Genomic DNA, 144,179 nt, shown 5'->3' with positions numbered 1-144,179 from the left:
TTTGTTTGAAATATTTTTACACTTGAAAAAATTTTTAAATTATTTTTTTTTATTTCCATATATGAATTGTTTCTTTGCCAAATGTACGCTGCTCAATCACATCAATTTCGGTAACGTTTTACAAGTCGGTGCACCACTAATTTTTATCAAAATTTATCATAAGAGGTATTAAAAGCTGAATTTCGACCACCATTTTTAGAATACGAAAGCGAAAATTAAAAATTGTATTTCTGTCGAAAGATATTGTAACGATTTTTGGCATATTCTGCTTATTTGCAACATTCTGCTTACGTTCGTATCGCTAAACTGTTAATAAATCACTCCAAAATTCTGTATAGCAAAATAGGCTGCATTAGTCTACTTAGGGTATAGTACAATTATATCTCACAATTAAACTTCACTTCGCACCTGATAGCGTGTTTAAATCAAACTGATTTCTGACTACTCAGCTTGCTCTGCTTTTATACTCTCTGTTGCCTTGTCCGCATATTTTTCCAAATGTCTAAACGTTTCTCTTTCTAGATACTTGTGTATTTGGAGTTTATAGCCTCTCGCATTGGCATATGTGTGTGGATATGTGCACTACTTCGGCTGATGCTTACATGTGTTTATGAGTATCTCTCCGTTGCCTTGTATGTATGTGTGTAGATGATTGATTTGTTTACGTACATACTGCTTAGTATCGGCTTATCGATGGTAGTATCGCTTAGTGATATTAATATTCGTCACAATATTTACAAAAAAACCATAAAAGGATCCCGAGAGGGTCCGAATATGGGGCCCGATCCATAGTTTGTTTTGCACACAATACCTTTCTTTAAAAAAATAACCCTGGGTGGTTCGAAGACCGGTTTGGGGATCATAATTAAATGCCATTGTGAATGAAACAAAGTGTGTTATCTTATTTGTCAACTGCATGACAGGATGTTCAATATGGCAACTTTTTAGCGTTTTGACAGTGTGTTCAATATGACGGCGCATAGGGCCGCATATCTTCAGCGGGTGATAGGAAGAGATACAGAATGAGACAGCGATAGTCAATTACAAATCAGGTGATCCAATCACTTTTTTTTTCGAGATTTGATTGCATGGAGGAGGACCTTCTTATCCTTGAAAGTCCCAGTTCCAGGTTATTGTCCAATGCATAAAATGATTAATTTCTGGATTAACTTTCTGGATTTAACTTTCTTTGTAAGTAATTTTGGCTCCACTAGTACACAATGGTAATACCAACTGGCCAGAACCATGTGTAGCAGCTTGCTATTTGTATTTAATTATCCCTGCTTTGTAAACTGGTATTTAAAATGGCACCACGCCAGGTTATTTTCAATTTGGTTCGGTTTTTTCATGGCACCACGCCAGGTTATATTCAATTTGTCCTAAGTTGTTAATTATCCATTAAATTATTTTAATTATTTTTTATATTCACTCTAGTCAAGTGTACATGACTGTACATTGAAATATGAGGATATTTTCTATCCCGTTATATGTCCTCGGTGCAGTTATATGTATGTTTGTTATTTTTTAAATTTGTATTTATGTCCAATTTAATTTGGTAAAGGTCTTTAATTTGTTGATATTTTTTCAAATCTTCAAAATCACAATAGTTTAAATTTTTGTTTATTTTCAATTTAAGTTGATATTTTTGTCCAATTTCTTTTGTTTAAATTTTTTCCTCAAAAATCACTTTATGGTTGTATGATTCAGTATTACATATATGTAGAAGTCCCGTTTTTTGTTCCGTTGATCCACGGTGGCGTTATGTATAATCCGGTAATTTGTCTTATCCAAGAATTAATGTCAAATTTGGTATATATAATTACTTAAATTTGATTTAAAACATATGTATGTCCTTGTAAATAGTCCAATCCTTTTAGCTCACACCTTTAATTTTTATGTTGTTTTATTTTAGTATAGATAGTTCATTTTATACTGTAGCCAGTTTAAGTGAAATATGATTATATGTACATGACTGTACATTTATGTATTTGGTTAAATTTTTTAATGTTCCGTTTGTCCTCGGGGAGCCTATTTCCCGGGGGACGACAACATGGTCCCCCCAGATAACGTACAGAAGCTGGTAGCTCACTGCAGAAGAGCGAAACTTCCTCTAATCATAGGAAGCGATGCTAACTCCCACAATACGGAATGGGGCAGCAGTGATACCAACCAAAGGGGTGAGTGTTTGCTAGAATATATAGCCAGCAATGATTTAAGTATATACAACGTCGGGAGTAAACCGACGTTTGTTACGAGAGCTAGGGCAGAAGTCCTTGATATAACGCTCGGCAACAACCTAACTGAGAATATGATCGCGAAATGGAGGGTCTCAGAAGAACCCCCCTTTCGGACCACAGAATCATAAGGTTTGAGCTGGGCGCTGTATCGGGGCAAACCAACCCTAGAAGAAATCCCAGGAAAACAGACTGGGACAGCTACAAAAGTATTATAGAAGCTAACATAGATAGCCTTAAGAGTAAAGGCAGAGGTACCAATTGTACCGAGTTAGAGAGCAGGATGGAAAGGGCAAATCAAATAATGATAGATGCCTATAACTCCAGTTGCCGTGTCTCCTTGATTAAGGGTAAGAAGGCAACCCTCTGGTGGTCTTATGACCCGACGTTGCTAAGGAGTAAAGTCAGGAAACTCTTTAACGAGGCAAGGAGAACCGGCAACTGGGAGGAATACACCCAGAATCTAACTAAGTACAATAAGGAGATAAGAAAAGCAAAAAGGGAAAGTTTTAGAAATTTCTGTGAGGGAATTTCCAGCACGCCTGCAGCGGCAAGGCTACACAAGGCCCTAGCCAAAGAGCAGAGACAGACAAACCTAGCAATTAAGCTCCCAGACGGTACCTATACTGAAACGGTGGAAGAGCGAGCGAAGGCCTTGCTACAAGCGCATTTTCCTGAGGACTCCCCGCAAGTACCGGAAGCTGTATTTCCCAGAGTTAGACCAACCCCATCGGACTGGCAACTAGCCAACTCCCTCTTCTGTGAGGCCAGAGTCAGATGGGCAGTGGAATCTTTTGAGAAATACAAATCTCCGGGGATGGATGGCATCTACCCGGCGCTGATGCAGCAAGGGACACAGATCATCCCACATCTCGCCAGGATCATGAGAGATAGCCTGGCACTGGGATATATACCCACGATGTGGAGAAGAGCAAGAGTAGTTATCATAAAAAGGACTATTCACAAGCAAAGTCCTTCAGACCAATAAGTCTAATCTCCTTTGTCTTGAAGGCAATGGAAAAGATAATAGACCAAGAAATCAGGTCGAACGCCCTCAAAAGCTGGCCCCTACATTATAGCCAGCATGCCTACAGAGCGGGTAGGTCCACGGACACAGCTCTGTACCAGTTAACATCTGAATACAGAGGGCGTTCGAAACAGGGGAAACAGTGCTTTGCGCTTTCCTTGATATAGAAGGTGCCTTTGACAACACATCTCACGAAAGCGTAAACATAGCACTGGTGCCAATCCAGAAATGGATTGATAATCTACTCCGCACAAGAATCGCTGAAGCTCAAGTAGGCAGCAGCGCAGTTAAGGTTATTACAACGAGAGGGTGCTCCCAAGGAGGTGTCCTGTCACCCCTTTTGTGGAGCCTAGTAGTGGATGAACTCCTGCAAAAGCTATCAGACAGTGGCATAAGATGCCAAGGATATGCTGACGACATCGTCATAATTGCAAGGGGTAAATTCGAGAGTACGCTCTGTGACATAATACAAAGAGCATTGAACATTACAAGGGAATGGTGCGCCAATGTGGGTCTTAACATCAACCCATCTAAGACAACCATCATCTCCTTCACCAGAAGAAGGGTCCTACCAGCCCTGAGAGCAATAACAATAGATGGCGTGGAACTAGAATATGGAACCGCAGTGAAGTACTTGGGGATCACTTTTGACACCAAGCTCTTATGGAAACAACACTTCGACTCCATGAAGACTAGGGCCACGAGGTCCATCATGGTATGCAAACGTCTAGCAGGCAAATCATGGGGCTGCAGCCCACACGTGCTAAGATGGATGTCATGGTATACATCCAAACCTATGATAACATATGGCTCAATAGCCCGGGCATCGAGAACAACTCGGGCGACGCCGAGGCAAGCGCTGTCAAAACTTCAGCAACTGGCATGTGTGTGCATCACGGGAGCCATGCGCACATGCCCCACAACAGCGCTGGAAGCTATCCTCGATGTTGTTGTTGTTGTTGTAGCGATAAGGTTGCTCCCCGAAGGCTTTGGGGAGTGTTATCGATGTGATGGTCCTTTTCCGGATACAGATCCGGTACGCTCCGGTACCATAGCACCATTAAGGTGCTAGCCCGACCATCTCGGGAACGATTTATGTGGCCACATTAAACCTTCATGCCATTCCCTCCCTCCCCACCCCCAAGTTCCATGAGGAGCTTGGGGTCGCCAGAGCCTCGTCTGTTAGTGAAACAGGATTCGCCGCGGATAGGTGAGGTTGACAATTGGGTTTGGAGAAGCTATATATTGCGCTGGCAACCTGAAGGGTTGCGCTACACAGCCCCTTCAATCTCGTATTTTAGTCGCCTCTTACGACAGGCATACCTACCGCGGGTATATTCTGATCTCCTAACCCGCTGGGGGGCTATCCTCGATCTAACCCCGCTGCATATATCGATAGAGCAGTCAGCCAAGCGAGCCCTCCTTAATATCGTCAAGGAGGGCTCGGGCAAAGGTAAAGTCATAGCGTTCCGGAACATGGAGGAATTGAGAGAGAAGATCCCAATCTCTCAACTCCCGAGGGATGACATCCTCAGGCAGATAGTATATGAGAAAAGATATAAAGTAGAACTGGAGGACAAGGGTACGTGGGAAGAAAACAGAATTGAGAGCATTCAGCAGCTACACAGTATAGTATGGTATACCGATGGGTCAAAGACCCCAGAGGGGATTGGATCTGGAGTCGTTGGACCCAGAGCCAGGATATCAATACCCCTGGGAGCATACCCGAGCAGTTTTCAAGCGGAGGTATTCGCCATAAGCCAGTGCACGGACCTGAACCTTCAGCGGAAATACTCCAATGAGAAAATTGCCATACTCAGTGACAGCCAGGCCGCCCTCAAGGCCATCTCTGCATTTGAAATAAAATCAGCACTAGTCCTTGAGTGCGTGGAAAAGCTGAATCAACTAGGAGCACACAATGAACTACTGCTGGCCTGGGTTCCTGGCCACAGGGGAGTCGAGGGAAACGAGCAGGCGGACAGCCTGGCCAGAGAAGCAGCAACGATACGACCTATTGGTCCTGAGCCAATCCTGCCAGTAGGCCCACAGGAAATTAGGGGGCATCTATTAGCAGAAGAAAAGGAAAAGAGGGAAGAACACTGACGTAATATGCCAGGTCTGAGACAATCTAAGCTACTGTTAGGCGGTTACTGCACAACTCGATACAGGGCATTTATAGGCCTCTCGAGAAATAACCTAAGAATTCTAACAGCTATTCTTACAGGACACTGTAGACTGAACAGCCACATGCAAAAGCTGGGTATAATATCGAACAACACATGCCGATTTTGTGATCGATCAGCGGAGACGGCGGACCATATCCTCCTGGAGTGTGATGCAATCTCAAGACGTAGAGCTAAGTTTATGGGCTCACCATGGCCAGAGCATTTTCACATCAAATCCCTCAAGCCAGGTGAACTGCTAGGGTTCATCAGTGATGTCGGCTTGGATGAGGTGTTGTGAAGCAGATGAGGCCACAATAGACCAATGGTCGCAGTGCGATCCTCAATTAATTATCTATCTATCTTGCCCTCGGGGATATTATGTATTCTATTTTCCACAACGGTATGCATGTATATACATAAATCGATAGCTTTATGTATGTTTTATTTTACACATTTTTGTAAATTAATTTTTTTTTTTTAATAGTAATGTTTGAAATTAATTTTTTCGGTTATTAGCCCGATAGCACTTGTATGATTTTGCAACTGAAATTGCGTATAAGGCGAAGGTTTTATACATATATTTTAACACTTCCCGTGAGTGGTTTACATGTTTTGAAAATGTTTCACTTTTTTAGTTACTTAACGCGAAACACGTTTTACTTACGCGTAACGCTTGCGGTCTGGATTTGTACTCAACCACATGTTATAAAGTCCAATTTTTCATATGGTTGGGCTGCAAGGAATTTCAGCGAACCGTTCACGACGAGATTGAAAACGCGAATCGATCCAATCACTTTGGAATTTTGACGTCTATGCAGAAGATATCACCATTGTGAATCAAACTACGTATTCGATGTTGATGGTGCTTGCCGGATATAGATCAAGTATGTTCCGGTAACAGGCATCATTAAGGTAGAAGTCCGTACTGCAAGTTTCCTTGGACTCCCTTCAGGGGATATTGAAGACAATTTATGATGGATGGGGCGAAGCACGGGTGAATGATTTACAATTAGAGCCTGTGACCCAAGCAAAATACTTAGGAGCAATCTGCAACATCAGGACTAAGTTTTTTGGCTCGCTATGGTCAGAGTATTCCTACATTCGAGCCCTCAAGCCAAGTGAACTAAGTGTCATCAGTGAAGTCGGCTTCGAGGTGTGGTGAAGGAGTCGTTATCAACTATCTATAATAATTGAACGGGCGGCCAAACGAACCCTAATAACAAAGCGAAAAGAGTTTTGGCAAAGGATTTCGGTACGACCAAATGCAGATAATCTCAAAGGTCAGCTCCCGATGTGCCGGCTTCTCAGGAACGACATCTTTAAGATCAGTTTTGGATAGAGGTTTAATGACAAATTAATCTAGGACGCTTCAAAAGTTGTAAGTTTTTCAACAGAGTCCTGCATTGGCTTGGTATATTATTTTCTTATTGTATATCAATTTCCATGAAACCATCTGCATTTGTTAAGTGTTGATTTTCTTTTTTCGTGCCTTCCTCAACAGCAAAATTCGGTCCAATTATGCAATTCTTCAGTACCGAACCACGTTTGACAACGGCTCTGCTGCCCACAATACAGTTTTCAATGTTGCAGCTGAATAAAAATATGGATAGCATATTTCATTTTGGAATTGTGGATCATGTTCTAATTGACGACAAACTTACCCTTCCTCAATGATAGCACTTGTCATTATAATAGATTTGTTTATAATATTTTTGGGATTAATCGTACAATTAGCACCAAAGACGCTGAAGTTCAAAGAAGTCTTTTCCGATAGCTTTGCGCTATCGCCTACAGCTACTTCTTTCATTTGTGTACAGTTTATAACGGTATTCTTTAAAATGAGGGCATGTTCCTGGGGTTTGAAAAACTGACTCCATATATTTGGGATCTGTTTAAGATACCGTAATTGCAGATATAGTTTGTTAGAATAATATTTACTAGGCTTTGGTTTACCTTTCGATTGATGGCAAAAAAGTTAAGGGTAGTATTTACTCGTACGCCAATGCTCTCTTTAGGAGCTATAACAGCATAGCAACGAATAACATCACCATTATAGGGCTCTTTGAAGCGTGAATCATTAAATAGAGTGGCCTTTTCTATGCGCTGTTCGAGTTGAGAGTTTGATGCATACTAAAAGTGAGTTAAATATATAAACTAAATTTTTGTAAGGTATATAATAATATCATCAATTGTATTCTTACATGGAATATATCGTTTTCGGCTTTCATATTAACGCCTACTTCCGAATGCATATCTGGTGCTGCGGCCGAACTGCCTGATTTCTTAGACATTTGCTTTTTAATGAGATATGGCAAAAACTCGCCTTTGAGTGTTGATAAGTTTTCTTTCTGTAATAAATAAATAGATATCTTAAAACGAGTAAAAAAAAAGGAGGAACAGAGTTAAAGTTCGGGATAAAATGTATATATGCCTGTCTAGTACCTGAGATGCAAGTACTCAAGCCTACCGGTAGCAAAAGATTGCTACCTAAGCAAGGTTTCAAGTTGATTTACTCATTTTTTTCTTACAGATTTGCCTAGGCTACGGCAGACATTTTCACTGAGAAACAACTGCTGAGATCCTGATTCTGGGACTTTCCCTATTGTAGTACCTTATGTTGTTATTTTTGTAGCAGTGCTTCGCCCCACCCAATAGGTGCGACCGATCACAAATTTTCATCAATATCCTCTAACGGGAGTCCAAGGAAACTAGCTGTTTCAACATGGGTGGACCATAATGAGAGGGGTGTTAGTTGTTGGTTCCACATTACAATTTGGTTGGTGTCATGTGGGGACACATTGCAAGCGGGGCAAAAATTTGGATGTCGTGGTTGATTCTGGATAGGTAAGAGTTTAGCCTGTTACAGTATCCAGAACGAAATTGAGATAGAGTGACTCGCGTTTCCCTGGGGAGTATGCTTTCCTCTTCTGCAAGTTTTGGGTACTGTTCTTTGAGTACTGGATTCACCGGGCAATTCCTGGCATAAAGGTCCGACGGCTGTTTGTGGAGTTCACTGAAGGCCTACTTGTGTTTTTTTGCTTCATACGGCTGAGTTCTCAGGTGCCGTATTTCTCACTTGGACAATACGAAGGTCCGTCGTGATACCACATTCAACAAAAATAACGGTGACTTAGATCGAGCTACTTAGAGAATCCTTGGGTAGCTACTATCAAGCTCCGAACGATACCAATCTCAACTTTGGATAAATCCTCGGGACATCCAAGTGAGTCGCGACCGAAGTACTTTCGCCTAGTTCAAGCAAAAGCTGGGCAATCAAGCATAAAGTGATTAGGTGATTCCACCTCATCATCCTCCATACAACTGCAGCAGGATGGAGTTCCCAGTATATTGAGACGTACCGCATGGATACCCATGGGACAGTGCCCCGTCAAAACTCCAATGACCATTGATAGGTGGGTCTTAGTGAACACAATTATTTCAGCAGACCTCCTGCCATCCACTTTCGGCCAGAATGATTTTGCTACCCTGCAAGACGTGGTGTCCGCCCAACGATTGCTGAGCTGACTCGAGGCGTAGCTATGGAGGAGCAATCCACAGGTGGCCAGCGGAATCCCGAAATCCCTACAGCCCTTTTCATCCGATCCAGTTGTACCAATGCGAGCTAAGAGATCCGCTTGACAGTTACCCGCGACCCAGATAATCTTAATTGTAAAATAATCGCAAGCGAGGTCAGGCACTCCCAGAGCACCCTCGATCGCACTGTAGTTGAGCTCGAGGCCTTGATAGCCGCTTGGCTATCAGAGTAGATGTTAAATTCCGTAACCGTAGTAGCACTGGATAGGATTTCATCCACCGCATCCTTAATCGCAGCAACTTCCGCTTGGTTCAATGTTCCAAAGCCACAATGTTGTTGTTGTAAGGTTAAGCCACTCCCCGATTGTTCTGGCTTATTATTTATTTATTTATTTAAAGTCGACGCAAACACAAAGCGGTCGACTAATTATTGTAATAGACAGATATATATGTACAATACAGAGCCATTCTTAAAATTAAAAAGTTCAAAAAAGGTACATAGAAAATTTGTATGTTATAAACATTTGACATCGCATTGTATAAGAAAAAATAAAATTAAAATATCAGGCTAAACATAAGAGTATAGCAGTATGTAAAGCAGCAAACGAACATTCAAAGCCAATGCAGTTATACAAATCATTGTACCGCGAGCACCAATGGCGCAGGGGACTGTTTCTAGCAAAATTTTGCCGGCATAGAGGTAAATAAAAAGGCACAAAATGTCTGGACGCCCTAGCAGGAACCGCAAAATTTATTTGACTGATTAGGTCAGGGGAGTCAATCACACCAATGATGAGCTTGTGAATGAACATAACGCCAAGTAATACTCTACGATTCTCTAGAGATGGCAAATTAATTAGAAGAAGTCTATTCCTGTATGGTGGAAGATGAGTACTTGATTCCCAGTTGAGACCTCGTAATGGAAAAATTAAAAACCGTCTCTGGACCGACTCAATCCGATCAACATGGATTTGATAGATCGGAGACCAGACACATGAACAGTACTCGAGAATAGGACGTACCAGCGAGGTATAAAGGATCTTTGTGAAATAAGGGTCATCCAACTCTTTAGCCCAACGTTTGATAAAACCTAATACACCAGTTGCTTTGTTTATAGCGGTTGAAATATGTGTGGTAAAACTTAATTTCGGATCAAAAATAACTCCTAGATCAGTTACAATAGATATCCGCTCCAAGGGGTTGTTGTTGTTGTTGTTGTTGTAGCGCCATTAAGGTGCTGGCCCGACCATCTCGGGAACGATTTATATGGCCACATTAAACCTTCAGGCTCCAAGGGGTCGCCGTTAAGTGTATAAGATGATAGGACCGGCTTCACACGGTGAAAAGTCATTTGCTTACATTTAGAGTAATTCAAAAAAAGTAAATTTGCAGTACACCAGCTTTGAAATGAGTCAAGATCGGCCTGAAGCTGATTAAAACAGAACAAGTTCGAAGGCAGATATGTGTAACAAAATTTTTACATCATCTGCATACATAAAAACTCTAGAATGTAATATAACCTTTGGTAAGTCGTTAATGAACAGGTTAAAGAGTAATGGATCCAAATGGTTACCCTGGGGCACGCCAGAAGTTACATCAAACGACTTTGAAAGATTGTTGTTAAAGAAGACTCGCTGAGTCCTATTTTCAAGATAACTTGAAATCCAACTTAATAAAGGCGCTGGAAAACCCAGAAGATCAAGTTTGGTAACTAAGAGCTCGTGATTAACAGAGTCAAATGCTTTACTAAAGTTGGTGTAAATTACATGTTTGTTTGCAAACTAAAAAACCATTCATAACAAAAGACGTAAATTCAAGCAAGTTGGTAGTAGTTGATCTCCGATGAACAAAACCATGTTGGCAAGGCGATATTAAAGAGCTACACAAGTATTGAAGCTGGTATGTAATTATCTGGTCAAAAGTTTTAGGGATAGCTGAGAGCTTAGCTATGCCTCTGTAGTTCTCAATATTAGACCTACTACCTTTTTTATGCAAAGGTATAATAAACGATTGTTTCCAAATAGATGGGAATGATGCGGATTCCAGAGACAGTTTAAATAATTTAAAGATAGGCTCTGATAAGCTGGCAGCACAGTACTTAAGTAAACAACTAGGAACACCATCTGGACCCGGTGAAGATATCGGTTTCAATGCAAGAAGTTTATTAAGAACAGTATCTTTATCAATAAATGGGTTTAAAATATTATTAGAACTTTCCAAGCAATATGGATAAAGATTAGACTGGACACATTGGGATGAATAGGTTGATTTAAAGAATTCAGCAAATAAATCTGCGATTTCGTGATCAGAATTTGCGTTTTTGCACCCATAAATAAAAGTAGATGGGAAACCAGAAGTTTTCCTTTTGGAATTAACAAATCTGTAGAAACGTTGCGGATTATTAGTAAATTGGAATTTGCAACATGATAAGTAACCTTTATAACACTGCTGGTTAAGACGATGAAAATTGGAGCGCGCCACTAAATATTTAGATAAATCAATAGCTTTACCAGATCTTTTGAAACGCTTATAGAGTCTAGATTTAATATTATCAAGTCTTAATAGTTGCTTTGAGAACCAAGGTGGTTTACCCGTGGTGGTACTGGAATAACGAAGGTGGACACAGCTTTCAAACAAAGCATCAAGAGAACTATAAAACAAGGAAGTCGCTGTTTCAACGTCTGTACACGCATAAAGACTCGACCAGTCATGGGCAGAAATCAAATTATTGAGCTCACTAAAATTCGTCTTTGAAAAACATCTCGACCGGGGTCGGGAATTGGGCTTAGAAACATTGAGCATCACAGGTTGAACAACATCCAGTACTATCTCAAGCGTAGGATGAAGAGGGTCTTCAGGAAGGGATAATGGAGGAGTTCGGGTTAGAGTTATACCCGCAGAGTCATCTGTAAAAACTAAGTCTAAGATTTTCCTTTTGGAATTTAAAACATTATTAATTTGGAGAAGAGATGTATCTAGCAGGCTATTTAAAAACTCGTGCTGAGTAGTGGGAGTCATAAAATTTGAGTCGATGGTATTGATCCAATTTACTGATGATAAATTGAAATCACCAAGAACTACTAGGCGGTCTTTGTCTCGCAATTGCGAGTACAAACTACAAATAACAGTGCTATGATAAGTATAAACGTGTATATCCGATCGTGGCGGTATATACATTTGATAGTGCTTGGCGAAAGAAAAAGTCTCCACTAAATCGACTCCGATTTGAACGAAAAACCTGCTAGACTATTTTTGTTTTCTGAGAAAATTCAAATTCTGCAGCGATAAAGAGGGTGCGGATGGTAACTTAAGTGTGATAATTACCACAACGTACCACAACAGTATCTGGAAAAAGACTATCATTATCTATAACACTCTCCAAAACCTTTGGAGAGTGTGCTTACCGCTACATGAATAAGAATGCAGAATGAAAACAAAGCGATCACACTCTGGATTTTTAATAATATTACTCCACAAATTGTATAATAAATTACCTTAAGTAAAAAATTAATGATCCAGTTCTTCATTACATAAATATGCGAATCCACCAAACGTGAGTGTATCGTCATTTTACCATTTTTACGCAAAAGGTGTGCATTAAGGCTCATTACTTCTTCAAAATCGCTGGTAGATGCGAGAAAAAGTAAACGCTGAGAATTCGGATGAATACCAATAAGATCACGTTCAGGTTTATGTTTTGTTTTTGGTCCCGGCAATGTTACATTCGATTCAAAGCCGCTTTTAAAGAGTAGCGCCGCCAAAGCAGCATCATGTTGGCGAAATTTATTGATAAGCGGATATAAACTAACATTCGAAACTATATCGCAGGACATTAACAAAAAGTCTGATTTTAATCTGCAATACAGATAATGATGTAAAATAGGAGCTTCACAAGTAATTAGTACTATGTGTTCTTATTTACTTGTCATGTATTAGTCGTAAGCTATCCGCAGTTCCAAGATCACTATCACTATCAATAGCAGCATAGTCTATTTTAATTTTCAATGGTGTACGCTCCATTGATAGTTGAATTTCTGAACGTTCACTCTCCAATACCACAACAATAGCCTCTGCAAAATGATTGAATAATAGGGTAAATTGATAAATTATCTTTTTATAAACAAATACTTACCTTGAAAGTTGTGCTGTTGCAACATATTTAAAGGATACCACAGTAGTGGATAAGGCCCGATTGGCAGTAAACATTTAGGTGCATCTGCTACGACTTCGGGTAGCCGTGTACCACGACCAGCTGCTAATATTACAGCTTGGTATTCTTGCGCTACCATTGTAAATTGAACGATTTTTGTTATTATTATTAAATTAATGAATATAATGCGATTTTTGTACAAAACAGCGAAATTTTTGCACGTTATGTTTTTTTTTTATATAAAAGTCAAAGTCAGCTGTTTGTTGATGACGTTTACTCCTGTAGGGTGGCCGTGTTTATTTTAAATAACGGTACCCGGTTCTCTATATTTATATACATATATTTCAGGTATGCTTAACCAACGAACCGATATCATTTCGTTACGATAATTAACGTTAATAAACGAAACAAAGTCATTTCGTTTCGTTTATTAACGTTAAGAACGTCAAATTAACGAAATGATTTTGTTTCGTTTTCTGCAATATCAAAACGAAATCAAATCGTTTATGTTGATTATTAATTTCAAACTATGCTGGCAAAGCTGATTTATGGCGGAGTCATTAAAGGTGAAAGCATTAGCCAAGCTGATTGCAACTTTTCTCATGAATTTTGACAATACGAACATTTCTCAGAGTATTTTTGACATTACCACCAACGAATTACACATTTGTGTGTATGTCCGTTCGCTGTTACCACCTTACGGCTTCACCATGGCTATAGCATTGCCAGCACAATTCAAAAATAAAGTATCACGTTTTTGTTAACGTTTTTAACGTTAACGAAAGCTTTTCGTTTCGGTTAAAAACGAGATTCAATTTATCTTGATAATTTCTTTATCGATAATATTTCGAAGTGTTTCAGCGGAAACGGTGGAAATTTTTTGATAAACGATTAGCTTAACGTTAAGGTGCATCCCTGTTATATTTATAAATTGATTGAGAGATATTCCGCTATTAAGGCCAAATTAAACTTCCATAAGGTACGTGTGATCAGCTGTCTTATCTGGTTATGGCTGTATTGTTATATGTCACCATTAATACGCCCTTTAACCCTAACGTCATAGTCGTATCCATACCCATATCCATATCCATCTCCAATGTGATCGATTAATGGCGCCTTAACCTAAAAATCATGAAAATTTCATAAAAATAAAGAAAACGCAAAAAATTACAAACATATTCCACAAAAAATAAGTCTCTTAGTCAAAACGTATCCAAAACAATAAATAAAATATACAAAAAGTTAATAAATTCACCAACTCAAATATTTTAGGTTATAGATATGGCGAAAAACCAAAAACCAATTGGTTAGCTATGGTATGGTTATGACGGACCAACTGCTAATACGCGTCCATCTTTTCGCCTTCGGGTTATTGCTGTCGAGGTCAATATGTGTCTTTTGACAACTCTCGATATTTTTCGTTGCGTATTAGCAGTCGACCCCTCAACTAGACTTTTACCCAAAAAATATCCGGAGAGGTGGCAAACGACGTTCAAAAGATATTAACGAAAAACCGAAAATGACCCGCGGGTACCTCCGAAACGGAGGGGGGGGGGGGGTTCCATATTATTTTTGCGCAGAACACATTTCTGGTGGCCCTCGGCAGCGCTTGTAAAAAATTATCTGGCCGGTCCACCAATGGGGTGGGATCACAACTAAATCCTTTGTACACAAATTTTTTTCTTGCAAAACAACATTACAACAAACACATGAAAGTTGCCAACTTCAACTGCAAATATCTCCGGCCAAAAAGAATCCGCCTTCGGATTAATGTTTTCGAAGCCAATACGCGTGTTTTGACACCTCTCTGTATATTTTTGGAATCGAAATGTGTAAATCTGGCATAAAATAGTCTTAACATGCCCCGTATTACGTTTGTTTCATACTTACTACCACATGTGGGGGTGTGTGCAACCACACTCATCTTATATAAAAAAAGAAACGCATAGCTAAAGGGAAAAAGGCCAAAGGCCAGAAAAACCCCTTTTTATTGCACACAAAATCTTGCACTCAACACACATTATTATTTCTGTTACATATATATAATTATATTACAATGTATTCGCGCACCATACTACTATTCTATAGACAACCGTTCTAACAACTTGCTGGCACCGCATTCAATTCCTAACTACTTAAACTGATTGATTCGCTCAACTTGAATCGTTATTTTAATTCTGACATGTTCCACTCCAACGTATATTTTTTAAAACGGTAAACTTATTCGGGCAGGCACATTCTCCCCTGCGCGACATTTATGACGCACAGTGAGAAAATGCCCCTGTACGAAACAGTGCCAGCGAAAACCTACGGTTTTCTCAACTAAGCTTCAATATACATACATAAATATCTACATAATTTATTAGCCCAGATACTTCATCTTTTACCGCTGCTCTGCTTTGTCTGGCTCCACTGGTAGTATGCATATCTTTTGTACGGGTCTCGTTAATTTGCTCGTTTGTGTCTGCACCACAACAGAACGAATCAGTTTGTCTTTACTAAGGATCAGTTCGGTAACTTGTCCCAATGCCCACTGGGCTGGTGGAAAATTTTCTGCTTTGATTATTACCATCTGCCCAATCTTATCGTTTTCATTTTCTCTGGGCCATTTCTTTCTCTCTTGTAAACTGTTTAAATAGTCTGCTTGCCATCTATTCCAGAAGTGCTGAAGCATTGTTTGCCTTTGCTGCCAGAGTTTTATCCCTAAACTTGTCGGTTGGTCATCCACCAGAAACGAAGGCGGTAAAATCAATGGCTCCCCAATAATAAAATGGCCCGGTGTCAATGCCTGCATGTCATTTGGATCATCTGACAGCGGATATAAAGGTCTGGAATTCAGTATTGCCTCAATCTCAACTAACAACGTCACCAGCTGGTCTTGTGCCAGCGTTTTCTGGCCAACGATCCTGGTCAAATGGAATTTCATTGACTTTACAGCTGCTTCGTAAATCCCTCCTTGATGTGGCGCTGCTGAAATCATAAAATGCCACTCACTACCTTTTAGACCAATATGTTCCAGCGCCTCTTGCCCTCTCCAGTGATCCATAGCCCTTTTTGTCGTCTTGCTCGCACCAACAAATGTCGTCGCATTATCGCTGAATAGTTTTGCACAACGGCCTCGCCGTCCAATAAATCTTTGAAAACACGCAATGAAGGATTGAGTTGTCAGATCTAGCACCAAGTCAATATGTACAGCCCGAGTTTTCAAGCATACAAACACAACAACCCAACATTTAGTCTTATCGACATAATCGTCTCGCACCCTCACACGTACATTAAATGGACCAGCATAATCTAGCCCACAGTGAAGAAATGGTTTACCTGTTTGCACCCTCTCAGCTGGTAGGTCTGCCATCAACTGTTGTTCAAGCTTATAGTTGTATCGCACACATACAACACACCCACGTAAGTATTTTCTGAGCTCATCTCTCAAGCGTGGAATCCAGTACTTTTGCCGAATGAAATGTGTCATTACTTGCACTGCCCCATGCTTAGTTTGTCTGTGCGCATAATCAGCTATGAAGTAAGCCAATCTGGAACCTCTTGCCACAATTACCTGATGCTTTGCTTCATATCCAAGGTTCGCCTCATTCAATCGACCTCCTACCCTCAAAAGCCCGCTTTTATCCAAAATTGGTCGTAGTGATTCCAACTTACTATGTTCCAGTAACTTGTGCTCCTTTTTTAACAATACCAATTCTTTGTGAAAATATTTCTCCTGCGAATTTCTCAGTAAGTACTCCATTGCCCACAATTTTTCTTGCTCACTTGGTAAATCTACCTTCAATTTCATGCCCCTTAATCTGCACCTCTTTGCTGACTTTCTTATCCTATCACGAGTCGTCAATTTTGTCTTGACTATATCTATAAATCGCCTTACATATGCCAATACATTCAAAATTCCTTCTTGCCCTGTTTTTTATTTCGTGATTGGAACAAGCTCACCACTTCCCCCCATTTTTGGCACAAAAATCTCCATCTCCTCATAACATACATTTACAATGTGCACCTTAATTTCTGCTTGCCCATCCTTATTATTTTTTGATTTAACCTGTTCAAACTTATCAGGTGGCCACTGTGTCTTAGGAAAAGATAGCCACTCTGGGCCCTCCAACCAAAATCGATCATCAACCAACTCACCGGGTTCTAATCCTCGACTTAATAAGTCCGCTGGATTATCTTCCGAACCCACATGTTTCCAACTCTTTGCCCCAGTATTATCTTGAATTGCTGATACGCGATTAGCTACAAATGTTTTCAAATCTTTGGGCATTTTTTCTAACCAGTAAAGCACAACCAGAGAATCTGTCCACAACGTATAATTGATCTCGCCCCAATTCATTGCTCTCTTAACCTCAACGACCAGTCTAGCCAATAACTCACATGCCGACAATTCCAACCTGGGAATAGTCATCTTCTTTACTGGAGCTACTCTTGTTTTTGATACTATTAATCTACATTTAAAATTCCCATTCGCTTCCTTCGTCTTAGCATAAACAACTGCATCATAGGCTGATTCTGATGCATCAGCAAAGCCGCATAATTCAACCTTCTCAGACATCTCAGTACCGAGCCATCTTGGAATTCTAAAATTTTCAAGTTTTTTCATCTCGTCCCAATATTTTCTGAATCTCATTTATAATTCAGATGGTAGCTCTTCATCCCATTCTACCTTCAATCACCACAAATCTTGTATCAAAACCTTCCCTACAACAATTATTGGAGAAGTGTATCCATCAAACAACTGTGCCACGCAGCTAACAACTACTCGTTTTGTTATGATACATGGCAAGTCTTGTGTCTTAACTACAAATGCATATTGGTCTGGCGATATCAACCATACCAATCCAAGCACCCTAGTTTCATCCTCGAATTTAAACAAACACTCCTCTTCTCCGGACTGTAAGGTCCTTATTAGCTTCTTGCTATTCGATTTCCATTTCCTAAGTGTAAAACCGGCTCCACCCAGGATGTGATCCATTTGTTTTGCTAGTTCAATAGCGTCTTGCTCACTGTCAGCTCCGGTAACACAATCATCCATATACATGTCATTCATAATTGCTTCAGCAGCTTTACAGTAATCTTTCTTTGCATCTCTTGCACACTGGATTACTGCTCTAACTGCATTATATGCCGATGATGTCATACCATACGTCACAACAGTTAGCCAATACTCCTTCAATGGTTCTTCTCTGCTCTCGCGCCAAAATATTCGCTGCATATCCCATTGATTTCTAGTAATCTTAACTTGTCTAATCATCATCTTAATATCTGCACTAAATGCAATCCTATGCCTTGTAAACCTCATTATTGTCTCGCTGAAATCTCTCTGTATTTTGTCCCCTAGTAGTTGCACCCCATTTAGGCAGACCCTTTTATTGGTGCAACAACTTGCGCCAAAAACAACACGAAACCTTTTGACCACACAATGATGTGGGATATTATACGCTCTGCCCCGAATATTTATCTATGATCTTCATATGCCCCAGCTCCTCATATTCTCTCATAAACTCTATATATCTCGCTCTCAGCTCTGGCTCCTTCTCTAACCGTTTCTCTAAATATAGAAATCTTCGCAGCGCAGTTTCTTCTGAACTGCCTATGTCTCTGACATCTTTCAGTGGTATAGTAACTACAAATCGGCCATCTATATATAATGAGTATCCAGGAAAATCTTCTCCACTAGCTCTTCTTCTTCAGTTTGCATTGATCACTCATGCACCTGCTCCATTTCCCAAAACTTTGTTATTAGCTTGTCTAGGTCTCTATTATCTTTGTAGCTCACCCTTGACACAAGCTCACCTATCTGTTCATCCAGACTTTGCACACATTCACCAAAAATTACTATGCCCACTGTTGTTTGCATCAAAGCTATCCCATCCAAGCTATTTCGTATTACTTTAACGAAGATTCTTGCAACTAAGCTAGCCCCAAGTAACATATGCACAATTTCTGGTACCCAGTATTTTGGGTCAGCTAACTCACCTTCTATGGGTTGATGTGTTGGACCTACCCTTGTACCTGGTGCAAGAAGCACCGGAGACCACTGGCTCTATTTAGGCAGGATCCAGCATTCTGCATTAATCTGCACACTCGATGAATACCAAGGCTTTAGCACCAACATAGTCTTCTTGCTCACTTGCAGCGGATTTCCCTCAATGCCAATCATCTTTTTCGCGATCGATTCTGTACTTATACCATACCTTTGCTGCAATGTAAAAGTTATCATATTAATCTGTGCCCCCGTGTCTAGCCACGCTCTAATAGGCCCCAATTCATAGCCGTTTATAACGATTTTCATCATTGCCGTTGGAAATAATGTCCTTGCCCGCTCTTGCCCCTTATTAAAATTCACTGAATAGTTTTCATTAATACTAATAGGTTTATATATTTTTTTAATTATAGCTTCAGTTTTCATTAATTTTCTTCTTGGCTCTTCTGTCTCCGAAGCATTTAATATTCTATGGCCATCTCGCCCTTCTTGCCCTCTTCTTGCATCGCATTTGTTTGTCTCCTAGCCCCCTTTAATTGTCAATCTAATTTTCCCTTTGGTCTCGATTTGTTGTGCTGGGTTTGTACCTGAACCGTATTCATCTGTTTCTTCGGTTCCCAATTCGGGCATAGCACACTATTATGCTTTGGCCTACCAGGACACTTCCAACATTCCGCCTGGTAGCAGTTTTCAGCTCCACGCCCCTTCTTAAACAATTTGGGCACAATTTTCTTTTTTCAATGAACTCTTTTCTTGACCTCAGGCTTAGTGCCATGAATTCTGGACAATGATATAGCATATGGTTTTCGCCACATGCATCACAAACCATTGGCATGGCTCTTGCACCTAATAATGACGCCCCTGTTCCTGCCCCTGATGATGACGGTTCTGCTCTAGCTCCTTGTTGCCTTGCTCCACTCTGTTTCTTTGTATTATGTCCCGGTATGACAACTGCCGATTCTACGCGCCTACGGTTATCGGATGTATTTGCTAGTGCCAGTGCTTTCCTATCCAAAAAGGATAGCATGCCATCTAACTTCGGAGTATCAGTTTTCCTCGCTAGCTTCCATTGTTTGGCTGTTTCAGTGCCTAAGCGCTCAAGTAGCATATGCACCATGAAAAAATCACAGTGTTCCACCGGGAGTCCTTGCGCCTGTAGCTGACGTCACACATCATGAGTTACATTTGACATGCACCTTAAGTCGTTTTCTCGCACGGGGCCTTTCAATTCCGGCAGCCGAATAAAATTTCTCAAATGCTCTCGCCCAATTAAGTAGCCTTGATCATACATTTGATTTAGTCTTTGCCACGCTTGCATATAATTGTTAGCCGAGAATTGTCATTGCCCAAAAGTCAACTTTGTACGCCCCACAAGAGAATTCGTCAGCTATAGAAATTTGAATGAGTCTACTTTATCGTTATCATGTACGGCTGCGCAGAATCGATCACGAAAGCCTGTCCATTTAGTAACCATGCCATCGAATTCGCCCCAAGTATTTTTTAGATTATTCTGTTGGCCTGGCATTTGCACCTGCACATTAATCGGTTGCTTATTAATATCTGGTCCCTCAATAGGGTTCTCTTTCTTTAATTTGCTCTGCATTTTCGCATGCGCCTCAAAATAGACTGCCTTAACTGCAGCTAGATTTTTCTCACAAAAGTGGTCTAGCGCCTCCTCATCCACATCCTCAATTACAGCTGCGTACTCTTCGTTATATGCCTGCTATGCTAGCCGTAGTGAGGTAAGTCGCACCTTAATCTCGCCCACTGACACTTGAATAAAATCAGTGTCATTAACAAACTCTAGCGCACGCTGGATTTTAGCTACATGAGACTTCAACTTCTTCTGAAATGCCATGTCTAAATATGAAAAAACATAAAGAAAAGAAACAAACAAACAAAATAATATATTTGAATATGGCAATGATAATAGTGAAGCCTCGCACACAGAGTGCAACTTTGTTATCATAGCTTATTATTTTTCATTTAAACAAACGCTTAATGATGGTTGTCACCAAGCCCTCAATCAATCATCTTGACTTGCCCACTGACATTTGCTTCAAGCGCTTGCACCAATGCTTCCGGCTTGCATATATATTTGAAAAATTCTAGCTCGCCTTAACCGTGCTCACCTATCATTAGTGCCAACTCAAACATGCAATTGCCGAAAGACTTTAAACACCTGCAGGTACGCTAGCCCACTCAGTACACATGTACTACTATACAATCTTGCCCCAAGCTCATCTTTTGTTTATGCATAAAATATTTTTTATTTAAGCCCCCAATAACAGCTCAACTTATCTCACCATTCAAATTTATCTCATGATATTTCCTTTTTTTTCAACGGTTTTCTTTTACAAACTTTATCACCATCAAAGTGCTACATACGCACATACAAGCACACAGACATTCAAACACAAACATTCAAATAAGCAAACATCTAAGCACACAATTTAATTTAGTATATCGCATGCAATCTTATTCATTTATATTTGCTGTTTTCAAAAAATGTATTCTTGTATCAAGCACCATTTTTCACACCAAGCACACATGCATATCCATATATATATACATAACCACGTACATACATGTACACTCATGTCTAGCACACCAAACTTACCTGCTTCAATATTCTTTCACTACATTTTCCACATTGCCACCTAAAACTTGTCACACAAACACACAAATTCCTTTAGCACAACAGAATCAAAACTTCACCAAATTGGGACTATTCTCTTTTTATGCACACCCTCTTTTTTACATATGTACTCTAAACCGATGCGCACAACATATGTTTCTCACCACTCATACTATATGTAAATACCAATACATTATTTACTCGCGCCCTTATGACAAATCGCAATAACCTTACACAAGCGCCCCTTTGTAGCTTTACATATATACTCTAAGCCGATGCGCACAACATATTTTTTTTTAACTCTCATAATATATGTAAATACCAATCCATTATTTACTCGCGCCCTTAAGATAAAACGCAAAAACCTTACATAAGCGCCCCTTTGTAGCTTTACATATATACTCTACACCGATGCGCACAACATATTTTCTCAACACTCATAATATATGTAAAGACAAATTCCTTCTTTTTTTTTAATAAACTACCAGCACGCCATTATATGTAGCTATACATATCTATATTTCAAACCGTTGCGCACAATATGTATTTTATTTTTATTTTTTAATACTCCAATGCAATATTTACTTGCGCACTCGAGACAAATCTCAGCATGCTTATACATACGTCCCGTTTTAACCTTACATATACATTTTGCCCGACATGCGCACTGCGTATTATTTTCTACACGCTCAAAATATATGTATATATTTCTTGCGCACTCGAACGAATCTCAACATGTTTTACATATGCCCCGTTATAGCTTTACATATATCTTAAATCGACGCGCACACTATATGTTATTTTCTACCTCACAATATATGTATATGCTCACTATATATGTATAGCTTGGTATATTATCTACTCTCGCACAAATTCCCCACTATGATTATACATTTTGTTATATATTTTACATACGCACTTTTCCAAATTTATCTTTTTAAATTCTACCGAATTTTCTCAGCGGACTGTAGATAATTTGTTTAACTATTATTTTAACGCTCACCTTTTTGATTTAAAATTTTCCAAAAAATTAGCTTCAATGAATTTTTATCAAATTTTTGTTTTTGCTTTTACGCGTATACCTGTTGTTCGCTTGAATGCTTAAACACTTTTTATGAGCAGCCGTTTTAATTACGCAGTAACAAACTTCTTTCACTCAACTGGCTTTGATCCGGCTCGACACGGACCATAATGTTTCATACTTACTACCACATGTGGGGGTGTGTGCAACCACACTCATCTTATATAAAAAAAGAAATGCATAGCTAAAGGGAAAAAGGCCAAAGGCCAGAAAAAACCCTTTTTATTGCACACAAAATCTTGCACTCAACACACATTATTATTTCTGTTACATATATATAATTATATTACAATGTATTCGCGCACCATACGACTATTCTATAGACAACCGTTCTAGCAACTTGCTGGCACCGCATTCAATTCCTAACTAACTAAACTGATTGATTCGCTCAACTTGAATCGTTATTTTAATTCTAAAGCGCAATAGTTTCGATCATGGCAAGCCATGACATGTTCCACTCCAACGTATATTTTTTAAAACGGTAAACTTATTCGGGCAGGCGCATTCTCCCCTGCGCGACATTTATGACGCACAGTGAGAAAATGCCCCTGTACGAAACAACGTTTTACGGCCGCTTTGGTGTAATGGTAAGGTGATCCGCCTACCACACCGATCAGCTCGACAATCCGTAATTTTCATGTTCATTATTCAATGTGAGCCGGGATTGTGTTGTTGTTGTAGCGATAAAAACATTGCCGAAAATTTTGGGGATTCTTGTCTATTTTGATGGTCCTTTGCGGGATATACCCTGTACGTTCCGGCCATGATGGAATTAGAGAAGTTAGCGCATTGCGCATGTAAACACTAGTTCACTTGTTTTTTATGGGCAATTTTTACGTAATTTTCCTTTAGCTCTTGTTTTTTTCCTCTTTCTTTCATTCGCTGAACCAGTCAAGTGTGACGTATATGCGCAGAACGAAGCAATTTTGAACCCGTGAATGCACAATCTTCTGTGTGTGATTTGTGCGTTCCGGTAATAAGCCCTAACCCTTTTAAAGGGTTGCGCTACACACCCCCATGAATCATTTGGGCATTTAAGTCGTGTCTGGTAACAGGCATACCTGCCGCGGGTATATTATAAGCCTCCTAACCCGCTGGGGGCAGGAAATTGTTGTTTTCCGTCCATTGTCGGCATATCTGACAGACTTTTCAGTATTATACCTATTAGTCCGAATACCATGCGTTCGACCGCAAAAGGTAAGCAGAATACATATTCATGTTGTGTTAACCATTGTGGATAAGAAATAGAACATCCTGTCAAAACGCTGTCAAAAAGCTAAAAAGAAGCCATCTTGAACATCCCGTCAGACAGTTGACGGATAAGATTGATATCTTGTTTCATACACAATGGTGTTAACAGTGCTTTGCACCATCAAATGGCTGCGACCACTCACAAATTGTCATCAAAGTCCTGTAAGGGGAGTCCAATGAAACTCGCAGTTTCAACAGTAGGAAAGTGTGCAGAATACATCGCTTCTCATATTGCCAGGTGCTCTTTTAGCTCGCTTTTTGCGGGCACGGAGTTCTGGGCTCAAATCACGGGAGAGGGAGCATCAAAGTACTTAAGAAAACGTTTTCAAACCCTCTAGCTCACTTGGACAACATGATAGTCTGTTTTGATACCCCATACGATAACGGTAACGTATGATATAGCTATTTAGAAAAGTTTCGAATAGGACCGATCCCGGCACCGGATAAGTCCTTCGGAGATCCTAGTAAGCCGAGACCGAACCACTATCGCCAAGTTCTGGCACAAGTTGAACTATCTAGCATGAAGTGTCTCGATGATTCTAACTCGTCATCCTCCATGCAGCTGCAGCAAGAGGGGTTCTTCAGTATGCTAAGAGGTACCGTATGAACTTCCATTGGGCAGTGGCATATAAAAACCCCAATTAACATCAGCCTTGGTGAATCCAATGAGCCGCATAAACCGAGGCCCAATAATTTTGGAAAAGTTGGGAGTGCCAAAAACAAAGCCAGCGTACTTACGGCTTGGCAGCCATTATTTCGAAATATTAGTAGTATTAACGCAAACAACATCGTCAGCCTTGAAATCCAGTGAATAATCCTACTTCGTTAATTGGCGCTAAACCGATTAAACGGTTATGGCCGTCCAACAAGGCACGCCAGTCGCTCCTTCTCTCTGCCAACTGGCGCCAATTGGTCACACCAAGGGAGTTTAAATCGTTTTCCACCTGGTCCTTCCAACGGAGTGGGGGCCGCCCTCTACCTCTGCTTCCATAGGCGGGTTCCGATGGAAACACTTTCTTGGCCGGAGCGTCATCTTTCATTCTCATAACATGGCCTAGCCAGCGTAACTGCTACGTTTTAATTCGCTGGACTATATTTATGTCTGCGTATAGTTCGTACAGCTCATCGTTAAATCTTCTTCGGTACTCGCCATCGCCAAATCGTAGAGGTCCATAAATCTTTCGAAGAACTTTTCTATCGACCACTCCCAGCGAATAATCACTCTTCCCAATAAATGCTACTTTGGACCAAGTAGGTATTTGAAGTTTTGTTCTAAATGGGAAAACTAAAATCATGTTCTATAAACCACTTATCGTACCCGTCCTGATACATGGTGCAAAAGCATGTCCACTGGCAACATCAGATGTGGTGGCTCTGGGAGTGTTGGAGAGGAAAGTTCTTTGAAAGAATAACGGACTGCTACGCGTTGGCGACGGCGAGTACCGAAGAAGATTTAATGAGTATTGGGAGTGCCACACCCCGTCCCCAACGGCACAGCAGTGTTATATAGTTCAACTTGTGAGTCTAGTTGGCCTATAATAATGATGTTTGGTCACATGGATCGTGTCTAAGCAATTTAGGAAATTTGGACAGAACTACCAGAGATGCTTTCGGGATCACAATTATTGGGGGTTGAAGTCAGTGTCATGCTGTATCGTGGACGAAAGTAAAAAGGCGTCACAATTCGTTCCGCAGTGTAGGAGGTGAGACGAAAAGCAGCAAAATAAGCGTAACGTAATGTAAGCGTCGCCCCTTTCGGTATTACATATATCGGAAATCTGGACTATTGTATTACTAATTCAGCTAAATTTTGGGATAGTTTTCGTATATAGTATTTCGAGATTATTTCGAAAGTTTTTTCGGGACCTTTCGGTATTATATCAGAACGGTTTCGTGTAACAACCTTTTTCAAAATCGCTTATTCACCGGGCCAATAATATTTCCCAAACGACGAAATATCATATTTTATTTTCTTCGCGCGGACGGAACCGCTATAAGGGATTTGATTTACACATTTCTATAGCGACCCCACTCTGTTTGAAAAGCCAATACCATCAGTGAGCGCTTAAGCCGAGTATTACCAATGAGAATTAAGGGCCCATTACTCATACTTAGCATAGACTTCGACTTGACTGAACTGTCACTTACAGTTCTGTTAAATGAACATTGGATGTTACTGATTACTCAAAACTTGGCAACACTTAACTTGACGTAGAAGTCTGTTGAAATTTGATTTTCTATGTAAGTTCTAAGTGACGTTTACATTTTGAGATGCCATTTGTTTGTTTCCATTTCATTTTGACATTTTATCATACAAATTGACATTAATTTAAAAATAAATTTCAAAGCTGATTATGATGCCAGATTGTATGCGCTAAGTGGAGTATAATCGTGGCTAAGTTGCCAAGTTTACGCCAAGTCAAGTCAAGTCTATGCTAAGTATCAGTAATGGGCCCTTTAGGCTGATCACGGACCTACTTAACCAACGAGAAAAAAAAAATACCGTTAAAAATAAAATACATTTTTTTTATTATTCGTTAGGTTTAATGCTTACAGCTAGCAAAACATATCCCGAAAATTTTGATTTCTTGTTTTAATACCATTCACAGTGCATTTTAGTTGTTGGACAAGATGGATGTGGAAGCATTACTTTAGGCTAGACGCTACTAATAGATTAAAGGTTTTTTTATGTATTAGGATGAAAATGACGAGGAACGACTTTTAAAAGCCCAATTTTTTACTTTCTTCGCTCATACAGATAATCGTCTTCGTAGTAACGCGGCGTCGAAGTGGCAACAAAAAGTTGTGGACGGCGTTGTAGAAGCGAAATATTGATTTCTTCTGGAGTACGATAGACTTGAGGTTGTGGCACAGCATGTTGCAGAGGTGATGCAGCCGTATAGAATCTGTAAGGACTTTGTGTAACTAATGGTGCAATTGTTTGAGCGATGGGACGCTGTTGTATGGAATGTTGTTGTATCGGTTGAATTAGCTGTTGTTGTGATTGTGGCTGAGTTGTTGTTGTTGTGATTACTGGTTTACGATAAACCGTTGTTTGCTGCTGCTGTGGCTGTTGTTGCGTCTGCTGAACGGGCTGATGGCGCACCACTTGTTGTACTGGTTGCGCTTGCTGGCGTGTTTGTTGATAAATTTGTTGGGGTTGCTGCTGATGCTGTTGGAGGCCAACTTGCACCTAAAAAAGACAAGATACAAATATTAATTATGTCTCTTAAACTCAAGTAAGCTTTTTTTTGGGACTCACGGGTTGTCGTTGATGATTTACACGTTGACGCGATGTGTCCTCTTCATCGTAATAACGATCATTCTCGTAATAATTTTCGGGATAGTAACGTTCCGAGTAGCGTAGTGTCACATTTGGTTTGGTTTGGTGTTCTTGCAAATTAATAGGCTTGTAAAGGTAATCATTAACAATGTGATATCTCGAAGATTGCTGACAGATGTTGTCGTGCGATGGTGGCATGCAGATCAAATGGATTTGGTGAAATGTGAAACCTTCAGGACAAATCCAAGAATGACGCTGATTGTCTTGGCAATAATGGAAGACTTCGCAACTCAGGGACTCATCGGCGTAGTAGCTAGTAGAATTAGGTAGTAGAATAATATGTTTGATTTAAAATAATAAGTTGACATAAAATAAGATATTACATGACATAACATAATAAAATAAGACATAAGACAAACGGTAAATATCATGACGAACAAATCAGACTATAGTGTTAAATGGAATCAGGATTAATTCTCCGAATTGTAGGGATTGAGATCAGACTCCACGACAAGATGGAGACGTGGGCTGAATCGACGAAGCAGTTGGGGTAGTCCAACGTTAGGTTAAGGTCTGTGCAAACGATAACGTTGGCAATATCACGCGAATATTATCATCACTAATCCGATACTAAGCAGCCACTCGTATGTACGTAAACAAATCAATCATAATGTACACACATACATATAAGGCAGCAGAGAGATACTCGCAAAAGCATGTCATCATCAGCCGAAGTAGTACTCACATACACACACGAATATGGATACAAACTACAAATATACGTGTATATGCTGATAACCAAGCAGGAAGTTCACGAAATTACTAGACCTTAGGAGAAATGGGTGAACGAGGAAACCGAGAGTACAAAAGCAGAGCAAGCTGAGTAGTCAGTAAGCAGTTTGATTTAAAAACGTCATTAGTTGTGAAGTAAGAGTTATTGTGAAGTACTTTGAAAGTAGTCTAATAAAGACCATTTTGTATTATTGAATATTGGAATTATTTATTCGACAATTTAGCGATCCGAACGTTTGCAGAAGGTTGGAAATAAGCGGAATTTCCCGAAGTTCGTTACAATATGAATTTAGCAATCAACTGCAGTAGTACAACTGACAAGAGTACAACTGATAGGCACTTACATGGAGTCTCTAGTTTGAGAACGATCTCCTTTCTACCTATTTGTTGAAACTAAGGTCTTGAAATAGAGCTATACGAAGAATTCCACCGGTAAGAATCGTCAGTATTATAAATGCGAAAGTTTGGATTTAGAGATGCCCAGACTATTGGTTGGGAACAGATTTGGATGCAATTTGACACACGGATAATTACGTGACTTACTTAAGATAGCTATTAGTCTGAAGGTTATATTGGCTCTATTTTATTATATGAGAGTAGGTGCCCCGAGATCTGGCAACTCTGCTGCCCCTAGTAGCTGGAGTCTTGACCTTGCGAGCACAGAACGTGCTCAAGCGTTTCTTCATGCAGCTCTCCTCTGGTGTTACTGACGAGGTCTAACTTATAAGCATGTGACTACAGAAGGCAGTGTCCAGTTACTAATGCCTTCGTGAGCCTTAAGGCTTTTCTCTTTAGACATATGAGCAACGATGTAAATCTAAAAAAATTAGGCAGCCCCAACTCCTGTCCCCTTTTGATTCCTCCCAAAGATTGGGACGTCTAACGTCGGTTCATCGTGTGCTGCAGGCTCCTTTGCCAACTCACCGGCCTTTTCGTTATCTTCTATCTTTTTATGGCCGGGAAGCCAGTCTAGAAGTATGGTCTGAGTGATGTCTTTCCAATGCTTCTTTTCATTCGGGGACAGTTCTTGATGCAATACTGTGTGATATTATTGCCTGGGTAACAATGTATATATTGACACGACTGCAGACTAAGCACACTTCATCCAGAATTTCTTCTGTTACAATTTCCGTCTGAAAGACAGTGATCTGGCAGCCTGTAGTATGTATCTACTTATTTCTGGATCCACACCATATATATAATCAGTGCGTTTTTAAAAATGGTTTTATGTTATGTAAAAACACAAACCAAATTGACAATTTATACCATTTGGGCAATTTATTACGCAATTTATAATATAATAAATTGCCAATTTAAAAAAAAATTCGTAATAAATTGTTTCAAATTGCAAACACAACTTTGTAAAGTGTGTTTATTGAGTAGATTTAAACGTCAGTTACGCATGGCTCAACTATATGGTTAGCTCATCTCATCAGCTGATTTTCTTTTTTCATTTCACTGGAGTAGGGATTGTCAAAAGAAGATGGCAAACTCAAAATAAAACAAAAACATTGAACACATTTTCTTACAACACACAAAAATTTTAAAGTTTTATGTTTTCATTACATTCCATCCGCCTAATATCAACACGTACATTTTTACAGTCTGAACAAATGTATGTTGTTGCTGTAGAGACGAGCCAACCAGCTATCAAATTACTATTGTGTCAGCTAAATTGAGTTTTATGAGCACCACTCAATTTAAATCGAAATTGCCTCAATTTATTTTTCTGTTTGAACATAGTATTATTATTTTAAGTTAATTATTTAAGGTATCTCTTCGACACCTACGTGATCAATTTTTTTAATCGGTCTACCCCGACAAGTTTAGGGATTTTTTGTTTATGTTGTGCTTCTGCTTAACGGATAATTTGGGGACTATTTCAAAATTCCGGAACCAGCTCGGATAGTTTTTTTTTGAATTCTTAGAACTTTAAGTCTATTCGCCCTAAATCAATAGAAAGTCGGAAAATGTCTCATATATATACCGCTAAAGCGCTAAAAATATGTGTTATGTAGACTTCTAAGACAAATCAAAAAAGACCTCTGCGAGTTGCTTGGTGGTCTTACGCTTAAAGGAGATAAAAATGAAAAACCTGGCATTCAGCCTGGAATCAAAAATTCATTCGCTCTGGAACTTGGCAAACTTATTGTCAAAACAGAGCGCCGCACAGTGGTCGGTTCCATAGGTCAAAATAAAAAAATCAAAGTGACAAGTTGTCACCAAATATATCCTTAGTATCTCTTATTAGAACACCCTTTTAAAAGGTATATTTGTTTTTGTTGTATTCGACTGTAGTCTTTAAGAATAGCTTCAAAAGTGAGGTTATGGTATTAGTTGGTTTTTGCAGTGTGGGCAAGTTAAAAATAAAGTGCAAGTTTAAGTTATTTGAAAATACATAAAATATCATTGTATTGAAATAAATAAAAATGAATATTGAAACCAAAGGCATTTACTTCATTTTGAAATAATTTTAGTGTCTTTAGCGTGTTGTTTTTTTTTGTTATTTAAAATTTCACCAGTGCCTTTATTAGTGTTTATTTGCACAAATATTTCAATTTCAGCTAAAGTTTTAGTTGGTTTCCTCACCGATCCTCACGTTAGAACTTATATCTTATTATTAGTCATAGTTTTACGATTATAAAGTGTTAATATCAGCTGCCATTTTCTGCCACTAACTATGTTTTGCAACAGTTTTCTGATAGCGTCAATGTGATAAATCATTGTCGAATGTCATATGTACTCACATATAACATACGACATTATTTGATCCAGTCAACGATATGCAAATGTAAACTTTTGTGTGTGTTTGCTGTTTTGTTATTGTTATGTATGCAAGATCTTTTAATAAGTTTAATGTATTTATTTAATCCTATTAAACATTGTATTTGCGATAGACACATCTTACCACTTTTACCCCCACAGCTACTTACTTTTTTTATGCATGCGGTGAAGGTGGGTGGTGGTGGGTCGGTATGAAGGTATCACCCGCACCAATTTTATTGAAAAAATAATTCTCACATATTTGTAAAGCCGTGACCAATGTTTCACGTTGATATATCTACGGGAAGTATTTTTGGCCACCAACTCCATATAAGAACGACCACTGTGCGCCGGTGTAATGTATCTAAATTCATAAATAAATGTAAGGCGCTATAGCCTCCGAATAGATTTAGGCCGAGCTTCTCCTATTTCGGTCGTGCTCCTTTTTAATTTTTCCTACATATTGCCGGGACGGGACCTACATTGTTTAAGCCGACTCCGAACGGCATCTGCAAGGCAAGGTAGGCGGAGCACGCTATCACTATACCATGGCGGCCACCGTGTAAAGGCTCCATTACTGATACTTAGCATAGACTTGACTTGGCTTGCGAACTGTCACTTACAGTTCTGTTAAATGAACATTGCATGTTACTGATTACTCAAAACTTAGCAACACTTAACTTGACTTAGAAGTCTGTTGAATTTTGATTTTCTATGTAAGTTCTAAGTGACGTTTACATTTTGAGATGCCATTTGTTTGTTTCCATTTCATTTTGACATTTTGTCATACAAATTGACATTTATTTAAAAGTAAATTTCAACGCTGATTATGATGCCAGGTTGTATGCGCCAAGTGGAGTATAATCGTGGCTAAGTTGCCAAGTTTACGCCAAGTCAAGTCAAGTCTATGATAAGTATCAGTAATGGGAGCTTAAGTTCCAACATTTCAAAATTTTGGGGACAGTGGTTCAAAATGTTAGTGGTGTAAAATGACTTAACATTGCACGTAATAAAATTAAATATATTACATAACATAGCATAAAATAACATAATATAACATAAAATGACATAAAGCAATATAATAAATTTAAACAAGATCAATTTAAGTTCATACTTACCCTGAATTTTTCGAATTACAACTAAATTTTGAATTTGCCAATAATGTTGATAGTCTATCCGGCTCTTCTACCTCCTCCTCACTCTCCTCCTCGCTCGCTTGTTTTTTATTATTATTTTGTTTTAAGTAATTACTCTGCTGTTTCACATTGCGACTTTGGTAAACTTGGCGTGGCGCTTCCTCTTGATCCTCCTCTGATTGACTGTAATCATATAATTGTCGTTGTTGTTGTTGTGGCTGTGGTTGTTGCCGGTAAGTCAAATGTGTTTGTGCTTGTGATTCAAATTCATCCTCGTCATCGTTTGCTTCGATGGAGCGTGCAGCAAAGCCTTGTGGTTTAGCGGTAGTTGCTGAGGCAGTGACAACGCTGGTGGCGGCAGAGTGCGCGCTGCCTAAAAGGCACGTCGCTGAGACTAGTAGTATAAGTTGTAAGCTGAAAAGAAAAAAAAAGAAATAAATATGAAAAATAATTTCTATTGAAAATACAAGAAATTTCATATATATAGAGCATTGAAAAATAGCATTCGGAACACGAAGATAACCTGCAGTGATTTTTTACAATTAACCTTACTTAATATGTAAATACTAGCGATGGCAATTATAAAATACTGTGCTTTTTTAAGTCCCGAAAATTGCGAGACGACAAGCACTTGCAGAACGACAAGTTATATTTTGAGCTCATAGTTAAGTTGAAAAATTTGTCAAAAACGTATGCGTTTAACTCCTCATGTCAAGTTAACTCTCAGTTAAAGATATAAATTGTCATTCTGCAAGTAGGCTTTACTATATAAGCATTACAAATTATTAAAATTTTTTTTAACTCAGGGTTTTATAATGGCAAATGGTGCTTCGCCCCATCCAATAGGTGCGACCGATGACAAATTTCATCAATATCCTCTAACGAGAGTCCAAGGAAACTTGCTGTTTCAACAGGGGTGGACCATAATGAGAGGGGTGTTAGAGGCGTTGGTTCCACATTACAATTAAAGAGATGGTTGGTGTCATGTGGGGACACATTGCAAGCAGGACATATATTTTGTATGTCGGGGTTGATTCTGGATAGGTAAGAGTTTAGCCTGTTACAGTATTCAGAACGAAGTAGAGCTAGATTGACTCGCGTTTCCCTGGGGAGTATTCGTTCCTCTTCCGCAAGTTTTTGGTACTGTTCTTTGAGTACTGGTTTCACCGGGCAATTCCTGGCATAAAGGTCCGACGCCTGTTTGTGGAGTTCACTGAGGATCTGCTTGTGTTTTTTTGCTTCATACGACTGAGTTCTCAGGTGCCGTATTTCCTCATACTGCTTACGGAGATGACTCCTTAAGCCCCTAGGCGGTGTTGGCTCATCAATAAGATGTCTGTTGGGATGCCCAGGTTTCTGGATATTCAACAGGAACTGTTTGGTTAGCATCTCATTTATCTATCTGATGGGGAGTATTCTCGCCTCATTATGTAGATGGTGTTCTGGGGACATAAGAAGACAGCCCGTGGCGGTTATGAGAGCAGTATTTTAGCAGGCCTGTAGCTTCTTCCAGTGAGTAGTTTTTAGGCTTGGCGACCATATAGGGGACGCGTAGCATGCAATCGGCTGACCAATTGCTTTGTAAGTGGTAATGAGAGTTTCTCTGTCTTTTCCCTAAGTACTGCCAGCAAGAGATTTGAGGATTTTATTACGGCTCTGGATTTTCGGTACAATTGCGGCTGCATGCTCACCAAAATGTAGATCCTGATCAAACGTCACACCCAAGATTTTAGGGTGTAGGACAGTCGGTAGCGTAGTTCCATCTACGTCGATGTTCAAAATGGTCGACATTCCATGCTGTAAATAAGGTCGCGGAGGATTTATGGAGAGATCAGGGAGGTAGCCGTTTATTCTGTTGCAAATTTCATCGATCTGTGAGCCTGGGCCTGTGGCCATTATTGTGCAGTCATCGGCGTAGGAAACGATAGTAACTCCTTCTGGTGGCGAAGGTAGCTTTGATATGTAGAAGTTAAACAAAAGTGGCGATAAGACACCCCTGTGGCACCCCTTGTTTAATTCTTCTTGGTTTTGATATTTCGTTTATAAATTGCACCGATGCCTGCCGGCCACCCAGATAATTTGCGGTCCACCTTTTAAGACATGGGGGAAGGGTAGACCCTTCTAGGTCTTGCAGTAACGTGCCATGGTTGACCGTATCACAAGCTTTTCATAGGCCTAGGGCAACGAGTACTGTGCAATTGTGGAATGCGTTGCCTAATAAAGTAAAGTCAGAACTAAATCCTACCCGCTTCAAATTAGCTGTACACCAGATCCTTTGTTAATGAACTTATGAAAAATATCTATGATTTGTCTTACTTCATCTCACTTTTTGAATTGATCTCACTTTTTGAATCTCGCTCTGTCAGTAACTAATATTAAATATATAAATAAGTAATAAATTTGATCTAGTATTAAGCAAACGTTTCAAATATGACACTGTAAAAGACCATGTCTTATATGTGCATTAAATAAATGAATGAATGAATGAAATGGTGGGGGTTTTGATTTAAACTGAAATTTATCTGGGTGCTAATGGCATTTAGAATTTAGCCCAATTTGTGGCAAAGTTAATCATATAACTTTCTCCGTTTATTGGAGCTTTTCGGTCCAGAACTGAGAAGGTATATTTAATTTTTTATCATTTTTTCCACGCGTTTCGACGCTGTCACGTCTTCCTCAGGGATTCTGATAATTTTGTTTTAAAAAACAATTCGTTAACAACAAGCATAAATAAAATTTAATAACACGAAGTTGGATCTAAGATATTCTATTAAACAAATTTTATTTTTCACCGCTGTGTAAGCGTTGCTTATTTTTTGCATATACTCTTAGAAACGCATCACTGTGTTTAATTGTTTTTGTAATTTAATACAATAATGTAAGTGTCCAGCTTTATTTTATTTACTGATATTTATGTTCGTTGTTAATGAATTGTTGTTTTTTTTTTGTTTTAGTAAAATTGTCAGACTACCTTAGGAAGACGTGAGAAAGGCGAGAAAAGATAAAATTTAACTTTGCATTCTCATTTCTCAGCCGAAGTAAGAAGGAGAGGAGACGGCCAAATTGTTGGTGGCAACTCGAGGAGCACCACAACATCTAAGGAGCTCCGTTACCAAAACGAGTGATTAGCTTTTAATGCCATTTTTTGTAATTGAGGCGCTCTATATATTTGAGAGGGCGGACGATCGGACTTTTGCTACGGCGGTAAGGAAAGAGGCTTTGGTACTCATGGTGGTTAATAGGGAACTGGTAGACCAGATATCGCGCTAGAGCATTCCTTACGAGGACTCGTTCAGTTTTCTGCGAATGGAGTACGTTCTGCTAAAACATCTTGTAGAAACCCTAAGCACTCAACTGGATCTCAAAACTGAGTAAGAAGCTATGGTAGAGAGCTTTATCTCGGTGAGCAATAGCCTCTTTGAGCAGTCCTGCTAGATGAAAACTTACAGGAATTTCCCTGGCGACCTAAGAGCTTCCAGTAGGCGGCAACAACAACAAGGCCAGAATGAGTGAGCTACACTCGAACTGCAAAATACCCAAGATGCGTTTTTGTGTTTACAAATCGAAGATACGAATAACCAAATGGGATACGTGGAGAAGCTTCTGCGAAAACGTGGTTTCTCTTAAAAATAGTTGAGAGTGGGTGGATTTATTTGTGCATGCATGAAAGCATTCATTGAGTTTAACTTTCGGCGTTGCAGCATGCCTATCGTAAATAGAGAGGTCCTCAGAGCACAACAAATTTGTTCTTAGTTTTTGTCTGATATCGAAAGTGCGTTTAATAATGTCCTGGTTAAGGCCAACGAAAACGTCCTGGTTGGTTAAGGAGACCAAAGGGATTTGATTGAATTTATTAACAAACGAAACGAAACAGCGCTCCGGAAGTAAACGAACTTGCGGTGGCGCTGAAGCACGTCGCTCACTCAGCAGCCAGTTGCTTACGCAAATGACCCAGCAATGTTGCACTTGCCGTCAGCACTGAAAAAATGGAACTGATGATGCTGACATAAAAGATTCTCGATTTCAAGACACCTTTGATACTGGTAATTTCTTCTAGAGTTAAATATCTAGGGTAACTTTGTACAGGAAACTGTCCTAGGGGCTTAATGTGGACGATATGAGCTGTGGGCTTTTGACTTCAGGTACTCCATCATTCGGGAAGCAGGACCCTAACCTGACGTTGGGGGCTGTAAGAAATTCGGAGTCCCACTGGCCACGTGGAGTCTGCTACTGAGGTAACGTTAGGCTGCACAGACCGATCAACAACGACTGGATTGTATCCATAGTGATATCAGAATATGTTTCACGACAAATGGAAAAACCTATTTCGGTACCATGACATATGTTATAAAATAACTGCGTTATCTAGTCATTTACTAGGAGCGTTCTACTGTTGCCTCAAGATTTGACATCTTTATCGTCACTAGTAGTTGGAGCCCCGTTAGACACGAACACAGAACATGCTCAACTGTTTCTTCCTACAGCCTGCTTCTACCGAAATTCTCTGCTACTGACGTGTTCTAATTCATAAGTATGTTACGCCAGAATTAAGTTTTCTCTCTTTAGAGATACGAGCAACTTTGTAGGTCTTATATCATAGAATTTGCACATCATCTAGAAATTTTGCAGTCCCGCGTTTATAGCCTTTCTTGCTCGATGAATCCTATGCAACTCCTGTTTCCTTTTGATTACTCCCAAGCGGATCGGGAAGTATAACGTAGATTTATGGAATAATATCGCCTCTTTTGTTTTAGTTACGTATATCCCTTTACGAGCGGCAACAAAATATATATGTGCTTGAGCCAAGTTTCTCCAATACTTGTTTACGCCTAATTATCAATATTCAGACTAAGCACACAAGCTCCATAATTTCTGATACTTTCTCTACGGCCACAATTTCTGTCAGGAAGGCACTACAGTGATCTGGCAGTCTGTGTGATCTACTTATTTCTGGATCGACACAGTGAACGGCAGACCCGAACCTTTCCGCTAATTTGGATTTATCGGTATACACGTATATAGTATGCCCTGCCATTTCCTCACCCTTGCGTCAACCCTAGGACTCTATTGTGGCTCCAAAATCTATAGTAATTTGTTCCTCCTATATTAGATGACGCTATACTGGCCATGGTGTGGTGGTAGCTTGCTGCGCCTACCACACCGAAGATCATGGGTTCGATCCCCGGGCAAAGAAACGTCAAAAATTTAAAAAAAAGTTTTTTTTCAATTAGAAGACAAGTTTTCTAAGCGGGCCGTCCCACGGTAGTGATTTGGCGAACCCTCCGATTGTATTTCTGCATTGAAAAGCTTCTCAGTGAAAATGCATCTGCCTTGCAGATGCCATTCGGAGTCGGCATAAACATGTACATAGGTCCCGTCGCGTCAATTTGTATGCAAAATTAAAAGGCACACGACGCGAATTGGAAGAGAAGCGCGGCCTAGAATTCTTCGGAGGTAAATCACGCCAAATATTTTTTTATGCTGTTAAGGCCATACGGCTGCAAAACAAAAAAACATAATAATAAAGTGCCAAAAAATCCGAGACAGCAAAATTGGCATCCCCAGTGCACATTGGTCCCAAATCCAAAAATTGTGGCGTAAACTCAATTTTTAAACTTTGATGTGTTCAAAAAAGGCATGTAGTTTCCAATAGTTCATATACTATTGCACCTAAAAGCCAGTTTTATTCAATACATCTGGCAACCATTAGTTTCTGACAAGCCATTAAAGTCAGCTGTATCGACACAACAATGTGCAAACTTTTTTAGCACCAACGAAAGACTTAAGACACAAACTTTAAATAAATGCGTTCAAAAGACTGAAGAGACGAACTTCATTGGCTGATTTGATTAACATCGATTTCTAATGTACTTTTATAAAAGCACATAAAAGGTAATTTTGTTAAAAGTCATATATATTTTTGATTTCCATGCATAGCAAAAACAAAAAATTGACAATGTGCTAAAATGTCTTCATTTTGCCACTTGGTAAATTTCCCATGCCAAATTGGAAGGGAGCGCGCACAGCCTAATTATATCTGATTTTCTGATTTTTAATAAAGTAAAATTATGTATTAATTTAGCACTTAGGCAGCAAGTAAACTGATAAAATAAAAGTGTGTTGATTAACATATCTATACATAAACCAAATATTATTATTGGTTGCATGTGTACAATTGGAAAATATGATACGCATACAAATTTCTTTGGTATTTTTTTTGCAGTTTGAAGAAATTTTCAAAAAGGTATTATGCATTATGACAATGCAGTAATACAAAAAAAAAAAACACACAAAAATTGTAGAAATGTGTTGACTTGAAACTTATAAACATGTCTTTCACCACCTGTATGCAAATTTTTTCAACTGTGATAGGATTTTTAATTAAATGAAAGGTTTGTAATTTTAATCGATCAAGAGAAAACTATGTGAATTAGGGTGTATCACAATGTACGATGGAAATAAAACTTGTGAATGTTATCGCCAGGATTTTAAAAACGTTTCAGTTGTTCAGCTCAAAAATAGTAACAAACAAGTAAGGAAGGCTAAGTTCGTGTGTAACCGTACATTACATACTCAGCTAAGAGTTTTGGAGACATATGTTGGAGTTGAATGTTGACTTAATTTACTTATATACTGTAAAGTAATTAAATTTTTTGTTAAAATTTGACTTAAAATATTTGTTTTTAAAGTAGGCGTGTTCGCCATCCGACTTTTAGAACACATATAGTAATAGGAGTAACTTTCCTGCCAAATTTCATCATGATATCTTCAACGACTGCCAAATTAAAGCTTGTAAAACTTTTAAATTACCTTCTTTAAAAGTAGGCACCTAAAAGAATGTAAAGGATATTTAAACCATTGCTCACACGTACAGGGAGAAAACTTGTTCAACATTGGCCAGATTTGTACACCTGCTTCACAAACTATTCACATTTTTATTCTTATTTGAGAGTTGGATGATCCATATTTTATCCAGATTATTACCCACTTATGATGGCAGGGCATTTTCGAAAATTTATGGAATATTTCCTAACATTTAACTAAATTTATAAGTCTCCTAAAACTATGTGAAGAAAATTTTGAGAAGTGTGCTTCAGGTGAGAGGGATGGAGTTACCGAGATAAGCATGGAGAGGGAGCTTTGTGGGGACATGCTATAAATACGAACGAATTTGTGGGAAAGCGTAATATAGGTAGTTTTTTTTACAATTTCATCTCTATGCAAATACTAAAAAAAATTGATCACTGGTTGCGTAGTGTTGAGTTCTTAATGAACTTAGGACTCGCACTTGTCCTAATAGGCATTTTATCAGCGACAGAGTCATGGCCAAAAATCAAATTCTGAAGTAATAATTTCTCTGCGTTAAATAATAAGCTTTTGAGCTTGAACCTTTCCTATAGTGGTAAGGTTGATGCAACGGAATCAACAATTCTTATTTAACTTAACAAATTGGGGTCCACTGTTTGATGCGGTAATCGCTCATTAAGAGCCAATGCAAAAATATTGTCGCTACGTCTGTCAGTAATTTGGCAAAAGTCTGAAAATTTGTCCCCCACATACCAATCATACATATGCACATACCTACGTAATACCATTCGTGCAGCTTTAAATTTACCAACATTTGACAAACTGTGCGCGCATACGCGAAATAGTGAGCAGTTAATAATTTGCAAGCAATGCCTTTAAGCGGCTTGGGTATGCAAAAAAAAAAAAATGCTTTTCACTAATATTTGACGAATTATTTATAAATGGCCATTTCACACCCGCAAACCAGAGTTTATGTTGTATTTGTTGAAAGTAAAAGTTGTTGCTTTAAAAAGCACAAAATTGAAAAAAAAATAGTTACAGTTTTTTTTTCTTAGCTAGATTGTCTCGGCAAGCTTTAGTTTTATGTACCCACTTTATTGATGGCATTGTTTCAAGTGTTTTCATGCTTTTTTGTCCATAAAACAGTTCCATGTAATAACCTCAATTCACATTGTAGTGGTATGAAGCAATTATTAAAAAAAAATTTTGTCTGATAATGCCCACTTTTACGTCAGCAGCGCTGACTCAATCGGCTACTAGTTTTGGATTAACCACTTGCATGTTTATATGTGTTGGTATTAGGGTGTGCAACATTTTTTCTTTGTTTCCTCTTGGTATAGTGAAAATATTGTTGTTTTTTTTTAGGTCCAAGCAGTGACATGAGATAACCCTTAAAATTTGTATTGAGAACAAAGTCGCGATGAGGCACGTACAAACATTACAAAAAAGTACGATTTTTACGAGCTTTCTTTTTGGAATTTTCGAGATACCAAAGGAAAAAAGTAAGAAAGGCTAAGTTCGGGTGTAACCGAACATTACATACTCAGCTGAGAGCTTTGGAGACAAAATAAGGAAAAATCACCATGTAGGAAAATGAACCTAGAGTAACACTGGAATGTGTTTTTATGACATGTGTATCAAATGGAAGGTATTAAAGAGTATTTTAAAAGGGAGTGGGCCATAGTTCTACAGGTGGACGCCGTTTCGAGATATCGCCATAAAGGTGGACCAGGGGTGACTCTATGATGTGTTTGTACGATATGGGTATCAAATTAAAGGTATTAATGAGGGTTTTAAAACGGAGTGTTAGTTGTATATGTGAAGGTGTTTTCGAGATATCGACCAAAATGTGGAAAAGGGTGACCCAGAACATCGTATGTCGAGTACCGCTAATTTATTTATATATGTAATATGTACCACGAACAGTATTCCTCCCATGATTCCAAGGACTTTTGATTTCGCCCTGCAGAACTTTTTCATTTTCTTCTACTTAATATGAAAGGTATCACACCGATTTTACAAAGTTTTTTCTAAAGTTATATTTTGCGACAAAAAACCAACCCAATCACCATATTTCATCCCCTTTTTCGTATTTGGTATAGAAATATGGCTTTTTTCATTTTTCGAAATTTTCGATAACGAAAAAGTGGGCGTGGTTATAGTACAATTTCATTTTAAATAGCGAACTGAGATGAGTGCCCAGGAACTTACATACCGAATTTCATTAAGATACCTCTAAATTTACTCAACTCATCGTGTTTACGGACGGAGGGACGGACGGACGGATATGGCTAAATGAATTTCTTTTTTCGCCCAGATCATTTTGATATAGAGAAGTCTATCTCGATTAGTTTATACCGTTACGGGGTACCGTTATGTGAATAAAATTAATTTACTCCGAGAGCTCTGCTCAGCTGAGTAAAAAATCATTTTTTTTTACCCATCGCGTTTCCATACTAATCGTATAGGGAGTCTCATACAATTTGAGGTTGAATTTTAAAGGAGTCAAGTTAGCGAAAAACTATTTTGAAATGCTATATAGATTGTTCAATTTATTATAAGAATATGTATAGCTAGTGACTTCGGTACTAAGGGTTAGAGCTCTGGTACACTCTTATAAAAACTGGAAAATTTCCCATACGATTTTTATGAAAAACTAAAGTCGTGATGAGGTATTTCTTAATATTAAAATTAAAAGCTGAAATTTTTACAGGCTATCTTTTTATATGTCCTGAATAATATTTTCACTTTACCAAAAGGAAGAAAAAAGAAAATTTTCCTTTAGCACACCTTAGTTTGTCTATATGTTTGTGCGCATAGTCGCATTGGATTTACATGCTGCTCTGATGGTCAATGAACTTCCGGTTATAATACGAATAAACATATAAACACTTAGTGCATGTATGCGTTGGCATCGAATTATAATAATTTATCGGTCAAAGACATTTAAATGTACTTGTTGAACTTAACAATATTTTTATTATTAAGTGAATTATGTGAAGATGTCTAAATAGTGTGATGTTTACGAATTTTTTAATTTTACATCGGATTTCTGTCAGGGAAAACTTGCGGAGTTAAGGCTCATCATTACTTTTATCGAAATTTTTACTCAGAAAAACAATGACCAGATTAAAAAACAACAAGGCCGCGGGCGCTGATGGATGTGCTGCGGAGCTATTCAAATACCGCGGCGAAGAGTTGATAAGGCGCATATATCAGTTTCTTTGCAAAATATGGTCGCACGGGTGCATGCCCGACGATTGGAACGATTGGAATCTAGTCCACAAGAAAGGGGATACTGCAAACAGCACCAATTATCGCGGAATCGGCCTTCTTAATATCGCATACATGGTCCTGTCAAGTGTATTGTGCGAAAGATTGAAGCCCACCGTGAATCGGCTGATTGGACCTTATCAGTGCGGCTTCAGACCTGGTAAACTTACCATCGACCAGATTTTCACAATGTGTCAAATCTTGGAAAAAACAGCGCAAAAAAGAATTCGACAGCACGAAAAGGAGCTGCCTATATGCCGCTATGTCTGAATTTGGTTTCCCCGCAAAACTAATACGGCTCTGCAAAATGATGCCGAGCAACACAATCAGCTCAGTCAGAATTTCGATTGTATCGATTGTTATCGATTTGTATCGAAAAGCTATACATATGTTACCAAGTAGTTATGGGCAAGTTATCGATTTGTTTTGAAAAAGTTAGCGATATATATTATGGAAAAAATTGGTTATTTATGGAAAGGTTTCAGTTAGTTCTCGAAACACTACTGATTGATTATCGTAAAGTAATCGATTTTTTATCGGAAAGTTACCAATTTACTGTCGGCGTGTTATAGATTTGTTATTAAACAGATACCGTGAAAATTTTACTATAAAATCTATAACACTTCTGTAACCCGGTTATAACAAGCCAAAAGGAAGTATATGACTTGGCGAAAACAAACCGATAACTCGACGGTAATATTTCACAGGCGATCATAAAACTAGAACTTGTCGGTATCGGTCGTTACTGATAACGGGCAGCCGCAAATTATTTGTTGCTGCCAAATTTGCCCTTGTTTTGGTGGCACCTCAATTCCTTGGCGAGCTCGAGCTAACTCAAAATCATTAGTTATTAAGACGTACTTTTATGTTTGCAGATAGAACTTAACGGGTACTTGGTACTCACGCTCTGTTTTAACTTTCTTAATACGCACGAAATTGTTTATTTTTATAATTTAACTTGGGTATTTGATGTTATTCGTTGTAAAGTCTTAAGTTGGAAGTTATTTTCATGGTTTCCAATATTGAATAAAACATATTGCATACAACGTTATGAACGTTTTATCTAATTTTTATACTCAGCAGAGTATATTAATTTTGTTCGCATAACAGCACCCCGTAACGGCATAAACTAATAGAGATAGATATAGACTTCTATATATCAAAATGATCTGGGCGAAAAAAGAAATTCATTTAGCCATGTCCGTCCGTCCGTCCGTCCGTCCGTCCGCAAACACGATAACTTGAGTAAATTTTGAGGTATCTTAATGAAATTTGGTATACTCATCTCAGATCGTTATTTAAAATGAACGAAATCGGACTATAACCAAGCCCACTTTTTCGATATCGAAAATTTCGAAAAACCGAAAAAGGCGATAATTCATTACCAAAGACAGATAAACGAATGAAATGATGAAACTTGGTAGGTGAGTTGACCTTATGACGCAGAATAGAAAATTAGTAACATTTTGGACAATGGACGTGTACCGCCCACTTTTAAAATAAGGTAATTTAAAAGTTTTGCAAGCTGTAATTTGGCAGTCGTTAGAAGATATTATGACAAAATTTGGCAGGAACGTTTACTATATGTGTGCTAAATAAAAATTAGCAAAATCGGATAACGAACACGCCCACTTTTTAAAAAAAATAATTTTAAAAGTAAAATTTTAACAAAAAATTGAATATCTTTACAGTATATAAGTAAATTATGTCACCATTCAACTCCAGTAATGATATTGTGCAACAAAATACAGAAACAAAAGAAAATTTCAAAATGGGCGTGGCTCCGCCCTTTTTCATTTAATATGTCTGGAATATTTTTTTTTGCCATAAGGCGAACAAACATTTATACATCCTTGTGAAATTTGGTAAGGGCATAGCTTTTATAACGATAACTGTTTTCTGTGAAAATGGGCGAAATCGGTTGAAGCCACGCCCAGTTTTTATACACAGTCGACCGTCTGTCCTTCCGTTCGGCCGTTAATATGATAACTTGAACAAAAATCGATATATCTTTACTAAACTTAGTTCACGTACTTATTTGCACTCACTTTATCTTGGTATTAAAAATGGGCGAAATTCGACTATGACCACACCCACTTTTTCGATATCAAAAATTTCGAAAAATTAAAAAAATGCCATAATTCTATATCAAATACGAAAAAAGGGATGAAAAATGGTGATTTGATTGGTTTGTTGACGCAAAAAATAACTTTATAAAAAACTTTGTAAAATGGGTGTGACACCTGCCATATTAAGTAGAAGAAAATGAACAAGCTATGCAAGGCGAAATCAAAAGCTCTTGGAATCATGGCAGGTATATTGTTCGTGATTGTCGTGGTGTGATGGTAGCGTGCTCCGCCTACCACACCGTATGCCCTGGGTTCACACCCCGGGCAAAGCAATATCAAAAAATTTTTAGAAATAAGGTTTTTCAATTAGAAGAAAATTTTTCTAAGCGGCGTCGCCCCTCGGCAGTATTCGGCAAGCGCACCGAGTGTATTTCTGCCATGAAAAGTTCTCAGTGAAAACTCATCTGCCTTGCAGATGCCGTTTGGAGTCGGCATAAAACATGTAGGTCCCGTCCGGCCAGTTTGTAGGGAAAATCAAGAGGAGCACATCGCAAATTGGAAGAGAGGCTCGGCCTTAGATCTCTTCGGAGGTTATCGCGCCTTAAATTTATCTATTTTTATTACATATATAAATAAATTAGCGGTACCCGACATATGATACTCTGGGTCAACCTGGTCCACATTTTGGTCGATATCTCGAAAACGCCTTCACATATACAACTAAGGGCCACTCCCTTTTAAAACCCTCATTAATACCTTTCATTTGATACTCGTGCCATACAAACACATTCCAGGGTTACCTTTAGTTCATTTTCCTACATGGTGATTTCCCTTATTTGACAAAGGATGAAGGAAAATCGTTAAAAAAAACGTCACCCTTGGTCTACAATTTGGTCGATATTTCCCAAACGTATGTGATGTGGAATTAAAAACCACTTATAAACCATCTACGAAACCAACGCACCTAAGCTCTCAGCTGAGTATGTAATGTTCGGTTACACCCCATCTTAGCTTTCTTAACTTGTTTTAATTTGTATTACGTTATTTTGTTATATTATTTTATAAAATTTTCATAAATTGTATATAAGAATTGTGCTTAACCTTCTCATTGATTTTTTATGCATGTGCTTTCATTTTACCTTAGCTTCCTCTATTTTACTGAACTTTTTAAAGTGCACTATTTTTCATCTTACTTTACTCAAATAATTTAATTAATTTTGTTACGGGTTTCTTAAAATTTTCCTATTTCATTTACTTCAATTTCTTTTGTTAAATAAACTATAGATTTTTAATTAACCAAACACTGCAATCGCGCTCCTTTCCACAAAAATCTATAATAATAAACGCCTACGAGTTCGTTGCTTAAGTCTTTTGTACAAATTGTAATTTTAAGAACAGCATCATTACCACATGGATTTCCATATTAAAAGAGCAAATTGTAATTTAGTACCATAAACTATCGAACCACTCAACCACTCACTCACTCAGAATGTACTTGTCATCATAAATCTTTAAATCGTTACAATTTATTCTCAAGTCGTATGTGATTTTTTAATATATATCTACTTAACCGCAAAACATTGGCATAATCATTACACCAATATGCTCGTACAACAACACTGCCAGTTCACATTAGCATACTAAAGTCAGAGATGAGCCCAAAAAATGTATAAATGTATTTGTATATGTATGCATGGATGCATGTGAAGCAAAAAGTAATGCAATATATATATGTATATCAGTCTGCCTTAGTATAAAATAAAAATGTGATAAAAAGGAGAATGTATTACCTTATATGCACCTTAAATACGTTTAGTTTCACTTCAAGTACAAATTACCACATCTACATATATAGTATTTATGCAATGCATGTATAAAACAGTACCACAATCAAAATTGTCATTAATCCAAGTACGTATTCATCAGAGATCGCAAATAACAGTTCCCGAAACTATAAATAAAGGGGAATAGTCAGTGAACGAGACCAATCGATTTCCGAAAAAATATAAATAACGCTTTTTTAAGACGTTGTTGGTTGATTGCTATGCCGCCCGGACACCAAAGATCCGATTCCACCAAAAGTTCTTCTGAAACCACCTGCTGGTATTTTATATGGCTGGTCGGTACACCGTTCGAACCATTTGGTGAGGACAATGAACCTGCTGATATTATTTACAGAGCACTTAGCTACTTTCTTAAGTCCCAACAGTATATTTAGAAAGGAAAGTAAAAGAAATTACGGTACAAGAAAAGGAAGGAAAGGGAAAGGGAGGGAATGGATAGGCCAGGAAAGTAAAAGTAAGGAAAAAAAGAACGGGAAAGGAAGGACACGAAATAAAAGAAAAGGAAAGGAAAGCATAACAACCGTTGTCGACGAACTATCGGATTATTATCGACGGTTTATGCGCGTTTTAAAATTCTTTTTTGGATGAGTTATTGGTTTGTTAGCGGCGTGTTATTCATCAGCAAGATGTAAACGAGTTGCAGATTTGTTATGGTAGAGTTACAAATTCGTTATCGAGAGCAAACATTATCGATGACTTATCGGTTTATTATTAAAAAAATATCGATATGCTATCGCCGATTTATCGGCTTCTAATTGGATTTTTTCGGCTTGTTATCGACGACTTAAAGTTGTGTCATAGATTTTAAACTGAAGTTTTAGCGGCAGCTGTTTCATACCAAACCCTAGAGTATTCGATAGAGAATCGATAACACGCCGATAGCAAATTAATAACACTTCGTGAACCAATCGATATATTTGATAACAAAAAATCGATAATATTTTTTTAAAAGACCGATATTTTTTCGATAACAAACCGATGATTTTTTGGCAACAAATCAATAAATTTTCGATAACTAATCGAAAACATTTCGATAATAAATCCAGAAATTTATAAATAAATAAACAGACAATACATCGATAGTTGACGAATATTCAACTGATAAATCTGGTTTAAATTTTAAGAAAGAACAATTATTTGCACGCCTTAATAATGGCATAATGTTAATACTAACAGAACAGACGAGAGATTAACCATTCCCAAGAAAAATATTCCCATGCAAAACAACATTTAAAACCCTGGGGCAATAAATCACACTAAAAAATCTCAGTTATAGTGAGAAAACATTTCAAATAAAATAATAAAAAAAAATGTTTAAGTTAAACGGTTTTATTGAAAACAATACTTACATGAAGTAATAATAATACTAAAAGCTAGAAAATAATTAGGTAGGTTTTAGGTACTAGTCATCACACTCCTAATCAATCTAGGGCGTTGATCAGACAATTAAATAAAAGCGTTGGGCGCGTGAAATTTCCAAAAATGTGAGGCGTAGCTTAACCTGATTAAGGTTCAGTCGGTCTTATATATGACTATCAATAGAAATTTGTTTTAGTATTATTATTACTTCATAAAAGTATTGTTTTCAATAAAACCGTTTAACTTAAACATTTTTTTTAAATTATTTTATTTTCAAGTTTTTAGTCTTTATTTAATTGCCTATTACTTCTCTTTATTATTATTATTTATTATTATTATTATTCATTATTACAAAGACTCTTTCCTGACAATTTGTTACAATCTAAGTCTTCAATACATAATCCTTCCAAAGACTATACTCGACTCTGCGCCACGTATGCTTGTCCCTCCTCTAACTCCAAAATATTTTGATGTCACTTCTACCGAACTGTATGTAATATTTGTTCCAAATATGAGCCAAAATCGGACCACAAATACGATTTTTTTGAAAGCTCGATCCTTGCGCCACCTAGTGGCGATTTTTTCTTATTATTGCATTGTCATCGGGTTCTGAACTATATTCCAAGTTTCAAGCTTGTAGCTTATCGGGAAGTTACTTAAATTTCAATTACAAAATTCGTGCCAGCCAGCCAAACAACCAGCCAAGTCAAGCTAAATAAAACCGTTTAAAAAGTCTCAAAGTAGTCCGAGAACAATCCCAACATTACTACAAATAAGTTTGAAAACGATCCAAAACAATCGTCGAAAAGTCCAGCACTATTTTAAAATGGACCTGGAAATAATCCCAGAATGACCTCAAATATATACTTATGCTTTTTCTGGTATAATAACATAATGTTAATTTGACATAATGGTAATACTAACAGAGCAGCCGAGAGATTTACCATTCCCAAAAAAAAAAATATTCCCATGCATAACAACAGTTAAAAAAAATCTTGGGCAATAAATTACACTAAAAAATCTCAGTTATAGTGAGAAAACATTTTAAAAAATATAAATTAATCACTGTGTAAGCCCGAAAAAATTTGAAAAATAACATATCTCACTGAGAAGCCCTTTTTTATTTTTGGATATCGGTTGTTATCCGCGAAAAACGGAACTGCTTTTCCTGGTTAACCGTTAATTGCAATCTCTGGTAGTAGCAAATGCATGTCATTGTTTAACTGAGAATAAAATACAATATATTTACAATAATTTGTTTGGTAGCATCTTCAGTAAATTATTTAAGTGCACGTATGTATGCACGAATGTAAGTAAGTACACGTAGTAAAACTGCAGTTGGCAGTGGAGCATTACTGTGTCATGCAACATATGCAAGAGCAACTCGTAGCATCGGCAGCAGTGTCACTACCCTCATTGCACTTTTGCGCTTCTTTATATAAATTCATAGAAACAGACGACACTAACAACGCCAGCATAGTTTTCGGTTACATAACGCGTACTTAGACGCTGCTCAAACGTTAGGTTTTCATGTTTGGTTTGTCTTCTTCATTTATAGCGTTTTCTATCTTTTTTTGCGAACTTCTTAGCTCTTCTATTTAAATTTTATTGTTGAACTTTTGTAAGTAAATAAGTGGTCGGTAGGTCGGTTGGCCGTTCGTTCCCACTGCCAGCACGACCATCATCATCAGCATCATCATATTAAACTTCACTATCGCTATATTGTCGATGTTATTTGTTGGCGCATCTTCAGTTTAACTCGTCATTCACTTTATTGTTGTTGGTTTTGATCTTTTTGGCAATATGGCTAGAGATCTAACGAACTTCTGCAATTCCCAAAGTTAGCACAGCAAATTTCCCGCGTATTTTTTTAGGTTTGTATTTTTTGTCTTTATTAATGTATGTTACATGCATTTGTATGTATGTATGTATTTATACTCGTATAACGTGTACAACTAAATACTTTAACTCATAGCAGCGTACAAGAAAATAGCAGTGGCAATTTTTTTCATCAAATTTTATTAGTTAATTTCTTCTTTTTTTATTTTCGATAATTTGAGAGAAATTTAGTATGAATTTTGTAACTGAAACTATGCAAGCAAATCTCGAACATTTTCGAAAAACTTCAAAAACTCAACAAAATTTAACGTAATTTGAGTATGCAGTATGCAAACCTTTTTCGAAAAAATTCGAATATTGGAAAAAATTTTACGAAAATTTCGAACTTTTTACTAAGAGTTTTCAGAATTTTTTTGAGTATGCAGTTTTAGGTTTCAAAGAATTCTTATTGATTTCTGACAATTCTTTCCCGAAGCGCGTTTATTTTTTCTTACATGCATAAATGTGCATAGCTCTATTTCTATTCTATTCCATGAAATTGTATACTCAAAAAAATTGAGAAAACTCTAAATAAGAAGTCCGAAACTTGCGTAAAATTAAATCGAATATTCGATACGGCGGCCACCGTGGTGTGATGGTAGCGTGCTCCGCCTACCACACCATATGCCCTGGGTTCACACCCCGGGCAAAGCAACATCAAAATTTTAGAAATAAGGTTTTTCAATTAGAAGAACATTTTTCTAAGCGGGGTCGCCCCTCTACAGTGTTTGGAAAGCGCTTCGGGTGTATTTCTGCCATGAAAAGCTATCTGTGAAAACTCATCTGCCTTGCAGATGCCGTTCGGAGTTCGGAGTCGGCATAAAACATGTAGGTCCCGTCCGGCCAATTTGTAGGGAAAATCAAGAGGAGCACGACGCAAATTGGAAGAGAAGCTCTGCCTTAGATCTCTTCGGAGGTTATCGCGCCTTACATTATTTTTTTTTTATTCGAATGTTTTTCAGAAACGTTTTTGAGATTGGTTTGCATAGTTTCAATTACAAAATTTATGGAAGTTTTTCTTAAGTTATCGAAAAAAAGAATTAAATTGACGGATTTTGATAAAAATTACCATTGCTGCTTTCGTGATCACTGCTGTACATATATACACATACACGTTTCATTTATGACATTTGGTTCTATGTAATTTTTTGGCTTTTCTTGTTGCTTAGCGAGTTTTCGAAATTTTCCCATATCATAAAGTACTAGATTCACGGCTTGCATAGCAACTCGTATGAAATTAAATTGAGATATGCGTGTACACTGGCTGTTGAAAAAATAGCAGCAGAATTGGAAATGTAGGAACGAGTCTTTGGTCTTATAGCCTCTACAGTGTAACATCTCTCACCAGGTGGAGATTGATTGGCTTCACTGGCGTTCGGAATATGGTCACCTGTAGTGCCATCATCATCAATAGCCGTGTTTTGTTTACACGCGTATACGTTTACGTTTGCACGTAAAAAAACACTTATCCTCGCTTAGATAATACTTAGGAGACCCATCTAATGGCAGTGGTTAAATAACTAGCTACAGAACAGGGTGTACCTAAAATCGAAGACACAAACCTCTGGTGGCCATAATGTATAACATATAACTGAATCGGTTGCTATGAATAGTAGACTATTTTTAGAGGTGATACATAGAATTAGTGTAGAGGTGAAGCATAGACACATATTTCAGTTATATCTGAGTATAATGCGTATTAAAATTTAGTAGCACTAATTTTATGCGCAGCAATTTCAGAGGTGTTTTTAAAGTATGACGCTTATCAGGCCATATAAAATTTAAGCGTAAACGTCTACAGCTATTATTTATTGGCACTTAATCGCCGTAGCAAGTCATTACAGCTATTTCTGTTTAGCGATAGCTGACGCCAACTGGGAGCACCAAGGGAGGTCAAGTCTTCCACAACCTGACGCTACCAACTTAGTGGAGGTCTCCCACTTTCTTTGATTTCAGGCCCTTGGCTGCCTCCTTGCCGAAGAACACGAAACGACGTCGTGATCGATGGTGGACATAGTACCACTTTGCTATGTGAGCATTTGCTTAAACTCAGTTTTGTGAGCAAACGGTGTGTGATAGGTGCAATGGCTCTAATGTTGCAGTATCCGTAAGAAACCTGGGAATAAGATATCTTCAAAATTGAAATAAAGAAGACTTCATACCTTTCATGAATGGGGCTGAACAATAATCTTATCCCATTCGTAATATCCAAATAATCGGCTGCATAAGATAAGAAATATATGGGGAACAGATATTGATGCGATTTTTAAGATAAATAAAAAATATGCAAAGTTTTGCGTTTTTTGTGGTTTGCATGAAATAGCTATGACCACCCTGAAAAATCGTTGGATCATATGGTCCACTGGAGTACTTACATTTATACTCCACAGTAATGCAGCAATGGACCAACTCATGTTTCTACACGAACATATTGTAAGCCGATCATTGCTCGTTTGTAACGATTGTAATCACAACACGATGTATATTGGACTGTGGATATTCCATGGATTATTCTGATGTAATGCGGAGCTGGAGTATATGGTCCAGTCCTACGACATCGCAATGTTAATTGGACCATATTTTTTGTATGAATTGTGGTTTATTTTGAAGCACTCGCTTGGTCCATAGCGAGTACTCCATACATGCATGCATGGAGTACTCGCGATTTTTGCAGGGCATGAATCAATTATCTCCAACATAACCGTAAGTATTTGATGAGATGTGAAACTTCTAGCCTTTTAACGGCAGGGGGCAGAAATTACAGTTTATATGGAGTATATACTATATTTACCACCGATCTATATGATTTTTGCAGACAACAATATACGCTATATACATAAGCTTTTGGTGAAATTTGAAGCCTCTAGCTATTAAAATGGGGCAGTAATTACAATAAGCTTCTTATCTGAACAATCGGTTGTATGGGGGATACGTGCAATAGTGATCCGATCTGGCCGGTTCCGACAAATGTCTAATCGGACACCTAAATATACCCGTTCACCCTGAAGATATCTCAAAAATTGAGGGACTAGTTTGCATACAAACAGACAGACGGACATGGCTAAATCAACTCAGCTCTTCATACTGATCATTTCGGTATACTTATTGGCGGGTCTATCTATTTTCCTTTGAGGACTTACAATTTTGAGATTCGTGACGAAGTTAATATACCATTTCATTTTCATGAAAGGTATAAAAATATAAAAAAATATAATCAATTTGGGATAACTTAGTTGATAACCAAATGTGCTACATAAAAACTCATCCCGCTTTACCGTTTTTGAGAGGAGTCACGCAATTTTGCTCATACTTGCAAGTTGCAACGCAACGTTTATATTTTTGAAGATGCGACTTAATTCACCAACATTTTTACTTTGCAACTTAACGCATTTGACAGTCAAAGTAAAAGGTCAGATGTACGTGTCGCAATTGAAAAATCAATCTTCAACTTAAAATAGCAGTAAGACAAAACATTAAGGAAATAACAAATAGACAGCCAAGTACAGGCATATAAGTAAATGGCAAAAAAAAAACACATCAAACCATTGATTTATTTGTAAAAAAATCAAACTTGATGTGCATAATTTATGATAGACAATTTTACAATTTTATTTTGATTTTTCGCGCTAACTTGGCAAAAGCTGATGTTGCAATGCGGCGTAGATTATTGAAATGTTGTTGCCTTATCAAGACCACAAACCTGTATAAACGTTCGTTATAGCTATGTTTATATGTACATATGTAAGTTCAAATGCAGGCAGGCATACGTACCAACTTACTGACATAATTGCAAATTTGTCATTATTGGGTTAATTAAAAGCAAGCATTGCGCTTTTGCCAAATTTTCAAACCAAAAAGCTATAAACGACTAACTAAGTTAAACCCAAATCGTTAAAACATATTCAAAGCAACTGAGATGGGGGAGGTGTAAAACACGTTTGACCAGTAAATAAATACATAATCACATACATATATCTCATCGCCGCGACGGTACCGCCATTAAATGGGCTGACAGCCAAAGAAAGTGCATTTTGGTTCGTATGAAAGTGCTAAAAGCTGCAACAATATTGAATGAAGTGTTGCCGTAATCGGAGCATTCGTTTATGTACGTGATATTTGCTGCAACATATAATTTGTTTTACGTTTTGAAATTTTGTTTATTACTCAGCTAATATTTTTATACCCAACTTCACTGACTGGTAGATATATTCCACAGAAAAATTAGAATGAGTACCAGGTACTCGAAAAATTTTATGTGCAAACATACAGGAGGAGTACGTTTAGAAAACTACTGGTTTTAAGTTAACCAAGGCGCGAGTGATGTTAAACCATAACTTTACCAGAAACAAGTAATTTCTGGCTCTTTGAGAGGAGCTACGCTTCATTATAGAGTTGTTTTAAGGGTTAGCGACTTATTATCGATAACGAGTTATTATTTATTTGAATTAGTCTGCGAACCTAACAAAATCGTGTTCGAGTATACCTCCTGTTGTCAATCTCAATGAGACCCAAGCCCATTGATGCTGCTAATCTCTTTGCTCATTTCTTTAAGTCAAACTACGAAGCTGACACTGAACTTGATCAGGTGTGTTGCACGAATATAAATGCCCCAATAAATATTAGATCGCTAACACTAACGCTCGCTGATATAGAAGAAGGAATCCGACAACTGAAGACGTCTACTAAAACCGATGTAGATGGGCTGTCTTCATACCTATTAAAAAAATCGTCTGCCCTTGCTTCCCCATTGTTGGTTCTATTCAATAAATCACTTAAACGAGGGGCGTTTGTTGATGCCTGGAAAGTCAGTTCTATCAGTCCAGTTTAAAAGTGGTAATAAGAACAATATTGCCAATTATCGACCAATTTCAAAGATATCCTCACTATTTGAGGCTGTAGTTAAAAATAAAATTTATTTGCATTAAATCGCTTAATCTCCGTTAATCAACACGGATTTGTTAAAGGTCGCTCAACAGTTTCAAACCTCGCCGTATTTTCGGAATACTGTATTTCTGCGTTTCAAAATTTCCTTCAAGTTGATTCAGTGTACACGGATTTTTCAAAAGTTTTTGACAAGGTGAATCACAGAATTTTATTATTGAAACTGAGACCTCTAGGGTTTCATTCCACTATTTTTAAAAATGGTTCGAATCCTATATCTCATCTCGTAAATGTGTGGTTGCTGTTAATGGGGCGTCATCTGATCCTTTCATTGCGACTTCTGGGGTTCCACAGGGTAGCATTTTGGGTCCGCTGCTCTTCGTAATCTTCATCAACGATATTAGAAGTTGCTTCAATTACGCAAATTTTCTGTTGTATGCTGTTGATCTAAAGATTTGTTCGACAATTACGAGCAATGAATACATGGTAAGCCTACAATCTGATATTGACAATGTTGCCGACTGGTGTAAACGGAATAAGTTAGATCTTAATATAAAAAAGTGCTCACATGTTTGCTACTCAAAGTCTCGCTGTCCGCTACCACATCGTATAAAATCGATGGTCTTCGATTATCCCCTTTAAGTGAAATTACTGATGTGTTGTATTCGATTGTAAATTTTTGTTTCAAACCCATTTGAATTACATAATTGCGAAGGCATATTCAACACTTGTCTTCATTAAACGTTTTAGCTCTGATTTTACTGATCCTTACATTTTAAAATTGCTGTACACCTCTCTTGTGCGGTCGAAACTAGAATACGCTATTTTTATCTGGAGACCATACTATAATTGTCACATTAATATGCTTGAACGTGTACAACAAGTTTTTGTTCGCTTTGCACTGCGGTCGTTGCACTTCAATGACCCGATTCCTTCTTACAGTAGTCGCTGTCTGCTTATTAACCTAAAGTCACTAGACGGCAGACGTTCTATTCTGTCTCTCACCTTTATTTTTGACTTAATAAACAGAGCGATTGACTGCCCACTTCTGCTATCCAGAATTTGTTTCAACATCCCAAAGAGGGGTCTACGGAATCACGATATTTTCTGGCTGGACACGGTTAGAACAAATTAGGCGTGTAATGCTCCGATTTTAAGAGCTTTAAAAGAGTTTAATAGCTTTCAAATCCTGTGAGTCTGGACTTTTCCTCCTCAAAATACATACTTAAATCGTTACTAAATGATTTATATACCTAAACTTTTAGTTAATTTTTAGTTTTTACGCTTAAATACTAGTACGTCTATTTTTTTCTTGTAATCTGTGTGAAAATATTTACATTTTCTAGATTAATACGAGATAAATAAATAAAAACTATTCTTACAGACTATGAGAAAATTAAAATTTTAGCGACTTAATAAATAATATTATATAAATTATATTAAATTTAAAGTATATACAAAACATGATTTCGAGACCGAAAAATCAATATCGATGGAATTAGAGATTATATTGAATTCATTAACAGCCCTTGACAAAGTGGCATTCCGAAGAAAGTTTGTCTTAAAGTTTTCCCAATAAAAAATATTTGAATTTCGCAGTGTCCTTTGCGGGACATTAAGATAAATGCGCTCCAAAATGTAAATATAGTCAAAAGTTCCTTGGATAATGCCAAAAACAAAAGTTAACGAGAGGACAGACCTTTTTTCTAAAGATTTAAGACTTATTAACAATGATCGTGATCTGTAGGAAGGAACTGGTTCCGAGAAGCGAAGGCAAAGCAAAACGTATTTAAGAAACACTTTTTGAATACGCTCTACACTGTCTATCCTAACTTGATGGAATAGACGCCAGATAAAGTCTGCGTACTCCAAATGGGGACGCACAAAAAACTCAGAACTATTTCTTCTAAGAAAACCTAGCATAGCATATGACTTCGATACTATAAAATCAATGTGGCTGTTGAAAGAGAGCTTGGCATCGAAAATAACACCAAGATATTTTATTTCACTGCATATCTGCAGAGTTATGAGCTGAAATACTGCGAGATGATGCTAAAATGTTATTAGATTTTGAAAAAGAAACATGAAAACATTTGCTGATACTAAGCAAAAGGTGCGACTTATGGCAACACAAGTGTAAACTATTAAGGTCTAATTGAATTTTATACATGTCAGTTAGATTGGTAACTCTCGAAAATATCTTCAAGTCACCGTCATATAGCAAAAAGTAACAGAACTTAAAGCATGAGAAAATATCATTGATAAATAACACAAAAAGGGCAATGAACCAAGAATTCTACCTTTTGGGACACCCGATGTCGCAACATACGAATAAGAGGAGGTCTATGACATAAGTACGACTTAAGCCAATTTAAAAATTCAGAATGAAAGCCAAGATACTCAAGCTTCGCAATCATAATCCTATGAAACACTTTGTCAATGGCTTTAGAAAAGTCCGTGTAGACACATTCTACCTGGCATCTGCTGGAAAAAGCCGATAGACAATACTCGCTAATGACTGCCAAATTTGAAGCAGGAGAGCGCCCTGGAATAAAACCATGCTGGAATAGAACAATTAAACTTTTGAATGAAAAATACATTTTGTCCTTTGAGAGCTTTGAAACAGTAGATAGTTTGGAAATTTGTCTATAATTGCTTATATTGCTTTTGCTACCACTTTTAAAAACCGGGGCTATGCATGCCAATTTCCATGCATCTATAAAGTCACCCTTGGATAGCGATCTGTTAAAGATAGTTAGTAAAGGGAATATCAAAGCTGGACAATTCCTTAAAAACACTGCATATATTCCATTTAAGTCAGCACGTGAGGAAGGCTTCAATTTCGAAATACCATTACAACATCATTGTTTGTGAGAAGAAGCGACCCAAAACCTGACGATAAATTTGCGTCAGAAGAGAAATTGAGATCAAGATCTGACACAGACTCATTGTTATCAAAACTGGACTTGATGAATTCGGCAAACAAATATGCCACATCTACAGGAGACTTAATAGCTGCGCCACTCCTAATAGCTGGAGTCTTAGTCTTGTGTGCACAAAACGAGCCCGATCGTTTTCTCCTCCAACCCGCACTTCCAACATCTACTATCAATGATAAGAGTGACTTTGTTAATCTAAGGTTGTAAGGCGAAACACAAAGAGTTGAAGACAGTAAGTCTCCAGGACCGGATGGAGTGCCAAATGTAGCTCTTAAATCAGCGATAACGTCTAAAACAGCGGTATTTACGGATCTCTTCAACGCCTGCTTCCAAGAAGGCCTCTTCCCCCGCTCATGGAAACGTCGAAGACTGGTTTTTTTTTGCTGAATTCTGGTAAGATGCCCGACCAGCCATCGTCATACAGGCCAACTTGTATGTTGTATTCAATAGAAAAGATTCTCGAACGTATTATTAGTGAGCGTCTGCAGCAAACCTTCGAAAGCACAGGTGGCTTGTCAAACAGTCAATTTGGATTTCGAAAATCGAGATCCACGATAGATGCAATACAAACAGTTATCAATATAGCCCGCGGAGCCATAACCGGAGGCCAAAGTAAAAGGAAGCTCTGTGCACTGATAATTTAGGATATTAGAAATGCTTTTAACGCCGTGAACTGGATGCAGATAATGGCGGCGCTACGAAACTTTGTCACACCTGCTTATCTGCTCCTAATAATTGGTAGCTATCTAAGCGCCAGAGTACTCCTTTTTGATACGGATGAGATACCAAGAAAGCACAACATCACGGGCGGTGTGCCTCAGGGATCTGTTCTAGGTCCAACTCTTTGGAATGCGATGTATGACGGTGTGCTAAAAATTGACCTTCCCGGAGACACGGAAATTTTCGGCTATACAGATGATATTGTCGTAGTAGCAATGGCCACGAAACTTGATCTGCTCCAAGCATTATGTAATGACGCCGTGGGAAGAATAAAGGAATGACTGACGAACATGCGGCTGGAGATGGCTAGCAATAAGACTGAAGTAGTTTTGGTGAGCTCAAAGCGGACTGTAGATGAGTTAGTCCTAACCATAGGAGATTATCAAATAAATTCAAAGCCTTCCTTGAAATATCTAGGAGTAATCATTGACTCAAAACTAACTTTTAAGGAGCACTTCACGGCGGTGGGGAGAAAGTTTCTAGAGTTAGTGGAGATCTAACGCGAAAAATGCTCAACATCGACGGCCCAGGCGAAGCTACCATTCAGCTATTATCCAACGTAACCACCTCTATAATATTATATACAGCACCAGTACGGCACGGATCTAAAATGGTCCACCAAAAAGATATACTAGCAGCCTACTGCATTACTGCTATATGAATAGCATGTGCTTATTGGACGGTGTCCGACGACGCGGTCCATGTTTTATCCAAGAAAATCCCAGTAGATCTACTCTCAGGTGAAATGGCCGATCTGTATGGGATTGGAACCAGACGACATCTGAATATGCTAAGAAAAGCGCAAGGTCACGAACAATAGTTAGGTGGCAAGAACGGTGGGAATAATCGAGAAATGGGCGCTGGACCTTCATGCTTCATAGCGGAATGGTACGAGCGAAAACACGGCGAACTAAATTACCACCTCACACAGATATGGAGCGGACACGGCGGCTTCAAGGAATATCTACATACGCGTGGGATAGAGGAAGATCCTTTCTGTCCACACTGTCCCACCGAATTTGAAGGCGCAGAACATGAAATGTTCCACTGCCCTCGTTTTCACGGCACACGGTACACAAAGCTTTTGGAGAGGAGCCTTCCATTAGGAATTTAGTTCCACGAATGTGTGGACAAATAGATCGTAGGACTGCTGTGAAAGGAATGGCCTTTATAGTAAAGACGAAATTGATGCATGCTGAAAGGGAGCGCAGGGAAATGCGCATACGAAGTAGTGTTTACACCTTAACACACTTTTAGATGTCGTGATATGAGAGATTGCTGCTAAAATTGACGCCGCTGCAGTTTAAGCTATTTTCCTACGGTATTTCTACTGTTTTAGTCACGGCATCTCCTTCCGCCTGAATGGCAAGGGGCGATCGGCTTAGAAATTGACATTGCGGTATACACTACTTCAATTCATCCGAGTTTACTCTTTTTTATACTCAGCTGAGCAGAGCTCACAGAGTATATTAATTTTGTTCGCATAATGGTACCCTGTAACGGAATAAACTAATCGAGATAGATATAGACTTCTATATATCAAAATGATCTGGGCGAAAAAAGAGTCATTTAGCCATTTCCGTCCGTCCGTCCGTAAACACGATAACTTGATTAAGTTTTGAGGTATCTTGATGAAATTTGGTATGTAAGTTCCTGGGCACTTATCTCAGATCGCTATTTAAAATAAACGAAATCGGACTATAACCACACATTCGATATCGAAAATTTCGAAAAACCGAAAAGTGCAATAATTAATTACCAAAGACGGATAAAGCGATGAAACTTTGTAGGTGGTTTACCTTATGACGCAGAATAGAAAATTAGTATAATTTTGGACAATGGGCGTGGCAACGCCCACTTTTAAAAGAAGGTAATTTAAAAGTTTTGCAAGCTGTAATTTGGCAGTCGTTGAAGATATCATAATGAAATTTGGCAGGAACGTTACTCCTATTACTATATGTGTTCTAAGTAAGAATTAGCAAAATCGGATGACGAACACGCCCACTCTTTAAAAAAAAAATTTTAAGTAAAATTTTAACCCTTTCACCCCTGAGTTTTTTTTTCGAAATCAGGCGGTGTTTTCATCATTACGACAGCTAATCATGTAATATGGCTAAAATATAAGATTTTTGGCATACCTGAATCCTTACCGTTATCCTGGGATATATAAACCCAATAACATTTATAGGTGGGACAAATAAGTCCCAATAATACCAAAAGGGCCAAAAATTTGTACACATCTAAAGGTATAAACAAATATTGGGATATTATTATCCCACACAAATGCATTATTGGGATTATATGTCCCAATGCAGTTATAAATATAAAAAACTAACTTTTTTCATTATAATTTCTTTCCAATTTCGAAGGAATAATATTTATTCACACCTAAATTTTACAGCAAGCGGTATATTACGAATAAAAACGGTACTAGATAGACGTTTCACACTGAAATACAACGCGTTACTGATGAAATTTCGCGACATGTCAGTGCCAAATATTGCGTAACGGGAAATTTGATGTCAATAATGACGGAATGCGGTTACTGATCATCAAAGAAGGCTTCAAGGTTTTATTGGGCATATTTCAATGCGTAATTGGATAAAAATTAAAAGTTATACACATATTTGAAATTTGCTGCGACGTATTGTCCCAGTAGGGGCGAAACGGTTAACAAAAATTTAATATATTTACAGTATATAAGTAAATTATGTCAACATTCCACTCCAGTAATGATATGGTGCAACAAAATACAAAAATAAAAGAAAATTTCAAAAAGGGCGTGGCTCCGCCCTTTTTCATTTCATTTGTCTAGAATACTTTCAATGCCATAAGTCGAACAAAAATTTACCTATCCTTGCGAAATTTGGTAAGGGCATAACTTCTATGACGATAACTCTTTTCTGTGAAAATGGGCGAAATCGGTTGAAGGCACGCCCAGTTTTTATACACACTCGACCTTCTGTCCTTCCACTCGGCCGTTAACACGATAACTTGAGCAAAAATCGATATATCTTTACTAAACTTAGTTCACGTACTTATCTCAACTCTCGTTATCTTGGTATTAAAAATGGGCGAAATCCGACATGACCACGCCCACTTTTTCGATATCGAAAAATGAAAAAAATGCCATAATTCTATACCAAATACGAAAAAAGGGATGAAACATGGTGATTGGATTGGTTTTTTGACGCAATATATGTGACCCGGCCTATGAAAAGGCGGCTTATGACTAAAAAAAAATGTTCCACTTTTTTTCTGGTTTCGATAGTTTTTTTTTATTGTTAGCATCTGTTTCTCGCAATTTCTTTTTTGAGCCATAAGCCACCTTTTCATAGGCCGGGTCACATATAACTTTAGAAAAAACTTTGTAAAATGGGTGTGACACCTACCATATTAAGTAGAAGAAAATGAAAAAGTTCTGCAGGGCGTAATCAAAAGCCTTTGGAAGCATGGCAGGAATACTGTTTGTGGTATTACATATATAAATAAATTAGCGATACCCGACAGATGATGTTTTAGGGTCACCCTGGTCCACATTTTCGTCGATATCTCGAAAACGCCTTCACATATACAACTGAGGGCCACTCCCTTTTAAAACCCTCGTAGTACCTTTAATTTGATACCCATATCGTACAAACACATTCTAGAGTCACCCCCGGTCCACCTTTATGGCGATATCTCTAATAGGCGTCCACCTATAGAACTATGGCCCACTCCCTTTTAAAATACTCTTTAATACCTTTCATTTGATTCACATGTCATACAAACACATTCCAGGGTTCATTTTCCTAAATGGTGATTTTCCCTTATTTTGTCTCCAAAGTTCTCAGCTGAGTATGTAATGTTCGGTTACACCCGAACTTAGCCTTCCTTACTTGTTTGCTATTGCAATTTTTCCATACATCATATGATTATTTGTGTTTTACTTTAAGTTAGTTTTTTTTTTGTTGCAAACAAATCAAACGTGGCACAAACATTTCCTAGTGAGCCACATAATGTGCGTCGACGTCGTGCTGCAAATACGGTTGGTTGCCTCAGTCAAATAGCCATCAATAATCCATTGGCTTACATAGCTAAATAAAGAGAACACCACGATTAAGCAAAAAATGCTAGAGTCTTCAATATAAAGAAATATACAAATGTGTGTAGGTATCTATGTACATTTTTATACTCAGCTGAGCAGAGCTCACAGAGTATATTAACTTTGTTCGCATAACGGTAATCCGTAACGGCATAAACTAATCGAGATAGATATAGCTTCTATATATCAAAATGATCTGGGTGAAAAAAGAAATTCATTTAGCCAAGTCGGTCCGTCCGTCTGTCCGTCCGTCTGTAAACACGATAACTTGAGTAAATTTTGAGGTATCTTGATGAAATTTGGTATGTAGGTTCCTGGGCGCTCATCTCAGAACGCTATATAAAATGAACGATCGGACTACAACCACGTCCACTTTTTCCATATCGAAAATGTCGAAAAACCGAAAAAGTGCAATAATTCATTACCAAAGACGGGTAAAGTGGAACTTGGTAGGTGCGTTGACCTTATGACGCAAAACAGAAAATTAGTAAATTTTTGGACAATGGGCGTGGCACCGCCCACTTTTAAAAGAAGGTAATTTAAAAGTTTTGCAAGCTGTAATTTCGCAGTCGTTGAAGATATCATGATGAAATTTGCAAGAATTAGCAAAATCGGATGACAAGCACGCCCACTTTTAAAAAAAAAATTTTTTAAAGTCAAATTTTAACAAAAAATTTAAAATTTTTACAGTATATAACTAAATTATGCCAACATTCAACTCCAGTAATGATATGGTGCAACCAAATACAAAAATAAAACAAAATTTCAAAATGGGCGTGGCTCCGCCCTTTTTAATTTAATTCGTCTAGAATACTTTTAAGGCCATAAGTCGAACTAAAATTTACCAATCCTTGTGAAATTTGGTGTGTGCATAGATTCTATGACGATAACTGTTTTCAGTGAAAATGGGCGAAATCAGTTGAAGCCACGCCCAGTTTTTATACACAGTCGACCGTCTGTCCTTCCGCTCGGCCGTTAACACGATAACTTGAGCAAAAATCGATATATCTTAACTTAACTTAGTTCACGTACTTATCTGAACTCACTTTATCTTGGTATAAAATATGGCCGAAATCCGACTATGACCACGCCCACTTTTGCGATATCGAAAATTACGAAAAATGTAAAAAATGCCATAATTCTGTACCAAATATGAAAAAAGAGATGAAACATGGTAATTGGATTGGTTTATTGACGCAAAATGTAACTTTACAAAAAACTTTGTAAAATGGGTGTGATACCTACCATATCAAGTAGAAGAAAATGAAAAAGTTCTGCAGGGCGAAATCAAAAACCCTTGGAATCTTGGCAGGAGTACTGTTCGTGGTATTACATATATAAATAAATTAGCGATACCCGACAGATGCTGTTCGGGGTCACCCTGATCCACAATTCGGTCGATATCTCTAAAACGCCTTCACATATACAACTAAGGGCCACTCCCTTTTAAAACCCTCATTAATGCCTTTAATTTGGTACCCATATCGTACAACACACATTCTAGAGTCACCCCTGGCCCACCTTTATGGCGACATCGTGAAATTGCGTCCACCTATAGAACTATGGCGCACTCCCTTTTAAAATACTCTTTAATACCTTTCATTTGAAACCAATGTCATACAAACACATTCCAGGGTTACCCTAGGTTCATTTTGCTAAATGGTTATTTTCCCTTATTTTGTCTCCAAAGCTCACAGCTGAGTATGTAATGATCGGTTACACCTGAACTAAGCCTTCCTTACTTGTTCTGCATAAATATTTCAATAGGCGGTGGCGACAATTACTTCTATAACACATAAACACATACAAACATATTTTTTTTATTTGATTTCTTTGGTCGACTTAAAAAGCTTAAAGAAATATGGGTTAAATGGGAAAATTTTGGCTACAAAAATTTAATTACATCACACATCATGGCCGTGTTGCGTAGCGCAAAAAAGTGACGGCTACACTGAAATATTTGCATAAAAATGCACGTACGTATGTTTGTAAATATGTATGTATATATGAACGTTTTTTGATTAAAAGAGAAGCCATCGTGCAATTATTTGAAAAATGTAACGGCACTTATAACAGCTGGACATTAGTGGCTATGTAGTGCATGTTTGTTTGTTTTTTGATTCCTTCTTTTTGTTTTGTTTGAAATTGTTAATGTGGGCTTAGCCACAATGCTTGTGGTGGTTGTTGTTGTCATATTAATTTGATACTTCCTTGATATTTTGCGAGATTTGGTGGCTAGTCTACATATGTATGTATGTATTGATATGTTGGTATGTGTTTTATATAATATCAATTGATATTTGGGTTATGTGATGTTTATGGAATGTGGTTGTAAGCGTTAAAATGTCTTTTTGCGGATTTTTGAGCTGTTACAGTTTAATTTGAATTAATAAAAGAAAAAATAAAACACTTAATAAAATTTGTTGGAAAAGATTTGTAGTTGCAAATAGGTTTTGCTGCTTGAAGTAAAAATTAAGCATCTTTAGTAACATTTTTGCTCTATTATATAACTTGGTTATTATAATAGATGATCACTACACGTATACACTCACTATAAGGTTGTTGTTGTTATATTAACGATAAAGACACTTCCCGACGGTTTTGGGGAGTTTCATCGATGTTAGTGGTCCTTTGCCGGATAGAGATCCGGTTCGTTTCGGTAACAAGGGTCATTGACGTACTAGCCCAAACATTTCTGCAATGATAAATGTGACCACATTAAACCTTCTTGGCTATCCCGCCTCCACCCCCTACTTCCATAAGGAAATTAGGGTCGCCAGAGCCTCGGCTACTACACATATGTGTATAATACATTCGTATTTGTAACACGATTCCTCTCGCTCAGGTGTGGTTGACAATTGAGTTGCGGAAGCTCTAAACTATGAAGCTTGTTATTGCACTTATCAACCCCTTGAACCCCTCACTATAAGCTCGAGCGTGTAATTGTTTATAAGGTCCACTTGTAGACGGCAAGTTATCATTTTAACTCAAGAGGTAATTTGAAAATTTGTCACACATTTATGAGTTTAACCACACATGAGGAACTAATTCTGGGCCCGTATTGTTTTATACCATCAGTTATCGAAAACCAATTTCCCTCAAACGATAAATATGAATCTGCCAAGCTTTTTGTAAAAATGATAGTACAGTATGAATCTTATAAGGACTTGTAGCCTATCACGATTTAAAAAATTGAGTTCGATCACGCATCGTAAAACAGAATACGGCAACTGAGTAAAAAAATAGCTTTCCGTTGTCCAATTTCAAAAAATGTATAAACTTTATAATTGAATTTTTTAAATTTGGTTCACATAGACAACGTGGTTAAAAGTTACCCAAAATATTTTAACATCGTCGGATATTACATTGCTTTTCAGTACTTCGCCCTCGCATTCCTGGAACCAAGGCGCACACACAGTACTAGATTTTCATACAACTTTTTCGAGAAATTGGATCAGGTCCTGTATCGTGTTATACGACGACGTATGAAAAAGCCATTTCTCTCAAACGATAAACATGCATTTGTCAAACTATTCGTTAAAATATGGATCTTATGAGTGCTCGTAGCCAGTATTTCTCATATTCATTTAATTCGACTTCCTGTTGCAGAGCTACTGCGATTTAAAAAAATTTATTTCGATCACGAATCGTATAACACGATACGACACGTTCGAAAAGTTTGAGTTCAAAACCACTGAACAGAAATATTTCTTAAACAGATAAATTGATAGTCATGATGATGTGAATATACCAATTATTGTTCTCTACATTTGTGTATGCTTTTCTCACAGGAATCGGAAACCTCAGAAAATATTTTTGTAGCTGGACTCGTTACTTGGCGAAGAGGGGCGACGAGGAAAGCGAGTTTGTTGTGCTCGGTGACTTGCTTTATGCTTTCTTTCTTCTGTTTTCAAATACTAAATTTTGTAATTTTTTTTATTGAGGAACTTTTTTGTTAATATTTCATAGTTGTTTTCCCAAATCTATACTATAATAAAACTCTAGAAAATCGTGTCTGTACATCCAAGATTTCTAAAATTAAAATGAGTGTACTTGACGTTTGGAATGTCGTAGAATCCACCGGCACCACTTTTTTCTGTTTGTCTGTTTGTCTGTATGATATCGATAATCTCGGAAACTAACGAATGGATTTTTATGAGACTTTCACAGATGGATAGCCTGTAATCCAGAAGGGAATCTAGAACTTATTTCATTAAAATCGCGTGTTAAGGATTTTTTTTTTTGAAAAACGAAGAAAATCTATCTTCTTCTAATCTATCTATACTATAATAAATCTCTAGAAAATCGTGTCTGTACATCCAAGATTTCTAAAAAAAAATGAGTGTACTTGACGTTTGGAATGTCGTAGAATCCATCGGCACCACTTTTTTTTGTTTGTCTGTTTGTCTGTATGATATCGATAATCTCGGAAACTAACAAATGGATTTATATGAGACTTTCACAGATGGATAGCCTGTAATCCAGAAGGGAATTTTAAACCTTTTACACGCGTAATCAAACCTTCTGGTGCAATTCGGTTTATCTATTCGCTGACAGGTGGCGCAAAGTTTTCGTGTGTACTGCGATGCTTTGGTAGGTGTGCGATTGGTTGTCGTATACATACACTAAATAAAAAAAAAAAAAAAATAAGGGCCACTTTAATATAAATACGCATCCCGAACAACGTCGGGTACCCTACTAGTATTAAATATATGTATAATTTGTTTTTTTTTTTCATTTTGTTTTGCTGGAAATTGATACTGAAGATGGCATACGCCAAAAACAGTTTTGTCTCCAAACAACATTTGACAAGGGCTGACGGAATATCGTTGCATTATAGAGAATGTCGGGGTATTGTTTGACAGTGCGATAACTTTTTCCACAGAAATGCTGGAGAATTGAAACCAACTATAATGAACTCGTTTAATTTTTATTTTCCTCCTCATTCTCTTTTTCTTTCCCCTTTTCCCCTACTTTTTCTTACCCAACTCCATCGCCATCGTCATCACCATTTACCTCTCCCACTCCTCTTCCTCCTTCTATTCCTCCTCTCTCCATCCATGGTTGCCGAACCCGATTCCTGACTTGGCCATCGTACAGTTTCCTTTTGCTTCCCAAAAAAATAAGAAATAGTGAGCGTTTTTTGTATAATTTTGTTTTCAAACAAAATATTTCACTTTTCTCCCAACCAAGGCAATGAAGAAGCTTAAGAATTCCGCGCGCCTCCTACACCGAAGGTACTACTTTTAAGTAACATTAAAATACTTTAAAAAAGTTTTTCTAAATGGGGGGGCGCCACTTGGTAGTGGTTTTTAGTTAAGTATTTTTGCCACTACCAGGAACATGATGGTTGGGGACCAGCGAATAGAAACACTCGCTTCAGCGAAATATCTGGGAGTGAGGTTAGACAGCAAACTCAACTTCTCGGATCACATACGAGGGACCTGCGAAAGAGCTGCGCGCATAATAGCGCAGTTGAGTAGATTAATGGCAAACACAGGTGGCCCAAAACCATGCACAAGGAAGTTGCTTGCATCAGCCTCGGATTCTATACTCTTATATGGTGCAGAAATCTGGGCGGACGCAATGAAATACCGGAAGAACCGAGTCGCCCTCACCTCGGTCCAACGCAGAGGGGCGCTGCGAATATCTTCGGCTTACCGCACGGTCTCAGCTGAAGCTGTCCTGGTCGTTGCGGGAACCATACCGATATATCTTCTCGTTGAGGAAAGAAAAACAATATATGACAACGGATCGCAAGCAAGTAGAGCTGCTGTTGCCAAGCAGGCGCGAGAAGAATCGATCCGACGTTGGCAAGATCAGTGGAGCAACAGCATCGTAGGAAAGTGGACTAGGGAACTAATCCCTGAACTTGATCCATGGTTGAAGCGACCGCACGGAGAGGTAGACTTTTACCTGACCCAGTTTCTAACGGGACATGGTTACTTCCGCAAATACCTACACAGAATGGGTAAGGTTGATAGCCCGAGCTGTCTGTACTGTGGGGAAATAGACGATGTACGCCACACCTTCTTCGAATGCAGGCACTTCTCCCATCAGCGAAGGAGGGTAGAAGAGGTACTTGGCGACCTATCCCCGGGCAGTGTCATTAATAACATGACCTGTCGAAGAGACAGATGGGATACGGTCAGCACATATGTGAGGCATATACTTACCAGTAAACGAGAAGACGGATGCCTAGCCCATTAGCGTGAGAGTAGCCATAGAGCTCACGTAGCGCGCACCCGTACCCGAAGTAATGCTAAACGCGGTCCCAGGTACGGGGATTTGCGCGGGCCGTGGGAGGTTAGGTTTTAGTGGGTAGGCCTTCATGGCAGAAGGGAGTCCTACACTCGGAGAGTCTCGCAGTGAGGCTTAAATATCCCGGTCAGTGCATAAAGCATTTCCTCCTTCCACGAAACACAAAAAAAAAAAAAAAAAAAAAAAGTATTTTTGCCATGAAAATCCCCTCAGTGGAAATTCCGTACGTAGTCCGCAAAAAACATGTAGGTCTAATCCCGCCAATCTGTAGGAAAACATTCAAGTGGTATGACGCAAATTATGAGAGCAGGAGGTTTATAGCGCGAGTTTACTATTATTATTATTCATAAAAAAAAATATAAGCGTACCAAGTACTCGATCTCATGTTGGGTTGAAGTTAAATTACAACAGAGGTAACTTTACTAGAAACAAATAACTTTATGCTTTTTGTCTTATAATAATAGTCAATATAGAAGCCGAAAATGAAACCAGACTTTGTTCTCGACGCATTACAGATGAGACATCGATTTTTAAGCTATTGCATAGATTTTATCGCGGGCTTGGCGACTTAATCAAAAAAAAACCGTAACTGATATTTGTCAAAAAAGGTTCGAAAAGGTTCGTTGTTAGCACCAGGCCAAATACATAAAATTGGATCTCTATCATAAAGTTAAAGTTAAAGTTAAATTTAAATTTAAAGTGGAAGTTAAAGTCAAAGTTAAAGTGAATGTTAAAGTTAAAGTTAAAGTGAAAGTTAAAGTTAAAAATAAAGTTAAAGTTAAAATTAAAAATAAAGTTAAAGTGTAAGTTAAAGTTAAAGTTAAGGTTAAAGTTAATGTTAAAGTTAATGTTAAAGTTAAAGTTAACGTTAAAGTTAAGGTTAAAGTTAAAGTTAAAGCCAAAGTTAAAGTTAAAGTGAAAGTTAAAGTTAAGGTTAAAGTTAAAGTTAAAGCCAAAGTTAAAGTTAAAGTTAAAAATAAAGTTAAAGTTAAAGTGAATGTTAAAGTTAAAGTGAAAGTTAAAGTTAAAGTTAAAAATAAAGTTAAAGTTAAAATTAAAATTAAAGTTAAAGTTAAAGTGTAAGTTAAAGTTAAAGTTAAGGTTAAAGTTAATGTTAAAGTTAAAGTTAACGTTAAAGTTAAAGTGAAAGTTAAAGTTAAGGTTAAAGTTAAAGTTAAAGCCAAAGTTAAAGTTAAAGTTAAAGGTAAAGTATAAGTTAAAGTTAAAGTGTCTTAGATTTCATTAGTAATAGAAATGGCACTTCAATAATGACTTTCAATTGCCAAAGTCTAAATAGTCACAAATACGATTTACAAGATTCAGTTGCGAGACAAACAAATATCTTACTTCTTACCGAAACTTGCATTACGCATGATAATCCGATTGAAATACCTAATTTCAAATGTATAGTTCAATTCAAACGAGATACTGCTCCAAAGGGTGGTGTAGATATTTACCAAAATAACAATAAGGTTACCAATATTATGACTCCGAATATTGAAATAAATATTGCACACGTTAGCGATGTTAATGTTAGGCGCTCATTTGTTGGAGATATTTGTGCGTGCTTATGCAAACTTAGAAATGGTCTACACATTGTCATGGTAGAAATTTACATTTCTCCGAATCCAAAATTGGACGAGGTAGAGCATTTTATTCATCGCACTTTACTGGAGTACTCTGAAGAAGGGGCAAAAATACTTGGTACAAATGGTAATAAATTTCCACTTGTCTTGGCCGACGATTTCAACATCAATTTCGCTGATAAATAATCAGAGCGGTTGACAAGTTTTCTTTTTGAAAAATTCAATTTGAAAATAAATAATGATCCAAAAGAAACCACAACAAAATATGGGGCCACCATTGACGTGGTATTTTCAAGATATTTAGAGGATATCAAGTCTCAAACGTATGTTTCCTATTTCAGTTACCATAAACCTATAATTTCAATTATAAATCTTCCTGAATAACCTATGTATGTACATATCTTGTAAGAAAATAATAAAAATTGTTTAACCAATATTAACTTCTCATTTATTCAATAAAAGTAAAAAATGTGTTTTCTTATCGGTCACCACGCTTAAAAAGTGTAACTTGAATTAATATCAAAGACAAAACTTGAATTAATATCAAAGAAAACAAAATGTTGCATAAATATTATAATTGCATAAGTTGATAATATGCAATAGCTTTACCGCGGCAGTCCCCGAGTGCCACACGTCCTTTTTTATTAAAGTTTTGTCGCTATCTGTTTCATAACAAGCCAATGAGTCGTCGATAAGAAATGGGTGACACACCGATTACAAATTGGTAGCATTCTGATAAGAATTCGATAACAATTGTACAGAAAACCGACAACTCGCCAATAAGAAATACAAAATACGGCCCGTCGATAACAAACTGATGCAATACCGTCCGGTTTCAGTTCCGGCTTCGGTATTGACTACTAAGCTTTTCTTTCCCCTTTTCCCCTCCCCTCCATGTTTTCTCTTTTCTTTACTTTTCTTTTCACTTCTTTTATTTCTTTGCTTTGTGTTGGCTTTATTTACTATCTTACTTCGCTCATATCAACTCTACTACGTATATTTGTTTCAATATTATGCTACAGAGTAGTGACTACACTTACGCTTACATTCTGTATACCTCCATACAGCATACCAATGCCATACACCCCGCTTACACTAACATTTTTATATTACCCCTTACAGCATATCACATCCAAAACCTACGATTACGCTTACATTCTGAATTCCCTCATACCTTGAGCAAAGAAGCCAGATCATCAAGTTCGTCACTAATTTGTGGAATAGTATGGGAGCGTGGAAAGAAACAATCTCTCCATTACTCCAAAATCATATTAACTAGACTGCTATTTTTTCCGGGACTCATTTCAATAGTTATTTTTGCTTTTGAGTCCAAAAAGTCCAGGTCAAAAAATTGTCCTATGTTAAAGCTTATGGGATTCCGACGATACCCATAGCAATTTCATGATGAATTATTCAGCTTTTTTTCAAAAAATTCCACCAATAATAGTAAAATCCTGACTTTTATTTTATAATTCCGAAAATTAAAGTTAAATCCGGACTTTTAATTTCTAAGGACAGAATAAAAGTCCAACCCCATAACTAAGGAACGGCTCATCCAAATGAAATGAATTTTTTAGCACTCGATTCTCTTGAATATCTAAATTTGAAACCTGTAGAAACACTTTAAAAATTTGGATGAGCCGTTCCACAGTCATGTGGTCGGACTTTTATTCTGTCCTTAAAAATTAAAAGTCCAGATTAATAATTTCTTTCTGATTAAAAAATTAGAAGTCCGTAAATAGTTTTTTCTGAAGCACTTAACAAAAAAGGAATAAAAGTTTGTTTATCTGCATTTTTACTTTCTACACGGTTCAAAACCGTTTTCAAATAAATTGCATCTGCACGGAAAATATTTGTGTAAACTTTACCTATTTTTCATGGGAAACAAAAAAAAACTATTTTATATTTTTATTTGCGCCTTCGGTGGTTAACTTTTGTAATTTATATGAATTATTTTTATATGTATTTACATAAAGTATTGCATTACGTATATGAGGAGAGTGAAGAAATGAAGTGAGCATCTGCTGGAAAAAAGTGTAGCAATAAGAGTTGTCCACTGCCCAGTGACCAATATCCACAATACGAATGATACACATTTACTTAGTACTCGTAATTAAAGCCATCGTCACAGTTATAGTCATTGCTAACATTAATATAAAATATAAATAAAACAAGATATATCTTGAAAAGTGTAAAGATATAGACATATACATATAAGTGTGTATGTAGTATGTACATTAGGGTGGGTCGATTTATATGGACGAAAGTTAACCGATATCGCGCCATCGATTTTCGGTAGGATTTGGGCTCAGGAAAAAAAGTTCCACTATGCATACCTAAAAAAATAATTTTCGAGACTGAGAAATTACATTTTTTTTTACTTTTTTTCGACTTTGATTTTTAAGGTTTTTTTCATAACCTACAACTGTTCATATTTTTTTTTTTTTTTTTAAAAACTGTTACTGTTTTAGAGGACATTTTTTGGATCGGACATGAAAATTTTACAACCAAATGAAAAATTTTTTAGTAGCTCATGAAAAAAACCTTAAAAATCAAAATCGAAAAAAAGTCAAAAAAATGAAATTTCGCAGGCCCCAAATTTATTTTTTTGGGTATGCGTAGTGGAACTTTTTTTCCTGAGCCCAAATCCTATCGATGGCGCGATATCGGTTAATAAATCGACCCAGTCTAATGTACATACATTCACTTTCAGCTAAAACATATGTAGGTTGCGAGGGCTGAGCTGGACACTATGGTAACAGCTCACTACTTAGGCCACCAATGGGCCCATTGTAATATGTAAGTAGCTATAAAATCAACACTGAATTTGCACTAAATTTATAATTAAATTACGTAATTGGACTTAAGGCACACATATTTCATAATGTCACTTTGTTATTGTATTCACTTTTTGTTGTGGTCTTAAAAGACATTTAATATGTAAAGCAGAGCAGTATGTTATAACGTTTATTATACAACAATAAAATGCCACAGAAGTGCATTGTGAAATACAAAGAAGGGTAATGGTTTATTTGTGGTGACCAAATCATGCCGAGGAAGATTTCAGTGCAGTAGGAGGATATACACGTAGCTGCCTTGCTAAGTTTTGAAGACACTCATTAGTCGTAAGTATTATTGTTTAATTGAAAGTAGTAACTTTAGTTCAGGCAACATTTATGTAGTTAAGCTGGTTACCGTTATGTTAATACTGCATATAAATTCTTCATGTATTTGTGGAAAATATTTATAAGTCTAAGTAAGTATTTGCATATTTGGGGAATGGAAACTATATTCTCCACATATTTACATCTACTAAATGCTATACGCACCTAAGTATAGTTTAATTGAATGCCTAACGTCTTAAATTGCAAAAAATAGGCGAAAAGAAAAAACTAAATGTTTTAAAATATATTTGCATATTTGTAGCTATGCATGTATAGTGAGCACCTCCAAAAGCTAACTCTAATTGTAATCTACTTAAAATAGTACAATATATATTGCATATTTGGCAGTGGCTTATAAGTTAAAATAAATTGTCAAAAGGTTTCTCGTACTCTCCCTCTTCTCTTTTGTTTTTCAGTTTTTTCTTTCTCCTTATTCTTCTCCCCCTGCTCTCAGATCTTCATTTAGCTCTATTTCTACCTCTATCGCCACCTCTATCTCTATCTCTGTATTTATCTGTATCTTCTTCTTCATCTATGTCCTTATCTTTATCTTTATATCTATATCTATCTATATTTATATTTATATTTTTATCTTTGTCTTTATCTCAATCTTTATCTTTATCTTTATATTTGTCTTTATCTTTATCTTTATATTTATCTTTATCTTTATCTTTGGATTTATCTTTATCTTTATTTTATCTTAATATTTATCTTCATCTTCATCTTCCCCTTTATCTTCATCTTTATCTTCATCTTTGTCTTTATCTTTATCTTTATCTTCATCTTCATCTTTATCTTTATCTTTACCTTTACCTTTATCTTTATCTTTAACTTAATATTTACATTCATCTTCATCTTTACCTTTATCTTTATCTTTATCTTTATATTTATCTTTATGTTTATTTTTATCTATATCTTTACCTTTATCTTTATCTTTATCTTTATCTTTATCTTTAACTTAATATTTATCTTCATCTTCACCTTTATCTTTATCTTTATATTTATCTTTATCTTTATTTTAGTCTTAATTTTTATCTTTATCATTATGTTTACGTTTATGTTTATATTTATCTCTATCCTTATCTTTATCCATACCTTAACATTAATCTTTATCTTTGTTTTTTGCTTTTATCTTTATGGGTGGAAGCGTGAGCAGATGCAAGAGTGGCAATGGGAGAGAGCATAGTAGTTGATTGGTAGTCGAGGAAGATGGAGTAGCACCCTTTCAAAAGGTATGGGAGGATAGGAATGCAAAGGCGAATTGAAAGATAAAGAAGAAGAGTAGGGCGGAGGGAGTGATATGTAAGTGAGGATGGACAACTTTTTGAATGTAGGCAAGCCAATTTTAGGCAGGACAACGCCTAGTGTAATAAATAAAAAAGAATTTGCGTGTGTCGATTATAAGGCCGGCGTATCGTTAGACATCACTGAGGCAGTCACAGAGCATCCGCCATTTACATCAATAGAAGAGACATGATTACCTCAAGGAAACCAGCATAAGAAATTGGCAGCCTATCAGGAGATTTAGGGTCACAGCCACAATTCCTAGACACTAGCCACATGGCCTACACGCGGAATTAATGGGAGTCCCCTTCAACGATTGGTGAAGGAGTTGCAGTTTAAAGGGTTGCAAGGACACGGCCATCCTTTTTCTCGAGATAGAGCGGTATCAAAATGCTGCACACATATTATCAACAGATCTAGTGATGAAGCCAAATGATTTGAGTAAAATCATGCTCAGGCTAAAGTCATTTAATACACATAATAATTAATCAATTCCACCAGAAAGTGCATCATAATGGGGCCTGGTCTTGCCAGCCGAACAGCACAACCAACCAACCAACCCTTTTGAGCACCCAATGTTCTTAAGAAATTTGTGAAAAATTGTTTGCCGTCTAACAAAACGCGCTAGTCACTCTTTTTTGTTGTACCTGGCACCAAAAAGGATATTCTACGGTATGGTAGATCATTTTCCATTTGACCCTTTAACGTATTGGAGCCGGCCTTTTTCTCTGCTCCTATAGGTGTGTTCCCATTCGTACAATATGGTCTAGTTAACGCTACCACAGGGCTTTAGTTGACCCAACTCAATATCTACTTAAACATCATACAGCTCATCGGTAAATATTCTGTTATAATCGTCGGCTTTCGTTTGCCGGGAGACTTAACTCTTAAATGCCTACTAAGTGCAAAACAGCGCTTGCTTAATTCTCCTCTAGGTTTTGTTGTTTTTACTAAAGCTGGTTCTCAGATAAACTGCGTCCGAAAAATGTGTGCTTATTGGAGCGTCTATCTCGTAGAGGTTTCACTGTTTTTGGCATCATAATATGTGGCATGCGCACAAAAGCATTTGTTGTTTACGGCGGCATACTCCGTTATTTTGAAAGCATGCCATCGCCTATTCAAGTTTCAGCTTAACCCGCATTATCAACAATATTGCACAGTCTAAGCGCCAAACCTTGTCGCAGCTCTTTTAAGTGGTTTGTTGATAGGCAAGCTTTGAAAGTATGTCGCCATTCACCACACCGTCTGCCCAAGTATGTGTGGCCACTTTTGTTATTGTTGATCTACTTACCCAGCAAAAACTGTCAAAAGCAGTTGTAAGCAATAAGGAATACTGGTTTCACTCTTAAAAGATAAACCTTAGAACAAGGTAAATATAGTACATCATACGCCTTATTTAGGGTACAAATAAGTCTTATCCCTAAGGCAAGTAAAGAAATAAACATTGCCTAAATTTAAAGGGGATACATGAAAAATTAAACCTATCTATATTTGATGGATTTTCGTAATATTTTTAAACGTTGATAAAAATATTTTCAACGAGTAAATATACTTTTTGTCCTTTCAAAGGACCTATAAAAAAAGTAATTGCTATTTTACTCGCTGTCTGAGTCGTTTTTTTATCTTTCCTATACATTGGATGGAGCTACGTGTTTCACGCCGACTCCAAGCCACCTCCGGCAAATAAATTTTTGAAGATACCATATTCATACCTGATATACGCTTTCTGGGCTGGCGGAACCACTGAAAATGAATCTTCGAATCTGAATTACCAATCAATACTTATCTAATGTTTTGGAATAAAAATTAATAAAGGAATTTAAAGTCAGATAGTGACTTATTGTAAGTCCTATTCCATCCTGATTTTATTTATGCAGTTACAAACACGACTCTACAAAAAAAAAAATACCTTTTTTCGGTATAAAGTTTGCTTTTGTACTAGTTATAGTAACAATACTCATGGCGCTAGAATGATAACTAAACAACAGTCAGGTGTTTTGTACAAATCTAAAATAACCTAAAATGTCGTCGCGAAAGTGTAAATATGAACCTGATGCTTTTTGTTATATATGTGGGCAATTTATTAAAATTCGAGATATAAAATATGAATTAAATACATCTCTCATCCTCTATGAAGCATATTTTGGCTGCCCTGTTTGGAATCAAGGCAAGACATGGGTTCCACATGTTGCTTGTAGTTATTGTAAAAGATGTGAGAAAGGTAAGCAAATTTTATTTAAATAGTAAATTAAATAAAGTAGACATATTGATTTCTCTTTCCATATTTTAGGTTGGTATCGAGGTGATCTATGAAATTTGCAAAACAAGAATCTGGCGAGAACCAAAAGACCACGTTAAAGACTGCTACTTTTGCATTGCGAATCCGAGTAAAAGACGTAGAGGTAAAAATGCAAAACCGATCGAATGTTCTAATCTTGAATCTTCTGCTGTTCCAGTCCCACACGATCTGACACGACCAGTACCAGAGCCACCGAAAAAATGATCGCAGGAGTGGCTCATCTCTTAGTTCTTATAAAAGCAATGCCGATAAGCAGTTTTTACCGACAAAAGAACAACCAAAACATCATTAGAGATTTAAATTTTCCAAAAAGTAAAGCAGAGCTTTAAGGCTCTTCTTCGAAGAACGTTATCAAGGCCACTATAATGAAACCATTATGGGAGACTATATTTGGGGGTTATTGAGGGATAGTACCTATGAACATAAAAGAAAAAGTAAAGGTGTATACTTTTAAATCATTTTCCACTTCTTTGTAAATTATTTCGATATTAAAACTTAATAAAAATATTTATTTGAATTGTTTAATTTTCAAGTAAAAATTAAAACCACAGATTTTGAAAAATTTCGTTCAAGCTGTTTCCTAAATATAGAGTAAGAATCCGTGACGGATAGATCTCTGCCATTTTATAAAAGTTGAAATTTCGTCAGTGCATAATTCCAACTGAAGCAGGATCGTTGGTCCATTTTAAAACTTGAGTCATGGTAGCTTTAACAGATATCGTGCAAAAATTTTGCAGAAAAATAGGCCTTTATTTCGTCATTTTATAAAGACTGGTTTTCATATAGGTCTTCGTCACGATATAAGAAGCCACTAACCTCATTGCCAGACACTTTCCGTAGTGGCTTTGATTAGCCAGACACTTTTAATTCTTTTAAACTTCAAAGAACATTGAAGAAATTTTATTCTGAAATTCGAATACAAAACCTTAAAAAACTTTTGAACTTTTGTTTGCCGTAAAAAACTTTCAGCTTTCATTTTATGAAAAAGTACAGTTTTGCATTACGACAAGTGTCTGACTGGACAAAGCCACTATGGAAAGTCTCTGGCAATAAGGCTAGTGGCTTCTTATATCGTGACGAAGATCATATGTATATGAAAATCAGTGTTTATAAAATGACGAAAGAAAGGTCTATTTTTCTGCTAAATTTTTGCACGATATCTTTTAAATCCATTATGACTCAAGTTTTATACTAGACCAACGATCCTACTTCAGTTGGAAGTATGCACTGACGAAAATTCAACTTTTATAAAATGATAAAGGTCTGGCAGTCAGGGGCTCTTAGACTAATAGGAAAGCAAACTTTTTCATGCCATTTTTTTTTTTCGTCAAATTACGACCTAAAGAATTAAAATTTAATGCTTTGAAGTCGAAGTCAAATTTTGTGTTGACCCGTGAAGTAGAAACTTGCAAAGTGCATTAATGGCCTGATGCGCTAAACATTAAGCCTCATATGTAAGGATTGTTATAGCAGCGGCGCCTAAACGTTGCCGATGAAGGAATTTAGCAGTTCCCGAAATGGATCTATACAACGAGCTTTGGCAGTTGTCTAAACTTTTTCTTTCTTCTATTCTAATATAAAAATTTTTTCAATTAAGAAATAATTTATCATAACAATAATAATGATAAAAAATTATTGTTAGGCCTTGAGCTCGATTCGAACCCGCGATCTTAAAATAAAAAAATTTTAAGCACTTTCTTTATATAAATGGACAAAAATCAAAAATATTTATGAGAAGTAAAAATATAAAAGTGGAGCCCACATTAATTGGATTGGAAAGTTTTTGCAATTTCTATGACAAAATTTAAAAATCAAAGTTTAACAAGAATATGTTTTTATATAAGGAGACATTTTTTGCTGATTTTTGTCCATTTATATAAAGGAAGTGGTTACAATTTTTTTATTTTCTTCTTTTCTTACATCTCCTCGGTGTCTTAACCTATCTGTTAAGTTTTACGCTTGAGAACTTATATAAAAATCAATCCCAAAATTTCCTTCGTTCCGTTTGATTCTTTCTAAATATCTCAGTCCGTGTGCCCCCTAGCGAAGCTTTCTGTATTGTGTCATCCGCTGTCATCTACCTCTGAATTAAGCTTTAAATTTTTAGCCTCTAGGTCATCGAGCCGTTATTTAAAACAGGTTTCAAATTTCCAAATTATTATCTAGTTTTTTCTATCCATGCGCCACCTAAAGGAATCTTTTCTCCTTTTGTTCCTTTGCCACGGTGTCTTAACCTGTCTCTGAGGTTTCATGTTTGTAGCTCAATGAGAAGTTACTTAAAAACCGACCTCAAAACACCAAATTTCTAAATTCTTATCGATTCGAGCGCCACCTAACGGAATTTTTCCCCCTTTTCTTAAATTTTCTCGGCGTCTTATCCTATCTGTGAAGTTTTACAGATGTAGCTCAATGAGAACTTACATAAAAATAAATCCAAAATTCCCTCCGTTTAGTACGATTTTTCTAAATATCTCATCCCGTGCGCCCCCTAGCGAATATTTTTGTATCGTGTCATCGGCTGTCATCGAGCTCTGAATTAAGTTTGAAATTTCAAGGCTCTAGCTCATTGAGAAGTTACTTAAAAGCTGGTTTGAAAATGTTCAAATTCTTATCTAATTATTCGATCCGTGCGCCACCTAAGGGAATTTTTTCGCCTTTGTTGCATTGTTACGGTGTTCTAACCTATGTTTAAAGTCTCACGTTTGTAGCTCAATGAGAAGTTACTTAAAAATCGATTGCAAGATTTGTATGAAAAGCGGACAAACATTCAACCGACCTAATATAAAGGAAGTAAAAATAAGGATTATTATGAGAAATATGTCATACAACAAATATTTCTTATAGAATTAATGCCTGATGCCATACGCTCTTTGGCCATATGAAATAAGCATTATATAAGGCCCACATTTTTTTCTGGAAACTACAAAATTTGTTACACAAATATGGACTAGTTATGTATGCATGTATATGAATACCCCCATTGCACTGCACTACATTGTTTACCAGCACGCATTTTGTGGCACTCTAAGATATCAAATGCAACACAACATTGTGACTCGTTTTCATGCAACATATGCGAGGTATAAATCATAGTTGGGGGTAGTGCACTAAATTTTGATTGTACTATACATTTCATTGTAAAAAAATTTTCAGCTTAGTAAAAGTGTTGCCTTTCTCCACTACGAATAAAAAAGTGATTGCAGTGATGTTATTCTATGTTATTCTTTATATTCTTGCTGAGTGGAAAAAAAAATATTGGAAGTTTTCTATGCTCCACTCAAATGAGTGAAGAACAATTTGTGTGCGCTCAGATGGAGCTGAAAATATTTTAACTCCCAGGGCCCGTATAGTGTTATACGATCACGGATAGCAAACCATTTTCACTCAAACGATAAATATGATTCTGTCAAACCATTCGTATAAATCTATTGTGACGAATATTACCATCACTAAGCGATACTATCATCACTAAGCCGATACTAAGCAGCCACTCGTATGTACGTAAACAATCAATCATCATCTACACACATACATACAAGGCAACGGAAAGATACTCATAAACACATGTAATCATCAGCCACAATAGTACTCACATATACACACACGCATATAGCTGGTAACCAAGTAGGAGATTCTAGAAGGAGAAACGACATTTGGAGAAATATGCGGACAAGGCAACAGAGAGTATAAAAGCAGCGCAAGCTGAGTAGTCAGCAAGCAGTTTGATTTAACCACGCAATTAGTTGTGAAGTAAGAGTTATTGTGAAGTACTCTCAAAGTAGTCTAATAAAGACCATTTTGCATTACTGAATATTGGAGTTATTTATTCGACAATTTAGCGATTCGAACGTTAGAAGAAGGTGTAAAATAAGTAGGATTTCCCTAAATTCGTTACATTTTATAAATTATGGATCTAATGATTATGCTTGGCTCATGGTTCGCATGTCTTATTAATCCAATTCAACCTTGCAGAGCTAATGCGATTTAAAAAATGGATTTCGATCCCGGACCCATCTTTCTTTTTAGTAATATTTTCCAGTTTAACTACAACTATAGCTGCGTGAGGCTTATGTGTATCTTTTGCATTGCCACTCAAATGTGAGTGAAGGCTGGTGCATTAATGCTTTACCCTCCACTCTGGTATAAATAACAAACGATGCAAAAATAAAAATAAACGAAATAAATGACTTTAAAAGATAAACAAAAAGAGGAAAAAAATAAATTTGAAAAAAAAGAAAAAGTTGCCCTGCAACAGACGCTGCTTAAGGCAAAATATGTATCATAAATTCGAACACAATACGCCCTCTTTTTCAACAAGTGCTTGGAACTTCTTATTATTATGTTTTTTATTAAAATTTGTTTATATATATTTTATAGTTCACTGTGGCTTAAATGCGGTTGCCCTATATTTTTCCACTCGAAACTTGTTTCCAATTTATTCGTTTGTATGCGTATTTGTATAGTAAATTGTTGCAATTATCGGTACCTGCCGCACATTCCATGACTTATTTGGCAGCAATGAGATTGATGCAATTTCTTTTTTTTGTTAAAAGGTACTTTCAATTTTTCGGGCGTGGTATTTTTCCTAATCTTGTCATACATAAATTGTCGTTATTTGAAGTTTGCTAAAACAACAACTAAACATGAACTAATTAAGCGTTTTATTTTTCTGCGCTTGTTAGCTAAGATGGGTCCTAATATATAGTCAGTGTCTTTTTCAAAATTCCTGAACGCCAAAGTCACATACATATGCTAAGTTTTACCGCTATGCTAAGTAAATGATTGTAGCGTCTTTCGTTTTTAACACAAAAGACCTTAAAGAATAGGCCTAAAATAATTTCGCCAAAAAATAGTTTTTTAAAATTTTATTTAAAATTTAACTTTAGATTCAAAAAGAGTTTTTTATTACTTCCTTTAATTTAGGTCCGTTTCGTGTTTGTACGCAATTTTTGGTACGAAACTGGGGAATCTTACAATACTTTTTTGAGTAAGTTTCCTGGGACCTAGTAGAGCTTACAAGTTCGAGAAGAGATTTTCGCGAGTCTCGCCTTTTCGCGAGATTCTCGAATCTCGAATGCCTCGTAAGGCTCGCGAGCTTCTCGGCATTCAATTTCATCGACGATATGGCTGATGGGCTGTTTTATATAGAGCTTATGATTTCTTCTCGAGCACAAGCGAAATTTCCACAAAATCACAACTAAAAACACCGAAATGTATAGAATACTGCCAATGCAGCGACTGAACTGAAACTAGAGAAGCTCGCGAGTATTACGAGTATTTCGAGATTCGAGAATCTCGCGAGAAGCCTTGTTCTCGATCTCTCGTTAAAAAAATAAAATATTGTGAACAAAATTATATGTATCATAAATGTGTTTTGAGTTAAATTTCATTGGAAAGCAATATAATCAACAAAAAATTCACAAGTAAAAAAACCAAGTGTATAAATACTGTCCATACAGCAATTAAGTTTATGTCGAGAAGCTCGCGAGATTTACGAGTACTTCGAGATACGAGAAGAAATCGTAAGCTCTACGACCTAGAGTCTTGAAACTTTAAACAGAAGTTAAGAGGTCTATTAAAATGTAATATTAAGGATATAAAATAGGGCAGGACATGCCATAAATCAGGCGATATATTTTTAAGTAGCTTCTAATAGAGCTAAAAACTTGAAACTTTACACTTAGAGCATCGTGGCAATGCAACAAAAGGAGAAAAATTGTACGCGATGTGGCACCTGTATCGAGATACTTGAAAAAGTCGTGCGAAATTTGGAATATTGAGATCGCTTTTTATGTAACTTACCCATAACCTATGGATCTGAAATTGTGCACATTGCTTAGAACCATGAAATATTGTAGCATTCGGTAAAAAAAACTCTTGCAGATTGGGCAAGGATCGAGATATTTAAAAAAATCTCTATAGGGCATGTGGAATCTTTCAATAGATTTTTAAGGAGCTTCTCACTGAGCTAGACACTTGCAACCTAACACTTAATTAAGGACACCGGGACACTTGGCGCCGGCAGGCAGAGAGAAGGAGCGATTGGCGCGCCTTGTTGGACGGCCATCACCGTTTAAACGGTTAAGTACCAATTAAGTAAGTAAGTAAGTGACACTGTAACAAACGAAAAAAAAAAATTTAATAGGTTCGGCGCGGGTCGAGATAATTAGAATATTCACATGAATTTTACAATTTTGGAAACCGTTGGCACTTAAGAAATTTTTTCCTCTTCGCATGGCCAACATTTTTTCAAAATAAGGAAAAATTCCTCAATTTAAAGAATTTTTCCTCATTTTGAAAAAATTTGGACATGAGAATGAGGGAAAAATTTCTTAAGTGCCTTTTCATTTCCATTTTTCATCAATCGGGAGATATTTTTTTCTGAGTGTAGTTCAAGTCGATTATACCAAAACTTTATACTCAGAATTACGAATACACCCTGAACCGTTTAGGCGTATTAAATTTAAAAAAAAATTTAAAATTGGATAGTTTTTAATTGGTTAGTCAGCCCTGTGCCTAAGGGAGTTGTCGTCTTGGAACAAAAAGACCACAGGACACTCTAGTATACTAAACAAATACAGTTTTCTATCTCCTAGCACGGATCGCTGTGGGATCACAGCAGTTGCGGAAACCAACTTTAAGATAAACATTCCCAGTAGGGATGACTGGACAGCATCATTTCTATATACACTGACGGCTCTAAGCTAAACGGTTGAGTTGGAGGTGGAGTATACTCAAGGGACTTTGACCTCAAGCTCTCCTTCAGACTACCCAACCACTGCAGTGTATACATTGCAGACGTTTCAGCCATCATGGTAGCCGCAGTTAGGATAGGGACACACAATCAGCCCAATCACGCAATCCATCGTAGACTGTGTTTTCGGGAAGGTTACGAAATTGCCATCATGAAATTCGACCGTGTTTCCGAACGTCTCCGAAAGGAAATAAGTGAATTCGAAATTCGTAAAGTGGCATCACTGAATTCACTCGGAACGTAAACTTTTGACGTTTATTTGAAATTTTCTACGACAAGTTCTTGCCAACGGAGAAAATTTACGAAACGCGAAAAATATTTAAAACAAGCAGCCCAATCACGCAATCCGTCGTAGCAATGTTACGAATCCCGAAAAAACAGTCTACGATGGATTGCGTGATTGGGCTGAATGTCGGCAAAGAAATCTTTATTTTCAGCGACAGCCAGACTGCACTAAAATCTTTTGGCTCCTACTCTTTCAATTCTGAACTAGCACTAAACTGTCGCCGATCTCTTCAAGAGATGGCGCAACAGAACCGTGTTCACCTCACATGGGTCCCTGGACATAGGGACATCGATGGAAACTGCATTGCAGATGAACTCTCTAGGCTGGGTACAACCAGGCAGATTCGTCCAGTCCAAGAACGCTTAGGTATGCCCCTGTCCACATGCAAGCTAATGCTAAAAGCACACAAAGATGGCTACAAACACTGGGGGTGTCGTACATCGGAGGAAACCGGGCCAAAATGGGTTCCTAAAATATCCCTTCACGTGTAAAACCTAAGTAGGGATACAATTTCCACACTTGTGGGGGAACTAACTGGCCATTGCTTTATAGGCAGGCATGCAGAAATGTTAGGAGCGCCTTATCGTCGATGCTACAAGAGCTGTTAAGACGATGGGGAGGAGGAACCGGTGGTTCACCTCATCTGCAACTGCCCGGAACTAAGCGGAGCACGGCAGCGCTTTCTGGGTGCTCCATATCTAGATAATCTGGGCCAGGTTGTGGAGCATGACGTCAAGGACCTGGTAGCTTTTTTGAGGTCTTCGAAATTATTTGAAGAGGAAAGGTAATGGCGTATTTTCGTAGTATTACAACGGGCTTAATATCGCTGGCCTAATTGTGCCCTCGGGCAGCCACCTGAACCTAACCTAATCTAAACTAATTGGCTAGAGCAAAAAATTTCAATAAAATCATAGAAATTATTCTCGAAAGTAACAAAAAGCCGTTCAAATTTCGGCGAAATAGTTGGTGGAAGATTCAAAAATAGCACTGAAGACAGCACAACGCCAAAAACGGTTTGTAAAGAAACCAGATTTGCCTAGGGAAGACTGAAAATTGTTCAAGTAAACATCAATTATCCAACCTGTCCCGAAATCAACAAAACAATATGAATCTGTTGTTTATGGTGTTTATATTATTGTTGTATTTGATGTTGATAGTGCCTTGAATTGTTGTTGTTATTGCTATTTGATCTTTGTTGTTGTTTTTGTAATTGGCATTGTTGTTTTTTATATTGTTGTTCTTTTTTTTTTGGTTTTTCTTCTTCAAAACCACAGTAAAAAGTTTTCTCACCTTTTCTCTTGCAATAGAAAATATATAAAAATCAAATTCTGTGTGTGTGTGTTAGCTATGGAAACGTATTTCCCACACTTCAATCATCACCAAATTTTGGCTATAGGTTCCCTCGATCAACTCGAATGTTTTAGAATAAAAATAATTTCGATATATAAAAGGGACGTGGCACCTCCCATACAAATGGAATCTTTGGTACTGTATAACTCTGAAGGTATACATTAGACTGGGTCGAAAAAAAAGTTGCTAATGTCCGCCCCTAAATTTGAAGATTATGTTGAGAGGGTTTCGCAAAAATTTTTTTAAATTTTTTTTGATCCTTCGAAAGACAGCCAAAAAGGTTTTTTCGTTGTAACTTGGTTATTTGACATCCGATTTTTAAAATTGATATGTCATTATTTTAGCCTTGAGAAGCTCCACATTTCCGTTTAATGTCCTTTTAAGCTATGAAGTCGTTTTCACATGATTAGGTCAGCTAACAAAATCCCTACGAATGGGATTTTCAGAACTATGGCTGGCGTACAAACTTAGGTTATTTTGACACCTAAAGTTTGACTGCATTGTTGAGTTTGGCTGTTATTCCTTTTGGAAGTTTAATAATCTGCCGCCGTTAAAAAAATGTGTTAGCTTCAGTCTACCTACATCTTCTATAAAAATCAAATTCTGTGTGTGTGTTCCCTATGGAAACGTATTTACCTATAGGTTCCTTCGATGAAGGCGAAGGTTTTTACTATTTCAGAATTAAGAATTTTAAATCAAAATTTTTTTTTTGGCTATGCGAACGAGTAATCTTAGCTCCCAAAAATGATCATATTAACAAAATCAATGATCGCATTCAAAACCAGTGACGAAATATAAATAGATCGACACAGTTACAGATGAAGATCAAATTGTGAATTATCCAATTGAATTTCTAAACTCTTTAGAACCACCTGGAATGCCTGAGCATATATTAACTTTGAAAAATTTAGACCCACCAAAATTGTGCAATGGAACAGATTTTACGTTAAGAAATTAATGCCGAATGTAGTCGAAGCAACAATCATCAGCGGTAAAAGGAAAGGTGAAGATGTGCTCATACCACAGATCCCAATAATTCCTACAAATTTGCCATTCAATTTTAGGCCTTACAGTTTCCTGTACGGGTTTTTTTGTTGAAAATTGTGAATGTCAAAGAACTATTCAAATACTAACTAGTATGAATAACTCCACAAAATATTTGATGACTACTTTGGCTTTTGAGTGCAGGGAATATTCCACCCATTATTCATAGTTGCCAATGTGCAAAATATGTAAATAAAAATTGGAGGGATGTTTTTCAATAGGCAATAGACATTTTTTCGTCAATTTATAAAAAAGATTTTTTATAATAACGAAGGGAAATTCCATACATATTATATAGGTTTTTTTGTTTTAGGTAAAATTATAATAGTCCGCTCAGTCTATACATTCGGTGATGCAGAAAGTAGCAGCAATCTGAAAATCAGTAAAATTGTTTAAATTATAATTTAATTAAATTTATGAACTCCTCACCATTCCTGTGTGTGGAAAAATTTTTATACAAGGTAAGAAAAAGTTTTCGCTATTTTTAGAATAACGTTTTGTTCCATCATAATAATGTCTTGTGGTGAATATTAGCATCACTATGTTGTTAGTAAATAATCACAACAAAAAAAGCAAGCAGCCACACTTATGTATAAGGCAACGAAGAATATTCCAGGAGGTATTTTCGTGAAAAGTTTAGATACTAGGAGAAATATGCGAACGAGGCAACAGAGAGTATAAAAGCAGAGCAAGCTGAGGAATAACTGATTAATTTGATTTATTATAGCGAGGGCTTAGTCGCTGACCACGGGACTATGCCACCCAGTAAGATGCAGGTTCATATGGATCTCTATGACTGCGGTGGCCTAGTCCTAGGGTGAGCGATGACCAAGATCTGCCCCCTCCCAATCCAGGGTGTTAAGCGGCACCGTGCCCATTGGGTGGCTTGCAGCCGGGAGGTTAATCTGGCTGTATTTGTACGGAGCCTCTTTGCCACCGGGCCGCGTCAGAGAGCAGAAATGGTCTTACCGTGGTAAGGGGCTCTGCCGCGGCGGACGATACTTTTCCCCCTTTCAATAACTTGACCCTAAGCTGGCCTCGTCTAGCAAGGGGTCAAACGAACAAGATGAATAAAAAACAAGGCAAAAAAGAAACTTCGGCCTCCTCCACAGGGAGAAGGACAACACCAATTGTATCCATACGCCTTAGTGAACTAGGGAGGGCTACCAAAGCTAAATGGAAGAGCGACTTGGTGGGGGTCGGCACTAGTATGGCGGTGAAGGGAGTTGCGCTGGCAACGGCGAACCCTGACGCGCCTGGTGTTGCCGGACACCGACCAAGCGCCGGAACGGCAACCATTTTTCCCATGGCTGTGGTAGGGGTCTCTGGACCTGGCCACTCCGAGCCAAGGGAAAACGGGGCCGCAACAGCTACTTCAACCGGGGGAGCGACTGCGTTGGAAACGACGGGTCGGCTCCCCATGGACGACAAGAGGACAACCTCAGTCAATACGGAATTAGGTGATCTGACGGGGGCAAGTACCAGTATGGCGGCGAAGGTAGTTGCGTTAGCAACGGCGAACACTGACGCGCCTGCTGATGCTGGGCGCCCGTTTGACGCCGGTACGGAGGCTGTTCTCCCCACGGCTGTGACAGGGGTCCTACGATCTGGCCACACTGAGCCAAAGGCGAAAGGAGCCATAAAGAAGACATCATCCGAGGGCACGACCGCGAGGGAAACTACGGGTCGGACCCCTTCTCAAGAAGAGTCCCACAAGGGATCGTTCCACAGGAACAAGAGAAGGGCTGCAAATGTCCTGTCAAGGTATGAGGGCGTTCCGCTGGAAACGCTGTCAGAGAACGCCAGGAATTCGGTGGAAAGGGCGCGAGCTCTACTGCCGAATTTTCGGGGTTCTCTGCCAACAAATGTAGAAAGCGCAACCCCATACAAATGTCAAAGGTCCGATGAGGATATTAAACCACCGCCGAAAAGGCACCAAAATCACCCCGCGGTAGCCAAACCCAGCTTTGTCGAGGTAGCCAAAGGCCGGATCCTTATAGGAATCCTGGACCGAGGGAATGACCGTGGTGCAATCCCTAAAGACCAGTGGCCGTACGTCCGGAATGAAATCGGTAACGCCGTTCTCGACGTGCTGATGGAGTCTCCCGGTAGTCCGCCGCGAGGTTCTGATGCAGGATGGCGGAAAGTGAGAGAATTCTCAGGATGCTGCAACTGATGAACCCGGCTCTCCCAACGCAGGACTGGAGTGTGATCCAAGTCGAGGACGCTGTAGGACCTAGGAGACAGGTCGTGTTAGCCCTGAACAAGGAAGCTCTCGAGGCCCTTAGACGGAGCAAAGGAAGAGTGTTTTACGGCCTCGGCGAGGTCGTAATTCACGTATACCGTGGGGACGCACAGCGCGCATCCCTTTCGAGTGCCTCTTTGGACACGGACATTAAGGCACCCGAAGTGGAAGCGGAAATCTCCGACGCCGAAAGCCTGGTTTCCGACACGTCAAATTGCACAGGGTCTCTGGGCAATTTGTCGATGGAGGATGCTCTGCTGAATAGCGACGGAGATGATCCCAACATCACGGTGATGGAGGCAGGGGAGTCTGAGCAAGCTCATGTTGAGGTTGCTCCAGATAAACCTGCAAAAAAGTAAGGCAGCCTTGGCTGCTCTCATCAGTCGACTTTCTAAAGGCGACGTCGAAGTGGTCCTTATCCAAGAACCCTGGGTGAACAACTCAAGGATTTGCGGATTGGGCGCCATTGGGTTTAAGAACATCCGAGCTGCGGATGAAGGTAAAGTTAGAACCTGCATTTTAGTAAAGTCCGAGCTGAATATCCTTCTCTTACCTAATTATAGCAATGGAGACGTTACAGCGGCCAGCTTGGCAAGCGGAGGCACCCAATTAACGCTAGCCTCCGTTTACATGCCGTACGACGCAGAGGAACCTCCTCCGCAAAAGACGGTAAAGGATCTGGTGGCCGACTCAAGCAAAGGCGATCTGCTAATCGGGACAGACGCAAACGCCCACCACGTGCAGTGGGGTAGCTCTGGCATAAACACTCGTGGTGAGCCACTTTTTGAGTACCTTTTAACAACTAACCTTGTAGTTTGCAACGTAGGTAGTGAACCAACTTTTATTACTAAAAACCATAAGGAGGTTATTGACCTCACTATTTGTAGCGAAAGCGTTTTTGGGTGGGTTAAAAAATTGCGTGTTCTTGAGGAACATTCCTTTTCAGACCACCGGTATATTGAAGTAATTGTCGTCGATCAGCCCATTGCGAGACGTAACCCACGTAATACAATCTGGGAACTACATAATGAGCTGTTAGCAAGAGAACTACCAGAACTGCCCCCCAAAGCCCCTAATCAACGGAGGAGCTAGAGGGTCTGGTAGAAACCTTCACATCGGCATTCTCAAATGCCTTAGAACAGGCTTGTCCATTGCCAGAACCACGCGGTAAGCGTAAACCTAACTGGTGGGCCCATGATCTGGACCTACTTCGTAAATTCTGTACAGAACAGTTCAAAAAAGCCAAATTCTTTGACAACGGGTCACAATGGCTAGAATACAAGGATAAACTAAGGACCTACAAAAAAGTCCTGAGAAAATCGAAGAGAACTTCATGGAGAAATTTCTGCACTGGAGTCGAAAGTGTTGTTGACACATCAAGGCTACGGTGCGTGCTTTCTAAGACGCAAACAGCTATTAGCTTTCTGCGGAGACTGAATGGTACCTGGACCAGCACAGAAGGGGAAACCCTAGAGCTGCTCCTGGACACACATTTCCCGGGAAATATGACCAACGCACCGGAAGTACCTGCAGCAAACCAAGCTGTGAATATACCCATCACTGAGGAGAGGGTGAGGTGGGCAGCTAAAAGTTTTAAACCTTTTAAGGCTGCTGGACCGGACGGGATTGTCCCCGCTCAACTTATCTACTCTTTGGAGTTATCAGCCAACTGGCTGCGGCACATATATACCGCTTGTTTGGCTCTGAACTATACCGTGTGCATGGAGGAGCGCCACGGTCATATTCATTCCTAAGGCAGGTAAAGCCTCTCACTACGAGCCGAAGGACTACAGACCTATCAGTCTTTCATCCTTCGTACTGAAGACCCTAGAGAGAATAGTTAACGATTTGCTCACTACAAGCATTGGTAGGAACCTCATTTCGGGCTATCAACACGTGTACACCAAAGGTAAATCTGCGGAGACTGCGCTACACAGCCTAGTCTCTACTATAGAAACATCCTTGTTCGAAAAGGATTATTGTCTTGTGGCCTTCCTAGACATTGAAGGAGCATTCAACAATATAAGTCCAGACGCCGTTAACAATGCTTTAACTGATCTGGACGTAAATAGACCTCTAGTGGGACTGATTGATCAACTATTCAGGGGAAGGAAAGTGCTTTCCTTACTGGGGAAGGTTGATATAACACGATTTGTCGCAAGGTGCACGCCCCAGGGTGATGTCCTTTCCCCTCTACTATGGAACCTAACTAACGGTAAACTCGCTATTAAGAGATACTAGTTGGGGAGCGGGAAGGTTGTGGCATATGCTGATGATTTTCTACAGAGGCAAGTTCCCTCAAACTTTATGCGACTTGATGCAGGTAGCATTGCGAGAGGTTTCCCTGTGGGCTTCCCGATGTGGACTCAGCGTCAATTCCGATAAAGTAGAGCTTGTCTTATATACCAAACGATACAAAATACCTTCGTTAAACCTACCGGAACTAAATGGGGTGCGCCTAAGCCTGGCAGATAAAGCCAAATTTCTAGGCGTATTTTAAGACAAAAAGCTGAACTGGAAGGACAACGTTATTCAGCGGAAAAGAAAGCGTACATTGCATTATATACGTGTAAAAGAGCCATTGGCAAAAAATGGGAACTCACCCCCAACATATGCAGATGGATTTATACCGCGATTATCACACCCATACTGCTGTATGGGGTAGTCGTATGGTGGCCAGCCTTGAGCAAGGCGTCAAACCTAAACTTGTTGGGTAAAGTCCACAGATCCAGCATGATAAGCATAAGCGGGGCTCTAAGAACAAAGCCTAGTGAAGCTCTTCAGGCCATTCTTGACATCCTTCCATTGGACCTAGCTGGTCATCGAGCAGCGGCAACGTCAGCCCTGCGTCTAAGGGAGTTGTCGTGTTGGAACAATACCACAGGACACTCAAGTATACTAAACAAATACAGTTTTCTTCCTCCTAGCACGGATCGCTGTGCGACCACAACAGTTGCGTATCGAAAGAAACCTGGCCTAAATGGGATCCTAAAAGATCCCGTCTCGTGTACAACCTAAGAAGGGATACAATTTCCACACTTGTGGGGGCACTAACGGGTCATTGCCTCATAGGTAGGCATGCAGAGCGCCTTATCGTCGTTGCTGTAGGAGTTGTAAAGAGGATGAGGAGGAGGAAACGGTGGTTCACCTCATTTGCAACTGCCCAGCACTAAGCGGAGCACGCCAGCGCTTTCTGGGAGCTCCATTTCTTAATAATCTCAGCCAGGTTATGTAGCATGACGTCAAGGACCTGGTAGCTTTCATCAGGTCCTCAAAATGGTTCGAAGAGGAAAGGTAACGGTGTTTTTCGTGGTATCACAACGGGTCTAATACTACTGGCCTAAGTGTGCCCTCGGGCAGCCACCCTAACCTAACCTAACCTATTATAGTTTTGAAGTACTACTCCCAAAGTAGTCCAAATAAAGACCATTTTGCAATACTGAATATTGGCGTTATTTATGCGACAGTTCAGCGATTCGAACGTTAGCAGAAGGTGGATAATTATCAGGAACTCTTAAAAATTCGTTACATTATATACAAAAATTTTAGATTATAAAATTATATACAAAAAAACCTCTGAATGATTTTTTTTCTACGATCCACCATTTCTAAGATATTACGATCCCCCAGTGGATCTGCCATTGCCTTAATATACATGTATTTTTATTACGAATGTATTTAAGTTTAGCAATCGTAGCTCTAACACTGCCAACAGATAGGAGTCTGACTGACATTCAGTTTTTCCCAGCCAATCATTTACATTTTGATTAATCACGCTTTGGTATTAAAAAGGTGTGCGTATATAAATAAAAAACAAATACGAAACACGAACGTGAAAGTAAGCTGAATAAACTTTATATTATATTTTATGTTATGTTAAATTCTTGTTAAGGTCATACAAGAAATCTAATTAGTTAAACTAGGATAGTTAGCAGTTTGTATCGGCAATATTGTTTTATTATTTCTATAATAATAAAATAACAAACCACACTGCCAATCATAAATATATAGGAGTTAACATGCTGTGAGCTTACTAAATAAAATTCAAACTTAAAAAAAAAAAATCAACTGAATAAAAGAACTTACTCAAATGTATTACTACTTTGCAGCAAACAATATGAATGATGTTTGTGAATGATTACATATATATATACATGTATGTATATTAAACCGTATGTTAAAAAGGGTTACGGTAAACAAATTTTTCGCAAAAAATTTAGTACCTTAACATATTTGGTTTTATCATCATTCGAGTGCAATGAACTTTCATTATTAAATTTACCCTCGACACAAAATTATTGACATATGAAGGGCCGGCAACAAAGAAGTATGTTTATTTTAAGAGCGAACAAAAGAAAAGCTTATAAACATATCGTTAAAAAGCAAATGTAAAAAAATGTTCAGTAAAAATAGGGCTGCTCATGTAACTTTCATATAGGGTTTCAATGAGTTGTCCAATTTTTAGAAATAAAAATATATGTAAGGCGCGATAGCCTCCGAAGAGATTTTAGGCCGAGCGTGCTTTGCACACAGAGTATATTAACTTTGATTGGATAACGGTCGGTTGTACAGGTATAAAGGAATCGAGATAGATATAGACTTCCATATATCAAAATCATCAGTATCGAAAACAAATTTGATTGAGTCATGTCCGTCCGTACGTCCGTTAACACGATAACTTGAGTAAATATTGAGATATTTTCACCAAATTTGGTACACGAGCTTATCTGGACCCAGAATAGATTGGTATTGAAAAAGAGCGAAATCGGATGATAACCACGCACAGTTTTTATATATAAAACATTTTGAAAAACACAAAAAACTTGATTATTTAGTAAATAATACACCAAGAATATTGAAATTTAACGTGTGGACTGATATTGAGACTCTTGATAAAAATTTAAAAAAATATTTTGAAAATGGGTGTGGCACCGCCCACTTGTGATAAAATCAATTTTACAAATATTATTAATCATAAATCAAAAATCGTTAAACCTATATTAAAAAAATTCGGCAGAGAGGTTGCCTTTATAATAGGAAAATTAACGAAATCGGTTAAGGACCACGCCCACTTTTATATAAAAGATTTTGAAAAGGGTCGTGGACGAATAAAATAAGCTACATCTTTGCAAAAAAGAGCTTTATATCAATGGTATTTCATTTCCCAAGTGCATTTATAACAATAAATAGGAAAAATTTCAAATTTAAAAAATGGGCGTGGCACTGCCCCTTTCATGACTAAGCAATTTTCTATGTATCGGGAGCCATAACGGATCGTAATAAAACTGGGTACACAAATTTTCCCTATACCAGAAAATATTTCTAGTAAAAATGGACGGGATCGTTTAAAGACCACGGCAACTTAGATATAAAACAAGTTTAAAAGGGTCGTAGACTAGAAAAATAAGCTATAACTTAGCAAAAAATAGTTTTGAATCAATGATATTTCACTTATCAAGTTTTATTGTAAGAGGAAATGGGGAGACATTTTTTTTTTAAACGGGCGGTGCCACGTGTTATGTAGAAAAGTAATATATCTTAAATGAAATGTACAACTGAAGCTCACGCTGAGTATATAATATTCGGTTACACTCGAACTTAGACACCTTTACTTGTTTTTTTTTTCCTACAAATTGGCGGGGCGGGGGCTATTTGTTTTATGCCTACTCTGAACGGCATCTGCAAGGCAGATGAGTTTTCACTTAGAGCTTTTCATGGCACAAATACGCGCGGAGCACTTGCCAAACACTACCGAGGGGCCACCCAGCTTAGAAAATTTTTCTTCTAATTGAAAAAACTTGTTTCTAAAGTTTTTATGTTGCTTTGCCCGGGGCGTTAAACCAAGATCTTCCCTGTGGTAGGCGGAGCACGCTACCATCACACCCCGGCGGCCGCGAATTTTTACTAAACGTTTCTTTCTCTTGGTTTTTACGCATGTATGTATATGTTTGTTTGGCGGCCACCATGGTGTGATGGTGGCGTTTTCCGCCTACCACTCCGAATGCCCTGGGTTCACACCCCGGGCAAAGCAACATCAAAATTTTAGAAATAAGGTTTTTCAATTAGAAGAAAATTTTTCTAAGCGGGGTCGCCCATCGATAGTGTTTGGCAAGCATTCCGAGTGTATTTCTGCCATGAAAAGCTATCAGCGAAAACTCATCTGCCTTGTTGATGCCGTTGGAAGTCGGCATAAAACAAGTAGGTCCCGTCCCGCCAATTTGTAGGAAAAATTTGAAGAGAAGCTCGGCCTAAAATCTCTTCGGAGGTTATCGCGCTTTACATTTCTTTTTTTTATTTTATGTGTATGTTTATAAGTTTTCCTTTTATTCCCTATTAAATTAAATAAATAAATTAGCCGGTGATTCATGTGATCCCTGATGTGAAGAGACGAACTAAAAAAGAGCGAAATCGGATGATAACCAAGCACACTTTTTATATATATAACATTTTGGAGAACACAAAAAACTTGATTATTTAGTAAATAATGCACTTAGAATGTTGAAATTTGATGTGTGGACTGATATTGAGACTCTTCATAAAAATTTGAAAACATTTTTTAAAACGGGCGTGGCACCGCCCACTTGTGGTAAAATCAATTTTACAAATATTATTAATCATAAATCAAAAATCGTTAAACATATCGTAACAAAATTCGGCAGAGAGGTTGCCGTTAAGGATCACGCCCACTTTTATATAAAGGATTTTGGAAAGGGTTGTGCACGAATAAAATAAGCTACAACTTTGCAAAAAAGAGCTTTATATCAATGGTATTTCATTTCCCAAGTTGATTTATAACAATAAATCGGAAAAACTTCAAATTTAAAAAATGGGTGTGGCACCGCCCCTTTTATGACTAAGCAATTTTCTATGTTTCGGGAGCGATAACTCGAAGAAAACTTAACATATCATAATGAAATTGTGTACACATATTTTCCTTATAGCAGAAAATATTTCTAGTAAAAATGGACGGGATCGGTTGAAAACCAGGGCAACTTAGATATTAAAAAAATTTAAAAGGGTCGTAGACTAGAATAATAAGCTATAACTTAGCAAAAAACAGTTTTGAATCAATGATATTTCACTTATCAAGTTTTATTGTAAGAGGAAATGGGGAGACATTTTTTTAAACGGGCGGTGCCACGTGTTATGTTGAAAAGTAATTTATCTGAAATGAAATGTGCAATTGAAGCTCGCGCTGAGTATATAATGTTCGGTTACACCCTACAAATTGGCGGGCCGGAGCTATTTGTTTTATGCCGACTCCGAACGGTATCTGCAATGCAGATGAGTTTTCACTGAGAGCTTTTCATGGCACAAATACACGCGGAGCACTTGCCAAACACTGCCGAGGGGCGACCCCGCTTAGATAATTTTTCTTCTTACTGAAAAAACTTGTTTCTAAAGTTTTGATGTTGCTTTGCCCGGGGCGTTAAACCATGATCTTCGCTGTGGTAGGCGGAGCACGCTACCATCATATCCCGGCGGCCGTCAATTTTTACTAAACGTTTCTTTCTCTTGGTTTTTACGTATGTATGTATATGTTTATAAGTTGTCCTTTTATTCCCTATTAAAATAAATAAATTTTTGAGCCGGCGATTCATGTGATCCCTGCAGTGAAGAGACGAACTAGCCCTCAAACATTCCAGTTCATTCAATAGAACTTTGTGAGCTTATTTCTTACCCAAAGACAACAAACCGAATTGTACTCTTGGTAAATTAAAATTCTTGGAGAAAATTCAACTTAAAACTGGACAAAACTTAAAATAATTCAATTTCTAAATATTTCATTGGCAGTTGACAAAATTGTAAGCATTAGCCCAGGTAGACTAGATTTTTTATTCTATTAGGCACTCAATTTTGCCACAGTTTAACCGAAAGAACACAATTAAATTTTTTTGCTAATCTTATATGAGAAATTGAAAAATTGCGTAATTTACTGCCCATGTGAATGCCATATTGCTTTTAAATTGATATGAAGAACATAAATCGCCTTAGGAGTACATGAGCGAAGTGGGTCCACGCAACTTTGGACCGCCCTGCATACGTCAGATTGTGAAAAATAAACAGTGCAAACAAACAGCATTTCAATAATATAAACACCTCACAAGCATGTTTCTCATATCAGATTATTAAATACCTACCTCGAAAATGAACTCCATGTACTAAGAAATCCTGCTTATTTTGCTTAAAAGGGGCGCAAATCGGCTGGTTTGGTGCTGGTGACGACATATATATATTTTTCAACTCATTTGCAAAAAAAATTATTTTAAAGAGAGGGTGTCTAACATATGTTTTTTCGTTACGGTCTAATGTACATTTGAACAGCCATTCATACAAAACCAAAGTTTAACAACATTATCTGGAAACATTTGATTTTTAATTTAGCACCCATAGTTAACACGCTTATATATATTCCCACGGTTTGTATACATATAAACTTACATCTGAAGTACACTTATATTGTCAGCTTGTATACTTACATATGTACATAAATACTTATATGACATACATACATATTAACAAAAGTACATTTCTATTCTAAATGTTGTTGATGAGAAAAAATGAATACAGCAAAGATTATAATTTTTCTTAGTTAGAGGTTTATCAGTTTTTATTGTATTTGTGGTTTAAGTAATTAGCATGAATGACAAATATGCAGTTTTAATTATGAAGATTATGAATACTTTTACATATGGGGTATTCCATCCCATTTCGACCAATTTTGAACCCGACCCCTTTAGAATTGGCTGAAAGTTTTTCTCCTTTTTCTAGCTTATGAAAGACGTTTTTCAGAATTTTTTCAAATTTTTCATCCAACTCAAAAAAAGTTATGAATTTTTAAAAAAACACCGTTTTTGTTTTCAAAATGCTGTAACTTTTACAAAAATTTGCCGTTTGGGATTTTTTTTTAATTTGTTTTTAAATGTACTTTTCGGAAAAAATACAAAAAAATTTTTAAAGTTTTTTTTTGTAATTTTTCAGTTTTTCGAGATTTTTCGAATTTCGCCATTCTTTTCTCATAAAAAACTTCAATCAATTCTGCAATCATCCCCACTAATCCCGGAGTGGGCCGATAATTTTTATTTTTTTTTTTATTTAATTGAAAAAAAAACTAAAAATTTTTTTGTATTTTTTCCGAAAAGTACATTTAAAGACAAATTAAAAAAAAAAGATCCCAAAGGGTCAATTTTTGAAAAAGTTATAGCATTTTGAAAAAAACACCATTTTTTTTTTAAATTCATAACTTATTTTGAGTTGGACACCGTTTTTGTTTTCAAAATGCTATAACTTTTTCAAAAATTGACCGTTTGGGATCTTTTTTTTTTTTAAATTTGTTTTTAAATGTACTTTTCGGAAAAAATACAAAAAAATTTTTAAAGTTTTTTTTTGTAATTTTTCAGTTTTTCGAGATTTTTCGAATTTCGCCATTTTTTTTCTCATAAAAAACTTCAATAAATTCTGCAATCATCCCCACTAATCCCGGAGTGGGCCGATAATTTTTATTTTTTTTTTATTTAATTGAAAAAAAAACTAAACATTTTTTAGTATTTTTCCGAAAAGTACATTTAAAGACAAATTTAAAAAAAAAAGATCCCAAAGGGTCAATTTTTGAAAAAGTTATAGCATTTTGAAAAAAACACCATTTTTTTTTTTAAATTCATAACTTATTTTGAGTTGGACACCGTTTTTGTTTTCAAAATGCTATAACTTTTTCAAAAATTGACCGTTTGGGATCTTTTTTTTTTTTAAATTTGTTTTTAAATATACTTTTCGGAAAAAATACAAAAAAATGTTTAAAGTTTTTTTTTGTAATTTTTCAGTTTTTCGAGATTTTTCGAATTTCGCCATTTTTTTTCTCATAAAAAACTTCAATCAATTCTGCAATCATCCCCACTAATCCCGGAGTGGGCCGATAATTTTTATTTTTTTTTTTTTAATTGAAAAAAAAACTAAACATTTTTTTGTATTTTTTCCGAAAAGTACATTTAAAGACAAATTTAAAAAAAAAAATCCCAAAGGGTCAATTTTTGAAAAAGTTATAGCATTTTGAAAAAAACACCATTTTTTTTTTTAAATTCATAACTTATTTTGAGTTGGACACCGTTTTTGTTTTCAAAATGCTATAACTTTTTCAAAAATTGATCGTTTGGGATCTTTTTTTTTTTAAATTTGTTTTTAAATGTACTTTTCGGAAAAAATACAAAAAAATGGTGTTTTTTTTTTTAAATTCATAACTTTTTTTGAGTTGGATGAAAAAATTTGAAAAAAAAATTGAAAAACGTCTTTCGTAAGCTAGAAGAAGAAGAAAAACTTTCAGCCAATTCTAAAGGGGTCGGGTTCAAAATTGGTCGAAATGGGTTGGAATACCCCATATATATATATTTATATGAATTTGTGCATATATAATAGACAAGTATATACATTAATAGTCTTTTTCTATTTTAGCTGTCATTATGAGTATGAATTTACTTAATTTTATAAGTAGGTCGGCGTTTATGCGAATGTTCAAAGTTTTACCTAAATTATTGTTATAATTCGTCACTTTCTACCTGTTCCGTTGCCCCAAAAACTGTTTTGCTTATATTTAAATAAATAATCTATCTATCTTCCATTTCTCCTTCTTATTTCCTTGCTTTTATCTACATGAGCCTCTCATGCCTTCAACTTCCATTGCCAATCCCACTACCATTCTACTCCCACCCCACCTCCCACCCCCACTCCCAATCCCACTTCCATTCCCTCCATAACGTCCGCCTCAATTTCTTAATATATGGAATCTCTATACCGAATGTTGGATACCTGCTACAAATAATTGCGGAGATGTAGATTGCGGAGGCGTCGCACCGCCCATTTTTAAAAAAACTTATACTGATAAATATATTCAAATATCAATACTTTGGGCAAAACAGACTAGAATTTCTCGCAAAATAAAATAAATAATAAATAAATGACCTGGGACGCACAGTGGTTCAGAAGCGAAAAAAATTATAGATGTAAGAACGGCAAAAAGTATTTTATCTCTATTTTTCTGATTAGCTAATTGAATGGGTGTATCGAAAAAGTTATTCCAATTTTACTGTTTGTGATAATGTATGCAGGGAAAATCGGAGAACTTGTATATATTGCTGATAGTACATATTTCTTAATCATATATATTATTTCTAATTGCTATTTTTATGTACGGGTCCCTTTTTCACTCTTAAGTATTTGGAATCCAAATCTATAAATAAAGCTTTGGTTGTAAAGATGAAGATTCGGGCTATTAGCAAGCTTTGGGCAATTTTGGTCGTAGAGCTTTTGTTTAGCTATATTTTATTAAAATTATTTGTTAAAAATAAACGATTGTGAGTACACAAAAGAAATATATTTGTACTATGGCGCTATTGTGAATATTTGCGCTGCATTACTGGCAGTTGCTATCATACGCTAGATGGCAGCGCAAGCTGTAAGTTTTAATTGATTGATAGAACAGCTCATTTTTGTTGATATTTGATAAGACATTTTTATATTGGTTATAAAGTTTGATAAATTCTGCTACTGAGCAAATAGTTTCAACAATATTTTATCATTTTAAAATTGCATATAAATGGAAGTTTAAAGGAAATACAAAATATTTGTCTTGCTCTTATCATGCTGAAAAATGCACCCGATAAAATGAGGCCTTAAAAAAGCCCCACATTGCTACAAGCCAAGTCCAATATTTTAGTACGACTTATGCTTTTTAAGAAAATATAGCAATAAAATTTGCTGCAAATAGCTGCAAATAGTGAAATATGAATTGCGTCAGGTTTTTTTTATCAGCCCTCAAGGACTTTTCAAAAAAATTATAAATTTTTCAACCAAACGATTGAGAAGGTTTTTTGATATGCAGATCATTTTGTGTCGGATCAAAGCGATTCCGACATATCACTATGTCGCTGTTAAATACGTGCTGCACAACTGCAACAGCAATCTAAACAGATGAGACAACAGACAGCTACCGACACAAGTACGCAGCAGCTAAGAAAGTAGACGAAATTACACACAGACGTGTAAAACTCCACACATACGCTTAGACGGCACCAGCGAATATGAGATGCGGAGAGATGTAATTAAGCAATTAATCGAGAAGGCTATTTGAGAAAGATCTAGACCCTGGCAGAAGAGTTGTGACGAAGCCAACTGAGTGCTATATAAGCAGCGCAGTCTGGGAAATAGTCAATCAGTTTGATTTTAAAATGTTGTAATTGAATAATTTAAATAGTAAAATTTAAATAGTAAAGTTCTACTGCCATAGTAGTGCTGTAAATAAGAAGCACTTTATATAGAGAACATTTGAGTTTATTTATTCAACAGTTCAATTTCCAAAAATTTGTTACAATAGTTTTTTTTTTAGTTCTAGTACAAAAAAGTGTAAGTTTTAATTTGCTAAATATGACGGTTCATTTGAAACGGTTCATTTGAACAATTTCTTTAGCCGAGTTGTGAAAAAATTATGAGAGTGAGGTTTGTATGTATGTTCGCTGTGAACTGTACCAGCAAACTTGCTTTGAACGGGACTTTCATCACGATCACATTATGCGTCACATATATACATGTGGAGTTAGATCGAGTGGTGAAAAAAGCCAGTATTGTTTAGCGCTATTTAACTTCAAGAGTGCATTTATAGGTGTGTATGTATGTATTTTAATTTCATATCAGCTTGACATACATACATATTTATGCGTGTTAATGGTTAAGTTAGTATGCATTATACATCTCTTAAAAAATACCCTTTCGTTCTAAAATTCTAAACGTTTCGTTAAAATTCTTAGATAAAAGTTTAATTTTTTTAGTATGTTTGTATGTATATATGTACATATGTAATTGCTAATTTTTGTGCAGTAAAGTTTAATATGTCTATATATAAGGAAGGATGTACACGTAAGTATGCAGCTTATGGACTCCGAAAGCACTACGCCGAAATTATTTAAATTTTGCAGGACAGCTTCTCACCAACCCGGAGTGTTCCTGTGAAGTTTCTTTCCGGGAAGTACATTAGGGACCTATCGATTCGCACAAATTCTATTCATGGCTCGATTTGTATGAAATTTGGTATATAGGATACCCTTTTTATCATAAGCCACTGATAACTGAAGTTCCGATTCAGTCAATACCGGAAAATGCTATGGAAGTGAGCATAATTTACAAATAATAACATTCGATTAGTTTGCGAATTTATTACACACAAGAGGTTATCGCGCCTTGCATTTATATTTCTTTAATTTAATTAATTATTTGCATGCGTTTGAAAAAATTGTCCATCACTTAATACGAAAAACTTTCTAAACCAGCAGTCCGATTTTAAAAGTAGATGTCATATTTACATGTTTATTCAGTTACAATTTTTATTATATTTTTACACTTTTTCATTTATTTTTATTTTGTAAATTTTTTAAATTTTTCGATTTAACGATTTTATTGTACTATTTCCTACTTATTGAGTTGCCATTTCTCCCGAAAATCTTCAGCGTTCCGGGCCACTTCCTCGGTCGCCTTGATTTCCCTTTTTACCAAAGCCCAGTATCTTTCGATTGGTCTCAGTTCTGGGCAGTTCGGCGGATTTGCTTCTTACTTAGTTTTATCACTTAAATCACATTAGTTTTTGAGTACCCAGTCCAAAGACAATTTGCTGTAATGGCATGAGGCTAGGTCTGGCAAAACGAAGGCTGAAAGAAAGGTTTCAGCCTTTTCTCCGAACACTCTTTAACATACATTTGCGTGTTTATGGTTCCCGTTGTAACAGAAGATCTGTTTATTTCGCCACAGCTGCATATTGGGGAAATTTTGACTGTCTTTTTGTTTTGAACTTTTCGCCCACATTACCCCGCGAGTCTGCAGTGTAAAATTCGTGGCCTGGAAGCTGCGAAAAATCGGCTAAAACATAAGTTCTGTCGTCCATAATACAGCAACTGAACTTTTGAAAAAAATTTATTTTTAATTTTTTGGCACGTTGTTATGCTTCAATGTTCCTCACAGCATTTCTGTCTTGAACTTTTTGAACTTTAAAGGTCTTGAGAGCAGCCTCTCTTTTAGCTTTGCGGACTAAAAATCGGAACATTCCAGTTTCTGCGCCAATTTTCTGCCCCAAATACTGGGGTTTCTCCGTAAGCTGGTTATAATTTTATTCTTCTTATTTTGGCCACTGATTCCTTTTTTCTGCCAGAACCAGGCTTTCGAGTGACAGTCAACTCCTCTTTGAAACTTTTTAAAACTCTTGACACAGTTTTGGGCACACTTTTTTAAAGTCCACTGAGAATGGTCTTGAGAAACCTGCAGAATTTGTTTACGTACTTCCGATTCGCTTGCAATTTTTAATCGAATAAAAGTGTTTAGAGAAAATATTTGTGTACAAAATAATTTTGACATTTATGAAAAAACATGGCGCAAAAAAATAATGTAAATGCATCAATTTGGAAAAGATTTATTTGATTAAATAAAGGTGACAATTTTTCAAACGCAGACCTTATAACTTGTCACGCGCGTACATTAGTCCACGAACCCATTTTTTTTAAATGTTTGTGCTGTGCATTTTTTCTTGGGACGCTTATCTAAAATATATATACAAATTTCATACACCGCCCCGCACTTTTTGATTTGTGATAAGCGAACTCTAAGCTGCTCACATACTAAATTTCAGTTAAATCGAGCTATTTTTTGGGAAACTCGTACACCATTTTGAATCAGCGAGCTAAAAGACCCCTTTGTTTTAGGATCTGTACAAATATGCTGGATTTGTGGTTAGATATAGAGTTTTTTCAGCTTGCGAGTGCAAGCATGGCCCCGACCAATTTACCAACAATGTTTATAATTAGAAAAATACTAAGTGCCCACCATAAGATATTTCGTTGCGAGCGCTGTAAAGCCATGCCAAATAATTACAACAATATTTTCCAATAGAACAAAAAATCACAATTGTTCACAATTAAATGTGGTAATATATTAAAGGTAAACTGCATCATATTCAATTTATATCAAAATTTAAAAAAAAAAGTTGTATTTTTTAACTAAACCGCATGAAATAGTATATGTACAAAATTTATAGCTTGTTTAATCACTGAGTTATACATATTTTGTTTTAAATTAAAACGCATTTACACATTTTACTTGTTTATGAATCATTCATCTATGCAAGTTCGTTGCTTGAGTCTTTTGTTCAAATGGCTATGAATGCATTTTTATACTCAGTTGAGCAGAGCTCACAGAGTATATTAACTTTGATTGGATAACGGTTGGTTGTACAGGTATAAAGGAATCGAGATAGATATAGACTTACATATATCAAAATCATCAGTATCGAAAAAAAATTTGATTGAGCCATGTCCGTCCGTCCGTCTGTCCGTTAACACGATAACTTGAGTAAATTTTGAGGTATCTTGATGAAATTTGGTATGTACATTCCTGGGCACTCATCTCAGATCGCTATTTAAAATGAACGATATCGGACTATAACCACGCCCACTTTTTCGATATCGAAAATTTCGAAAAACAGAAAAAATGCGATAATTCATTGCCAAAGGCGGTTAAAGCGATGAAACTTGGTAGATGGGTTGACGTTATGACGCAGAATATAAAATTAGTAAGATTTTGGACAATGGGCGTGGCACCGCCCACTTTTACAAGAAGGTAATTTAAACGTTTTGCAAGCAGTAATTTGGCAGTCGTTGAAGATATCATGATGAAATTTGGCAGGAACGTTACTACTATTACTATATATGTGCTAAATAAAAATTAGCAAAATTGGATGAATAACACGCCCACTTTTTAAAAAAAAATTTTTTAAAATTCAAATTTTAACAATAAAATTAATATCATTACTGTATATAAGTAAATTAAGTCAAAATTCAACTCCAGTAATGATATGATGCAACAAAATACAAAAATAAAAGAAAATTTCAATATGGGCGTGGCTCCGCCCATTTTCATTTAGTTTGTCTAGAATACTTTTAATGCCATAAGTCGAACAAAAATTTACCAATCCTTCTCAAATTTGGTAGGGGCATAGATTCTATGACGGTAACTGTTCTCTGTGAAAATGGGCGAAATCGGTGGAAGCCACGCCCAGTTTTTTTACACAGTCCACCGTCTGTCCTTCCGCTCGGCCGTTAACACAATCACTTGAGCAAAAACCGATATATCTTTACTAAACTTAGCCCACGTACTTATCTGAACTCACTTTATCTTGGTATAAAAAATGGCCGAAATCCGACCATAACCACGCCCACTTTATCGATATCGAAAATTACGAAAAATGAAAAAAATGCCATAGTTCTATACCAAATACGAAAAAAGGGATGAAACATGGTAACTGGATTGGTTTATTGACGCAAAATATAACTTTGGAAAAAACTTTGTAAAATGGGTGTGACACCTACCATATTAAGTAGAAGAAAATGAAAAAGTTCTACAAGGCGAAATCAACAGCCCTTGGAATCTTGGCAGGAATACTGTTAGTGGTATTGCATATATAAATAAATTAGCAGTACCCGACAGATGATTTTCTGGATCACCTGGTCCACATTTTGGTCGATATCGCGAGAACGCCTTCACATATACATCTAAGGGCCACTCGCTTTTAAAACCCTCATTAATACCTTTAATTTGATATCCATATCGTACAAACATTCTAGAGTCACCCCTGGCCCACCCTAATGGCGATATCTCGAAAAGGCGTCCACCTATAGACCTAATGTCCACTCCCTCTTAAAATGCTCAGTAACACCTTTCGTTTGATACCCATATCGTACAAACATTCTAGAGTCACCCCTGGCCCACCCTAATGGCGATATCTCGAAAAGGCGTCCACCTATAGACCTAATGCCCACTCCCTCTTAAAATGCTCAGTAACACCTTTCGTTTGATACCCATATCATACAAACATTCTAGAGTCACCCCTGGCCCACCCTAATGGCGATATCTCGAAAAGGCGTCCACCTATAGACCTAATGCCCACTCCCTCTTAAAATACTCAGTAACACCTTTCGTTTGATACCCATATCGTACAAACATTCTAGAGTCACCCTTGGTCCACCTTTATGGCGATATCTCGAAAAGGCGTCCACCTATAGAACTAAGGATTACTCCCTTTTAAAATACTCATTACCACCTTTCATTTGATACCCATTTCGTACAAACACATTCTAGAGTCACCCTGGTCCACCCTAATGGCGATATCTCGAAAAGGCGTCCACCTATAGACCTAATGCCCACTCCCTCTTAAAATGCTCAGTAACACCTTTCGTTTGATACCCATATCGTACAAACATTCTAGAGTGACCCTTGGTCCACCTTTATGGCGATATCTCGAAAAGGCGTCCACCTATAGAACTAAGGATTACTCCCTTTTAAAATACTCATTACCACCTTTCATTTGATACCCATTTCGTACAAACACATTCTAGAGTCACCCTGGTCCACTCTAATGGTGATATCTCGAAAAGGCGTCCACCTTTAGACCTAATGCCCCCTCCCTCTTAAAATGCTCAGTAACACCTTTCGTTTGATACCCATATCGTACAAACACATTCTAGAGTCACCCCTGGCCCACCCTAATGACGATATCTCGAAGAGGCGTCCACCTATAGACCTCATGCCCACTCCCTCTTAAAATGCTCAGTAACACCTTTCGTTTGATACCCATATCGTACAAACATTCTAGAGTCACCCTAATGGCGATATCTCGAAAAGGCGTCCACCTATAGACCTAATGCCCACTCCCTCTTAAAATGCTCAGTAACACCTTTCGTTTGATACCCATATCGTACAAACACATTCTAGAGTCACCCCTGGCCCACCCTAATGACGATATCTCGAAAAGGCGTCCACCTATAGACCTCATGCCCACTCCCTCTTAAAATGCTCAGTAACACCTTTCGTTTGATACCCATATCGTACAAACATTCTAGAGTCACCCTTGGTCCTCCTTTATGGCGATATCTCGAAAAGGCGTCCACCTATAGAACTAAGGATTACTCCCTTTTAAAATACTCATTACCATCTTTCATTTGATACCCATATCATACAAACACATTCTAGAGTCACCCCTGGCCCACCCTAATGGCGACATTTCGAAAAGGCATCCACCTATAGACCTAATGCCCACTCCCTCTTAAAAAGCTCAGTAACACTTTTCGTTTGATACCCATATCGTACAAACATTCTAGAGGCACCCCTGGCCCACCCTAATGGCGATATCTCGAAAAGGCGTCCACCTATAGACCTAATGCCCACTCCCTCTTAAAATGCTCAGTAACACCTTTCATTTGATTCCCATATCGTACAAACACATTCTAGAGACACCCCTGGTCAACCTTTATGGCGATATCTCGAAACGGCGTCCACCTATGGAACTAAGGATCACTCCTTTTCAAAATACTCATTAACAGCTTTCATTTGATACCCATATCGTACAAACATATTCTAGAGTCACCCCTGGTCCACCTTAATGGCGATATCTCGAAAAGGCGTCCACCGATAGACCTAAGGCCCACTCCCTCTTAAAATGCTCAGTAACACCTTTCATTTGATTCCCATATCGTACAAACAAATTCTAGAGTCAGCCCTGGTCCACCTTTATGGCGATATCCCTAAATGGCGTCCATCCATAGAACTATGGCCTACTCTCTCTTAAAATACGCTTTAATACCTTCCATTTGATACACATGTCATACAAACACATTCCAGGGTTACCCTAGGTTCTTTTTACAACATGGTGATTTTCCTTATTTTGTCTCTATAGCTCTCAACTGAGTATGTAATGTTCGATTACACCCGAACTTAGCCTTCCTTACTTGTTTACTTAATATAATTACATGTTTGCACAATTTTCACAAAACGCCAAACAATTAGCAGTGTTTAAACAAAAATAAGTAGCTAATGCACTTAATTCAAGTAATTAAATATACGAAAATATTACGAGCACGATTTTATTACACACGCATTTATTAATAAAGCCAAGTATAAGTAAGCATGAAGAGCAAATGTAATGTAAACGTGATTGTTAAAATTTAAACGAAAAGGAGATGCAATAAAAATTATTTTAAATAGTTTTAAATTTATCAAAACTTGAATAATATATAACAATATGACTTCGTTTTTGGCGCACTGAACAAGACCTGACCATTTCTCCTGTTTAAGGAAATTGACCTGGCGCAAAGTTTAAAAGAGGACATGGACCGTGAAAAAATTTAAGAGGCCGTATTTTTACTGCCTAGTTATTTAGTCTACTGTTGTCTCAGCGGAGATTTGACTGCATTGCGTGGCCACGTTGTTCAGACACCTGCTGCATTTAGTGATTGAGTTTGTGCTATCGATGTATGACTTAAAGGCGTTAGGAGCTGGGGGTTAGGGGGCTGCTCCAGCGGGATAGGGGCCTTAAAATATACCCGAGGTAGGTATGCCTGTCGTAAGAGGCGACTAAAATACCAAATTGATTCAAGGGCTTGTGTGCCGCAACCCTCTCAATAGTTTGCCAGCGCAATATATAGCTTTTCCATCCAATTATCCACCTCACCTATCCGTGGCGAATCCTGTTTCATTAACAGGCGAGGCTCTGGCGACCCCGAACTCCACATGGATCTAGGGAGCGGGCGGGCGAGATGACCTAGAAGGATGTATGTGGCCATACCAAATCGTTCCCGAGATGACAGCTCCCGAAATGGCCGGAGCATTGGTGCAAGGGCAAAGTGAGAAGTGATGACGACCGTAAGTATAACTGCGAATTTGTTAAATTTAAATAGGGAATCTCTTTCATTAACTATACTATGAATATTGGTTCTAATGCAAATAAAATATTTATTTTAATATTACTCCCGACGTTTCTCGATATTGATCATTGGCATCTTCAAGGGTTTTGGTAAACACTTATTACCCCGAAAATGTAGACACAAGACAGATATTCAATTGGACAGCCGAATAAGGAGTCTGGAAAAAAGCTTCTCAAGGAGAAAGAAGACCTTTCCTCCATAGTGGTATAAAAACCTTAGCGATCTAAGGTTGAATCTTAGGAAGATTTTCAAATAATACAAATTAAATTATGGCCATCCGGACAAGACGGTTCTGCTACTATTCTCATGTAAACTGAAATGAAAAGCGTGCATGCAGGAGTAGGTACGGAAGGCCTGCACCGCTTTCCACTCCTGTAAGTCAACGCTCGGTAAACAAATGGGGTCGCAGGAAAAAGATGGTGCCATGACTGTATGAGGGGTGCTGAAGTATGTCTATGTAGTGTGATGGGAAGCACTTAGTAAGAACCTCAATCTCACCAATCTATAGAAAGTTCAGCATACTGCGTGTGCTGGTAGCACCGGAGCCTGTCGCATATGCTCCCCGGTGCTTTTAGACCCCCATGAGACTCAGCCCCACTACTGAGAGAATCTATTCGCATTTTCTAGAGATTTCTAGGTCATTCAAACTGCCGTCTGTACTGTAATGTGTTTAAAGCAGAAGGCCTCGAGATTTGGCAAGCCTGCAAACCACTCGAGGTCCGAAACATAATTGACAAGGTATCTGTTCTTTCTGATAGCCAATCAACAATAAGGCGTTGGCTGCACCATACAATAGCTTAAAGCTAGTAGAGGTATGCGAACTTCTAGCTGCATTAATCAAAACTAGAATCTATTTATATTCCCTGTAATAGGGGAATCGAAGGAACTAAGGGGGAAGAGGAATAACCAGCGCCAAAGAAGGCATACCCCTAGGGACAGCCAAGGGGGAAAATCGAAATTTTGAAATGAATAAGCTCAGCAAAAGTGGACTACAATGAAACGACAAGGATACTGCTGAGTAAATCTAAAGCCTACACCTATAAACTTATGTATAGCGGTTTGCGCCGGTGATTGGGCTTTGGACACGCACGTGGTAAGATCGAATTTTCGCATAATGACCACTACAGAAGATGTAAACATGGAACTAACAAAGAGACTGTTGAGTACTTTCTGTGTAAATGCTCCGCTCTAGTTTGAGCACGTCTGAGATCCTTCGGAATCACCTTTCTGGAAAATCTAGGTAGATTATAGGAAAACGGTATTCAAAATATTCTTGATTTTTTAAATAGCTCGGGCAGCACATATCCAATAAACCACTCAATAGGTTCAGATGAGTTTTATGACATCAAAACGGCTTTTCATTAGCTACTTGGTGACCTGGGTCGCAGCCATTTCATCTACCCCCTACCTAGAGAACACCGTCCGCGCTACGTAAAGCATGTTCCCTAGCATGTTCAAGTCTTTTGTGTTCTGTGAAATGTCTGTCCGCTCTGTATATTTTGTGGTTCAGTTACTTTTAAAAATGTTTAACCTAATTTTGTACTGTAATAATAAATAAATAGCTATGACCAATCTCTCGTTACACGTAATTTCTGGCAACAAATTGAAGGTCATTTATAAAATAATGTGAAAATACAAATATACATACATATAAATATAATTTTTAAGTGTCTGTATGCAATGGTTTAAATACATATGTATGTATGTATATGGGTAGCATAGCAATTTTCTTTGATTGCCGGGTGCAGCAAAAATTGGTGGCCAGTCAAAATTGGGTTAACGACCCAGAAACAAAAAACCAAATATTGTTTCGCAAATATTTACAAGTTTATACTTATGGTTCTTTTTAATTGAATTTTAATATATATCTTTTTTACATCTCAGACGTTAAGCAAATTGGAGCGCAATGCACTCAACCAAAAGGGCAACGAATGGAAAGCAGTGTTTAATTTGAACAAGTAAAGGTGTCTAAGTTCGGGTGTAACCGAACATTATATACTCAGCGTGAGTTCAGTTGCACATTTCATTTCAGCTAAATTACTTTTCTACATAACACGTGGCACCGCCCATTTAAAAAAAAAAATTTCTCCCCATTTCCTCTTATAATAAATTTTGATAAGTGAAATATCATTGATTCAAAACTATTTTTTGCTACGTTGTGGCTTATTATTCTAATCTAAACCCTTTTAAATTTGTTTTATATCTAAGTTGCCGTGGTCCTTAACCGATCCCGTCCATTTTTTCTAGAAATATTTTCTATTATAGGGAAAATTTATCTACCAAATTTTATTACGATCCGTTAATTTTTCTTGGAGGTATGGCTCACGAAACATAGAAAATTGCTTAATCATAAAAGGGGCGTTGTCATGCCCATTTTATAAAATTTGAAGTTTTTCCTATTTACTGTTATAAATCCACTTGGGAAATGAAATACCATTGATATAAAGCTCTTTTTTGCAAAGATATAGCTTATTTTATTCGTAAACGACCCTTTTAAAAATCTTTTATATAAAAGTGGGCGTGGTCCTTAACCGATTGCGTTAATTTTTCTTCAAAGCATTCCTTATAGTAAAGGCAACCTATCTGCCGAAGTTTGTTACGATAGGTTTAACGATTTTTGATTTATGATTAATAATATTTGTAAAATTGATTTTATCACAAGTGGGCGGTGCCACGCCCTTTAAAAAAAATTTTCAAAATTTTTTCAAGAGTCTTAATATCAGTCCACACGTCAAATTTCAACATTCTAGGTGTATTATTTACTAAATAATCAGGTTTTTTGTGTTTTCCAAAATGTTAAATATTGTCACGGATATTAGCATCACTAAATTATCCCATCACTAAGGCGATGCTAAGGCCATGCCAAGCAGTATTTACGTTAATAATCAAATCAAGTATACACATATATAAGGCAGCCCAGAGAGATGTCACACACAGATGCATTTACTTATATGCCTATGTGCGCGCGAGAGACTGTAAACTACAAACATTCACATCAATAATTCAATCTTTATGTATCTGCATAAACGAATAAATAATTGCGTCTACACATATGTACGTATACGAGCAGCGGAGCGGCAATGCACAAACACATGCATATATCTTATCTGAGTTGTCACAAGAGTGAGCAATAATTTGTGCACGTAGTTGTGGCTGGCGATTTTGTAGCCGAAACAACTAGTAAGTTCTGGAAATCGAAGAGCCTAGAAGTATGCAGCGTAAACTATAAAAGCGGCGCCAGCGAGTAAGAAGTAATTCAGTTTGATTTGAGTTGTCAAGCAGTTTGATTAAGACGATATCTAGCGAGCAATAGCAGTGTTATTTTGAATAGTAGAGTTTCATTGAGCTATCAATCAGTGTGGTTATTAATCAAGCTATTCGTTGCACAGTTTGTTATTGTGAAGTACTTTAATAAAGGCCATTTTGCATTATTACAAATTGGAGTTATTTATTCAACAGTTTAGTGATTCGAACTTAGCAGAGGATTGCAAATAAGAGGATTTACAAGCAAATTCGTTACAATATATATATAAAAAGTGGGAGTGGTTATCATCCGATTTCGCTCATTTTCAATACAAATCTATTCTGGGTCCAGATAAGCTGACGAACGGGCGGGCGGACGGACATGGCTCAATCAATTTTTTTTCGACACTGATGAGTTTGATATATGGAAGTCTATATCTATCTCGATTCTTTTATACCTGTACAACCAACCGTTATCCAGTCAAAGTTAATATACTCTGTGTGCAAAGCACCCTGAGTATAAAAATATAAATTGTCTAGAAGGACTCGATTTGGGTCAAGTAAAGTAGCAAAAAATTCATCTTTTCGATTTAAAAATGGTATAAGTGCGTATTTTACAGTTTTTCATAAAACTATCAATAAATATAAATATATCGGTATATTACCAGTATTTGACGTTATCTCATTTTCCAACTTTTTATTTTTCTGCGTTTAAAAAGGTGAAATTGTGACAGCTTAAATGACAGTAGTCTGCTGATAGTGATAGCACTGTGTGACACCAAAAAAATACCTGAGAAGTGTTGCCATTTTTCTAGCAGATCTTGAAGATCTAAGAATCACTGCATACAAGATTTTCCCTGGACACTCCAAAATGGTGAGTTACGGGTAAAAAACCGGTTTTTATACCTTTGGCCCCTTACGAGCTTATAACTTTGATTGTTAGTTTGTCAGTTTCTTTACAGATCTAATAAGAAGAGATTACGATTAACGATATACATATCAACTAGGAAAGTTTAACAAAACTGTGCAAGATTTCTCAATTAACCAATTTTTTCCAACTGTTTTTCGGGGTTTGTCAACTTTAGTGCTATCTGTATGCGCTAGATTATATGCAGACTGCACCAACCCTGACTTGCATTAGAATCCAAAATTAATTATGAGTTCAATTAGCATTAATTTCACTAAGTATATGCAAAACTGACTGAGTTATTCAAATTTTCATGAAAACAAAACTTGAAAAATAAAAAATAAAACTGTATCAAACGATTCAGAAGGGTTTACTTTGCAATTGTTGTCTAATATGAAAAATCGTATATGCAGTCATCCTTGGATTTTTAAGATCTACTAACAAGTAAGGAAGGCTAAGTTCGGGTGTAACCGAACCTTACATACTCAGCTGAGAGGTTTGGAGACAAAATAAGGGAAAATCACCATGTAGGAAAATGAACATAGGATAACCCCGGAATGTGTTTGTATGACATGGGTATCAAATGGAAGGTATTGCAGAGTATTTTAAAAGGGAGTAGGCCATAGTTCTATAGGTGGACGCTTTTTCGAGATATAGGCATAAAGGTGGACCAGGGGGACTCTATAATGTATTTTTCATTTTTCGAAATTTTCGATATCGAAATAGTGGGCGTGGTCATAACCGTATTTCGCCCATTTTTAATACCAAGATAAATTGAGTTCAGTTATGTACGTGAACTAAGTAAGGATATATCGATTTTTGCTCAAGTTATCGTGTTAACGGCCGAGCGGAAGGACAAACGGTCGACTGTGTATAAAAACTGGGCGTGGCTTCAACCGATTTCGCCCATTTTCACAGAAAACAGTTATCGTCGTAGAAGCTCTGCCCTTACCAAATTTTACAAGGATTGGTAAAGTTTTGTTGGACTTTTGGGACTAAAAGCATTCTAGACAAATTAAATGAAAAAGGGCGGAGTCACGCCTTTTTTGAAATTTTCTTTTATTTTTGTATTTTGTTGAACTATACTGGAGTTGATTGTTGAAATAATTTACTTATATACTGTAACGATATTAAATTTTTTGTTAAAATTTGACTTAACAATTTTTTTTTTTAAAGTGGGCGTGTTCGTAATCTGATTTTGCTAATTTTTCCTTAGCATACATATAGTAATAGGAGTAACGTTCCTGCCAATTTTATCATGATATATTCAACGACTGCCAAATTACAGCTTGCAAAACTTTTAAATTACCTTCTTTTAAAAGTCAGCGGTGCCACACCCATTGTCCAAAATTTGACTAATTTTCTATTCTCCGTCATAAGGTAAACCGCCTACCAAGTTTCATCGCTTTATCCGTCTTTGGTAATTAATTAATGCACCCTTTCGGTTTTTCGAAATTTTCGATATCGAAAAAGTGGGCGTGGTTATAGTCCGATTTCGTTCATTTTAAATAGCGATCTGAGATGAGTGAGCAGGAGCTTACATACCAAAATCCATTAAGATACCTCAAAATTTATTCAAGTTATCGTATTTACGGACAAACGGACAAACGGACGGACGGACGGATATGGCTAAATTAATTTCTTTTTTTGCCCAGATCATTTTGATATATAGAAGTCTATATCTATCTCGATTAGCTTATGCCGTTACGTGGTACCGTTATGCGAACAAAATTAATATACTCTGTGAGCTTTGCTCAGCTGAGTATAAAAATCGATATTTTAGTAGGCGCTATCATATAAAAATTTTGGTCCTGATTGGAATTCGTTAAGGGGTATGCCACAGTGGTTAAAGTTAATATTTTAACATATCAAGTTTTCATAGCTTAACCTGTATTGTAACCCCAGAACTACACGCATTGACAATTTCCCATTGAGATTAATATTTATATGTGATATCGCCAAGTACATATTCTCGATTTTGAATATTATGTTGTTTAAATTTTTTCAGTCGCCATCCCTGTGCGACACCCCTTAATTTTCTCCAATCGGGACCGAAATTTATACGTGATATTTTCAGCCTTGGTATTATTGTTTAAGGGGTGAGCCTAGAAGAAATCGGAAATTTTATTTATAAGAACCACCCTAACGTATGCAATACAATAAACCTAGTCATGATTTATAAGAATGACGAGAATCCTGTAAGAAAAAACCTTAATACATGGTTTTGCTATTGTTTAACGACTTTGTTTCAAAATTGTTTGATCTTTTTGCTGTTTTTTTTGGTTTAATTTAGATTTGCAACTGTTAGTTATTTAAGAGTGAGCTATCATTTATTTCTAAGACTACTTTTATCTGTAAAATACTGGCTTTTATTCAGTGAGCAAAGTTGGCTTAAGTTTCCTTTGTAAGCACCCAAGAATAAAATGATGTATGTATTCATATTTCAAAGTTTCTCAAACAATGGACTAATATAAACCTATCAGCTGGTAAAACATGATCAAAAGAATAAAAAATTAGCTATTGCATTAACACAATTCTATACTGACTATATGTCTATGAGATTGACAGATAATCAGCAGCTACTCCTAGGCATGCGCAAAGTCATTTGGGTGCAATTTAGTTTCGACTGCTGACTAAGAGGGCGGTCAGACAGTACACAGGTCATAAAAAAGCTGCCGCCATCATTAATATTAGCAATCAGAACTAAATAATGCCAAACAAAAGCACATCAAGCAAGCATATTTGCACTGCAAACTGCAACAATAGTAGCAACAGCAATAGAACAATCGGGCAAATCTGCCATGAAATTCAGACAATAACCAACAATTAGCAAAAAAAATGCTTTTGGGTCTGTCATGACTCACAAAAATCAACGACAGCAGCAGCAGTAGTAAGAGCAACCTTAGCCACATTTCAAAGTCGCGTAATAGCAGACGCGTGAATGTATGATGTATGTAAGTTATTGGATAATTCCACTCAATCGGAGGTTCAACGTCATGGTTTTAACCAAGAGATCTGAAATGGCTTGTGGATAACGCTACTAACCACGTTCATATCTATGCATCTACCGGGCTAGCGAGTGTGAGTTCAATCCCAGATATTCTATATTCAAGAGACATGTAAGGTATTACGGGACACAAATGATATCGGTAGCGGGGTTAGCCAACGACAGAGATCTGTTCTTGATGTTTCAGAATCTAAGCAGATCCTTGCACACTTGAAATCTTCTTAACACTGGCTTAGCGAGGCTAGCAATAGTTTGAAACGATTTAAATACTGTAGAGTTTCTAAGAGTATCTGGTCTCATATAGCAAAAATGATCTTCAGGTAGATGAGTAAAAAAAAAGATATATTAAAATCAGTTACGTGAATGAAAATATACGAAAAAAATTTTGGGTTCATGTATCATATAATAGTTCAACTTATAGCATTCAACTAATTGATCTATTTAAATCATATTTAATGAATCAAAAAGTTTATTTTGATACTCGTATAACTGAGACATCAAAAACTAAAATTTATTTACTCTTTTCGAATACTGACGATATCGTATGTGAAAAGTTAGATGAACACCAAATATCAGATCATGAAACCATCCAATTTAAAATTAAAAGCAGTCCTAGGGCAAAAATGAGAAGCGTTAAAAAAATTACTTCTTGGGAGTATTATAATACGGAAGCACTTATTAATCAATTGCGCTTGTGTGATTTTAGCAACTTTAATAGAATTGCTTTAGAGTCCAAAGTAGTGCTGCTTAATAGCAATGTTTTGAATGCCATGCGAAACTTAACTTATGAAAAGTTAATTAATAAATGGTATGACAATGAGTTAGCCAACATGAATAAATATAAACTAGAACTTTATAAACTAGCTCAAATATCCGGAGAATGGGATGAGTATAGAAACATAAAGAAAGAATATAAAAAGCTGGTAAAAGTTAAAAAAATTAAGCATATGGAGCATAACATACAGATGAAAAGTCAATATAGTAAAGCGATGTGGAAATATTTGAAATTCGCAATAAGTAGGATTAATGAAGACTTTTCTTTCAAGAAAATTTTGATAAACGGTACAGCATATATGAATGAATCTGAAATTGCTAACAATCTAAATAAATATTTTGTTAGCAGCATTGAGGATATATGCAATAATATAGAAGAATTTTATACAGAAGTAAGTTTTCCTATTCAGTTAAATGGGATTTTCAAATTTGTAAAAGTTAGTATACAGGTGACGTCATCGAACTTGTCATGACGTTTAAAGCTAAGCGAGGTGGTTAAAAGTTGTTATCAGATAGTGTTGTTAAAGACATAACGTCGTATTTAGGATACTTCTATGCGCAAATCATAAATGAAAGTTTAAGTAGTGGCATAGTTCCGGGTATTTGGAAAACTTCTACCAGTGTGCCAATCGAAAAAGTTAATAACACAATCAAAGCAGAGAAGTTACGTCCGATAAATACACTGGCCAGTGATGAAAAGATTTTAGAACTTGTGGTAAAAAACCAGTTGGTTCAATACTTGGAAGAAAAAATATACTCATACCTCAACAATCGGGATTTAGAAAAAAACATTCCTGTGAAACAGTTTTGAATATGGTTTTAGCTGAATGGAAAGAAGAACTTAATAATAAAAAGGCGATAATAGTAGTTTTCATTGATCTTAAAAGAGCTTTCGAAACTATAGATAAAAGAATATTATTAGCAAAATTGGAAGGAATTTGTGTTAGAGATGTTGAACTGGATTGGTTTAAAGATTTGTTAACAAAGCGCAAACAAAGAACAGTAATTGGTTCGAAAATATCAGACGAAGTGGATGTTAAGATTGGCCTATCCCAAGGCTCTGTTCTTGCTCCAATCTTATTCAAACGTTATATTAGTGATATAAATTCTGTTTTGAAATTCGGCTCCATAAAACTTTCCGCTGATGATGCTCTAATTTCTATAAATGGCAAAAATGAAGATGATATAAGAATCAAGTTACAAAGTGACTTAAACGCACTTTATATCTGGCTGTGTACTAACAGACTTAAAATTAATATAGAAAAAAGTAAATAAATGCTTATTTAAAGAAAAAACATTGCTAATTTTAAAACTAATACAATAAAAAATATTGAAATTAAAAAGTAAATACGATTAAATATTTGTGTGTTCAAATTGATTGCAAATTAAAATTTGATGCCCATGTTGACTATGCAGTGAGTAAAATAGTACAATAATTATAGTATATTCAAAGAACTTGTAAAAACTTAAGTAATTACTACAAAGTAAAGCTTTACAAATCCATAGTTGAGCCTTACTTTATTTATTGCTCAACAATATTTTTTATTGTGAAAGATTCGCAAATTGATAAGTTGCAAAAAATGCGAAATAAAGCTAAGCGCTTTTAAGCAAACTTTATGATACTCCTATAAAAGACATGCTTCTAAGTCTAAATTGGATGAGCGTTAAACAACAAATATTCTTCAACACAATGAAATTTGTATATAATATAAAGCACGGAATTTTGTCAGGGTATCTCAGAACAGGTATTACAATTAACTACGAGGTCCACGATATAAATACAAGGCAGAGAAATGATTTTAAATTGCCAAATTATAAAACCGAGTCGGAACAAAATACTATTTTTTACAAACAGTTAAAATACTTCAACAAACTACCTGAATATATAAAAAAAGCCTCTCAAAATTCGATTGTCTTAGGCAGTTGAAGGTTCTTAAATATATAAACTCAATAGCATGGATAGGGTGCGGCGCGGGCTTTACCACGGTTTTGAACATTGGTCAGCCTTCTTACATTATTTATAATTGGCTAATTCACACCAATTTAGCTTGCAATCAATCGTTAGCTCTAATAACATGTAGCTGGGCGTTTAGTCTTGCTGCCTGAAAGTATGTGGTTTCACTTCCTTGTAAAGAGTAGTAGCTTCGTTTTGTTCTACTACAAGATAAGGTTATACGGCTGCGAGAGACTTGCCACATCGGCGTGTACATCGCAATAATTTAATCAATTTCTTTACCATATAAATTTAAAAAGGAGCGAAAGATCCATCTTCCAGCAGTCGGCGAAGACTCGGCGCAATAGCAGAGTAATAAGTACTCTCACTCAAATTTGATTAGCTTGAGAAGGACTTCGGCCTTTTCCTACACAAACATGGCCATGTACCCATTTGGTTGTCGAAAAGTTCGTTGCGCTTATCCTGAGTTTTCTTTAGTTTTTTAGTTTGAGTTGACCCAAACAGAGTTTGGACACCTTAGTACAATACTTGATATTATGCCTGTAAGACAGCTCGGCTGGCAACAAAGATCGTTACGTTGGACTGCAAGTTTGTATGTACTGTCTTGCAGAAGTCTATCTTCATTCCATATGACATAGAACTCCGCCTGGAAAACACTACAAGATTCAGGAAAATGACATCAGTTATTGCTCCGTACAGATCAGCCTCTGTTTTCGTGTTAATTTTGAGCCCTCTAAGCTAATTTTGGCGGCTGCCGTGGTGTGATGGTAGCGTGCTCTGCATACCACACCGATCTTTTTGGGTTCACGCCCCGGGCAAAGCATCTCAAAATTTTTGAAACAAATTTTTCTATTAAAAGAAAATTTTTCTAAGTGGGGTCGCCCCTCGGCAGTGTTTGGCAAGCACACCGAGTGTACTTATGCCATGAAAAGCTTCTCAGTGAAAACTCATCTGCCTTGCAGATGCCGTTCAGAGTCGGCATAAAACAAGTAGGTCCCGTCCAGCCAATTTGTAGGCAAAACTAAAAGGAGCACCACGCAAATTGGAAGAGAAGCTCGGCCTAAAATCTCTTCGGAAATTTTTAGTTTATTTTTAAGCTAATTTTAGCAGTTGTCACACCAGGATAGGCTGCAAAATTTTTAAGATGATGTGTAAACCCTACTACATAAGACTCACAAAGTTGCTCATATCACTAAAGAGGGAAGACTTAAGGTTCACGATGGGCATACTAACTGTATACTGCCTTCAGGTGTCACATGCTTATAAGTAAGGCCTTGTCAGTAACATCAGATGTACGACGTGCGAGCTCTAGACAGAAACCCTTAAGCACGTTCATTCTGTGTTCGTGCTCGCAAGGTTGGGGCTGCAACTACTAGGGGTGGCAGAGTTGTTAGATCCTGAGGCAGCAATTAAGCCAGGTCATAGAAAACTTGTAAGACTTGAAAAGAAGGCAGAGTTATTCTATAATACAAGTCCCCGCACCTAATTTGGGATTTTCCGTCTGATCGTCAAAAAATTCTGGTAACACTATGGACACATTCAGTCTTTATTGACCGGCTATTTCAACCTAATCGTCTAGGAGAATAAGTTTATTCAAAAAAGCTATATGTGCGACGCCACTTTTCAGAAAAAAGCCATGGTTATATTGTTGCAAAATATTAAGTGTGACAGTTGCTGCAGTGGAATTAGCCAAAGGTAATTTTGCCACCAAACAAGAACCAGCAACAATCGAAGTTTTGACACTGTAGGCTTACAAAACCTACTGATGTAATTATTCACGTATGTACATATGTATGTTTTTGCTCCCTTTCTGAACAGACAATTCACAAAGAAGTTTTTATTTAGTCATTGTTTATGATTATTTATTCTTTTGTTTTTTGATTTTTGCCTTTAGTTGTTGTTATTTTTACAGCCTGCTTACTTAATGATTTGTTAACTGAATAAATAATTCACACTTACTGCATTGTTACTCGTGATTTATTCCTTGGTTTTCTTCTACTTTTTTTCTTTCCACTCTTAGTATGAGCAGACAAAGACTTGAATTGGTATCCACTGAAGTGTTAGCTCTTTCCGTTCCTTAAAGCGACGTTAAAATCTGAGAAGAACCGGAAAATATAAAATTTTCTTTTATTTTTATTTCTGAACTTAATTCTTTTGTTTTTACGTTTTATTGCAAACTTCCTTTTCTTTCAGTTATTTATTTGAAAAATAATTTCAATACAAAATCTGCACAACTCTTCACTTTAAATTTTAGCTTGCGGGCTTATTATCTTATTGCTTGCTTAACATTTCAGTTCACTTCAGTTTACTTCATTTTCTTTTGTGTGCTTCACAAAACCGTTAAACTGCCACTATGTTTGTTTTTTCTTATACGCCAACTACCGTTAATTTTGCACTTTTGTTTTTAACGCGCGAGCTCAAATACTTAAATGACTTACTTTCTTTGAAAAATTTATATTTTATACCGTAAAAATTTCAGAGCGCCGCATTGTATTTGTGCACATCGAGCCCTCGTGCAGCTTTGGCGCATGCGCTCTTCTGATGTAAATTTTTGTTTTGATTTGAGTGGCTTTTAATGTTATAGCATTGTAAATTGAGTTAAATTTTTTATGTTGTGGTGGCAAGTTTCATGTGTTATGCGATCAACTTGTCGTTTGTTTGTTTTTCTTGTTCATTTTTTTGCATCAAAACTTTAATTTGATCAAATATTTAAATTTATACTCATGCTCTCATGCTTTTGAGTATTTTGTGTTTGCCTCTTGTTCTCTTGAGCTTTTTGCTTAAAATTACTATTAAATTTTTTTGTTTTGAAATTTTGGCGTTTTATTTCTTTTGTTTAATATTTTTTTGTTTTCATTTTGTCCGCTTTTGTTATTTTGTGTATGCGATACGTGTGAAAAAATTAAACTAATAATTTTAATCATGAGATTATTTAGATGAAATTAATATATCACTTTGTGCTTCCTACTTCCGATCATAATTTGTAAAGTGTGGGTTATCATGCTGTTTTATTGTTGAAATATACTTAGCGCATATTTGTGTGATACTTAAGATCCGCTTCTCAATGACAACAAATCAAATTTGAGTGTAGACGGCTGTCAGCTTAGCTTATATATAAAACTTGGTTCTATTTAAAGCAGCGTTAATGATACATTAGGAGGAGATTGATTTTTTTATTTTATAATTTTGATTACAAAATGAATAAAATTTTTTCTATTCAAGTAAACAGAGAGAACGCTAAATCGCAGGTGATGTAGTGATACTAGATTAACTGATATGACGACTTTTTAGTTCTCCTGCCTTTCCTCTACGTTTGACGGAGTATTAATACCAAACTACGACTTTGAGAATAGATAAAGCCATGTGAGAGACAAGAACCTCAAGCTCTAATAAAAAAGTGCTGAAATTTACTTAAACCATCCAGTGCATCTGGTTTTGATATCAAAAGCTACAACATTAGCATGAAAAATCAAGTCAAATGAAGTCAAACCACATTAAATGACATCATACTCATACATAGGTGAGCATTTTCTTTGGTTTGATTTTCTAAGTAAAAGGTGGGTATTGATTGTTGTGTCTGTAGCAAAAGCAAAAAAGTCACCCTTTACTTAAGAAAGTATAACTCTGAGCAAATGCTCGCCTTTTCTTGCATGGGGCCCCTATATACGATTACATCACTCCAAATGGTGTCAAACTATGTAGGCTATACCTTCGGTATCTATGTACATATATATATGGTTGAGTCCGTGTTTGTATTTGGTTAGCTATGAGTAGAGCTTCGAAAATTCAAAAGTGATATCCCACAGTATTCACATTGGAAATGTGATGCTAGACTCTGTGTCGTGCGCAACATCTATATTATGCTTGGTTTTCACTAGGTCAAATTCGATCACAAATTTGGATATATGAATGAAAACGGCTTGTCATAAAACATGAAAGGCGTTTGCCGTCCGTTTTGACTACAAAGTTACAATTGTATTGTTAGGAACTGGAAACGACAATTTGAGAACGGTATGGAAAATCTGATTTTCAAGTTACATTTGCTAACATGTTTGCAACTGGCAGCCCATCAATAAATAATGCCAAAGCGTGTGAAACAATTGGAAATAATGAAACGGGTTATGAAATAAATTAACATACATTTAAGCTGCTTTATCGACTTCGAGCCAGGAACTTGACATTTCTTTAACGCCAATTGACCAGCGGATCAACTTGCGTCAGTTTTTGATGTCAGTCATTTTGACGTAATGAAAACCAAGCATTAGCATCGTGGCATCAGCATGACCATTTGCATTCATCTTCGCCTCAGTGCAAGCTGTACTCACAGCATCATATTCATATTCAACCAAATACGAAATTTTATCTCAAACGATATAAACCGTATATATCACATCATATCTAGCATGTGGTACCACATCGTATGATGTGAGGTACCGATGAAACGAACGCGAAAACGAACGGTCGTGTTTAATTTTGCTCCTTGAATTTTATATTGAAAAATTGTAAAACCTCATAAAAATATTAGATAACATAATCTAATGTAAGTGATAGAGACTCAGGAAACTAATTTGGAAGTTATTTGTGACACTAAATAAAATAAAGTCTAAATTAATCAATTTTTAATATAAATAAGACATACGCATACATTTGCACCTGCATTAGTGGCTACATGCATATGTACATATGTATGCACATATATGTATGCAAGTTACTTAAACCAAATCAGAAAAAAAGTGCGACATGTGTAAAAGTTCGTAACGTGGAGAAGTGGCCAATATACGACGTGAAGGGGTGTGTGGTAAATATTACCACCTGACCATATGTTCTGGGTTGGACCAATACAGCATTAATAAACTGCAAGAATGTGAAATGCTAAGATTTATGTGTACTGACTGTGTACAGTATGTACATAATGTAGATGACATATTAAAAGGCATGCAAATGGTAGTGAAGCAAAATGGACAACAACTACAAGAATATAGAAGTGAATTTGACAATGCACTTAGAAAGAACGAAAAAGAAATAAAGCATCTTCTGCAAGCGGTGGAAACAGCTTTCAGTGAAAGAATTAGAGCATGCAAAAAGCGGAAGAATAGTGTGAAAAAAGTGTAAAAGAGGTTAATAAAATACGGGAAATAGCAGAAGGCTTTAAGCGAAGCAGTGAACAGCTATGTGGCGAATTAAAACTAATAAAGATGACAATAAGAAAATGATTGAAGCAATAAGCAGCGAAAACAAAAAATTTGCAATGAACTGAAGCAGAATGTCAATAATGTTGAAGAAAAAATATCATATGCGAATATAACAAAAAAAAGAAGCGTTGCAAGAGATAAAAACAAATCATCCACTAATAGTGAAACCGAGCAAAAAACAAGATGCGGAAAGGACAAAAAATGACCATAATTCAAATGTAGACCCTAAAGAACTGCAAATAACGAATATAGTAACTAGGCAAAGCGGGGTAGTGATAATTGAAAGTAAAAATGATCAAGAACTAGATAAAATTAAAAATGCCATCGAGACTAATCTTGGAAATACCTATGAGGTCAAGATCCCTAAGAAAGTGAAACCGACAGTTGTTGTATCTGGTATAAATTTTAAATATGATAGTGAAGAACTGGCGCAGAGAATTAAACGACAAAATGCGTGTCTTTCTGAAACGGACATTAAAATTATAAAACAGTATGAAAAGAAAAAGGGCTCGAATGTGTATTACAACGCAGTACTGGAAGTGGACGTAGAAGCTTTCACGAATATACTAGCTGGAGAAAGGATAAATGTAGGCTGGGAACGGTGCAGAGTGTATGATGCAGTCCAAGTACTTTGTTGTTTTAAATGCAAAGGCTTTCATCATAATTCAGTCAGTGACTGTAACGAAAGAGAAGTGTGCACAAAATGTCTGGGTGAACACAAACATACGCAATGCGATAAGGAACCAGTCAGGAAATGTATCAACTGTAAGAGGGCAAATAAGGAACTGAATCTTGGGCTTGATGATAACCATGATACTATGGATAGAGCATCTCCTGTATATCAGAAAAAATTATCCGCAAGGAAAAGAAAGATTGTTTATTAGCAACCAAAGCATAAAAAGTACAAAAATCGAAGTAGTGGGTTGTAGTATAAAAGCAAACAAAAGTGAACTGGAGAGGCTTGTCGAAATAAGAAAACCAAACATAGTACTATGCGCAGAAACATGCACAACTGATCTTATAATGGATACCGAATTAAACATTCCGACATACAAATGTATTCGTTGCGATTCCCATAGTAGACATACGGGTGGTGTTTTGATGTATGTTCATGAAAATTTAGAGTTTAGTATAGTCTCCAATATAGCCATTAACATGAATATATGGTGCATTATTATAAAAATCAAAAAATGTGCGTTAAAATGACAAATTGGTGTACTTTATCACTCACCGAGTAGCAGTGACGCCGACTTTATTACGTTTTTAGATGAAATCCTGACTGAAAACCTTAAGAAATCAGACAATAATATCATAATTGGAGATTTTAACATCAATACGAATGTATCGTCAACATACTCGAAACACCTATTAAGTTTATTCGCACAAATGGCAATGATTCAAAGAATTAATTTCAATACGAGAACAACAGAGAACTAGTCTACCAAAATTGACTTGCTCTTTAGTAATAATGATCAAGTTAGGTCGGAAAATATAGTTGAATATAGAATTTCGGATCATGAAACAATTAATTTCAAAGTGCCAACAACAAAGTTTTGCAAAATGAGAAACTACTCTACTTTTACCTCATGGGAATACTATAGTTCCGAAAACCTTTTAAATAAGCTAAGAACATGCGATTTTAGCTTTATGCGTAATGCGGGAGTAGAAAATAAAACTACAGCCCTGAACAATATTCTTACTGAAGTAATGCAAGCACTGACATATGTGAAGAGAACAAAAATACAACTGAGAAATAAGTGGTATGACCATGAGCTTACAGCTCTCCATAAAAGAAAACTTGAGCTATATAATCAGAAACAGGATACTGGGATGAATACAATGTATTAAAGAAAATATACAAAAGTACTATTATGTATAAGAAGAAGATGTATATGGAAGGCAGAGTTCACAGCAATAACGGAAACATGAAGCGGATGTGGAAGTGTCTGAAAGACCTCGCAGAGCTTACAGATAACAAAAAACATATCACTAAGATAGTAATACATGGCGAATGCCTCGATAATGAGTATCATATAGCTAATGCCCTAAAAATTTTTTTTGTACAGAGCATAGTCGAAATTAGTGATAGTATCGAAGTGCCTACTGCATCCGAACTAAACGTTGATCGCTCGATCGCAATATAACCATTTCTTTTCACTGACATTGAGTTAGATGATATAATCAATATCACAAAAGCTTTTAAAAATAAATATGGCGGAGAAAAGCTTTTATGTCTTCAAGGATTCCATGTTGTACATTGGTAACTTTTACAAAGACATAATAAATGAGTCCCTAAATAATGGCATTGTTCTAAACTCCTGGAAAATTTCAACAATAGTACCTGTGGAAAAAGTAAAAAATACAGTGAAACCGGAGGAGCTACGGCCAATCAATACGTTACCCTCAGATGAGAAAATTATGGAAACGGTGGTGAATAATCAATTGGTGGCATACCTAGAAAAAGCACAAAGTTATTATACCAGAACAGTCTGGATTCAGGAAGAGCCATTCTTGTGAAACAGCACTTAAAATGGTTATTGCAGAATGGAAAGAAGATATATCAGATAAAAAGGTTGTGGTGTCTGTCTTCTTAGACTTGAAACGGGCCTTTGAAACAGTTGATAGACGGGAATTGTTGAATGTTTTTGTTCAAAACTGGTGTCAGAGGTAAGACTTTGGAATGGTACCGAAGTTATCTCAGTGACAGAAAGCAAAGGACGGTAATTGGAAACGCAGTCTCATCGGTTGTGGATGTAGATATCGGATTGCCACAAGGTTCAGTACTTGCACCGATACTATTTACATTGTACATAAATGATATAAAAAAATGCTTAAAATATTGCAATATACGTCTATTTGCGGATGATGCACTGCTCATCATCAGTGAGAAATATGCCGACTGTGCAATGCAGAAAGCACAAGAAGTTCTTGACTCTCTATACAACTGGCTGTGCCTTAAAAAATTGAAGTTAAATATAGATAAGACTATGTTCATGGTATTTTGCAAAAACCAGAACATCATACGTAATAACGATTTAAACAATATAACCCTGAAGATAAAAAACAATTTAATTCAAAGAGTAAATGAAATGAAGTAATTAGGAGTTTTAATTGATGAAAACCTGAATTTTGGAGAACATATAAATTATCTTGAAAGAAAAATTGCGCAGAAAATAGGATTCATGTACAGAACATGCAAACATATTAGTCAACGTATTAGTCTGCTGATAGCGAGTGATATGCAAATTAAAAGACTACAAATACAACAAAACAAAACAATGCGATTTATATTAAAATGTCCCCCAAGAACATCAAAAACTATAATGCTGAATCGGTTAAACTGGCTTAGTATAAAACAGTCAATAAGTTACTTCACTTTGAAATTTATACATCATGGAAGATTAGGATTGCTACCGAGTTACCTGAGCAATAAAATATTATATAATCACGAGATCCATAGCTATGGAACTAGATACTGCAATAATATAAGACTGCGTAGAGTAAGAACAGAGTTCGCATAGAAGACTTTAGAATACACTGGGTACAAAATGTACAATGAACTACCTACTGAGATAAAAGATTGCTATTTTAAATATCCTTGCCCTCTTGCAAGAAGCATGATCCTAGCACATTTCATATCCTATATTATTACATCATATCACTTACATCGGATCTTGCCATATTGTTTATATGCACAAAACTGAGAAATTGTATCATAAATTTTTATAAAATACGATGTAAACTCGTAAATATCAAATTGAAATTTAAATATATAGCATGTGATATTTTGTCACATCGTACGATGTGACATCGTATCGTGTTAGGTATTTTAATATCACAAACGCGAATCTGAGTAGAATAATGGCAAATACAAGCGCTGTAAAGCCATATACAAGGAAGCTGCTTTCATTAGTCTCAGATTCTTTACTCTTATACTGTGCAGGAATATGGGCGGCCTCAATGGCATACCGAAAGCACCCAATCGTCCTCACCACAGTTCAACGCAGAGCGCGCTGCGAAAAGCTTCGACTTATATATCTTCTTGCTGGGGAGGGAATATGTAAAGGCAAAGGAAAAGCTGCCAAACAACAGTGGAGTAGAGAACTAATTCATGAACTGAGCACTTGGTTGAAGCGACCACGCGGAAATGTCGACTTTTATCTAACTGGCAACAGTTATTTCCGCAGGATTGGTAGGGTTGAAAGGCCGAAATTCGGATAATTTATGTCACATCAATGCTCCACAGCGAAGGAGGATGGAGGACATACTTGGCGAACTATCCCAGGGCATCGTCATCTATAATATGACCTGCCGAAGCGACAGATAGGATACAGTGAGCAACTATGTTTGCGTATACTTCTCAACAAACGAAAAGATGGATGCCTATCCCACTAGTGTGAGAGTAGCCATGGGGCTCACGTAGCACGCACCCGTATCCGAAGTAATGCTAAATGCGATTTAAGCTACGGAGAAAGGCGCGGGGCGTGGGAGGTTCTGATGCACTACATCGTTGAGTCAACGGAAGATTGTCCAATCTAATTTACTGAATATTCAGCTAAGATAAAGGGGTTTTCGAGGTCGGAGTTTTTGAAAACCAGCAAAAGAGATAGGTCGATAATTAGAAATGTTATATTTATAGTGAAAAAAAAAAAAATTAATAACTTTAAATTGAATCGGCACATGTTATGATAACTAAATATTATATATACAACAATAAAAAAGTAATATAAATGTATAAAAATAGTGGCATGCGACGCTTAAACAAACAACAATAGCGGTCAGTGTACGCGTTGCAATCATGCATGCTTACAAAACATGCTGAAGAAAACAATTTAACAAAGCAGAAAAAAAGGAAAATTACATTGGACTGCATATAAATAAATAACTTCCGGAATTTTAGGCCGAGCTTCTCTTCCAATTTACGTCGTACTCCTTTTATTGTTTTATGCCGCCTCGGAAGCATCTGCAAGGCAGACGAGTATTGACTGAGAAGCTTTTCATGGCATAAATACACTCGGAGTGCTTGCTAAACACTGCCGAGGGGCGACCCCGCTTAGAAAAATTGTATTCTAATTGAAAAAAACTTGTTTCTAAAAATTTTGATGTTGCTTTGCCCGGGGTGTGAACTCGGGATCTTCGGTGTGGTAAGCGGAGCATGATACCATCACATCACGGCGGCCACCTGCATATACTAAGCACATAATGGCCGCATCAGAATGAACTTTTTCATATAGTTGCGTTCAACGCAATCTTATGCATGGCAGTAGCATGGCAGAAATACACTCGAAGTGCTTGCCAAACACCGCCTAGGGGTGACCCCGCTTAGAAAAATTTTCTTGTAATTAAAAAAACTTGTTTCTAAAAATTTGTATGTTGCTTTGCCCGGGTTGTGAACCAGGGATATTCGGTGTGGTAAACGGAGCACGCTACCATCACATCACGGCGGCCGCCTGCATATACTAAGCACATAATGGCCGCGTCAGAATGAACTTTTTCATATAGTTGCGTTCAATGCAATCTTATGCATGGCAGTAGCATCGCCACAATCACGCAAGATGTTGTGTTTGTAAATATAAAGGAACTTCAGACCTAGCAACAGAAACTTATTTCGACTCGACCGTTCACATACAAAGTTCCGCGAAGCACTGTTATAAACATTCTCACTACACAAGAAAAATACTCGCTAACATATTTTATTACCTATTTTTTTTGTTATTGATATTAGAATAAAATTGCAATTTGTTAAAGCGCAGTTTTCAATTGTGAAAAACGTTGGAAAATTAGCTAAGAGTGGGAAAAATAATTCGACTTGCAAAGCAAATTACGAGTTCTTCTTCTTAAGCTTTACATGAAGAAAAAAAATGAAGATTGCCAACTTTTGTATGTTAGATGGCGCTAGTGTCACTCGAAGTGCCGTTCTCCATAAAAATACGTGCAATCTACACATGAGGCATAAGATGATGCTGAACGTATCTTTATGAAAAGGTTGATTGTGACGTGGCCATAAATATGAATGAGGCAGATGATTAATGCAACACTAAAGTTTTGTTGCTACACCTGCTGTTGCTGCAGCATCTTTGGTGAGCCACTGAAATATAACACTGAAATTCCGGCTTGGTAACGAGCGCTGCAGCAGCCGCAACGCCTCAATGAACAACTGAGTGAAATGAAAGCGAAAGTAGGCGCGCCGCACACGAACGGTAGCTGTAAAAGTAATCGTAACAAGAATTATTGCAAGTTAACGAATTTGAAACGAAGAGTTCAATGAACGCATAATAGTGCAATGAGGCGCTTGAAATTTTATTTAAAAAATTTTCGTGTTTGTTTTATTAATTAAAGCTGCCAAAGAAGCTATGCTTTAATAAATCGTATTCGAAAAATGTCTAATTTATTTGTTTATTTAGCTTGCAATCACTAAATTTTGAAATAATGTATAGTAACTATTGAAATAGAAGTTAAATTGAAAAAATGTTAAGTGTGTTGCATACTAAAAACAAAAACAATCTATATAAAAACGTCTAAACAGTTACTCTACAGCGTCGCGACGTCGCAACGCATATCACATCACTTCAATACAAATGTGGTTTTGAAATAAACATACATACCTACATTATACTACATAAGTATAAGCAACATACACCTTGTGCAGTAATACTACATAACAACAACTACGCAACAGTCATAGGTAATAAAATATATGCGCATTGCAAAAAATGAAAATAAAAGGCTTTGAAAAAAAAGCACTTCATAAAGGCGCACCACTGAAGGCTGAGAAAATCAACAAGTAAAATCTGGAAAATACATACAAACATATGTCTGTGAATATTAAAGCACTCATACATATTAGTGCAAATAATCAAACGCCATTTATTTCTAGTACAAAACTAGTTTTAAACGCCACCCACAAACTTTTTGCAGCACATAAAAATGCAAAGATGCGACGAGTTTCAAACATCATCATTATTATATTTATGTATCTACATATATATGTTCATGAACAAACAAGTCTTGTTCGCTACGAGAATCTGCAGTATGTTTAATTTGGAAATATAAAAAGTAGAAAAAAATATTATTTTAAAATTTAAGGTGAGTAGTATATCAAATATTATTATACCTTTCATGAAAATGAAATGGTATATTAATTTCGTCACGAAACCGAAAATTGTAAGTCCTTAAAGGAAAATAGATAGACCCACCATTAAGTATACCGAAATAATCAGGTTGAAGAGCTGAGTTGATTTAGCCATGTCCGTCTGTCCGTCTGTCCGTCTGTCTGTTTGTATGCAAACTAGTCCCTCAATTTTTGAGATATCTTGATAAAATTTGGTGAGCGGGTGTATTTGGGTGTCCGATTAGACATTTGTCGGAACCGACCGGATCGGACCACTATAGCATATATCCTCCATACAACCGATTTTTCAGAAAAAGAGGATTTTTGTAATGTCTTACCCAATTTAACAGATTGAAGCTTCAAACTTCACCATATACTTTCGTATATTGCACATATTGTTGCCTGAAAAAATTGATGAGATCGGTCGTATATATAGTATATATCCCCCACAACCGATTGTTCAGATAAGGAACTTTTCGTAATTACTGCCCCATTTTAAGAGCTAGAGGCTTCAAATTTCAACGAATGCTTAGGTATATAGCATATATTGTTGTCTGAAAAAATCATAAAGATCGGTGGTATATATAGTATATATTTGGTGGTATATATAGTATATATATATAGTATATATATATATATTTTCGCAAATTTTAGCCCCATTTTAACAGCTAGAAGCTTCAAATTTCACCGAATACTTACGTATATAGCATATATTGTTGTCTGAAAAAATCATAGAGATCGGTTGTATATATAGTATATATCTCATACAACCGATTGTTCAGATAAGAAACTTTTCGCAATTTCTACCCCATTTTAACAGCTAGAAGCTTCAAATTTCACCAAATGCTGAAGTATATAGCATATATTGTTGTCTGAAAAAATCATAGAGATCGGTTGTATGTATAGTATATATCTCATACAACCGATTGTTCAGATATGAATCTTTGCGCAATTTCTGCCCCGTTTTAACAGCTAGAAGCTTCAAATTTCACAAAATGCTTACGTATATAGCATATATTGTTGTCTGAAAAAATCATAGAGATCGGTGGTATATATATTATATACTTCATATAAACTCTCATTTTTGCCCCTTTTTTACGGCTAGAAGCTTCAAAATTCATCAAATTTCATCAAATAGTTACGTTTACGTCATATATTTTTGAAATACGTGATTCGTAGTCATAGTTTTTACATGCAGACCACAAAAAACGTGAAGCTTTGCATCCTCACACAGATTACCTACCTATTTTTTATTTTATATTTATCTTAAAAATCGTTAAGGAATGCAGATCTGTTCACTATATACTTCTTATCTTATACATCCGATTATTCGGAGATTACGAACGGGATAAGATTATTGTTCAGCCCCATTCATGAAAGGTATGAAGTCTTCGGCACAGCCGAAGACAGTCCCGTTCTTACTTGTTTATCAGTTAATTTCACATCACACTTATTTCGAGTTCGTGTGTTAATTCTTTTGATTATTCTTTAGTGGTACTGATGATCATACTCTTTTTTAATATAACGCAACCGGTCTTCAATGGAAGCAAAATACATAGTGGTTACACTGATCAGAACTCTCACGTGGAATGTTCATTTAGATGCTACCTTAAACAAAGCAACCAACAGCTTTCTTCTTCGGACTCGACTTTATGGCAAAAAATAGGGACCATCTGCCAAAATGGTATACTGCAATAACAGAAATGAGCAAACTGCATCGCATAGTTTATATTGGAGAAAGGGGTATTATGAGAACGTTCCCTACTAATGCGCTTAGTGCCTTAGTGGGTACACTTCCCTTCTCTATTCTAATAGAGATAGAGGCAACACTTGCTGCACTAACACTTTAAAATATCTCTGAGATACGGCATGTGAGATTAATAAGAAAATACATAGGAAATTCCGCTGCTGCCTATGTGTTTCAAGAAATCGATATCTGTTGTTGTTGTTGTAGTATTAACGACAAAGACACTCCCCGAAGGTTTTGGGGAGTTTTATCGATGTTGATGGTCCTTTGCCGGATATAGAACCGGTACGTTCCGGCAACAAAGCACCATAAAAGTACTCGCACGACCATCTTGGGAACTACATGTATGACCACATTAAAACTTCTAGGTCATAATGCCTCACTCCTCCACCCCCTTGTTACATGAGGCACTTGGGATCGCCAGAGGCTCGCCTGCTAAATATGTGAATGATACATTCATATCTGCAACAGAATTTCACTCGCGTAGGTGATGTTAATAATTGGGTTGCGGAAGCTTGGAAGCTATAAAACTTCCGAAATCGTGATCTTCGGTGTGGTAGGCGGAGCACGCTGCCACCACACCATGGCGGCCGCCATAATTTTTATAGAATTTCAAAAAGTTCCATGACTCGCTCTGCTCGTCCTCTCTTCCATCACTTCCTCTCCCTCTCCCTTTACCTCTTCCTCTTGTTTTACCCCTACTACTCTTTCTCTCTCTTCCTTTGCTCTTGCCTGTCTGTCCTCTTCCCCTCTTACCAGGTCTCTCTTCCTTATTAATACGAATTTTTCAGTTTCTATTTTCCCAAAAAAACAAAAAAACAAACGTGTTGAACTGACCGGCCCGACACCTTACATAGACTGAATGTGTCTAAAGGGTTAAATTAAAATGCTGTCCAAAATGTGGGTTGTATCTAAAAAATTATCAACAGGCATACAAAGCATCAGGTGAAGCGGATAGTGAGTTTCAGAGTCCATTCTAAGCTGTATATCGCGTCTGAAGCTTTTTGACATAAAGTTGCTATGAGATATGAGAGAAAACCTTAATAACTGTTGGTTTTTTTTTTCGTAAAAATTTAAATAGCACTATAAACTCTTATGTAGTATCGTAGAATATATGCTGTGATATAACAAATAATGACGTGATGTGATATGATGCCTAATGATATTATAATATGCAGTGATATGATATTCAGGACATGATGTGATATGTTGCGATATATTTTTGATGTCCGTCTAAAAAGATCTTCTCAACAAAAATGCATGTACCCTTTCAGAATTGTAGGAAGCATAAATTGGAGGAGGAATAAGATTTGTCGGCTTCTTACCGGTAACATCCGATACCCATAAGTTATTGTTTCATTATCGACTACGAATTATTATCGTCGATTATTATCGCTTAGTCTTGGTTTCTTTTCGGCTTGTATATTCGAGTTTTATCGGTATATTTTTTATAACAAACCGAATAGTCGTCGATAGGAAATCGATAATTTTTCGAAAATAAATCAACATCTTTCTTATATTAAATCGATAAAGCTTCGCTAGCAAATCGATAACTTTTGCATACCATTTCGATAGCTTTTTGATAAAAAACCGATGCCTTTTCGTAATAAATCGATAAATTTGAATGGTAAATTGAAAACATTCCGATAAATCGATATCTTGTCGATGAGAAATTTTTTATAACAAATTGATAAAACTTCGGTAATTTATCGAAAACAAATCGAAAACCCTTTTATTACTTATCGAAAATTTCGATAACTCTTTTATTATATACGTATCTATCGATAACTTTCCGATTAATAATCTATAAATTTTCCATAATCAGTCCTATTCTTGAATCCATCGTAGAAAATCTACGAATACAACCCTCCGCTACGAATACGAAGAATTTGCTATCACTGAACTCATGTGAAACCGAAAAAAGTGCTGCCAACATATAATGTCAAATTTTGGTTATTCGAAGTCAGCTGAGCGATTGTAAATAAAAAATTTCAATTTAAATTTTAGTTTAAAATTGCATTATATCATTTAAAAAAAAGTTTATTGCTTAAAATGGATTCCATATCATTTGCAGCTTTGTTAGAAGAAAATGAACAAGAAAGGCGTGATTTAAAAATTGAGGGGATTCTTGAAATTAGAAGAGGCTATGTATGTGAAAGGATCCGTGTTTTAATGAACTTATAAAGGTTTTAAAAAAACTTTCCGCCTAAACAAGGCTGCGTTTACCTACGTGATCGGTGTTATAAATGAAGGAAGTACACCGTTCGGTGGGTTATGTTCAATGAGTCCTATAATTCGCTTAGCATCGGTAAAACTTTTTTTTTTTTTGCGGAAGGTAGCTATCAGCACGGAGTTGGAAAAGATTTTGACTTTCCGATGTGTCAGACCACATTTTCCAAAGTTTTGAAAGATGCCTTACTAATTTTTCAAACGCGGCTATGTCCACAATTGATATACTTAGATATGACCAACGAAGAGACACGTAGCGTAAAAAGGGAGTTCTACGAAAAATATAGGTTTCAGGGTGTAATCATGTTTTATAGTTTTTGCAATAATTGTCATTATTATAAGACCCTTAAAAATTAAAATAAATATTTTAGTAATTTAATTTTAATTTAATTCTTTTAAGCCTTCTTCCAAATCTGTGAAGCTAAGTTGCCGATATGCATACGTATTACAATAGCATTACTTTTTTCCAGATAGTTGCATCTTTTGTTGGTGGCGCAATACTATTTGCAATGTTTTCCCAAAATTTGTTAACCTCCTCCGTTGGGCACTTTGTAAAGCCTGGCGCCATTTCAGGGTGCTGCTGCAATAGGTCAAGTAAGCAGGAACATTGTTGGCGAGTTGTGACAATTTTTGACCTATTATAACAATAGATTGTAATTAAATTAGTATACATATCACTTACGAACTTACGATGGACTCAGTAAACGTACTTTCGTAGAATTTACGAAAATCGAGTATACGATGGATTCAAGAATAGGGCTGAATAAATGGATAAAATCATTAACCTTTCGATAAATCGGTAACATCAAATCGATTACTTTCCAATAACTTTCTAATGACACATCGAAAACTTTTCGATACAACATCGATATTTTTTCGATTACAAATCGATAACCGTCGATAGTTTTTATAAAATATCGATATCTTATTTAACATATCGATAGTTTTTCGATAATTAATAGATAACTTTTCAATAACACAGTAAGTTTTGCTCCTGGTTTTCAAAAAAATGAATTCATATGACAAAGTATGAACCTTATGTATGTACATTGTACATACTAGGCATGAAGATTTTCCGGGTTTTTGCCTCGAGGGATTTTCCGGACCTGAAAGTTCAATCCCGGGATTGTCCCAAAATTTAGCCAATATAGATTTCTTTATGGTTTTTTACAAAGCTTTCACCACATTTGCCAAACTCAGTAAATTAATAGACAATATCTCAGAAGCAAAAGAATATTTCCTAAAAGCTCGATTTCGAAGAGTAGGTAGGTACTTTTAGAAGAAACGGTGATGCTAAATAATAAAATTTTAGAGGTGGCATGACCGCAATCTACCTAAAAAGTGTTATTTGAACTTTGACTCATATTCGGCCTCACAACATCGAAACCTTCGAGAAATTATAGTTTCTGGAACAAGATTTATTTAAATTTTTGTCGGAGGAATTTTCGCAATTTTAGACGAGCATATCGCGAAAACATGCACAAATTTTGGAAAATCTGGCTGCAGATAAAGAATCTGTGCAATAAAAACATTTAGAAACCAATAACAAACAACTGGCTCCTGATTTTTTATATTTTTTTGTCCTCCAGTATAATGTCTGTTTTGCTTATAAATATTTGTGTAAAAGTTTTAAAGTATTTAAATAGATTTTATAATGCTATTTCAACAATCCGGCGGTTAAAATCCAAAAATTCCTGAATTTTTGGGTCTTAAAATAGACCGGGACCCCGAAATCCCAGGATCGTTATCCCTAGTATATACATACATATGCACATATCGTTAGATTAATGTGAAAATGTGCTAAGTCACTTTTTACGAATTTTACAGGAGACAAACAAAAAATGAATAATTTTTTAAATAACCTTTTTTTTCAAAACTGTGCATGAGGATACCTTAGTTGCAATACTTTTGAGTGTAGAAGCTTTAAAAAAGATAAATAAATATCATGTATGCTAACACAGCAGCTATTTTATGACTTAGCATAATTTCCGCACTCAAAACAAATTTTTTCTCCTGACTTACCACTTTTTACTCAATATGTTTCCCCATCACTCCTCACCTTTAATGAATGAAATATAACACTAAAACGATATATTTCACAAAAAATACTATTTATTTCTAACGGTTCTGATCTGGACTCTTTTGCCGGATGGTGCACAGAAAATAATTGTTTTTTTAAATTCAAACAAATGCTGTGTTGTGTCTTATTGCAAAACAACAACTGCCACATACTTTATCTACAAACTAAACGCTAAATCTCTTAATCGTGTTGTCAAGAGAGTAAAGACTTGGGTGTAATTTTTTACTCCAAACTCTCTTTTTCTAGTCACATTGACTTCGTTGTTTCAAAATTTGTTGCAATGGTTGGGTTCAGTAGACGTAACACCAGTGACTTTAAGGACCCTATGACGTTGAAGGCACTTTATATATCCTTGGTCAGAAGTCGTCTTGAATATTGCTCAATAATATGGAATCCTTTCTGTCAATATAACTCCTATAGAATTGAGAGAGTTCAAAATTTGTTTACAAAAATTGCTTTACGTATGCTTCACTGGCCAGACGGCCTCCCATCATATACCAGCAGGCACAAATTGCTAGGTCTTCAGGCTTTGAATGACAGAAGAACTTTTATCTCACTCATGCCTTCTTCTAATGTGATAAACTTTAGCACGAATATCTAATTTGTTCGTTCCACTGCGTGATCTTCCGCATAATAGATTATTTATCGAAATAACTCATACAACGAATTATGCTATGAATGAACCTATAACTAGGACTATACATCTAGCAAATCGATTCAGTAGTGTCCTTAATTTTAAATAACAGCTTATATAAGTTTAAGCTTGAATTGTTTCTATTTGTAACTAGTCTGTAAGAAAGCATGTAGTTATCGACATGTAAGAATTATGGTCAGCGCAAAGTATTTTTCAAACACCAAAGACATGCCTCAATTGGAATCCAATTTCAAGGGGTTGTGTTCGCAACCCTCTCAAGGGGCCAGCGCAATATATAGCTTCTCCAACCCAATTGTCAACCTCACCTAACCGTGGCGTATCCTGTTTCATTGACAGCCGAGGCTCTGGCGACCCCAAGTCCCTCATGGAACTAGGGGGTGGGGAGGGCGGAATGGCCTAGAAGGTTTAATGTGGTCATATAAATCGTTCCCGAGATGGTCGGGCTAGTACCTGTGCTTTGTTACCGAAACGTACCGGATCTATATCCGGCAAAGGACCATCAACATCGGTAACACTCCCTAAAGCCTTCGGGGAGTGTCTTTATCGTTAATACAACAACAACAAAGCATGTACTTTTAGACTGAATGAATTTAATAAATAAATAAAATGCGCGCACAAAAAATGACTAGTAATTCAGATTGATATTATTGACAGGTTGACTTAGCACATTCTTTTTAATAGCTGACCACTTAGCACATTTACACATCATTGCTCACAGTACGTAAAAATGAAAAATTTAAATATTTCTTTTTTTGTGATCGATGTATTTTGAATTCCGTTTTAAAACTGCATTAAAATAAAATTTTTCAAAAAAAGTGACTTAGCACATTTTCACATTAAGCTAACGATATGTATGTTCACGTACGTCATGTTGAAATCCGCATTCCATAATAAATGAATTTTGAAAAGCGCTTCAAATTGCAATTGATCATGGTTTGGACTTAAACTTTTATATCCTTCATTCGAAAATTCTTAAAATTTAACGACAAATGAAATAATTAATGAAAAATATGATCTTAAAGTCAAATGGTTGACTCACAAAATCTATAATAGTGAGGCGTGTTGGCTATAAACACAATTATTGATTTTAATTATTTAAAATTAGCAATAAACATATAGTGCATACATAAAAACACATATGTATGTGAATATAAATATTTGTAGTAAATTAGTTGCTATTGAAATAAAACAAATAACATAAAAACACGAACAATCGCAAATCAGTTTTATTATTTGATCTTTGGATGAATTATTTATGTTTTTTTATATGCGCTAACTATGTTTAGTTATGGGTATTTCTATGATAGAGCTTTGATCTATGCTTTACTGCAATTAATACATTTTTACATAAAATCTCTTTAAGCAATATCGATTGCATTACATTTTTTATTTATTTATTTTGATGCGTTTTTACAAATTCCTAAGACTCTATTCACTGCTAATCAATTTCAGGAACTTAACTTAGATTTAGCTTACTTCCTGCTGTACAAGTAGGTGTGTTAGAAAACCCTTCAAGATCATGGTTCGATTTCAATTCGCATATAAAATATCAATGAACTTATTTCGAAGTTATTTTCTTGACTTCCTTTCCTTTCATTGAACTGAATGCGCTGAATACAGTGGCTAATAAACATGCAACCTGCATAACTCTTGTTCATATCAATATCATTTCCACTCACTCATATATTACGACAATAATGAAAAAAAAAACCCAAGAAAAACGGAAGTAGAAAATAAAAAAGTGGGAAACAAGTTTTGGAAGAAATAAAAACAATATCGGCAGCAACATATGCAGAAGCATGACATTTGTAAAGGCGACATTCATTCATGACATTTCTTCCGATTCAAAAGCAAGCAGTAAGTTTCCACAAACGCACTCACATACTTATATACATAATATGACATTGCGGCAAACCCATTGATATTCAAACTCAGCCAGTGGTGCACATCGTCGGCAGAGATTCGACTAATAAGATAATTAAAAAAAAATTTCAAGTTAAACGGTTTTATTGGAAACAATACTTACATGGAATAATACTAATACTAAAAGCTAGAAAATCATTAGGTAGGTCCTAGTCATCACACTCCTCATCAATCTAGGGCATTGATCAGACAATTAAATAAAAGCGTTGGGCGCGTGAAATTTCTAAAAATGTGAGGCGTAGCATAAGCTGGTTAAGGTTGTTGTTGTTTTCCCGACGCGTTTCGACGTTCTTTTTCTCACGTCATCTTCTGGGGATTTTCTTTAATGCTAAATATGTAAAAATAAAACACATATTAACATTTGATACTTTTTTCTAACAATAAACATGAAACTAACACTTCACACAAATTTTTTCTTTTACTTACATTAATTATATTACAATTAAATTATAAATTGCACTTTATTTTTAAACAAACATAAAGAGTTGGCACTTGCATTTTTTTGTTTACTTTGATTTGCTTCTCTGAATAACAGCTGAGTAGACGGTGCTGATGTTGTCAAAGTCTTCTTTAAAATTTAGTGTGTTGTGTATTTGTTGTTGTATTCTTATGCTTTCTAGAGACATTCTCGTTTTTTCTCTTTTTTCAATATCTAATATTTCGACATTTGAGAAGTCCGCTATATGGTTGCTCTTTGTTAAGTGATGAGCTAAACCGGTGTTCGTTTTTTGTTTGCTGCGTCTTTTTGGTGTTCATTGATACGTATACCCAGTTGTCGTTTGGTTGTTCCAATATAACATTTTCCATATTTATCATCATCGCGACCATTGCATGTTATTTTATACACCACATCATTTTGTTGATCTTTTGGAATTGGATCTTTGATTTTTGTAAAAATATAATTAAGTGTGTTGTTCGGCTTGTGCGCGTAGTTAATATTTTTGTTGTTTATTATTTTATGTACTATTTGATTGTCAGTAAGACCCGGTATGTATGTTACACCGATGTACTTTTTATTAGTGTTATCCGGCGGTGAATTCTCGGGGTTTTGACTAATTCTGTTTATTGTGTTATTAATTAGTCTATCAATAAAGGTGCTTGGATAGCAATTTTTGAATAGTATATTCTTTATTTTCTTCATGTTTTCTTCAATGTACTCTTTCTCACTGAGTAGCGCTACTTTTCTTATCATACTTGTTGCGGTGTTAATTTTTTGCTTCCAAGGGTGGTTTGAATGATAGTTAATTAATCGGCCCGATGCGATGGATTTAGTATACCAATTCACTAATAACTGTTTGTTTTTTCTAATTATTTCTACATCTAGGAAGGCTATTTTATTTTCCTTTTCTTTTTCCATCGTGAATTTTATGCTTGTATGTTGTGCATTTAATATTTTTAAGGTGTCTTCCGCGTCCTTGGTTTTTATGATTGCGAATACATCATCTACATACTTGTTGATGTATTTGATGTATATGTCCTTTTCTTTTAATTCAGCTATGCTGTCGTCAAGTATTTTGTCCAATACTATATCCGCTATAGTAGGAGATAGTGGATTGCCCATTGGCATACCTAGGACCTACCTAATTATGTTCTAGCTTTTAGTATTGTAATGTAAGTATTGTTTTTAATAAAACCGTTTAACTTAAAACTCTTTTTTAAATTATTTTATTTTCAATTTTTTAGTCTTTATTTCTCATTCTATTTAGTTCATTCAGTGACTCATTATTACAAATACTCTTTCCTGACAATTTGTTACAATCTAAGTCCTCAATACATAATCCATCCAAAGTCTTTACTCGACTCTGCGCCACGTATGCTTGTCCCGCTTTTTATTCATGTATGTATTATTTGTTCCAAATATGAGCCAAATCGGACCACAAATACGATTTTTTTGAATATCTCGATCCTTGCGCCACCTAGCGGCAATTTGTTTTCATAGCGCGCTTTCTATTCATGTATGTATGTATTTTGTGAAATATTTCGATCCATGCGCCACTTATCGGAATTTTTTTCTTATTATTATTGTCATCGGGCTCTGAACTATATTGCAAGCTTCAAGCTTGTAGCTAATCGGGAAGATACTTAAATTTCAATTACAAAATTCGTCCCCAATAACTGGGCAGCCATGCGGCCGGTCTTTCAAGTCAAGCTAAATAAAACCGCAAACTTTTTTATAGTGGTATGTGTGTACATGGAGAATGTTTGACCATAGAATTCGCGCATAAGATGTTTACAGCTTGAAGTACAAGCTAAAGCTGATTGAAAGCCGTTTTTCATATTATACATTATTATTATTATTACTATTTATTTATTTATTTAGAAAATATAAATAAAATAAACATTTACGCCAATATGCATTGCACATAATTGTTGTTTAAAAGATAAAGAAAGACAAACTATAAGTGTGACTTGAATAATTACAATGAAATTTAGAAACTTCTTAGGATTTTAGCATAGAATGTCGATAAAGTCCCACTGAAGAAGTCGACGTCGCCTCCATAGTAATTAAAAGGTCTTGCTATCATATTCCTTGGTCCGTTACGTACATGCCATCTTGTTGAGTTTGCAGTGTATAATAGTCTTCTTGTCCTTAGATCTGGCTTGTTGCAAACAGACCAAATTACTCTAATATTTCAGGACAATCGATGTGTCCACTGATTACTTTATACAAAAATATTGAGTCTGTGCTTGCCTGCGGTTTTCTAACTTCTTGATATTATATTGCTTATAAACTTCTTCGATGCTTAGGCTAAGGCGTTTTCTTTGTAAAATGCATGCGATGTGCTTGCAGAGTTTTCACTATATTTTTTCCACTTTGTTAGCGAGTACATTGGTGTTCGGCGACCAAATTGTTGAGCAATACTCCAATATTGGTCTAACCAGTGCTGTGTAGAGTCTCGAAATTGTTCTGGCGTCGCTGAACTCATCACTAGATCTAAAGATGAAGCCAAGTATTCTGTATATCCACATGATCGGTAAAATTTAGTTTGTTATCAATGGTGATACCAAGGTCTTTTATTGATGTAACTGGTGCCAGAATTTCACCCTGCAAATAGTATTGAACAGGGTGCTGAGAACATGATCAGGAAAAATACACATTTCTTAATATTTAGATTGAGTTTATTCTCCACGCACCAGCAATGCAGCTTATCAACATCGTTTTGCAGAATAGTGACATCGTTGTTGCTCTTGATTGATCTGTATAATTTTAAATCATCTGCATATAATAAATATTTCCACATAAGATTATCACCAATATCGTTAATAAAGATGTTGAAAAGAATCGGGCCAATATGAGATACAAAGCACAATTAAAAGTTGTTCAAATTAATTTTAATGAAAAGTTGTTCAATTTCTATATGTTCAATAGGTAACACTTCAGCAGAGATATTACGTTTTACTGCTATAAAGACTCCCCACCGGGTTTAAGGTTACTTGTCACGTCGTCTTTATCTTTTCTGAAGAAGGTGTAAGTTTCGCTGATATCGTGGTTCGTAGACCTCGTGTGTTTTGATAATACATTAATTATTTCTCTGCTTTTCTTCTGCCGAGTGAAAAATGCGCTTATCTACTATTTTAGGAGTACCATTTATGTATTTAATTGTCTTCTTGGTGTACCATTCTCTGTGAGAGCTTCCAATTCACACCTTAGTGCTTGGAGCTGTTCTTGTTGCGAACGTGTTAAATCCGCCTTGAACGTGATATTTGAGCCCGTCGCCGGTTTTTTTATTTTCATTAAAGTCCGGGCAACTGTTACTGATATAGTGTTGATGATGAGCGGGCGGTTCTTGCCTTCAGTTTTACGACCGAGCCGTCTCAATTTAAAACTTTGTACGGCTCCTGCCATATCTTGAGGGATAAGAGCAGCAACCCTGATTCGATTATCGTTTAGACGATCCCTACCATAGGGCTTTGTAGACTCTGGCACATTCATAGCAACTACGTTTGTCTCTCGCCTCTTACGTTCACTAAGTTCCGATATAATGTCGTCCGGCTGCATTGAAATGCTGTCGAGTGAACTGAGTTTTCTTTCGACCGCACTTACTCGTTCCTCCAAATTCTTGTATTGTTTAGTGTTTTGCTCGGAAAGTTTATTTCAATCCGTACGGATGCCTGCAACACTTCTTCCGATGCTCTCCATTTTCTCCTTAAACACTCCTAAGTGTTTTATGAACAATTGTTTAATCATGCTGCCGGTGAGGGGAGTATCATCATCGTCGTGGGAATCAATAATACTGACCTCTGACAGACACGATGCGCATTGCCAGGAGCACTAAATGTTTGCGTTGCGTTGATTTTCTTTATTTATAGTAGAAAATTTGTTCAAAGTTTAGATATTTTTATGCGGATGATGTACATTCACGACGCTAACACGCGGCGTTGAAGTTGTTGAGAAGACTGCACGTATTTTTATGGAAAACGGTAGATTGAGCAACACTTTCGCCATCTGACATGAAAAAGTAGCCAACTTGCAAATTTTGTTGCCAGCAAAGCAGAAGAGTTTGACATTTGCTTTGGCTAAGGGTGCTGGAGGCCACCGTGGTGTGATGGTAGCGTACTCCGCCTACCACACCGTATGCCCTGGGTTCACACCCCGAAATCAAAATTTTAGAAATAAGGTTTTTCAATTAGAAGACAATTTTTCTAAGCGGGGTCGCCCCTCGGCAGTGTTTGGCAAGCGCTCCGGGTGTATTTATGCCATGAAAAGCTCTCAGTGAAAACTCATCTGCCTTGCAGATGCCGTTGGGAGTCGGCATAAAACATGTAGGTCCCGTCCGGCCAAATTTGTAGGGAAAATCAAGAGGAGCACGACGCAAATTGGAAGAGAAGCTCGGCCTTAGATCTTTTCGGAGGTAATCGCGTCTTACATTTTTTTTTATTAAGGGTGCTGGCACACTTTGCAAATTAAATTATTTTTCCCAATCGTGTGTAACTTTTCTAACATTTTTCGCAATTAAAAGTGCAATATAACAAATGAATTCGACAAAAAATAAGTTAGTAAGTATTATAATTATTGTTGTATGGGCAGAATGTTTATAACAGTGCTTCGCGAAATTTTGTATGTGAATCGGCAAGGCGAAATAAACTAAAATTGCCAAGTCTGAAGTTGCTTCATATTTATAAACGCAACATTTTGGTTGGTTGTGGCGATGTTACTGGAATGCATAAACTTGTGTTAAAAGCATCTATATGAAAAATTTCATTATGCCGCGGCCTTGACTGCTTGCTTTACTGAAGCTCTATCGCTGCGCTCACACGAAGTGTAGATGAACGCCGAATAGTTTTCCGAAGCTGTACGATAATTTTATATTGATAATTAATTGAGGATCGCACTGCGGTCATTGGTCTATTGTGCCCAAGCTCTGCGACGCTCTCGAGTGCACCACTGAGCTAAACAAA

The 144,179-nt window shown here is 36.8% G+C and overlaps 3 protein-coding genes across 6 annotated transcripts in view; all 3 read right to left on the bottom strand.

Annotated features, from left to right (window-relative positions):
- Positions 1–3,472, bottom strand: part of LOC137245277 (peptidyl-prolyl cis-trans isomerase sig-7-like) — a 6,149-nt gene extending 2,677 nt beyond the window's left edge. Inside the window, exon 1 of one of the 2 annotated variants that reach the window (XM_067775660.1) lies at positions 1–3,472. This exon is cut by the window's left edge and continues 531 nt beyond it. The gene's annotated coding sequence lies outside the window, so the exon portion shown is untranslated. The other variant, XM_067775661.1, reaches the window with a different exon arrangement.
- Positions 3,473–6,802: 3,330 nt separating this feature from the next.
- Positions 6,803–17,165, bottom strand: eIF2Bgamma (eukaryotic translation initiation factor 2B subunit gamma). Of its 3 annotated transcripts, XM_067775662.1 has the most exons (9): positions 15,001–15,186; positions 14,186–14,232; positions 13,093–13,433; positions 12,883–13,030; positions 12,455–12,815; positions 7,628–7,774; positions 7,380–7,556; positions 7,088–7,314; positions 6,803–7,016 (listed from the first exon to the last, which is right to left on the bottom strand). In XM_067775662.1, exons 3-9 carry the CDS (start codon positions 13,247–13,249, stop codon positions 6,851–6,853), a joined length of 1,383 nt encoding a protein of 460 aa, XP_067631763.1. In that variant the 5' UTR covers positions 13,250–13,433; positions 14,186–14,232; positions 15,001–15,186; the 3' UTR covers positions 6,803–6,850. The 3 variants fall into 3 exon arrangements, 1 of the variants encoding a protein (XP_067631763.1); XR_010951287.1 differs by lacking the exons at positions 6,803–7,016; positions 7,088–7,314; positions 7,380–7,556; ... (1 more) ...; positions 12,455–12,815; positions 12,883–13,030 and having other exon boundaries at positions 13,247–13,433; positions 15,001–17,165; XR_010951288.1 differs by lacking the exons at positions 6,803–7,016; positions 7,088–7,314; positions 7,380–7,556; ... (1 more) ...; positions 12,455–12,815; positions 12,883–13,030 and having other exon boundaries at positions 13,320–13,389; positions 15,001–17,165.
- A 9,412-nt stretch (positions 17,166–26,577) lies between these two features.
- Positions 26,578–120,362, bottom strand: LOC137245272 (transcription factor SPT20 homolog). The gene is given in 3 exon segments (XM_067775645.1): positions 26,578–27,668; positions 32,029–32,460; positions 119,802–120,362. Coding segments are annotated over 3 exon segments (1,296 nt in total). The 5' UTR covers positions 119,807–120,362; the 3' UTR covers positions 26,578–26,809.
- Between the last annotated feature and the right edge of the window lie 23,817 nt (positions 120,363–144,179).

This window comes from Eurosta solidaginis, chromosome 3, assembly GCF_040869045.1.
Source record: "Eurosta solidaginis isolate ZX-2024a chromosome 3, ASM4086904v1, whole genome shotgun sequence".
Taxonomy (NCBI): Eukaryota; Metazoa; Arthropoda; class Insecta; order Diptera; family Tephritidae; genus Eurosta; species Eurosta solidaginis.
The sequence above is the reverse complement of the archived record's forward strand: the minus strand, read 5'-3'. Positions and strand labels throughout refer to the sequence as shown.

Coding starts and splice junctions, on each gene's coding strand:
- eIF2Bgamma (XM_067775662.1), bottom strand. CDS start 13,249: ATGGTAGCGCAAGAATACCAAGCTGTAATATTAGCAGCTGGTCGTGGT. Junction 7,557..7,627: donor CCGAAAACGATATATTCCAT/GTAAGAATACAA, acceptor ACTCACTTTTAG/TATGCATCAAACTCTCAACT. Junction 7,017..7,087: donor AGTGCTATCATTGAGGAAGG/GTAAGTTTGTCG, acceptor ATTTTTATTCAG/CTGCAACATTGAAAACTGTA.